Source organism: Cyrtonyx montezumae, unplaced genomic scaffold, assembly GCF_038088225.1.
Source record: "Cyrtonyx montezumae isolate F1298 unplaced genomic scaffold, pur_monq_1.0 scaffold_8, whole genome shotgun sequence".
Lineage (NCBI taxonomy): Eukaryota > Metazoa > Chordata > Aves > Galliformes > Odontophoridae > Cyrtonyx > Cyrtonyx montezumae.
In genome coordinates this window covers 48,016,938-48,161,116 of record NW_027072089.1, presented here as the reverse complement: position 1 = coordinate 48,161,116, position 144,179 = coordinate 48,016,938, and the positions used below count along the sequence as shown (strand labels likewise).

The 144,179-nt window shown below is 42.4% G+C and overlaps 1 protein-coding gene across 9 annotated transcripts; it reads right to left on the bottom strand.

The window, feature by feature from the left end:
• Window positions 1-43,269: 43,269 nt before the first annotated feature.
• On the bottom strand, window positions 43,270-143,177 carry MTCL1 (microtubule crosslinking factor 1). Of its 9 annotated transcripts, none has more exons than XM_065752020.1 (16): window positions 141,978-143,177; window positions 131,853-132,077; window positions 129,803-129,961; window positions 92,486-92,545; window positions 90,300-90,377; window positions 85,405-86,727; window positions 84,277-84,432; window positions 76,421-76,513; window positions 73,230-73,460; window positions 71,489-71,674; window positions 64,485-64,652; window positions 59,625-59,879; window positions 55,542-55,850; window positions 52,934-52,965; window positions 49,966-51,526; window positions 43,270-43,549 (listed from the first exon to the last, which is right to left on the bottom strand). In XM_065752020.1, the coding sequence occupies exons 1-16, from the start codon at window positions 142,791-142,793 to the stop codon at window positions 43,340-43,342; spliced, it is 5,862 nt and encodes a 1,953-aa protein (XP_065608092.1). In that variant the 5' UTR covers window positions 142,794-143,177; the 3' UTR covers window positions 43,270-43,339. The 9 variants fall into 9 exon arrangements, with proteins under 9 accessions (XP_065608092.1, XP_065608094.1, XP_065608096.1 ...); XM_065752022.1 differs by having other exon boundaries at window positions 90,300-90,374; XM_065752028.1 differs by lacking the exon at window positions 90,300-90,377 and adding an exon at window positions 46,563-46,620 and having other exon boundaries at window positions 43,468-43,549.
• Between the last annotated feature and the right edge of the window lie 1,002 nt (window positions 143,178-144,179).

Genomic DNA, 144,179 nt, shown 5'->3' with positions numbered 1-144,179 from the left:
TCTGCATGGGTGTTGGATTGGACACTAACAGAATTTTCATTGGACACTAACAGAATTTCTAGGGAGCACTTGTAGCAGGTAGCCTTGCAACCATAATGCTGAATTAACATGCTTCAAAACCTTATGTCCTTTACATGAAGAGTTCTGTGTGCTCTACATACAGCAGGCCTAAGGCTGAACCCACTCACAGATGGACAAATCAGGAGCACTGCCAGCAAGAGCCACAGAATTTCGTTAACGAAGGCGTGAGTGACAGACTCTGTCCTGGATGCATCCTGTGAGCAGAGCATGTGATCCACATTTGAGTCTTATTCTGAAATGGTAAAAGGCTTTTTGAAATCCATTTCAGTCTATTAGTGCTCCCAGAAAATTGTGCACTCACTCATGTTCTCAAAATAAATATCCTGGACTTAATGGAGCATAGTGTCCTTTTACTATCAGTACCCAAGAACTCCAATTATGCATTATTAAGCTATTAAACCGAACTGAATGAAAAGAACTGGCACTTACTGGCAAGATCACTCTTCTAAAATGCCCTGTAATAAGCTATGGAAAAATTAGCAAGCAGTTATAAAACTACCACCTCCCACCAGCTGCTATCGTTTGGCTTTCTCTAACAGTTAGAACATATTTATGAGCACATGTTATGCATGCACACATATACACAGAGGGACAGACTTACAGAGGTCTACCTGTGCTGTCACTTGCTGAGCTGACAGGGGATTTCAGCCAGCCAGCTCATGCTCCTGAGCATGTTGTATGCTAGTTCCCGCGCTGTTTCCCTCACGCAGACAGCATGTCCTCTGGAAGCCTATGAAATCCACACTAAAACTGGACCACATATAGGGTTCTACCAACTTTAGGATGTAAAGCAAAAACCTCCCCGAGCCCCCAAAGAGCTAACTGTATTTCAGTAACAAATGAATCACAAATGAATGGAAAAATATCAGAAAATAAAAAAGTTATCACTGCTTGCAGAGCTAGCCTATTCACTCTCTTCTTTCTGCATCTTAGAGTATGTAATAGTTTCATGTTAATGGGCATGCTGATGCCATAGAAGAGCAACATAAAGTGCTGTCCGCAATCCACCATCCATCCCTGTGATCTCTGCTTCAGATCAGACCTACAGTGAAGCAGTGCCTTCATTGTTTTGACTGTGCAATGCATTATTGTGCATTTTATTTCTTTCATTACTCTTTTTTTATTTTTCAACATTGATTTTATGGGTGACAAGCATTCCCAAGTTATGACTGAGTTGCCTCCTCTATTTCCTTAATGAGTGCGTTGAAATTATGTTTCAATCTCCTTGCTCCAAACAGCCATGGTACAGACTGAAAAGAGCAAATAAAAATATTTATTAATTATGCAGAACTGATGGTGGAGCTGAGCCAGTGCTACTATCCCTCGCTATATTTAGCAGCACAATGTAGTCCATCTCCATGGAGTTTTATCATCAAGGAGCGCAAGAAGAAAACAGTCTCCCAAAAGATTATAATAAAATACAATCTATCCCCCTCATATAAAGCTGTAAGGAGACCACAATAGCTGTGCTGATTGCACCAATGAGCAGTTACAGATTTATGACAGCAAATACAGATTTCTCCACTCACTGATGTGCTCAGCACCCATTTAATGCACTGCTGATATGGTCTGTTGCTGCCCAAGGCACAAAGGCATAATCTGTTCACCTGTCCAACTGAAGAAGCACTGAAACCTTTCAGGTGCCATCAGGCAAAGAACTAGCTAATGCTACAATTTCCAAAACATCACACGATGGATTTGATGCTCAAATCTCTGTTTACACTCTTTAAATACTAATAGTTTGATCACACATTTGCTGATCCCTTATGAGCTCTTCGCCACTACTGAAATCACAGAGTCAGAAAACTGTAGGGTTGGAAGGGACCTCTGGAGATCATGAAGTTCAATGCCTTGCTAAAGCAAGTTCCCTGCAGTAGGTGGGGAAATGAAACCGCCTTCAAACACATTTCTTCACATACATGAACATGTCAGCATGTTCAGTCTAGGAGAATGAATGAGGCTTTAGGGATTTGTTTGGTTAGAGCCATTCTGGCATAGGGTAGGGATGATTGATGGCATAGGGAGAATTGTGTAAAATAACCAGCTGGGCTCCTCTTCTTGTTCCAGCAACCTTTGATCCTTCTTTCCTAAAGCAAAATCAATGAAATACATTTGATAGCTTTTTAAGCAGAAGCTCCTCATAATCATAATCAGATGTCACATAACAATAGAAATTACTTGTGGTCATTTCAAGATGTTACAGTAAGTTATTGAGGAATGTAGATTTATTCCATATTCTCACCATTAACGCTATAAAAGCAGAAACCTGATTTTGTAAAAAAATACACAGCTAATCTAGCAGCTTTTATATTGAACAGGAATTGTTCAACTGGAGGTGAGGAGGCATTGACTTTCTAGACTGCAAACAGAAGTTTGGGGACATTACAAAAGGGCTAACATTTTTTGTTAGATAAATAAGCACAGACTTCTAATTAATTGGCGCATGTTTAATAGTATGAAAAATGTTCAGTGTTACAGACATTTAAAAATAAAGAATGGAAAGTACTGTGCCACGAACTCTCCTGAAGAGCATTAAAATACATGGATGCTGGGTGCTTACAATCAGTTTGGTTATGCTCTTTCACCTTCTTTACTTTTGTTTATCTTTTCCCAAGCCTGCTTTCATTATCTCAGAGGAATGTGGGAGGGAAATATATCCAAAAGTTAGTGGCACTAGAAAAGTGTATTTTGAGATAACGTGGAAAATAAGAGTGGTACCACAACCATACTGCATTTTCAGCTGTCAGCCACATAGCTTTTGATTAAGAAGTGAAGAAACTAAATAAATATTGTCCAAATACTCAAATAAGCCTACACCTTTCCTGCGGGGTAGTCAATAACCTTCAGGCTTTTTAAATCTTCCCTTTACAGGCTGAGAGAGCTGGGGCTGTTTAGCCTGGAGAGGGCTCTGGGAAGACCTGATAGCGGCCTTCAGTATCTAAAAGGGGACTATGAGAAAGAAAGGGGCAGAATCTTCAGCAGTGTTTGTTGTGGTAGGGCGAGGGGATCGCCACTTACGATCGTCCTCCACCTTGGCATTCAATGGCTTCATGGAAGAAAAGCGGGACCCTGATAGGGGCTACGCTTCCCGGCGGGACGACGCAAGATGGCGCCGCGGGAGCGCCTCAGTAGGGCGGGACGGAGCCGGAGCCAGAGCCGGAGTCAGAGCCGGAGTCTCCCGTCGCTGGGCCGGGCAGCGCTGCGGGCTGAAAGCGGGACGCTCAGAAGACAGGAGAAAATCACACGCACAGGAGTGGCGGCGGGCAGATAGGAATCAAGAAATCAGGCAGCCCCGCGATCAGCTCTGATGGCAGCCCGGCTGAGACGCGCAAGGGGCGGGCGTTGCCTTTCGTGCTGCTGAGTCACCGCCCGGCGCTGGCGTGGCTCGGCTCCTTCTCAGCTGGCTGCCTTCTCCACGGTCGTAAGAGGAGCGGGTTCTCCCCTCTCGGAGCACACTTAATTAAGATGATTAAAACCCGCTACACAGCAAAGGGCTGGGATGAGTTGTTATTCCAGTGAAAGGAGTTGTAAATAATAAACAAGACTGTAGGAATGTGAAAAGCTCAGGCCGTTCTGTAGCTGATAGATAACAATGATGGTATCCTGAGGGTAGAACTACAATGAGGTTTTTCATAGCAGTCTATTTTTTCTTAGAACATAAGGCAGCAAAATACAGTAAAAAACCCTCCGAAGGCAAGTTGTGTATGTCTGTAATTAATGCAGTAGGAAAAATTGAAAGTGTCTTCAGCTTTTAAGAGAAGTCTGTATCCCCTAATAGTAAGATGAAGAAAAAACAAACTGCTAAGTAGTGCAAAGAATAAACACAGAATTTTAGGGGTTGAAAGGGACCTCCAGAGATCATCTCGTCCAACCTCCCTGCCAAAGCAGCTCCCAGGTCACATAGGTAAATGTGGCTAATGAATGGACAAAAGCTCTAGGTATAAATCTGGTAGGAGGATGAAGTATGAGGCTATAGTACAAACCTGCTAAAATTAAACTAGTTTATCCGAGCATTAGATGTATCTCTAGTGCACCTTGATTCACTGGAAATGCGTTTGGGATGCTGCTGACAAATAGTGTTTATTACTGGGTGAATAGACTGAATGTGGACACAGAGAGAAATAAAATGAATGATTGACTGCATTGGGCATATCCTTATAGTAGTTTTTGTATGATGCAGTGACACTGTATGCATCCCTCATATGCAAGTTGCAAGTCACCAAATGCTTCCTAGCAGAAAGCTGCACAATCACTACTCCGTCCTCAGCACTTCTATGCTTGTTGTAGGGAGCGGCTGCTAGAGCTGTGCCAAACTTTCGGTGCCTGCTGCACCGTGCCACTTACTGAGTACCTCTGTTTAGAGTACAAAATCAGAGAATCACAGGAGGGTTGAGGTTGGAAGGGCCCTCTGGGTGTGTCTGATCTAATTGCTGCTTCATCAGGGCAACTCAGAAAAGGCTGCCCAGGCCCATGTCTGTACAGTGACCACTAGGACCTGGAGACCATAGTTCATTTGACCACCACAAAATAAATGTTGTATTTTAGAAAAGGAGGGCGTGGATGAGGAAGCAAGATGGCCTGAGGGAAAGTCCTAAGGCGAAATGCTCAATTCTATGTCAGTAATTGAGATCTTATCTCAAATAAGCTTAAATAGTCAAAGCCTGCAGTAGGTGTATACAGGCTCTGTGAAGTGCCTTATTTCTTGTATTTCTTCTGCTAAAGATGAATTTCAGAGAGAAGAAAGCAAACAAAACCAGTTGTTGCTGTGGTTAGCTATGTTCTGAGAGCCATACCAGGTGCCTGTTTACAGAGGCAGTCAGGGTGGAACCTGTTTTTTGTGCAAGCACACCCTGGAGCTGGTTGAGTACAGGTTGTTTTCTACTGTAAATAATCCTCAGACCCGAGTTTTGCTTCTGTGCGGGGTGGCTGGACTAGATGCAGGAGGGGTTGGGCTGAATGATCTCCTGAAGTCCCTTCCAACCCCTACGATTCTGTGATTCTGTGGTGATGCTCAGTTGTATGAATACCATGAACTTCCACCACACTGTGCCCTCTCTCTGTATCTCATACCTAGTGAGGTAAAGAATTCCAGGCAAAGTTTACTGTCTCTAGACTAGAAAGCAGGAGCTTGTATGAAAGTTGTCTGGCCAGGATACACCTAATTTCTCCCTACTGCTGTGGCATAGTGTGAGAGTCAGGTGTGCTTTCTGCGTTGCTTACTTCTTGTACCATCCCTAAGAGCCTGTGCTATAGTGAAGGGGGTTCTGTATTTCCCTTTGCAAATGAAGGGCTCTCAGCCTGGCACTGAAGAAGGTTACAGAGCTCTTCCAGCTGAGCAGCGGTAAGAAAATGGCTCTCAGGAGACCTGGAGAAACAAGTGCTTCGGGTGGGACTGAATTTATCGAAAACTCATCTCTGCAAGTTTCAGAAGGGTGTGCATGTACCTTGAGTGACATTCTGAGGAACAAGGAAATCTCATGGGGAAATCATTGTGATGTTAACTTGTAACAGTTGCCTCTTAATTAGCAGCACTCTACCTCCTCACCCATTCCTTCTATGAGATTTATTGGTTTCAACACAGACCTTTGTAAGAGTCATTTCTGAGACTGGAAGGGTTATACAGTGCTTGCCTGACAATTTACATAGGTGGATTTCAACAGGATAGAAGATGGTAAATTGTAAATTGTTGTGGGTGCATACAATGCTGTGAGCAGATGTAAACTGTCAGCCCACCAATACTTCAGAGCCATTATGTGCCAACGCTTATTGATTATTATGCACTTTCTCCTGCTAATGACACCAATTTGTGAACAGCCAAGGTAGCGCTCTGACATTCATTATCCTTCCACTGACTTGAAGGGAACTCACCTAATTTTGCCCTTGACTTCTCTGAAAATCCTTTGTTGTGTTGTCAGTGGTCTGCAGATGTGAGATACATATGCTGTGGCTGTAAGTGAAGATCGAGGCTAGTGCCAAGCACCACTGAGAATGCGAACAGCAGCTGTGTCTAAGATGCTGTTCATGTTTGTGTGTAGTTAGAGAGCTTGGTCAGTAAAGAGAAGAAAGAATGAGGAATAAAAGCTGACAGAGCCTCTTTCTTCCCATCCACGCCCAAACCCACATAAACACCCATCATTTTACACGCTTTGTTGTGTCTTGAAATAAGTCCTTGAGCTATCAGCCAGCATCTTACTCTGCAAACTCCTCAGAGAAGACAGACTGTGTTTTCCTTCCCAAAGAAAGGACAGCATTGATTCCTTATAATGAGAGCAACAGAACAAAGACATTGTATGGGAGGTGGGAGATGTCGTGCTCTTCCTTGTGGCTGCCCTAATGGGGCTCTCTCAGGGTGCTGCATGAAGAAGATATTTGTTTGTGCCAGGCCCTGGTCCCTCGTGCTGAGCTGTGAAGCTGTGCAAGCCTGAAGGGTCAGCATCTGGAGAGAGAGGAAGATCTGTGGTAGGAAGGGAGGAGGCATCAAGAACGCATGTTAAAAACCACTAACAATAGCAGCTGCGAGGTGCTAGACAATGTGAGAATCTGGTATAATGACTGAATGCGTGGAAAGAAAAGAATAGCTACTCTTCTGGTACTTCTAAAATTCTATCATAACTATTACTTAATTATGTCATCAAAGAGGTGAAAGACATTGCATTTTGTTGCTTAGAGCCATTTCAAACAGCCAGTGTTTTTAGAGGAAAACTTAAGAACTTCACAGAATTTCAAGTCAATCCAGGAAGAAGGAAAAATATTTGTTCTCGCTTGTCATCACTCAAAACTTGCAAAAGCCTGAACATCTCCTGACCTCCTCACCCTCACAAACTTACATACAGAAAGCTTTTTGTGTCAAGAGCAAATGGACTTTCTGGGAAGAAAAGAGATTGTTTTTACCTTTATGATTAACATGGTCACTCCTTTCAAAAAAACTTTTTTCCTTTAAAATATATGGGAATGCTGAGGTGTAGATAGAGGTCAAAGGCAGCTGAACAGCAGAAGAGTGAGACAATGATGCATAAATCCCACTTTGTCACCACCGCACTTTCACTGATAGATCCCTTCTGCATCTAATGGATCTCAGCTGGAGAGCAAAGCATGGCTTTTTATTTTTGGAAATTCAATAACCCTGCTGTAAACACTATTGAATAAGAGCAGAAAGAAAAAGAGGAGGAATAGCTGTGTACTCACGTGAACAGAAGTTATCCTTAAGCTGAGCAAGAGCTTGCCAACTAACTGCTGATACCAAGATATAAAGTTGCTGAGCTTCCCTGCATGCTTGTAGCTCAGCTGCATCAGCCTCGACATACGTGGGAAGGATCTTACTCAGTTTTTGAATGCCCAAGGACATACCCTTGGGGAAACAATAGCCCAAATGATGAAGCTTTGGGAGAGTGATAATTCATTGGTCATAAAGAAGACCTTCCTAGTCTAGGGATTTAAGGTCATTTTGTTCCCATTAAGAATGCATGTGAATTTCAAAAGCATGTAAAAAGAACTAAATGTCTCAAGAACTGGATGTGAAGAAGGGAAAAAACAAAGGGATCTAATCTTTGGATTTTTAAAATACATTAAATCCTCCTCTGGGCTGGAAATCTGACACCCAGAAAGTGAAACAAATATGTGAGTTTGCCTTTCAAAGGTAGTTCTCCATGTTCTTTTGGTTGGTTCCAAAGGAAGATGCAAACTTGTGTGCTCAAACTGCTTCCCTAACTAGGGTGAAATCTAACCACAGGACTAAATTGTCACATTCGGGGCTACAGCATAATAAAGCTCACAAGTCATGATTCTGAGCCTGCTCCCCTATACAAATGTTGTTCAGCTCTTGATACGTCTCTTTCTTCAGGCAGCTTAAACTGTTTAGCATTTGTGTTCAGGACTTTTGAAGCAGCCAGATTCCTAGCTGGAAAATAAATAATGGATGCAGAATTTGAAGACATTTGCTTGTAGTTCCCTGAAATCAGAGCCAGCCAGATTTAGGAAAGAATGCTTCACAGAAAAAATGTTATTTTTTGATATTTGGTTTTGTTCCAAAGTTTGTTTCTAGTTTTAATGCCTACACAGAGAGAGCACTTCCTTCTGAACAGAGGGAGTGGACCCATTGGTTATACCTTCAGAACTGTGTCATGATTTGCATCCCTTAGTAGCTCCCTACAGCAGTGACTTTAAAGGTGTTTCCTCTTCCTTACTGATCCCACCTGCTCTGCATTAAGCTCTCTGGGCCTGAAGCACACCTCCACTCTACATATGCACACGGATCCTCACCTGCTCTTACACACCTCTCAGGGCAAATACAATGCAAATAAAGGGAAAGGGACTGGGTAAAGTTGTTGCAGGGTGAAACAACACTATGAGCTTGGGTGGTTGATTGTAGTATTTTTTTGGTAGTGACTTAAATCAATTTCAGGGGTCATGAATTTTGGATGAGCTCAGCAATTCTCTTTACTCTTTTGGAGTCATTTGTTGTTTCACCACTAACTTAGTGGGGCAGGTAGATGAATTTAGTGTGCTTTTGAAAATGCTGCTATTGGTCTTTCTGGTGTTTCCATTTCTGGAAGCATAAGAAATGTGTAGTGGTATCTCAGTATACTTTGCTAAATGCTAGTGTGTTAATTCAGGAATGGGTATACTGAAGTGATTTTTAACCCAAATTGGTAAGATAATGAAATTCAGGAGTTCAAAATTATGTATGTATATGCTGTAACATTTTCATCTGCTACGCAGTTTGAATCTGCTGTATAGTTTCAGTCATATCTTACAGAAGGCAGCCTGAAGTTCTTGATTCTATATCGGTGTCTGTTCTCGAGAACACATTAGTGTGAACTTAGACCTCATTTTGGAGAGAGAGGATGGGAAGGAGGAATGAGGGAGAAAGTGATTATCAGTATACTGATTTGCACAAGGCTACAGCTGTCACTCAATCTTTATTAGCCATGAATGAATCCAAGCCTTGGTCGTGCTTATATGCCTTTAGATTTCCAAGACAGACATGAGGGAAAAATTATAATACTATAAGCAGTATGTTAAGCAGTGGGCAAGGTGGGGTGTTTGAGATGAGGCTCTCTGGGCATAGTATTTAAAAATACTGATATATAGTATGTCAGACCTTGAAAACCACATTCAGTATTTTTATAACGTGAAAGGACTGATATCCTACATTTATGGAAAATAGTACTGAGGGGAATCAAATCTGGCAAACTGTCCACCCCATTTACTAACACCATGAGTGTTGTTGTGTATTGGTCATCCACAATGCACAATAAACAGAGAAGACTGCGCAGTGACTGTTACTCTGGCCATTAGGCACTTGAGTAATGAGTTTTCAAAAGCTTTTAGCAGGCTTGGTGTTAGCCTGGAAGTTCTCCTATCCACTGTTTGTCTGCTGGACAAAGCATGTTTCTTTTAATTTACAAAGTGATTTAATGCACTGGGGGATTTGAAAGGGACAAACTAAATATCAGCAATAGCAGAGAGAGCTGCAAATTGCAGATAGCAAGAATCATTGAAAGCGCTGCAGTTACAGAAGTTCCCAGGCTTTTTTTTCTTATTAGTCAAATACACCATGACAAGCAGTTTTGCAAATTTGTAATTTTAAGCAGCTACGTGTAGAAAAGCTCTTTGAGTTTTCACGCAAAATGGATGAGAATATGTTGCTATGTTTTTATTTCACTTGCTAGCAGTGTAAGAGCCAGATGAAGAGGATGGTGTTTACTGCTACACCCATTTCCATTCCCAGAACATGCAGTATGTGTGTAACCCCTTTGCTTTGATAGAGGATCTCTGGTGCTCTTGCCTGGGGGTTATTGCCCCTTTTGCTCCACCCCATCTGGAGTACTGCATCCAGGCCTGGGGCTCCCAACAGAAGAAGAATTCAGAGCTGCTGGAGTGGGTTCAGAGGAGGGCTGCAAAGTTGCTCAGAGGGCTGGAGCACCTCTCCTATGAGGAAAGGTTGGGGGAGCTGGGCTTGTTTAGCCTGAGGAGGAGAAGGTTCCAGGGAAACCACCTTGAGGCCTTCCAGTGCTTGAAGGAGCTTGTAAGCTCAAGGGAGAACAATTTTTTATGTGGTCTAGTAGTGACAGGACAAGAGGGATAGCTTTAAACTAAAAGAAGGGAAATTTAGAATCAAATTCTTTATTCAGAGGGCAGTGAGGCACATCTCTCAGGTCTGACCATCTTAGGGTACCTGGCTATGGTCCACTGATCATGGTGGGATTTAAGAATGCACATCACTATTTCACTGTTATTTATGCAATATTAGAACCATGCTTTTGAAACAATGAGTTAAATTAGTCCTTGACTATTATTCAACTGAGCTTTGACAACCATTATAGTTGCAAAAATACTCATCTATGAGCTGTCTTAAGCATTTAGTCAATTGCAGTAACATACTGGAGAATGATCCCTCCGTCATCCTCTATTGGTTCACACCCGAATCTCAGACTTCTGACAAAATACAGGTACATTAATAGTCTCTGGATCCAAAGTGGTTGTACGTCTCCAGACAATTAGATGGAGAACAGTGATGTTCAGAGTGAAATTAAAGGAAGATAGCAACTTCTAGTCTTAAGCTTAACAGAACAGAGTGATCTAACAGTAAAGTCTCTTTATTACCAGACTCCTGAGTGAGATTTCCTGAAACATATGTGTATGTTTATAGACTCTAGTGTGCAGTAACTGTTCTTCTGAATGGTCCCCTACATTTTGTTCAGTTAGAACTGTAACTATCTAGAAAAGAAGGAGACAATGTCTGCTTAAGTATAAAAAATAATAATAATTAAAAAAAATCATATGAAAATGTAGTGCAAGCACTGCAGTATGATGTCTAGCTTTCAAAGTGGACCACTGTGATTTTTTTTCTCTATGTGGGATGTCACAGCCTCCAGCTCGGTGGAGATGCCCTTGTTGTAGCATTGTGAGCTGAGATGGAGTCGTGGAGCTGGTTGGTTTTGCTTCCTGTGTGTATGTGCATGAATGAGCTGGATGAATTTCTTCATCTCATGAAATTACAGAAGGTGGATGTTAGTGCCTTTTTCCACTAGGACAGGAGTCTTAAAATGTAGAAGTGATTTCTCTGGAGCTGTATGTATGTGGTTGGCTAGGATGCAGGGATGGGATTTATTAGTATGCAGTGTGCAATAAGTAGCAATCAATACTTCAGTCTTGGCATGGTTTAGCTCTGCAGAACGGTCTGAAGAGACAGTTCATGCCAAATAGCAGCATATAATTTAGCGCAGTACAGATGTATTTGGAATATTTTAATAAAAAGAAGGGTTATAGAAAACATTTGGCAGTCTTGAGCATGTAGCAAATATTCCATTATATACTATCTATAGCAGGATAGCTGAGTGTGTACATATTACATAATAAAAAAAAGTTGCATCCACATCCTGTAAGACTTTTTACCTTCCATAAAAATGTGCTGATTCTTGAGATTTCTAGTAGGGCCAGGCTTGTCTCGTGGCACATTTATGCTAAACTCTACTTTATTTACAGTTCCCGAGATAAGACATAACAGTTTCTTAACTTTTCTCTGCTACAAGTTCTGCAGTCTCCAGACTCTCTCGGACAACAGAAGGCTGAATTCTGGACTCTGAAGCCCAAATGTTTCTGTTGTTCTTATCTGTGGCAGAAGTAAAAGGATTTTTATTCCAATTAACCCACCTTCAGATTAGTCAGTGTGTCAAAGACTGTCACCGTTGTGATGAAATTGCCTCCTCATTCTATCCATTAAGCTAATGCAACACAGAAAACATGCACATCACAGCTAAAACTTTGCTTATCCCTTAGTGTAGCACTTAGAAGGGCTTAGAGAGTAACTGCATTCTGCTCTGCTTTGCATTAAGCTCCTTGGGTCCCTCAGAAATATGGACAGTTGTGAAGAGACCCACATCTGAGAGAAATCCCTAAGCCAGTAAGGATTGAAGAACACTGGCTTCATTCACCTTGAAATACCGTTCATTTCCTTGCTCTATTCAGGGATGTGAGAAACAGTACAGTAAATAACATTTTACAGTCCCAAATAAATGCACAAATAGAAACTTGAGCAGAGGAAATCTCATTATTTACCAAGTTCTGTTACACCTAGCTGTACTCTGCCTGAGTAAGGTAGTCCTTTCTGCACCAGCCCATTAATGAAGGCTGAAAACAGTGGTCTAATGGCAATAAGTTATTTGTGTCTCATTCTTTGACATTCAGCTGCCCTAATTGTGTCTCTCTCACTCTTGAATTCCTACATATTCGTGAGTCAGAGGGCTACAGGCCTTGGTCTGACACAATTCTTTTCAACAAATTTCCTTTGCAGTGGCCAGTGTCCACTTCCCATGTCCATCCAGTGTTGGATTTCTAGCACAGGAATACTGCCAAGTATCAAAGACATGTTTGAAGGATACTGCATGGTTAAAAGCCATTTATTTATTTATTTATCTATTCAGTCGTTCATTCTGGCTTACTGATGATGCATATAGTCTGCAACAACTATGCCAGACTGGAATATCTTTCAATTTTGGATAAAGGTGGATGTTTTTTCCTGCTGCCACACAAAAGAAAAGTAAGCTGTATGTCACTGACATTCCAACTTCAGTGCTTGTAACCTTGCTTCTTATTTGAAATAAGAACGAAACTGTGCCTCTTATTTACAGAAGGTTGTGTTGCTTGATGTTCTGATTAACGTCATGGTATTATACCTGAATAAAAGCCAATGAAAGGCATAGAAATCCATTCTCTAAAACAAATCACTCATTAAAGAGGAAGACTGAATTATTTAATAATGTATTAAGACAGTGATATCATTGAGTGACTTCTTTCTTGAAATGTAGAAAACAGTGTATTTGACCAGCTGTCAGTACTTTCACGTGTTAAATTTCAGTGTTCATAATTGGCTTTGCTTTTCACATTGTTTTGTCTCAAAATATTTTCTTTTGGAAGCGCTGTGATAAATGCAATAGGGAATGTTTTGTGTTTTTTAATTTCTGGAGTTTAGATGAGGTGTTACTAATAGTAATATACTTGAAATACTTCTTCTTGGTGGTAACGTCTTATCTAATGGTGATAGAACCTTTTGGTGCTCTTACGGGATGAAATCAAGAAACAACCACATTGCTTGGACATATTCCACTTGCCCACGTAATCTTATGGTAAGCCATTACTGCAGCCTGTTTTAAAACAAAATGTGATGACATAACATCTAAAAGCCCCTCTGAGACTTTGGTAATACTGAGGCAGATGCTGTTTCTGATTATAAAAGAGAGAAGCGTTGCAATATGTAAAACTGGAATGCAATGAGTAATGTGTGGAAAGGGAAGTAATATACAGGAGTAATAATTTAGGTTGGTAGATACACTCACATGTAAGTACACTCATACACTTTTGTAACCTGTGTGTTTGAGCATGTACCAGCAAGAATTTGACAGTACTTTCTTATTTTCATATCAAAAACCTACCAAATATCATCAGACACTATTAGTCCTTCTGCTTGTATTAATTCCTTAAGGGGTTTTCTGGTGGAAGAACATGAGCTGTGTCTGGCCAGTACTTGTAGAAGAACACACCCAGAGATTCTCTCAAGTGGGAGAGAGTGGGAGTGAATAGGAATTAAGAGAAAAAGGGACTTAAATTTGGTATCGTAGCAGAAGAGGTGCTGAAATGTCAGAACCCACAGATGCAGCATCTAAGGCTGGTATTAACTGAAGTAAGAGGATGAAATATTTAAATAGTGGGCTGAAACTCTTGGTCAAGACCCTCCTATCTGTGCAAAAGCAGAAAGAAAGATGAAGGAAGCAAGTATTATGGAAGAAGACAACTCTGTGAACTTGCTGTGTAGTTCTAGAGCTGAATGGAAATTAAAGAATACCAGTTAGCAGTACTTGTGCATTAGGGCAACAGGGTTATCATACTGGTGAAAGAAGGGTATGAACTGACTGCTGCAAATTCTGCTCTAGGCTTTGAAAAAGGCCTGTATTGGAAACTGTGTTTCTTCAAGTGTTCCTCCTTTAAAAAAAAAAAAAAAAACCTTGAGAGAAATGTCAGCTAAATGCTTCAAGTAGCATAAATAATAATGAGGTTGGGAATGCCAGTTTATGTACTGACTATGAAGTAGGCTTTTATGATCCTGTTGTATCACTGCTTTTGTTCATTATTCCCCTGCAGTATTTTTCTGAAATGTCACCATAAACACAGGCATGACAACTCTTTTGGCTGTAGGAGGCTGTTTGGGATGCTCAACTTAAGAGCATCTGCAATTATTTAGAGTAGGCTACTTAATAGTAAAATTTTTCTGAGAACAGAAAATTGCATGAAAATTGTACTGATTGTACAAAAACATGGAAATAGTATATGTGTGTAACAGGAGCTGAATTGAAATGGCTTCCCAGCTCTGTGCAACTCTTCAGACAGACACTGTGGATGACCTGGGCTCACTAGGAGATTAGACTGGTAGATTAAACAGTGCTAGAGAAAATTTCTTGGCAGATTCTTTTATGCTATTACACATTTAAAGTAGTCCCTGTCATTGCTGCGGTCAACTAGCATCTCCTTTCCAAATTTTCAGGCACATTTAGCAGGAACATTCCCAACAGGATTACCCTGTTTTGAAAGCTCTCACAGTTCAATAACATGGGTGCAGACATTCTGGTTAGGTTGCTAGAGGATGGTCCTGGGGACATTTCACGATTTTTTGTGGATGCAACCTGACTGGAGTAGTCTAATAAGTGTTTTGTTTTGTACATAAACATGTACTGCCACTCCTTCAAAATCAAGGGCAGCTTAAATGTATGGATGACTATATCAGTGATAATTCTAGGCCATTTGTTCATCTGAGCAGGTGTCTGACTCATTAAGCCCTTCGTGCATGTATTCATTATAGTGCACACAGATGGACATGGTAGGTACCCAGCAATTAGGGTAATGCATAATGAAATGAATCTGTGCTTAACTGTTGAGAGGTTCAAAGATAAAAGATAGTCAAAAGCAAGTCTTTAGTGTCCTATTTTTAAAATTTTATTTCCATAAAGTACATCAAAGTATTTTATTTAGGAGACCTGGTACCTTTTCTTAGGAAAACTGAACATCCAGCATTTTAATAATGAAGCTGAGCATAATGAATATCTTAAAAATGCTGTGCTTGAGTTAACCTGTTTAGCCTTGCAAAGCTGTTGTAAGGAAGGGCAGTATTTCTAGATGGAGGCATCAAAGCTGAGAAGTCCAGAAGTCTCACAGTATTTCAAACAGGAATAGTGAAGATAACTCATGATGCTGAGACCACTCAAAGAGTAACCTTACTTAGTTTGGCAATCCCAATTCATAACTATTTCTCTAGATACTCAGCTTTGCAGGCTGGAGAATGACAGTATTTGTACAGAGAGCTCCAATAAAGGTGGCTCAAGATGTCATGAGTGCAGCAGCAGGCATCTCTTTCCAGGTCACAGCTTCAATTATTCCTCTTTTGTGTGATCCATTCTCAGAACTTGATACAGTTGATTTTTCCAGTGTCTATGCCTGGAGATACAGCAAAAGCTGAAGATTGATAATATTAAGACTGTAATTTGAATTGAGAGCTGTACTGTTTTGAAATAGTGGGCATTCATGTAAATCTTAGTCAAATAAACCCTCTGGCAAGGTTAAACAGAACTTGATTTTTGTATTGGATCTTCTTCAGGAGTTTTCACAGGCTCTTGTCATATCATAAATTTCAGTCTTTGACCTTGCCAAAGGACATACATCTCTTATTTCAGGTTCAATTTGGGTAATATCCTCAAGGACGTACAGTCAGCATTAAGGAAACAAGGTTGACACTGAGATAGATGGAGAGACTTTTTTTTTAAAGTTCTGTAATGCTTTTTTTCTGTGGGGTTTTGAATGCCAGGTAATCATGATAGCTCTGGGAAGAGCTGATTCTCTCCAGAGCACCTGCACCTTGTCCAGCTGCTTCACCAGTCACCCTTGAGCTGCTTGCTCTTCCAAAGGCCTTGCACATAAGAGAGGGAGAAAGTGGACTATGGTCATTTTGTCCACGGTATGTTCAGAGTACTAAAAGCAATGCTTTTAGTATTAGAGTAGTAGCAGTTCAGAGTACTACAAGCAGTTTTCTCCTGCTAAATGAGTCCATCGACTTCTTCTACTTTGGCAATGAAGAGAAGGTCACCAGTAGTAGATCTGTCCATCATTGGGTGGAGGAGACTATTTGCAACAGAAATAACAGAGTTTAAAAAGTGAAGAAGAAAAGGTCAAGGGGTTATAAATGTACCCAAACCTGCCTGGGCCAAATGTGATTCTCAGAAAGACCTTGAGATGTGTGCTGCAGGCAGGAGAATGAAAAGAATAGTGCTGAAAATAGTTTGTGCCCTCTGTGTTTGAGATGACCAAACATCTGGTTCTTGTGCAGTCATCCTGGCAGGCTGCAAGAGACTCCATCAGCCAGGTGCTGACTGTAGCTGTCTTCCCAGAGCTTCTGATGTTCACTCAGGCATGGTTGTGGCCTACTGCAGGGGCTGCCATTTCCTTGTGAACACTAAGGAAGGAGGAAAGTCTTGCACTTAGTTGTGCCTAGACAGGTGTATTTTCTCTTGAAACAGCAGGGCTTCAGAGATAATAGATGCATCTCAAAAAATCAGAACTTCAGTCTTTTTCTTACAATGCCAGGACACAAGCAGACACTTATGTACAGCAGCTAAATTTATGGCAAGATTCTCCCATTTCAACTCCATCTGCAGAGAATATGAATTTCATTAAGTGATTTAGAGGCACACAGCATTTTCAGTCCCAAAAACATTAATTTAAGATCCTTGGTTTGAGTTGGTTCTCCAGACAAACCACATTTGTTTTATTTACAATTAGGAGAGCACGCATTAAGATTTACCATGCCGTTGTCTTCCATGGATGGCAATACGCCTGAGAGAAAAGTAACTAAAATCTTAAGGATGCAGTTTCTTCATTGATGAGGTTTCTATTGAGGATCTCTTTTTTCTCATGAGTGTCCTTTCTTTTCAGAACATACGCTGTAGAAGAGGAAGGACCCTTCTGTTCATTAAGCGCAGGCCTTCACTTCAGTGTGCGACTGCATCACATAATACCATGACCAAAATTTAATCAAACTGTGTCCTTACATTGCTTCTCATGCAAATAACACTGAGGGCAGTTGGAAGGAACAGGAATATAGGATGGATCAGAGCCTCAGTGTTTCCATGATTGTTTAACATAACAAAAGCTTGCTGGTCAAGCAAGCTGATGGAAGGCGGTGTGTTTAGAAGAAGGCAGACAAAGCATAAAGCCTTCTAGGACACAGTGAGATTCTACACCATGTGGCAGAATATCTTTGTTTTGGTGAAAACAGAGCACCCCCTATTTTTACAGAGGCTAAAACTGATTTTAAAAGGGAATGAGTACAATAAACACTTGTACTACATCAAGAATGACTCTGATAGGTATAGGGAGATTGTTTGAAAATGTATCTTCAAAGTGAAACTTTACACTCCACTGGGAAATGGAGAAATTTTTTTTCTGACAAGCATTACTCTGAAGAGCCTGAAAGAAGAGTTTCTGATGCAGATAGATTGGTCTTTGAAGAAATCCCTGAATGTACACAGTGGTGAGATTGGACTTTGAAAAGCATGGGTAGAGAGATTTTTTTGTTAGATAATGTTACTTTCACATCTTATTTATTTCTGAATATTACATGTTGAGAAATGGGACCCAATTACCACTGAATGACACTGATAATGTACAAAAAGGAGAGACATTTTGAAAGTGTTTTGTCTATTCATATTAGTAAAAGAAAACATTTGCAGAGCCTGTATTGTTAAATTTAATGAGCTGCTATTGGATGAAATGACAGTGAACTTGAGAGGTTTTCCAGTCTACTGGTTTAGCTGTGTATTTGTTTGCCACTAGGAATTATAAATCAAATTCTCCTCGGCAGTGAGTTCTGGCTTTTGCATGTTGGAATGCCTACCTAGTACAGATGTCTCTGTGAAACACTGTACCATGCCACTTTTGAGCAGAGTTGATGCTTATAAGCCTGGGCAAAGCATTTGCTTCCAGCTCTAAGCTAGCTTCCCACACAACAGCTAAGGCAAATCTGTCTTGTGCTACATAAACATACATCGAGTGAAGCTACGCTGAATGGTGCTAAAATGTTTTAGAAAGCCATTTCATTCTATGACCTACATAGGCCTATTTAGTTCACCTTAATCTGTATTCTCTCACTTTTGGATATGTATTTTGCTGAGGCAAGATAAAGCAATATGAAGTGGTTTTAAATCCATACACACGTGTTCAGTTTCGCAGTGGTTTAACTGAAGTGTTTTTCAAATCAGTTTACTTAATCAGGTACAACCTTTGTATTTTATCAGGCAGTGAAGTCCCGCTGCTTTGAAGTCATCTGGACTTTCACCAGCATAGTCAGGGTTATCTGTAGAATATTTATGCTGTGCCAGAGCTGGGAGTGCCATATAGAGTAAAGAAGTTATAGTCACAAAAACTTGTGAGGAGGCAGGATCTCGATTAACGTTATCAATCATCAGCTTGTATCTTTGGAATAATTAAAACCTGTAATTTCAAATTCATAACAACACTGAACTCCTCTAAGCCTTGCTTCCCTATGAGTGTCTGAAGAAAATAGCCCACACTCCAAAAACAGAATACAGCCCCCAAACCTCATGAAAATAACAATTAAAAAAAAGGCAGTCAAACTTCACAGAAAAAAAAACAAACACACTAAAAAAAGCCTCCAACTATACCATCTGGCAGTAAATCATTGGCCTGGACATGGATAAACCACAGGGCAAGAATAAAATATTCATAGCAATTAGTGGTATAGGCAGAATAGAGCCCCTTCTTTGCACTTGCTGTTGTTATGGTGATTCCTCCTCCCAACACTCTCTCCTCTCCCCCCAATGCCATTGGCTCTCTCCATGGCTTTCCATCTGGCTCTTGCTTTCTTGTTTATCCCAATGAAATTAGCTTGACTGCTCATTTGTCACCTTGGAGGTGTAGTAGCTGTGAACATGTGCGATGCAAGAGAGCAGGACAAGCAGATGGTACTTGAGAATAGATAAACAGACAGATGCATTAAAAAGGCAGCAAAATGCTTGGTATGAAATAATGTCTGGAATATGATGAATTGGGTTTGAATGTGATGAGGCATGGCCAGCTACCATTTGCAAAGAGTGGTGTTTCCTGATTCTTCTCTTTTAGGCTGTGGGCACCCACTAGGGATTGCTGGAGCTCATGGATAAGAAAACCAAAGATACTAAATTTCAGATAGAGCACTGAGGCTTCATGTGGATTGCTGGATAATGTGACACATTTTCCTGGCTGCTTTTCCGTTGGAAAATGAGAAATATACATCCATAAATCAGCACAAATCACTTCTGTTATTAATGCCTGCTCTTTGTCATAGAAGTAGCTTGACTCAGTGTGGCATTTCTGATTCTGTGGTACCTTATTTTTATGTATCACACAGTGATGGTTTCATTATACCTACATTTAACTGCGTTAAACGCACAGTTGGTCTGAATTTATGTCAGAGCAATTGTGATCAAAATCTATTGTTCAGAAAAGAATAGTGAGAGTTATCCTAGAAAACCTCTGAGGAATTCCAGCCACAGGCAGGGGGATAGCATAGATGGAGAGAGCAGATATGAGTAGAGAAAGAAGGGTCACCATCTCGAATAAGATGACCTATTTGGCCCTATTCCCTGGGCCAAAATCAATCTCTTGGCCAAATCAGATTTTTAATACTAGTGAAAATGACGTGTATATGTGTGTGGCACAAGAAAAGTACCTATTAAAAAAGAATACTGAGACAAAAGCAGGGGGGTATTTACTTTTAGGAATTAACACTGTGTTTGCCTTAGTTACTGAGATCATATTTCTGTTTCTTTAAACCTGAATGGAGAAGAGTTGGATACTGATGTCCAATAGTTAACAAACTTTACTCCAAGAAAATGTTGATGCAAGGCTGCCAAGTTGCAGCTGTCTGGACTCATACACAAGCACTCACACACACATGCACACAGTCTCGATTAATGAAAACTGCTTAAAGAGGCCAGCAGTGGCACTTCCAGCCTCTGCACACTGTTGGGAGGGAGGGATGGGCTGGAACCGGAGGATGGATGGAGTGGAAGAGTGAGCCCAAACCTATGCACTTCATACACAAGGATGTAGTTGAGGAAAGGAGAGAAGGGAGGAGAGGAATAGACAATATTCAATTTCTATTAAAAAAACCCTCCAGGTTTTCCATGAACTAGTCCTGTAAGAAGCAGGGATTAAATTTGGTGCCATTTGTTGAACTTCCTTTCCATTGCCCCATCCAGTCTTTTAACGGTAAACTATTTTAAAATAACTTTAATTATCAGTTTTTTTAATGCATTCCATTCTCAGCTGGTCACCCAAAGGCTTCTCTGTGCACAGATGAGCTTTCAAGCAGCATCTGGAACCTGGAGCTACCTTGAAGCCTGGTCTTGGGAAGAAACTGTCTGGAATTGGGAGTTATATGGTGGGATTTCCTGGGTTCTCCCAAAACCAAAATACATTTCACGAAAATGAAAGCATGCCTTGTTAGAGTCAATAGCTGTCCATGAAGATAAAACCTATCGTCAATGTTTTTTATTAAAACAAGTTTTCTGCTTGTGCAGAACGGCATAGCTCTGAATGCTATGAGAGCACCAAGAAGTTTGAGAGTCTCAGAAGCTTCTGGGAAGCTCCAGGTTGCTCCTAGTGCCAGACACCAGAGCTTCATGTACCTCTTTCTCCATGGCTAACAGAGATCTCAGCATGGGGACAGGCTTCATGCGAGTCTTTAGCCAAGCTGGAAGCATGGGTCTGAAAGCGAGGATGTTCCAGACTCGGTTTTGTTTTGCTCCTTGATGCTGCCAGAGCTGCAGGCTTTCCTTCCACTGGGGCAGAAGTGCTAACCCAGCTTCCAGAATGTTCAGTGCATATTTCAGATTAGGGAACACTGGAGGAATTGTCTGGTGAATATCTTCATTTAATCTGTATTTGTCATCAAGGGGATAAGCACAAACTGCTTCTCTGAACTCAGCACAGTGCACAAAGTGTAGACTTAAGATTCCTGAAGTGTCACCTTATTCCCATTCACTGACTTCTTTCTTATCTTTGTTTCATGTTTCAGGGAAGCAAGATGAATCCATCCATATCTGAGCCATGCTGGCTCCTCTTTCCTTGACATAAGATGAATTCCCTTCTCACTGTATCCTGGAGAGAAAAGATTTTGCTGCATAAGATTTGTATGCTTTCATTTATCACTTGCAAAATGTCCCTCTCACACAAATAATGGATTGTATGTGGGGAATTAGATTCGATGTAGCACTAATCTATTGTCTCAGAGGAAGTACCTTGACATCCTGCATACCTTGAGTTCCAGATGAATTATTTTGTGCCTGGATTAGTTTTGAATTATGTTCATTTCCATCAAGTCTCACTTGAAGATGAGACACGTGAAAACTTTCATTGCTCTTGACACACGTCAGTCAGCCAGGCCTCCTGTGGAAGCTGGCAGCTCAGCCATAATCTGTGGGGAGATGGATCAGATACTATTCTCATCACCTCAGCTTTGTGCTTGGAAAACTAAGGTTGAAAGCTTCTGTTTCCATGAGATGCTCCCTTTTACACTGGTGTTATCTGAAGTGAATCCTCTTAGCTCTGTCTAGCTTTCCCAATAAATTCTGTTTATGCCAAACATTTGTGGACATCAGTTAAGATTTGCCAAGCTAGCTACTTAATTCTGTTTCAGCTGGCAGACATTAGCAGAACCTTTCCTCTGAGCAGCTATGAAAGGTAAGTTTAAAATTTGGAGACCATAGCTGGACTGTTTGGAGACACAGTGTTGTAATCAAATGATGGAAGGCCAGCGTGTTTCGGATATCTAGTGCACAAAAGGACAAAAAGGAAACTTGGAATGTTAAATCCAAAGTTTGTTTTAAAATTAAAATTTAGTCAAGTTTTCTTGGAATTCCAGTTTGTCCTTTTCTATAAAGGGAGTGACATACAGAGAAAATTTCCATACATAACATACTCTGATTTCCTTTGTAAAAGAGATGTAAGAACTAGGAAAGGGGAAGGGGAAGGGAAAGGGGAAGGGGAAGGGGAAGGGGAAGGGGAAGGGGAAGGGGAAGGGGAAGGGGAAGGGAAGGGAAGGGAAGGGAAGGGAAGGGAAGGGAAGGGAAGGGAAGGGAAGGGAAGGGAAGGGAAGGGAAGGGAAGGGAAGGGAAGGGAAGGGAAGGGAAGGAAAAAGGAAAGGAAAAAGGAAAGGAAAAAGGAAAGGAAAAAGGAAAGGAAAAAGGAAAGGAAAAAGGAAAGGAAAGAAGGAAAGGGAAAGGAAGGAAAAAGGAGAAAGAATGCTGTATAGCAAGGGTTTGCATAAATCATAGCTTTGTAGGTGGGTTTACTGGCTCACAAATAGCAAATAAGATCCCCTAGCACTCAGACAATGAGAAGCACCAGCCGGTGGAACCACAGTAGTATCATTACATTGATGCATTTCATTCTCAAAATGAAATGATGGGCTTTTAGCTTTAGGGTTATTTTTTCTTAGGAATTTCAAAGACACATTAAATAGGATGGAGGAAGGGAGGAAGTGGTTAGGAAGAAAACACCCTCCAGCACAGTTTTCTCCAGAGCTGAACATGAAATCCAGGGTTTCCAATATTGTTTCAAATCTTGCAGGATTTCATTTTTATAATGAATTTCCATATTTCTAGATGAGTACATATTTCATGCTAATGCTGTTGGCTACGACCAACAGGCAGAGTGCACAAAACAGATTTCAGTAAGAATTTTTTCATTAACCTGTCTGAACAAATGATAAAACATACTCTGGGGGCCGGGTCCTGCTACTCTCTTAAGCTCACTGATGCTTGGCAGATTGAGCTGTACTTCAAAGTGCTGAGGAATTCAGTGGCATCTGAAAAAATATTTGTTTCAAAATCCTGACTTTCCTCAGGTACAAGATCATTCTCATACTAGTATGTTACTTCTTTGTAAATTACACGCCAAGCTGGATTTGCTCTGTGAGTGTGAAAACCAGGAGGATGTGTCATTAGGCCCTGTGGAGAGCAATGTATTGAGGATGGCAAAGGCACAGGAGCAGTCTAATATCAACTGTCAGGCCCGAGGGTTGTAGTCGCATCCTCTTATCATCTATGATTTATATATCTTCTTAGCCCTTTCATCTTCTGAAGAGGGAACTGACAACATCTGGCAAGTGCTGCAGAGTACTGGGGAACATGGATTTTGTCACACTGAATAAGGCAGTTTGTCTTTTTGTGACCAGCCTTTCCCTCTGCAGCACATGCATCTGTGCTCTGATAGCATGCCATACTGCATGCATCAGCAGTTGGAAGTCTTCTATAAGGTCTCCATGGGATCTGAGCAAAACTGTGAGATCTTTACTGGCATAGCTGAGCAGTGACTGACTCGTGTGAATCATCCCAGTTATTGTGGCTGCTCACCATTATGAGAAACAGCTTCCCAGTTTGACATTTTTTAGCTGATCACTGCTTGTTTTTCGTGCAGTATGTTTAATCTTCCAAGGTGAATTTGTTACCTAGGTAATGTTATGACAGCTCTTCATGGAATAAACCATGATGGACAAAATAAACAATATGGAGGTATATGAATATTGTTAAGTGTTTGATCAAGGGCTTACAGCAGCAGTTCCTTTTAGCACTGTCAAGTTGTTTGAAAGATAGCGATATTGAGCTAAATGAGAGGTTACTTAGTCACAGTCGTTACATCTGCAGAAGATGATTTTAATATGATTGCTCTTTTTAATGAGTGGATGAGATGCTGCAGCCTGAAGGTATGATAAAGTTTAAATGATGGCAATTAGTCCACGAAGAGAGCAAAATCGAATTGGGATAATATGAGGTGGGAGGTTTCATTTCACAGAATCCCAGAATTCCAGTGTGGTTTATGTCCATCTGAGCCACCCTCCACTCAGCAGGGCCACCCAGAGCAGGGTGCCCAGGCCCATGTCCACGCAGCTTCTGAAGATCTCCAAGGAGGAGACCCCACAGCCTCTGTATTCTGCTGTTCCAAGACCTTTTTCCTACACAGAGTGAGAAGATATAATGAGACCAAGGACTGCCTAGCCTGGAATTTGTGTGTGGATTATCCTTGTTTTTATTCTTTTCACTATTTCTGTTCAGTGTGGCAACAGTTTGAAGAGCTGCATTTACTTTTATGCCTTCTTTTCATCCAGTCAGCAGAGCTGGGACCAGTCAGAGTCACTGGGACCAACTGAGAAAAGGGCTAATGTAAGAGTGAGATTCAGCTAAGAGTAGGATGCAGAAAAGTAAGGAAATTTTCTCAGATCCTTCCATTAAATAAACTCACTCGCTCTTGTATGCAGTTTACAAGTTTACTTTAACTGCAAGTACTTGCTGAAAGCTTAAATATTAGGTGGAAATGAAATTGTTCTCTGTGATATCTATGATTCTATGACTTACCAAACTGGAGTGCTATCAAAATCCTTGCTTTGACCACCTTCATGGTAGATTGCAATAGTGCAATCTTAGATAGAATTATATCTGAAGACTCCAAAAGTATTTTTGCCATCTTCTAATTTATTTATGTACCAAATAGAGGAGGGGTCACATATTTTCACATATAGTCTTGGACAGGAGTAAATCTTCTCAACCCAGGAGAAGCATGCACTTACTGGTTACCATCTGACTTTCCATTGATAGCTTTAAAGTATAATGATTTATTAGGTACTTTTTCCTTCTAGCTATCCCAGGGAGTACTGACTCCTAGTGCAGTTCCACCAAAATAAACTATCTGGAGTACTTCATTGTTCTAATACAAGAAGTACCTTTCTTTCAAAGCTCTTACGTTCACTAAGTTTGATACTTTATATTACCAGGCATGACAATTACTTTGCTATTTCCTAAGGATTTGGGTTGAAGTGTAAAACAGGTCAATTTGAGAGTAGTCTGGAACACAGGGTAGGTAACAATAGCATGAGATGATGACAGTCTCATTAACTGCTCATGTGCCCTTCAGCAAGAGACAGGATTTTTAAAACACTCATAAGAGACAAATCAGAAAGCTCAGAAATGCCCTGAATGTCTACAGCTGCAGTCTGATGACTCAATATTAGCATATAATTAATGGTTAAATCAGATCGAGTCACTTTGTCTTTTTGTTAAATAAATTTTCCTTTTCAGTGTATCTACACTGAAAAATTCTTAGATTACCTGTAAAATCTACCCACCCAATGCTTAAGTGAGATGATTCAAATGATGTACTCCCAATTGAAAAATATGTACTCTGTTCCGTTTTGTTGCTCATATATTATTGTTGCTGTGTCTTCCCTGGGTGAATCATTGCATTTATGAGATTTGGATTCAGCATAGTTTAGAATTCATAATTATAAGCCTGCTTTGTTAAAGGTTACCAGTTTAATTCTGGAGAGTAGTCAGACACTGTTCAGATACTTGTGCCAAGATTTACAATATATTAAGACTTGTGTACAAAAGAAGACACTCCAAAAGTTAGGAAAAAAATAGTTTTTATAACTTTTTTCCTCCCACTTCTTTACCTAGATGTACTAGGTGAAAAGAAAGGCAAAATAAATCCTAATACCTGAGAGCCTAAAAGAAATGGAAAACTGGATTAGATAATTTCTCCTGGAAAAAAGTCTTTATAGGACAATTATGTCCTCAAAGAAAGTTTGTTTGTCCTTCTGAAAGAGTGTCTGAACTGTATCACCTCACTTCCCAAGTGCTGTAGAGATAATAAAAGTGAAGTAGCTCTTGGGAATCTTAGGCAAAAGTACCCATTAGTTTAGTTTAGCTTGTTTATAAATGAGAAAGGTTGAGCTGTCTGCAGACCAGTCCATAATGTGGTAAACACATCACCTGAAATGAAAGGAGAAGAAAAAAGGTCACCCTGAGTCACCCAGGCTGCCAACCTTGTGCTAAATGGGAAAGAAAAAGACCTTCCCCTGCTTCACATTGGGTGGGGGAGGGGAAGAACTGCACTGAGAAATCAGCAATGATTAATAAACATTATTCAAACACAAAGTAGGCAAACAAACAGCTTTCCAAGTAACTCCCTTTACTACAGTAGCCAAGTGGAAAGCAAGCTAATTCCTTTAATTAGGATATGGTATCTTGCTCACTTGTTACCTCATCAGCCAGCTGCAACTTATCATAACCTAGTTTATGAGCTCCCAAGTATGGAGAGCATATTTTATATGAGGCTGATACAGTACTTATTGCTTCAGAATCTGCTCTGCAACCAGCATTGTTAACACTACTACTGCCACTAATCCCAACAGAAGAGTATGGCTTGGAGACAGTATTACCCACAGGAAAATGCATGTACATACAGAGCTAACAAATTAGCCTGGTTATGTATTAACTTAATAATAAATCATTACACAATCAGGATCAGGAAGAAAATATATTTTCTTTCAGCTCATGTAGTAGATGGGGGAATGACCTGTGGAGAAAATGACCTCATGCAGGGTCAGGCTTACCCATGTAGCTAATTTTGAGAAAAAAATAACCCAAACCAAAATAAAAATGCCTTCTGGAATTGAAATTTTGTGTACATTGCAGAGAGGTACACTTCCCTTTCCTTTGAGACATACTATAAATTATTTATTGCCCATGAATAATTTGCTGGAACAGTCCCTGTGAACCCTTCTGTTATACAGGCAGCACCGATGCTGAGAACATCTCACCACATAACATTCACCTCATGGATGTTTCTGGAAATGGGCAGGTGCTTCAGTCTGTTACAGAGCTGTGTTTTTTTTCCTTCCTCTCAACAGAATAAAATGGACAGAGCCCCAGATGAGGCTTAATTGAAGATAAATATAGCTGCACATAGATTTCCTAGTCTTTTGAGATGATCTCTTCGCTCTGTGTGCCAGCCTAGGATTCTTGCCTCGTCTTTCCTTCTCCCTGTTTTCAGTGAGATTTTTTTTTCACACTTGCATGAGGGCAGTTTGGTGCACTGAATCACACTTGCATACCTTGTAAAATCATAAAGACTATTTGTCTTCATTCTGCAGGAATTAAGATCAAGTATACATTTCTTCAGCTCTTTAGAGCTCAAGGTACCTCCTTCCCGGGCTGGTTTCATCCTTTCTCCATTTTTTTCCTCCTGTTTCACCATATTTCACTTGAAATACTCAGAACCTCAAAGCCCACCCAGTACCACGCAGTGCCATGGGCCACCCCCCGGCTCAGCTGCCCAGGGCCCCATCCAACCTGGCCTTGAGCATCCCAGGGATGGGGCACCCACAGCTTCTCTGGTCAGCTGTGCCAGCACTTCACTGCCCTCTGAGTGAAGAAGCTCTTTTGTTTTAAAGCCATTCCCCTTGTCGTGTCACTGTCACATGATGTAAAAAGTCAGCCTCCCTCCTGTTCATGAGGTCCCGTTAAGTATGGGAATGCCATTCAATCTGCCTGATTGCATACTGGTTTTGGGCACAAGAGTGTGACTAACTGGGGAAAACAAGTCACCTACATAGCTCCTTTCAGAATCAGACATCTGCCTAACACATGGGCTTAGGTTTGAAAAAAAAATCATATTTTGAAGTCCATGCAGTAACTTCATTAATTGGCTTGACTATGTGGCATATTTTTCTCTAGAAAATTGCAGAAATAATGCAAATTTCAGTTGTCCCAAAGTAAATTATCTGTTTGTTGTTGAATATTATAACTTCTTAAGCTCTCAAGGGTGAATTTCTCAGGAGAATATTAAGCAAAACATTTTAGAGCTACACCAGGAGCTACTATGTGGATACTATTCATAATAAGTAAGATCAACAATATCTTTTACAACAAAAAGAGAACAAAATCAATGTAGGCGAGTATTTGACCTTTGAGATAATGCTCCCAAGCCATCTTTCTTAGTGTTCTTTTACTTTTTTTTTTTTCTGGGAACCTTCACAGTAAGAAGGTGAAAAGAAGAAAAATATCAATAAATAATTTGCAGAGTGAGCATCATGCAAGAAAGCAAAATGTTCCTCTAAGGGATAACCTCCCACCTTTTATTTAAAAACACCTTTCTTTCTCTGCTGCTGAACTCTTACCTTGCCTTCCAAGAACAGTGCGTGAAGTTGAGCATCACAGTAACAAAAACTGCCAAGCATAAGGCATGAGATATTGCTATTATGTGTTTGATGTGAGAGGTTGGCTACAAGTCCTGCAAAGGAAAGATTCCCCCTGAAATATGGAAGCATTCCTACTCTGACCTCATGCAGAAAGACTTGTGAAGTCTTAGGGTTTGTTACCTGCACTTAAGACAAGAAGTGAAAGGGAAGAAACAGCATCTCCTTTCCCAAGCCATGGCCCTTGCCCATTCTTTACCCAAAGCATGTCTTAAAACTTGCAGCAAGCCATCCTCAGAGTCCAGGGGGAGCTACCTTCAAGGAGAGACAATATCCTTTCTAATAAGGTGGCCCAGATGTTCAGCATCTAGTGGATGAATTTGCCTTTCACTCTTACAGAAGCCAATGTCACTTCTGCCTGGGCATATTGCAAGATACTTCAGGGAGACATTGCTCCATTAGTCCATGGAGTTTCTTTGTCATTCATATCTCCCCTCACTCCAGACATCTAGTGCAAACCAAACCAAACTTATTTTAACAAGACCCAGAGGCAAGGTTACAAGTAACATAGGAGTTTAACATAAGCCAAGCATACCCGTAGTGGAAATTCTGTTTGCCTTGACATCTCACACCCAGAGACCCTGCAGCATCTTTCAGCTTTGTGTAGCCAAGGTATTGAGGTCATTAAAGAGTTTTTGTCTTGTTGCTACTCAGTGCAGCTGAAGCTACTAAAACACTCACATTGTTTTAGTAGATAGCAGTTGTACATGTTTCTGTACAGCTCGCAGTCTCAATCTGTCTTGCCAGCTTTCTATAGACCACACAAGATGTTATTAACTTGAGAATGGGTTGTGCTACTTTTCTGTGTTACAAGTTTATTAAAGCCAACAGAATTGAGGACTCTTAGGTTTTTCACCATAGCTGAGACACTACAAATTAGTTTAGGACAGAAAGAGAGAAACTGAAACTGCTGAAGGACTGCAGTTACATAAATCAGCACAATCAACGTGTAAACTGGCATTCAGTCTATCAAGGCTTCCTTTCTAAAAATTTGGAATGAACTCATGTAACGTCTAGTATCTGACAAATGTTCATAGAACTTAAGTTGTGTACCGAGGATTTGAAACAAAGCCTAAGGAAAACAGATACGCAATAAACAATTTACTTTTATAATGGCGCTGGTGCTTATTTTTATGAGAGCATATGGTGAATATTTAGAAGACAAATCTATGCAATACTATTTCACCTCCGATATGCATATTTTCCAGTGAGTGGCTCAAGGCCAAGCAGGATAATATCCCTTGTGGGATCTCCCACAGCACTCTCAATTGATTCAAGACAACAAATTTAATGTGGGCTGCCAGTCATCCAGTAGATTCTGTAAGTTGAGCGCTTTCCCAGATGTTAACCTCCATGAGACTGAGCACTCCCCTCTCTGTTTCACAGGGAGAGCTCCTGTGATAGCTACATGTATTAGTTCAGATATGATGCTGATTTATAGTTTCAATAATCTCAATGATAAAACCTCCATGGCACCTTTGTATTTGAGAAATCCCTTCTGTATGCAGCGGGAATCGGATAGTGTATTGGCTCTTATCAAGAGTTAACAAAAATCAAAGCACGTCTGTCTTTAATGGCATTTTCTTCTGTAATTCTGCCTTATTCCTGTTTGAAACCAGAGTCCTGTAATAGGATCAGGATGAGTGGGTGCCCATGAAAACCCTTCCTTGGCAAAGCTAACTGCAGACACAGGATTGCTCTACCACTGTTTTAAGAAGTTTGAAACCTCTACTTGTCTTCAAAGCATTTGAACCTTTCTCTTTTTCTCTTTCTTTCATTATCTTTTTTCCAGTGGAAGCTAAAACTCATCACCCCTGTCCGTCCCCTCTTCCCCTCCCCCTCCCCCCCCCACACATTTTTTTTCTTTTTCTATAAACAAAGGAAAATTGTATCACTGTCAGAGTACTTTCCATTCCTAAGGCACCATATATTTTGGGGGTTAATGGCCCAACTATAGAAAAGCATTGGTTGTCACACTGAATTATCATATATTTAGTATAACACAGCTGAAATAATGCAAGACTGCTAGGTACTGAGCAGTCTAGGAGACAGTTCCTGGAACAAAAAACCTTGCAGATCAGATACAGTTTTCCTTTGATTCTAAAATACCTCTCACCAAAACTTAACCTTTTAAGTATGATGAAAATGTGTCCCCCTGGCTATGTTTGGAAATTGAATGGAAGGGAATAGATCTTTAGACAAACCCTGTTCTCTGCAACGCATGTCCTGCAGATGTGGTGGATTGTGCCCCATTCCATGCAGCTTTCTTTCCCCCTCTGCATGGGGAGCACAGAGTTTGTACTGAATTGGAGTGTCTGGGCTGATCTCTCAGCCTGAGTCACTTCAGTGGAATGAATAGAAAAATTTCTACAAAGAATTTTGCCCACAGGCTTTTTGCTTAGATGTAAATGCTTTCAGGAGCTGCCAGGAGAACCAAACCTTGCAATATACTCATTTGCCAAAGTTCTAAGATCAGGAAGAATATCTGGCACGATCCAGAGTCCTAGTGTAAATCTGAAAGGTTTCTATCCTGGTGAAGAATGGGGAGCAGGTGAGCATTTGATTTTGACTGTGGGTAAACTTGAATTTCTGGCCTGGGTTTACGATAGAGTTAAGACTAAGTGTAAATGTAGTCCTAATGCTGTGTGGATCAACAATTGCAAGACTTGTCCTCACACTAGGGATTAATGTTGCTTCTGTAAAGGTAAGATGACTGTTAAAACTGAGCACTTTCTTGTTCTAGGTTTGATAAAGGGTCATAGAATCATAGAACCACAGAAAGCCTTGGACTGGCAGGAACCTCAGAGCCCACCCACCCCCCCAACCCCATGCTGTGTGCAGGGCTGCCCCCAGCAGCTCAGCTGCCCAGGGCCCCATCCAACCTGGCCTTGAGCATCTCCAGGGATGGGGCACCACAGCTTCTCTGGGCAGCTGTGCCAGTGCCTCACCGCCCTCTGAGTGAAAACATTCCCTCTAACATCTAATTAATTTAGAGATTTAGGGAGCTGATGAAGGGTGTCCTAGAAATAGAGCGTCAGCTGAACCTCAGGCTGGAATTAGAATCATAGAATCATAGGCTCATTTAGTTTGGAAGAGACCTCCAAGGTCTTCATGCCCTGCCACTAAGCTGACATGAGGAAGCCAGTCACTAAAGCATGTCCCTCAGTGCCTTAGGGAACCACTTAGGATGGAAGTGGTGGGAGAGCTGTTGTCAGTATGTGGGATGTGTACATCCATGGATGGACAGGAGGGTTGCATTTGGGAGGAAGAGCAGCTGCAGATAAAGGCATCTGCTAGGGCCTTAGCTTCATCAGCACAGCTTCCAAAGGCACAGTTAAATCCTCCACCACTTCATTTCTTACGATGCAATGGAGGTTTCAGATGCACTAGGTCAGTTATGTTTCTTTACAGCAGAGCATATGTAGTCTTTGTTCTTTTATAATGCAATGGAAAATGGATTAGAACACCAGTGATGAGTAGCCTGAGTACAAATCTCAAAGGCTATGAGAAGTATCCCTCAGGTCCATGTGGCCTTGTGCCCTGCTCTTGTGCCACTGCTGTCCTGCAGCACAGATGGATCCTGCTTCCAGAGCAGCAGTGGGAAGTAGGTTCCAGTATGCCATGCAGCCTCCTGGCCATCATCCTGTATTGTGCAGCTGACCAATCCCTCAAGTGCCTCAGCTACACACTGTGCGGAGAGCTGGGGTCCAAGAGCAGGGAAGAAAGAGAATCCTATTTCTGTGAAGAAATGACTGAATTGCCAGCAATTCTGGAGCCCAAACAATACAACTGGCTAAAGCTACTGAATCAAGGAGAGGAAGAAGAAATCTGTAATATTCAGTGTCTGCTTTTTTCCTATCTCTAATTTGAATGTTTAAAACTTCAGAGAAGAAACACAGAGGTGACATTTGAGGAATGGGGAATTTTTTTTTTTTTTATAAATCAAGCTAAATTAGATATAATATAATAATATAATATAATATACAGTACTCTCAAAGTGTGATTCTTCTACTCTCCTCATTTTTCAGGCAGAATTCACTCTCCTGGTGTTGATGCTGGAGGAGAGTATGATTGCAGTGGCATAGCTGCCCAGTCATAACCATAGCAGCATTATTTAGATAGATCTCTTTTGAAATTAAAGTTTGAAATTTTGATCTCACAAGGCAGGCACGTGTTGGTGTTTAACCCAGCACGTAGCTAAGCACCCCACAGTCACTTGCTTAACAGTCCCTCTTCTCCAGAGGAACTGGGAGAGAATTGCGGGGAAAAAAAACAACAGAACAAAATTAGTGTGTTGAGATAAAATCTATTTACTAAAACAGAAAAGGAGGAAGAAAAAACAAGATTATATATATATAATAAATATACAATATATATAATATTATATATATATATAATGTATATAATATATATATCCCCAGTGTCCTCTCCTTGGTGGGGAGCAGAGTCCTTTTACAGAGGCTGGAGGTGACACCAGGGCCATGATGCCTTGTCTGCTCTCAATTTAGGTTGTAAAAGACATATCTCAGTAACTTTTCTTAAGGCATTTACAGCTAAAATGCTCTGCAACACCAAGTGATCTACTCTTTAGTTCCATGGGAATGCTTTCCTCATGCAGACTTGTCTTCTTTAGCCTGATGGCCCCTTTGTGCTTAATGGGAAAACTCACGGACTCTGGAATTTGTTATTAAATCTTGCCATTGGTCCACTGTAAATGCAAAGGCAGCCTAGCGAGCTCAGCTCAGCACAGGAAGGAGCAGGAAGGTGCTGTTTTCCAAGCCTTGCCACACCTCATTAAATACAGCATTTAACTTCTAAAACCCTCCATTTCCCAGCTGGCCAAACAGCAGCCATCACCACCCAAGAAGCAAATGACAGTGTAAGCATTGTCTGGGCTCATTCAGCATTCAAACTGGGAAAACAGTTTCAAAATTCCAACAGTTACTGAGAATAAAAGACACAGTCAGATGCAGTCCTTCTGGTGGTTCCTGGCCTGCTCTGGAGATGGGACATGAGATTGTAGATTCATATATTAGCTGTTCTTTATTCTGTCTGTGGTGCTGCCTAACCCCTCCTGCTCCAGTCCCTAATCCCTCCTGCTATTCTGGCCCTCTGGGTCAGCAGCTTTCCTGCTTCTCAGTTCCCACTCAAGTTTAAAAAATGCAAAGACATCTTCACAGAGAGCACGCACCTCTGAAGGTGAGCAAGATGTGACCAACTAGAGGGCATCCAAACCGCACTATGAAGGCAACTGTTAAGTTGCCCTTTTCTTGCATAGTACTGCTGCTGCACTGATCTATTTCCGGAGTGGGTATAGATTCTTCCTATTCAAAGAGGCCAAGTTCCAAAAAACAACTTGTAAATCCCTTTCTCTCACTGCCAGAAGTGGAGAGACAAAGAAATTCCTTTTTCCTGTCTCTGCTTGCTCAAATTTAATTAGAATGACAGCATCTTCCTATGCCAAGAAAACAACTCCTTTTTCTGTAGATGACTCTGGTAGCACAGCGTTGAACAGAGGTTCCTGCATTCACGTAAAGACAAGATCCCAGTAAAAAAGTCTTGTTACACAGAGTAAGCACACAGAGGTGCCCGTGCAGAAGTGGGCCCTTTCAGGACACTCCTGGCCCCGCTGCCTTGTTCCCACAGGAAACGAAGGCCAGCTCAGACCTCAGCATGCCCTCCTCTGAGGCAGAGGCACCTTGCCTTTCATCTTTCCCTCTTCAGCAAACCCATATTGACGTGTGTGTGCTTGTATAATTACATATTTTTTGTGTGTATTCATAATAAACAGTCTCCACTTCACACAGGTGTTCCCCAAGGGAGAAGATGAGCACATAAGTTACGGGACAGGTGTTAGTCATGCTACACATTAGCCCATGGGATGGTGTTGTTCAAATACTCTTGTGCTAAGTGTGGCAGAACAAAATGGAAGTGAGAAATACATTCAGAGGTGCCTGTTTTTTATAACCACTTCTTCAGGGGAGATGAGCACACAAAGTCTCCTTTATTTCACTTGGGACAAAAGGCTTCATTTTCATTTCTCATCTGGAAAATGTGGGGCTAACTACTTCAAGAGATACGTCCTCCCCCAATGGAGAGGTTGCCTCTGGGTTTTCCAAAATCTCAGAGAACAGCAGCATCTTTTGCCCAAGATCATTTTTATCCTCCTGCTTGAACTGTTTCCCAGCAAATCCAGTTTATGAACGAAGCCCCATTTCACTGTATATAAATTGAGATTCCTACACGTTTCCTCTGATTTCTAATTGAGTGTAAAGCATCTGGAGGACTAATTACTGTTTCCTATGGCTTTTGAATATTACTGCTGAGGGCATAGGTGTCTCAGATAAGATTTTACAGAACGTGTGTTCTCTTACTGGCATGAGTGGCTGTTTTTAGCTGTCATAGTGCCATAGCTCTGCAGCATTTGGCAGCTGTTTTGTGTTTTTTACAATCCAGTGGCACTCTATAAACCGATTCTTCAGTGGGAAGGATTTGCATGCTGTTTGATGTTCGTGCCAGCTCGTGGCCTGCTGCTCCCTAAAGCTAAGACTTGCATAAAGCCTGCATCAAAAGCGGCTTAACATGTGTGGTAGCATGCTCAGATGCTGGCTGAAAAAGGGAAACACTGTGATGAAGGTTGAAAGCCAATAAATGTATCTTTTGACTGTGTCTGTATGCTTCATCTGACCAGACTGATATGGAAAAGAAATTGGAATTTATCAGTGCGAGTGATTTTAAAAGAAAAGTGACAACAAAATAAAAAAGCCATGACTTATATGCTATTTTCTAGGCATTTCTTTGGTCACCACCTTGCCTACTCCTTCATCAGCACAGAAAACAAATGCTAGACTTTAATCACAAAGACCTGCTAAGTAGATTAAAGGGCAATTTTCACTGTTCATTTAACTTATCTGTAAAGCTCTGCATTGTGTTTATCTTCTTAATCTGAGATGAGCTTTTATGCACAAATGCTGTTTAAAAGCAGGGGAACAAGCACTGTGTGATGACTCAGCTCTTTAATTTCCAAAGACCAGTTTGTGGTAGTCTGTGGTTAAAAGCTGAATGATGCTGACATGGGATAGGAAGTGAAGCTAAGAGCTATGGAGGGATCCAGCTGGTCTTCTTCAGTGCTGGTCTGAGGAATACCTCCTCTGCCCTGCTTTGGAGAAGGATGTGCCATAGACCATGCAAGGACTCTGCTTTTACTCCTGTATATATGCATATACAGAACAGTCCTGTAAATAGGTGTAATGAGATAAAATAGACTTTCTGTTTTAAAGATAGATGGATAGATAGACGAAGTTAGTAAGATAGATTGATAGATGGATATATAGATGGATGCATGGATAGATAGATAGATAGATAGACAGATAGATAGATAGATAGATAGATAGATAGATAGATAGATAGATAGATAGATAGATAGAGGTAGGCAGACATCTATATTTATCTGTCTTTTTAGAACCCTGTTTAAAAAAATACATTTGTGTTCTCTCCTGTGCTTGGATCAGCTGTTTGTAAATGGCTGCTCTTTAGTTCATGTGCTTTAAGAAAGATTAAACTCTCAGTGTGTTGCCTGATGTGTTTTATTTCTGAGCAGTAGTAGCTATGGAGGTCCTGCCTCCAGGCTGCTGGCAATGAACTTTCTGCATGTAATGCATTATTTTCTGTTTAAACTATCGTTTCTAGGCTGTAATTACTGTCTGCACTGCAATATGTACCAAGGCTAATCAGTTCATCTGTCAGCACTGTCTGCTGCCCTGACAAGAGACTCAAATCATTGTGGGGCCAACCTGATAGATGTCAAGGTTAAAAATGTCTCATTGCTTCTTCAGTTTGGCAGTTCTTTGCTTTAAGCCCAACACAGGCATCAGAGAAATGCGTGTGAAATTTTAAAGTAGATTTTACTGCGTGACCTGACTCCCACAGAAAGAAGAATTTCCAAATACCTAATGCTTTCTGGTATGTAGGTCACAGTCTATTTAGTTAACTTGTTAAGTAGCTCAAATGATAATTTAATTTTGGGGTAGGTTTAATTTTTGTAGATTTCATTCAGGTCAGAAGTGGCCTCAGGTGACAGCAGGATCCTTACCCATCCTGCTTCACTGGGGTTTCAGAGCCACCACTGCATAACCTGAAGAACCAGCACTGGAGGGATGCTCTGCATGGCTTTGGGGTGGTTTCTGGGTAACTCACCCAGCTGGAAGGACCCAGATGGTTTGGGCCATCTACACAAACCAGTTCTGCCACTGAGAGTCAGCCATGGCTGATCAGGGCCTACAGGAGGGGGTCTGCAGCGGGTAGAGGTTTTCCAGTTCTTCAGGAAGGATTAAATTGACTCATGGAGCTTCTAATCACTTATCCCTGAGCCCCTTCCGACCGAGAGCTTGGGCAGATTCTGCTAAGCAGGGAAACATTGCTGCTAAATTATTTAGCTCTGTGCTGGGAGGATGCACTGTTTGCTGAATAAAAAGGAGATGGTAATGCTGACAGAATCATTGTCATAGAATCGTTTGAGTTTAAAGCTACTCCTGAAGGCCGTCTGCTCCAACTCCTCTGCAATGAACAGACACCTACACCAGATCAGGTTGCACGTGAACATGTTATTCCATCATGCTGCAGCTTCTGAAAATGATTCGGCTTGTTGATATGAAAAGGTTGTGCAATTCAGGAATGGTGTCCCACCCTCACTCTCCAGGGGATGTCATCTCCAGGACAACTGCCATTCCACGATGTCACTCTTGGAGAGCCAGGCTATGGCTGTGCAAACTCAAGGCTGTTTAACAAGTCCAGTAGGGAATGGCTTTGTTAGCATTGGGTTTCCTGCCATCCAATTCTGACTGATGCTGTCAGTGCTGTTGCAAGCAAGGCCTATGCCTCATGAGGCCTCATGTACTGCAGCACAGCTCATGGTTTGCTTCCACTGAGCCACGTTTGCAGGCATGATCTAAGGGAAACCACCATCAGGCCCATTATTCCCCAAACACAGCTGGCTTCCAGGGGTTAGTTCTGCTGCTCCTCACTTCTTATTGCTGCTTTCTTCCAGTCTTCTGCTCTACTACCTTATAAAAAATGCCTTTAATACATTTTTTTCAATGTAACTGTACATCCATTCCTATTTGTGAAAAATTTAAGAAGCCTGTACAATGTGTTACATTCAACTTGCATTTTATGTGCAAGTTGTGAAGATCTGATGTTGGCAGAAGCATCGCAGACTGAGGGAAACACAAATGATTTGTAAAGCTGGGGTTTTGATTTTGCCTAAGATGTGATTTCCATGACAAAACACAGTGACTAAGAAAACACCCCCTCGAAAGTCTTTGGTTTTGTCATGGAAATAGCTGTGACAGAATCACGGCCTTTATTGTTCTTCCTCTCATTCATATATGCAAAGTGGATTTTTTTTATGTCCTACCAATTCAGTGTGCAGAAAATCTAGCAAAAAACAACACAAGGCATTTCTTCTCTAAGAAAATATCAGGAATCAGGTCCATGTTTTAAAATCTAACAGTATGGAGCCATAGTCAGAATCATAGAATAATAGAATCATAGGATCACAGAATGCCTTGGGATGGAAGGGACCTCAAAGCCTACCCAGTCCCTCCCCAAACCGTGGGCAGGGCTGCACCCCCAGCTCAGCTGCACAGCACCCCATCCAACCTGGCCTTGAGTGCCTCCAGGGATGGGGCACCACAGCTTCTCTGGGCAGCTGTGCCAGTGCCTCACCACCCTCTGAATGAAGAATTTCCTCCTAACGTCTAAGCTGGATCACCCTTCTTTTAGTTAAAAATCGTTCCCCCTTGTCCTACCATTGTCAGATCATGTAGACATGTTGGTCCCCCTCCTGTTATAAGCTCCCTGCAAGTACTGGAAAGAGACATGTGATAAAGATTCTCCATGTGTCTGACTTACTTAAGCCACTTACATGAGAAAGAAATCAATGAGACTTATGTTCTTAATTGCCTAAGCACTTAGCATTGCAGTTCTTGGTAGATAAAATGTATGGGTGGATCCTGTCAGCATCCCAAAACAGTGCCTTCTTGCAGTGCGGTATCTTGGGGCCAGTTTGGTTCCAATCAAATCCACAAGAAAGCCAAGCCAGCTGAGCAGTGCCTTTGGGATGAGCCTGTCCACTTGCAGGCAGCTCTCTCTCTGCTGCAGTCCGACCCAGAGGGATTACATCAGGGAGAGAAGCAGCGGCAGAACGAGGAATGTACCCATGGCCACGACAATATTTGTGTAAACCTCATCTGAAGTTTTACTGTGGGGATTAAAAAGGCAATTATGGTATACTAAAAAAATCTAGAGTTTTAGCAAGACAAAACAAAATTTACTGGTCCTGACATTTAATAGGATTCACATTGCACAGCCTAGCTACACTCTTCCCCTTCAGTGCAGTATCCGCTTACATTGCTCAGCCAGACTTACTGCTAGCAAGAGACATGTAAAACTCAATATCCAAACGACTTTTCTTCTTTTTGTTTAGTTATCCATCTATTTGCAGCTGCTGAGGACACTGGTTTTAGTTCTTTGTCCTTCTCAGATCTCAGTCCACCACCCACAGACCAGGCTTGGGACGTGCCCAGCTGAGAACAGGGGAGCATTTGTGCCACCCACCCCTTGGCCTCCTGCAGCTCCAGCCTACAGCTGGTGGCTGCCAGACCAGGGACTTCTGAGGGGCTTCTGGGGTCTGTGAGACCCCAGCCCTGCCTCTGCCTCAGGGAGCACTGCCTTCCTTTGTGCCAGCTCCAGGAGGAGAGATCCTGCTGGGTTTGTGCCATCCCTCACCCCAGAAAACCTGCCCTGATCGCTGAGTGTTCTCAGGATTCCTCTCACCAGTTTTTCAGATGATACCAGTATTGGTTGGAGCCTCCAGAAGGTGTTTGTGTGCCAGAAAAGAATGAGTAATGAAAGGTGAAGTCCTATCTCTGCTGTGCTAAGAAGAAAAAAAAAAGGTCATTCTGAGCAACAGATGCTGATTTTTTTTAATTCAGAGACATCAGTAGCAGGGCAGTAATCTCCCTCACCCAGACCTGCAGGCAGTGTCTCATCCTCCTGCAAGATGGATAAGAAGATGATAAACAGGGAAGGGAAGCAGACTTTGCTCAAAGCCATTAAGCCTTTCCAGAAAGCAGGCTGGGGTATGTGGAGACTGAAAAGACATTAGCTGTCATTTCATATGAAAATTATATGTACTCAGCTGCTTAATAGTACCCTGGAAGGCTGCAGTAATTTACTTCAAAGGAAGTCAAAGCAGGTGAACAGGGAGCAAACAGGAGATGTGATACCTCCAGAGAGACTGTGAGGGAGCTTAGGGGCTCCAGATATTCAAGAGAGTAAGGACAGAAGACACATACCTTATGTGCATGGGGGTTCCTCTGCACGGAGGGAAGCGGTGCTGGGATGGGTAGTGCATAATTGCTCCTACCAGGCTGAGGGAGCTGGGCATGTTCTGCTTGGAGAAGAGAAGGCTCTTGGGAGGCATCTCTGCAGCCTTACAGTACTTGGTGAAAGCTTATAAACAGGAGGGTGTCCAACTATTTACACAGTGTGAGAGTGATAAGACAAGGAGGAATGGTTTTAAAGTAAAAGAGGACAGATGTAAGTCAGATGCTAGGAAAAAATTCTTTACTCAAAAGGCGGTGAGGCGCTGGCTCAGCTGCCCAGAGAAGCTGTGGTGCCCCATCCCTGCAGGCACTCAAGGCCAGGTTGGATGGGGTCCTGGGCAGCTGGGCTGCTGGGGGGCAGCCCTGCCCATGGTTTGGGGTGAGACTGGGTGGGCTTTGAAGTGTCAGCCTTGTCAGGACAATCTATAGCAGAAGCATCCACGTCCCCTTAAACTAATTTGTGTGTCAATTTTCAAGGCTTCTCCTGCCCTGATTATTCATGAGGCAATAATTCAGCTACCACACAGACACAGAGTGAGCCACAGACCCTTCTGAAAAGGCTTTCTATTTTGTCTTAGAATCTTTTAAAATAACCTCAGAAGGACTGTAGACCCATTCTTTATGTTATGATTTATGTTAGTAATTATGGAATGTGATGGAGTAACGGGAGGGGAAAAAATCCCCCAACCTCACCGGCAGCAGTATGGGAATATAAAAGCCTTGGTGTTTCCAAAGAGCCAGTAGAAACGAGACTTTTTTTTATGTCACTGGAGTTGCTAATTAGACTAGAAAGGAACCTATGTTTAATTAATGTGATTCTTTTTAAGGTCATACGCAGAATTTCTATGTGTGCTTAACCTCCTCCTTCCTGCTCTGCGCTGCTATGCTCCTGTTGCAGCAACCCCTGCTGTTCCATAAGCAGTTTACCTGACAAACTATGGGCAGCTGCTTATCCCCATATCCCTTCCTATTTCAGAGTGGCAAGTAGCTAATTCTCCAGGCTGGCATATTCTTGATTTGAAAGGCAAATGTCATTTCCTGGTCTCAAAGCTACACATCAGCCATCTGAGTCATTAGAAAAAATTACTGCTGTCACAAGAAGCAGAACAGCATTTCTGCTTGCTGGTACCTAGCATTGCTTGTTCATTTGCAGCTTCCAACTTGCTTTGTGTAGGAGAAAACAGTTTTTAAGGAAGCAGTGAACCCTCCCCCTCTGCCTTCAAGGCTGCTGTTAGTAATTAAGATTTTGGACATAAACAAGGATCTTTCATTTGTGGTTTAAGCTTTCTTTAATAACTATTGCAACTCTAATTTGACCTTCTGAGCAGCTCCTGTGCATGCTCCTCTTTCCCCTCCCAAACTGAAATGTTGGCAACAAGTCACAGAAGTGTTGCAGCCACAAGATTTTCAAGCACAGGAAAAATGAGTGAGGTGGCCTCCAACCATGATTTGAAGGATTCAGACTTCGAGGTGGGGAGTAAATGAAAAATACTATCAGTGCGGATTTGAGATCTCTGTGAAGGTAATTTGCACATGACAGAAGTATTGCTGCCCAGGAACACCACTGGACACTGCTTCCTTTGACTGGGCCACTGGACAATAGGACTTTTCAGTCACTGCGGGTCTCAGTAAGCACAGTTTTCATAATGATAACCCTGAGGTGGACATCGCAATTTCAGCTTAATAGCCACAGTCCTAACTTGTGGCAGAAATAAGACCTCAAGCAGCTGGAACTTGGGAGCTGACCCAAGAGCTGGAGTTTGCTCTCATTTAACAGCTGAATTGAAGTTCCTAGAAAGCCAGCAGCAGGACAGGATGAGAGGGACTTAGCACTCAGCAGAGCTAACCAGGAAGGCTTCTAGGGATCCCAGATGGTGCTCTTAAGTAAACGAGTATCAGAAAGCCTTGGTAAGGGAAATCAAGCAGGAATGAGACACTTCAGCTCCGAGATAGCTAGTCAGAGCAGATCTCAGGCTCCCAGAGAAAGTGCATAGCCAAACAGATGGTGCCAGACAGAACTGACAGGGAAGTTCTACCTCTTGGGAGGGCACTTAGTTCCCAATGCTAGCCACCAGTGTGGATGTGGCAAAAGCTTGCACTAAGACTAGACATGCCATGGTTTTGAGAACTCTTTAAGCTGGCTGTTTTTCATTCGCATGAATGACTGAAAGCAACGAGCAATATCACCTCAAGAGGGTCTGAGGAGATAATGGGCAAGCTAGCATACAGAGTTCAGCAAGGAAATTTGGAGATCTTCCCATGGTCTGCTCGGTGCTCACATGAGTCTCCAGAGTACAATATAATATTTGGCTTTGCCACTGTTTATTTCCTGTCATATAATCATTAGGGTTGAAGAAGCCCTCTAGACCAACCATCAGCCCAACCCCACCATGCCCATTAACCACATCCCTCAGTGCCACAGCCACATGGTTCTTGAGCACCTCCAGGTACAGAGACTCCACCACCTCCCTGGGCAGCCTGTGCCACTGCCTCACCACACTTTCTGAGAAGAAATTTTTCCTAATATCTAGCCTGAACCTCCTCTGGTGCAACTTAAAACCATTACCTCTCATCCTGACTGGAACAGGATAAATACCCATTTTCTTCCCCTATAAATAAAGGCAGAGTTTGGGAGCTGCTTCTCCTCAGTAAAATGAACTTAGGAAGTACCATGAGAAATAAACACCATGAAGCGCTCGACCAACCTGTAGATACTGAGGGTTTTATTTCCACTTCACATGGTTTCCGACAGACTCCTAAACAAGGCCAGTTACAAGTCGGTATGCCCAGAGTTCTCAATGGTTTTCCCAAAACAAAAGAAGTTCTCAGTAAACGCTGTACATAGCCAGTTGAACTGCTAACAATAATTTAAAAACTCCTTTTGTATAGTCAATGCAAGAATACCAACAATAAAAGTACAGTACAGGTAAATTCACGACAACATTACAGTGGAACAGATGGACTCACGTTTATGTGACGGCAGAAGTACAGTAGCAGTATGTACATGCACTAAAGTGCGAGGACCCAGAGGCATGCAAGTCAAGTATCATAGGTGTATTTTACAGCTAATGCCATACGACTTTCTGAGGCATTCTTTTTTTACACTTTTTCTTGTGTTTACCTGTATTCCCCTCCATTTCAGCTAATACAATTCTAGTGAACTAGCTTCATGGCTTTCTTCACTACTTAAAAGGTATTGCTTCAGACAGTCGAAGCACCGTTAAGAAACTTACATTTAAAAACTGATAACACTGACGTTAAAATAGAATAAAATTAACTTAAGACCCTAGTTTTACATGACAAAAGGAAAACAAAAACAACCCAAAAAAACCCCAAACCAAAATTGAAAAAATAACAGTGCAAATATAACCGAAAGGCAGTCAGTATTTGGAGAGAGCGTGAGCACGTATTCAAATTCCCTTAAAACTTAATTTACATTTTATTTTAAATCTTACTTGATATCATTTTTACCTTTTTTTTTTTTCTTTTTGTGAATATACTGTATGTAGAAAAGATGGAGACAAAAATAGTTTTCTCAGCTCTGAAAAAAAATGGTTACAGGCACATTAACTGTTTCATTCTAGAAACACCTCGGTTTCACGGGTCGGACATTCAGCAGCTGCGTTTGAGAACATTCTTTGACCTCCACTATGGGACTTCTTTGACCTCCACTATGGGACTTCTCCGTCGGGCCCCCGGGGGAGGCCCGTCCCAGCGCGGTGCTTGCCGCCGCTCACGCCGGCAGGCCTCCCTGGCTAGCGGCCTCCGCTGGCAGCTCCTTGCCTCCGCTCTCCTTCGAGGAAGTCAGGTCTCCGGTTGACTGTGACTGTGAGGCAGTAGGGGAATGTGAGGCCCATCGGGACGGTGGGCGCCTCTTCGCTGGTCTCTCTGGACGGGAGAAGCAGGGTTCAAGGGACGGGGCTAGTGCAGAACAAGGCAGTTCCTTGGCAGCCAAGAGAGCAAAACAGTGGTTAGTGACTAGCATTAGAGGCCATCTGGCTGTGCAAAGAATTAAAAAATAAGTAGAATTCAAGCTAAAGCTAAGCATCTGTCGTGTCACGGGACAAAAGCAAGCGGTGAACATCTTTCTGTGTGTGGGCTCCAGACATTTGTGTAGATGTCCATGATTTATGGAACAGATAAGGAGAGAATGAAAGAAGGAGATCCGGGATGAGCTGAAGTAGCTGACAAACTTCCATTTACTAATTCTCCTTGAGCTAGAAAAACACATTTGCATGATTATATCATGACAGTGCATTACATTCATTGCATTGCTCCAAGTATGGGCCAGGTCTGACATTTAGAAGTGAGGTAAAAAGCAACCACAGACTCCTTCTGTCTGCCTCAGGCTTCAGACTCACAGGCAGCAAAGACTTCTTAGCAGAATAATGACTGCAGGACCAGCTGTGACCTTCAGCTGGATTAAGGATGAGGCTTACCTCCAGATTTCAACTTCTGGAACATCACTCCTCACTGCCAGCTGCTTTTGCTTGAATTACAGGAATCAGTGTTACTATACATTAAAGATGACATTTACAGAAATGGAGGAAAACTGAAATTACATTCCTCCACCAGTTTTCCACTGTTCAGGCTCAGCAGCCTATCCGTACTACTAGAAACCTTCTGCACTTGTGATTTTTAACCCTGGCACTAGGTTGATAATTGCTTCTTGTATTTATGGGCTCTGCTCACTGCACAGCCAGGCTTCCTGCCTGGCTCTGTGCTCACTGCATCAAGGTGACTGACTGTGGGAGCAAGCCTGCCTTGTCGTGCCAAAGTAAAAATTCTGAATTTCTCTGCATACTTCAGCATTTACCAGAGCAAATCGGATGAGTCTGTCAATCTACGAGATCTGCATACACTGGAGAGAGTTAAATAAATATCCATCTATAAAACAGAATACAAGCTGGTTGTAAATGAAGAGAGAGATCAAGAGTGACACAGTGCAGAAGACAAGCTCCGGCACAGTAAGCCAAAGGGAAGCCAAGGGAGCAGTAAAACAACACAGTAGGAAGTGGCGAACTCAGTGCAGAGTTTCAGAGAAGGGAATGGAGAATATTGGCTTAGGTAACATGATGTGATGGGCAGTGAACAAACATGGTGATATGCCTTTGAATATTTTGGTTGGGTTGGGATGTTATATGACAGAGAAACTGATTTCAAAGACATGGAGCAGTAGTACTGGAAATGGAGCCTGTGTAGGCGCGTGCAGTCTGTGGAGTGTGCCTCAGAGAGCTGGGGCAGGGAAGCCTCTGTGAAGGGTCAGAGCTCAGTATCTCTGAGCAGTATGTGACCATTGCCAAGCAGAGCCGTGCTTGTTAGCTCTCAGTGCTGGGCAGCAGGAACGCCGGGCTGGTGCTAGCCCATGGCTTCAGGCCTCCGCATGCACTACCACTGCAAATCCACCCCCCCATCCCTGCTCTGTGCTGTGAGCACAGACGTGGCCCTCACTGAAACATAAACCGGAGCGAATGAGAAACCTGACTCGGTGTCCTTACGTCACCCTATCCCATCACTCCTGGGTTCTGCGAGAGCTGCCGCTCAGTTTTGGGATCTGTATGCATAGCCATTCCTACAGGCTGTGCAACATGATGAATCCAGACTGCGTAATCTGTGGGCTTTGCCTTTGACTCTCTCTAACCAGCAGCTTAAAATGGCATCTTTACAGTGCTGCTTGCTTCTGGCTGCTTTATCTTAGTTTCACAGGAATAAAGGAGACTCAGCAGAGCGATTACAAAATTTATTTCCACATTTCCACTTCTGCCACCCAGTTTGTTCATGTCGCTAAAGCATGAAAAGGTTTGGGTTGGAAGGGACCTTATGGACCACCCAGTCTCAGCTCCCTGCTGTGGGCAGGGGCACCTCCCACTAGATCAGGCTGCCCAAAGCGCCGTCCAACCTGGCCTTGAACACCTCCAGGGATGAGGCATACCCACAGATGTTGGCCAGCTTGTTCAGAATGGCAGGATTAGGACCATCTTATTGGTGCCATGCTCTTGCCCAACACAACATCACTGGCAGCTTGTAGAGGAATGACCGGCAGCCCAGTGCTGTAGGCATCATGTTGGATGCCAAGCAAGGAACCCCAAGGGCAGGTGCTGGAAATGGAGCCTGTGGAAAAAAAGCCTAAGGAAATCAGGGCAGCAAAAGGAAAATGTCAGAAGTGTTTTTTGAAATCCCAGATGTTCTCCCTTTTGCTTCTTTCCTATTGCTGCAAAAGCTAGCAACGTTGAAAAAATCTGACCTTCTAGGGGAGATTTACTTTGATGATTACTTGAGGGGTGGGTGGAGAAGCAGCACCTCTTAGATATGGGCAATAAGCTTTCAGTTTCAGTTTCTATTTCCTAGACCTGGCTGCCTGCCACTATGGCTATGCCTACATGAATAAATACATCGAACAAGCAATTTTCTGGCTCTGAGACTGAGTAAATGGTCCAGTCAGCCAGCTGGCACTGGCCAAAACTGTGCTGGAAGCAGCTTAATAATGAAATGTGACTGCCAGCCACAGGCTGGTGCTTGGGACCCCCTCCCCAGCCCTCTCCACCTGCTGCTACAGATACAGCCTAAGGGAACACAGCAGCCAGAAGCCCCTTTCAGGAGTATGAAGTGATTAAAAAAATGATGTTTAAAATCTGAATACCTCCCCAGTATTTTTGGATACTGTTATCTGGTCTTCAATTTTGCCTTAAAAAAAAAAGTTTAACAAAAAACCCAACTGCACAAATCCTGACTTGTGTGACCTAGCTATGACCATGCATGCTCCAGCCTGTGCTACCACAGGAGGCAGCAGCTCAGGTTCCCATCCTGAGCACTTCCAGACCATTTTGTACAAAGGACTACACGGAGATGTCAGGTGAGAAACACGTTAGCTGGGGTCATTTATTTCCTTTCAATACCACATGTGTTCAAAGTGACCACTTTCAGAAAGTTGTGGAAACAAGGTAGAAAGGACTTACAGCAGTGAGGCAGGCAGGGTTAGAGTCCCCAGGGGGCAGTTAATAAGACAGTTTGGTTCTGGACAGAACAGATAGAAAAGAAAAAGAAAGCAAGTAGGTTGGAAAGAACTGTTTTAATCAATATATATATAATTTTTTTTTAAGAGAGGATTTCATGCCAGCAAAGAAGTCTCCAGATGTTACCACCCATTCAGATCATGTTACCACTATATCAGAGGGAAACTAATAATAAAAGTAAGGGATAAGCCACAGCAGAAAAAAGATTCAGAAAGGAAGGAAGCAAACAAACCAACCCTTTACAGTCCTGGCACAATCTAGAAGGACATACATTAAACAATCCAGTCATTTCTACTCAGCAGAGAAAAGACATCCGTTATCCTTTGCCAACCTTGATTAGGGCTACGGGAAAAAATGACATTACTATGAAAGAGGAATAAAGCTGGTTTTTTTTTTTTTTCCTTTGTTTGATTTTGAGAGAGAATTTCTGCTTAGGAAATCTTTAACAAGCAAAAAACCCACTGATATTTATGTTGCTCAGAAGCCTCTCTGAAGGTTTCATGACAGCTCTTTGCCTCAGACTTCTTTCCTGCTCCTATTTAACAGTGACTCTGCAAGGAAGACTTAAACTGAAGCAGAAGCTCTTTAATCCTGGCATCACCTCTCCTTCTCTGCAACACTCTCCCTCCAACGCTGAGCAGTTCAGTGGCAATTGTGAGGCCACTGCTCCACCCTCTACATGGATCCTTGGGGACGGTTCTTCCACAGTGCTGACTTCAGAAAAGGGTCTGAGCTCTCTGACTGGGACAGGTGTGTCACCTCTGTCATTTACTCCCTTGCAAGTCAGAGAAGAATAATGCTCATGCTGCTTTTATGTTGTTAGTTAGGGAAAATTATTCTGCATTTTTTAATGGTAATATCTGTAAATCCCATGTAAGATAGTGGTTTGGTGAACTAGCAGGGTAAGAGACTTGGAGAGCTAGGCTGGATATGAATTTATTTGTAAGCAGCTCTAGGCAAGTTAGAAAATACAGTTATTATTGTTATGTATGCATATACACTCACACACATACATATGTATGTAAATATATAAATATATGTACAAACTAGACTTCTCATTGCAGCAGTAATATCAAAGTGAATTGCGTAACTAAAGCATTCAGAAGCTCAATTTAAGGAAAAATCACCAAGAGGTGCTCCATGCAAGTTTAAAAGTCATCAATATACCATGTTATGACTGCAGAAAAAAAGGTGTCCTGTGGTGAGAAGGTCACTTGTCTTGGCCAGCAGCAAACTGGTGAGGGAGAAGCAGAGCAAGGATCTGCAGGTGGGTAGCAAGGGCAGCACTGACATTGGGGCTGCCCCAGGCACAGCCTGCCTCCTCCTCAGCCATCATGTGCTATGTACAATTTTTTGTAGAGTGTAATTTCTGTGGCCAGGATAATACAGAGGTAATGCAAGGTACGTGCAAAGTCTAATGGCATCTGCGGTATTGTTTGCAGCAGCGAACCCACGCTTCATTAAGATCATTTTGTAAAACATCATCTCACACAGGAAAAGCCCATTGTGTGACTGCCCACCACCTTCCTTTTCAATGTACCTGTGCATCCAGACAGCAGACATAACAACTGGGTAAGAGTTGCAAGGAAGAGCGATGCTTAGCTCTGAGGCTTGGAACTCAAAAAATTAGGCAGAAAATACTGAGAATTCACAAAGAAGGGCAATTTTTTGCCAGGCTGATGGTCAGTGAGATTTTACTAAACAGCACTGACGTGAATCTCTCCATGCATGAAAATCAGGTACTGATGCTGATTGCGTTTTGCCAGCAGCAATTTGTGGTGGTGTGGGATGACATCCATTTATTTACACTTGAGATCTGCCAAGACATTTAAAAGATGCAGGAGAAAATCAAGAGTTTTCAGAGATGCCTAGGAGGTAAAGCTGAGTTGAACCTGTAAGAGTACAGCATGTACTTTCTAGTAAGGAACTGTAGTACATTCCTAGTTTTTCAAGCTAGCAACAAAACACGTAGATAAGTGAGAAAGGGTGAAATAAATGAGGCTTTAATTCATTCTGAGATTTGTGTGCAAAGCTTACTTTCATTCATTATTACTTAAAATGTGCATGTGTTTGGTTTTTTTTATATGTACAAAATTCCCCATTGACATCTATTTAAACATAGGGAATATATCTTCAGCTTTGGATGCTCTGTTAAGTAAAAAAGATTGTGTCCCCTCAGCAGCACTTACAACATTTGATCCATAATGTTGATGCATGAAATGGGATCTGTACCTTCCCTTGGCTACCTGAGGCACGAGCAGTAGGAGTGAACCCAGCAAGGCCCGGGCAGCATTTTGGGGCACCACCAGGGTCAAGGAGGAGCAACTGCCCCCAGAAAACACTGGGATGCTAAAGGGATGGCATGGAGCTGAGAGGATGAATTCTCCTGCCTGCGTCCTGGGGAACAGACTGACCAGCAGGGCATGTGCCATTTTGGTGCTGTACCACCAACAAGGGCTAGGCCTAACTCAGCTTCTGCAGGCCTCCTCAGGGCAACACTCTCACACACAAGGTTCACCAAAAACAGACTTAAACCTGGTAACTGAAAGAGCTTTGTCCATCATTACACCCTTGTTTTGGTTGATTACTGTAGCATACTACTGGAAATGTGGATCTGATCACCAGTAATTGGGCATACCTGCTGAGCCAGATGACGACTTTTACACTTGTTAGAGTACAACAAAATATTAATAAAGAGTTCTTAAGCACTAAGTAGGTTTGTGCTTAGACTAGTGGGTTATCTTTTTTTTTCTTTTTTCTTTTCTATTTTTTCCTTTTTCCTTTTTTTTTTTTTTTTTGTGAGGCAGCAACAGTCATACCAAATGCCATTTAATCACATTCACAGACCAGAGCCAAACTTACTCAGATACATCCAGAAAAGGTACGCTGAAGGCCCTGAAGTTCTGGTTCAGGGTATTGCAGTAACTGTTTTTCACACGGACTTGCTATCAGCCACTGTTGTGTAGGAGGAAGAGCCTACTTTCCATACAGCATAAAGAAGAAATTTACTCAGACCTAGAGACCCTAAAACATCTGTAACGCACAGTGTTTTGTAACAGAAACCCCTTATCCCAGTCATTCAGAGGAAAACCACCTTTATCCTGTAAAGGACAAAGCTCTACTGATACTTTCAAGCCCGATAAGCTGTCAGGATAGAAACTCAATTCTTTACCAAGTTCTTCAGTGACTAATCTGATAGTTTCATGACTGGGACTCGCTGGTGGTACCATACCAGGACTAGGATATTCACTGTAATCACCCAGCAGGACTGTAAGATACCTCATAATGCATTTGATCAAAGGAGAGTGCATTTAGCTATAGGAGGAAAAACAAACAAACTCATTACCTCTATGGACCCTGGATCTACTTTGACAATTTCTCCTGTGCTGTTGTCATTGCTAAGATTTGGAGGGCTGTGTGAAGGTAGCCTTCTCTCTTCCTTTAAGGCATGCTCCAAAAGTTTCTTATTCAAGATCCTGGCAGCATTTTCTGTGAGTGTATACCCTGGAGGAGCAGATAAGTCCTGCCTGATACTTGTCACCTCAGTCCCATCTTCCTTTTGTGTTTCTGTACCCAAACGAAGAGGACTGGGTGATCTGCCACGGGCATTAGTACATGGCTCCTGCACCGGGCCCAGCTCTGGTCTGGGTTCTGCTGACCTGGATCGGCTGCTAGACCTGGGGCATTTTTGGAAGGTCTCATGAAAGATGGGGCTATGGTCAATGATGTTGAACAAACTGGAGAGGCCATCATTGATGGTGGTATGGACAGGACTCTCCCTCGTAGTAGTTGATCTCGCCCAAGCAGACTCGCTGAATCCTTTCTGAGGTGTGCCAGGCAAAGTCCTGTTATTTGGCTGGTCTGATTTGGGAAGGATTTTTCTTTGCAGCTTTGGAGAGCCGTATTTGGGGGAGCAGCATGTGCGTTCAAACTTAGCCTGGACCTTTTCAATGACAGGGGTCACCTGCCTGCTTCTTAGGCTTCTGGATGGTGAAGAGACAGGCGTGGACCCCCCCTTTGGTGTCAGACACTTGTGTGGACTGCTGGTGATACTGCGCAGGGTTTCTGTCTGCAAGCCAACACTGATGGTCTGGGTGGTCTGCGTCCCTGTTGTTCTCATACCATTGGTTTGACACGCGGTGTCCTTGAACTGAGGCTCTCCTGAATTAGAGTTGGAGCGTATCGCGTTTCGGACAGAGAAAGCGACCTCCTTCATATCATCGCTCATATTTTTGGACATCTCCAAGCTGTGCAAGGGTGAGGCAAAGCCCACAGTAGTGCAAATAGGACGTTCAATGGGATGAAGACCATTCTCCAGAAAATCCTTATGGTGTTTGGTCAGGTCACAAGACCATCTTCCAAACATATCAGAGGAAGGACCTTTTGTCTCAGCAACATTCCCCATAGCTTTGGTCATAGAAAACAGGAAATCTGACTCCACCTGGTTTTTCCCTTCGCTGCCAGCTATCACTGAGTTATCAAACCTACGGACCACTGGTGGGCTGTGGAAGACCCGAACTCCCATTTTTTCAGTTACACCGTGACTCCTCGTGGGCTGCTTCTGGCAGTGCTCCGGGCTGGTCATGGTGTTGGTTGTCATTGTGACGCTGGTGGTGAGGTACCACGATGAAGCCTGGAAGGGGTCTGCAGCAGGATCATTCCCGGCTTTCCCAGATTCTGTCCTTTCTGTCCACCCTTCTGCAGGCTTCTCGGTGCCCCCCCCATGATTTCTGGTGCTACTGTAATCCCAGTTTTTGTTGAACTCCTCAATATACTTCAGATCATCAGGAGACAAAGGAGGGGTTATGTCATCTTTGCTGCTGGATAAAGGCAAGTTTTTTTCTGGTAGAAATGGAGAAATATCCATCAAGCGCTGGAATTCTGACATGGAAGAAACGGACATCGCCCTGCAGAGAGGAACACAGCAGTATCACTCATAGCCTTGAATATTCTCACAGAACTACTAATAACAAAAGAAAACTGACTTGGAAAATTCAACTTTCTCTATCTGCTTCTATAGGTAGCAGATATTTGGTATACAAAACCACTTCAGCTTTCTTTTCATTAAGACCCACTTTTCTTCTTGTTTTGTTTGTTTGTTTGTTTGTTTCTTAATAGCTGTTAAATGAAAACATTCCTGATGTGTTATTAAATGTACTGAATGGTTTATTAATGCTTCTTAATTTACTGCTTTCTCATGGATTAATGTTTGGTAAATGTCTGAAATATGCAGCAGTAGGGTGCACTTCAGAAATACATTATCTACAGAAAATGAATCTTTATGACAGTATGAGGAAGACTTTTCAGAGCAAAATACAGAGTATTTCTGACTCGCTGTGAAATCACCAAGTCCACCCTCTGCTCCTGAAACTGCTCGGGCTGCACAGATGGTGTTCGGCGATGCGGGACACACAGCTGAAGTGCAGTTACACTTAACAGAGATGCTGTACTTTGACACAAGGGGGTCTCTATGTGATAATGCTGGATTTTTGGCTTTCCCATTCATTAGTGGTTCATACAAATCACAGACTGAGTTGCCCTACTGCTTTGCTATAAGGAAAAATCAGACAACAAAAGAGTCTTTTTCAATGGAACAACTTAATAAATGTAAATGAGTATAGTTATGAGAGTCAGCTCAATGAGGTCTCTAAGGCTGGATGAGGACTCAGGAAATGGTGATTTTTTATGCAGCAGTATTCTGGAGGATACAGTATAATCACACTACAACTTTTAGATCAAGAGAACCAGCTGCAGAGTTTGGTTGCATCTACATTAGCAAAATAGGTGAGATCAGGAGTGCACTTTTGAAGTGAATCTCCTATTCAAACACTTTAATTTGCATTTGGGAATAAAGATGACCTGGAAGATGCTCTCCAGAAGGACAGGAAGGCATTCCAGGGACAGATGGGCATTCAGCCCATGGGATCAGACCTGAACTAGTCCAAAGCAAAACACCTTGGACATGCTGGGGTATGTTGGATCCTCAACACCAACTGTTTTACTCTACATATCTCTGTCTATGGTCTGTACTACTTGCAAACATAGCAGCAGCTTCGTGAACTTTCAGATAGTTTGATTTTCATGCACCACAGCTGAATGTGGCCCGAGTTAATGGGAGTAGAACAGAAGCATAGAGACAAATTAATCCCTGGCTAAATCCATTAATCTGGATTTCTGGATGATTTGGAGGGTGTACAGCTATGCCTGGGGTCTGTGCTTTAGGCACAAAAGAGCTGGAACTCTGGTATTTGACTGCTAGCTGGGTTGGTTTTTTCTTTTTGTTGTTTTTTTTTTTCCCTGCAAGTTTTATTCACCTTTGAAGATTTCCTTTGTGCGTTTCTTCCTCCTGAAGAAAAACAAAAACAAACAGCATAAGTCATTTCTGAACCTATTTGTGGCATTAACGTTTGAATGTTCTGTCATTCACTTCTAGGTGATTCCACCAGGTATGTTTGGCTTTAAAAAACAGCTTTCTATCGGATAGGGAATCTCAAATTGCTTCTGAGAATACCCTTCCCGTTGCACATTGACAGCAAAAATGGTCAATCCCATTAGGACGACATCCTGCACACAGAAAGCCTGTATGCCACATCTAGAGCAGCCTTGAACCTATATCTAAGGAAAAAAAAAGCCATTTGCAGATTACTTCCATTTGCAATTGCCCAAATTAGCACACCTGGGCAACTGCAAATGGAAGTAAGCTGCAAAGAGCTTTTTTCCACATGCACAATGTATTGTCTTGGACTACTTATTTGTAAGGGAATTTGTTCATGGAATTAATCTGCTTCATGTCAGAGTCCTTGCTGTGCTGAAATAAGAGATAAAACGTGGTCCTTTGACATAAGATTTCAGTACACGTCTTTTAGGAACCAACAAGTGGCATCATTTGAAACCCATTAAGCTAGCTGTATTAAATGTGTGGGAAGACGATTACTTGCTTCATAAGAAGAATACCTACTGTTTGCTAATGGCATTAAGATGTCTTTATGGCAATTACTTGCCTGTTACAATTAGTTGTTTTATTTTTCTAATAGACACTTCCGAAGCAACTTCTCTGCAGTCACTGCTTTAATTGTTTGCATTTCTAACAAAATAGGAAATACAAACTATGATCAGACTGCTTATTATTTTTATACAAACTCATGAATTCAAGTACACTGCCAACACAGAAGTGTATTTCTCATTATAATTATCCAAAAAGAGCACTGTTTCACTTAGCAAATACCCTTCCGGTATTTATACAGAGAAAAGAAAATAAAATAAGAGTTTTACTCTGGCATAAGTCTGGAATAAATTTGTTGGCTTCAATGCAGTTATTACAGAGTGAATTTGATCTAAATGAATGGAGAATTAGGCTGATGGCTGGACTGACTTTACTACAATTAGTACCACAAAGAAAACACAGTGGTGAGGAACAGTCAGTGGGCCGCAATTGCCTCTGTACATCCTTAGTAAAGCTATTCATTAAACTCCAATCAGCTTTGCTTGAACAAACCCACTGAGGCAAAATCACTTTGCACAGGTTTCACCAAAGTATGCTTTGACAGGAAGAAGCTATGCAAATATCACCAAGGACCTAATTTTGCTGCCAACACTTTTCAGTGGTAGTAATGTCTGAAAATGGACGGCATCTGGAGAGATTTCCGTTCTTAACTACCAGCCTGAATTGAAAGCAAAGAAAATGGCAATTGGGATGAAATGCAAAACACAGATCCCTGATAATGGTATCAACACTTTATACAGAGCACTTGAATGTGTATGAAATAATCAGCTGAGATAAAAAATACTGAATCCCACATTGCTTCCCATAATTTCATGCTACCAGAGGGAGGAAAATCTAATTGGAATGCATATGCAGCTCCAGCTACCTAAAATGTAAGAACTGCAGCCACATTTCTTGCCTTTCATAATCTATTTTTTTCTCCCAGAGAATCTGATCCCCAATCGTTTAACTAAGGAACAATGCTATGCATCTCAAAGAAATGATTTAGTCAAGTTTTTGCAGAGTTACATGTTCAAGTCAAGACATACTGGTGAAACTTTGTTAGACTTGCAGGGAGTCTGACATCTGAACTGTTGACAGACTATTTTCCAAAGTGGTCAAATTTTCAAGCCTGGGTGTGCAAACATATCTTTTACTGTAAAGCTTCTGCTTCCACATTAGCTATAAATCTAACACAACTGTGAAGACCTGGATCCAGTGAGACTAGGAGTGCTGTGAAGAAGATTTTAGCAGGACACAGACTTTGTTCCATTTAGATGTTGTACTAAGGGACATGGTTTAGTGAGAAAATATCAGTGGTAGGAGGACTATGCGACTGGATGATCTTGGAGGTCTTTTCCAACCTTGGTGATTCTATGATACATTCTCTGCGACCCAACATCATCTCTTAGCACTGTGTTTTGGATCTTTGCAGGTTTACGGTGTAATCCGAGGGCAGATACTTTGCTGATGAATAATACTTTTATTTTTACAACATCTCGTCTCACTTCTTCCCACTAAGCTATTTAGGAGGCAACCACAATGGAGCAACCTGAAGTAGCTCGCTAAAGCACTTCAAGTTTTAATAGCAGTATATAGCCAAATAGAATATATATTTACTTCTTTATATTTATGTATATATTTACAACTGGATGAGATTTAAGACTTTCTGGGCCAATATGTTACATCTAATATAGTTACCATACATAAAATGAATGGTCACCAGATGATGTAGGTCGGCTCCTAGTTTCTGACATTACAGACAGCAGTCTGATCGGCTCCTAACAAGGAACAAATCCCATTTGTTATAAATTCGCTGCTAAGTAATGGTGAGCAGGGGCCGAGACACAGTGTCTCACTTCTGAGAGCAGGGGTAGGGTACCAACTCTGACATAAGACAACAAGCATGTGTGACAAAACTTAGAATTCTGAGTGCGTACTTCTGTGAATCTGGTGACAAATTTCTCTCTCTCTAGCTGCCGGGAGCGGTGTTCCTCTGACTCGTCAGGGGAATCAAGAGACAGAGACTCCAGGAAAAGGTTCTCTGTGGCACTGCACCGGTCGCTCTCCTTCAGCTTGGACAGTGACCGGTCATCAAACTGAATGGCATCCGAGTCAGAGTAGGATCTTGACCCCATTGGACGGGACAGCATGTGAAGGTTCCCCTGGGTCATAAATGGACGAAGGTTACTCTCCTTCTGGTCACATAGGAAGCTCCCTCCTCTTCGTGGGCTCACTTCTTTCTGAAGCTGAGAACAAAGCAGATTGGAGGGAACAGCAATTATTCATGCAGCATATGGCACCCAGCATTTCTTATCCTTCCCTAGGAGCAAGGTGATGCAGAGAGCTGGAGGGCTGGCTGAGGTCACTGCATGGCTCCAGGCACGCTGGCTTTGCTCCTTTGGTCCTTTTGCAACAGAAGACGGACCTAGGAATTTGATGCTATTACTCACAAATGATTAATTACATATTTACTTTTGATTATTTACACACATCTTGCTTGTTTACATATATACATGTACATATACACACTGCATAAATTCACACAAAATCACACATCTGCCTGTAATCTGATTTTAAAAGGAACAAGTCAACTCAGCACTGTTATTTAAAAGCAATTCTGACATGAGATTGCAATGCAAAACAAGTAGAAGCCCAATAAGAGTGAATGATTTTGAGTGTCACCAAAACAAACATAGAATTTCCTCTGGTCAGCAGCATAAGTCTTGCACTTTTATGTACACCATCCATCTTGTTTCCAGAGGTGGAAAATCCCTCTTAACAAAAGACAAAAGCTTTGTTTTACAGATGGTCTAGCCCTAATGCACAACTAGAGAGGTGACTATTTCTAAGAACAAATTTGTTAAAGGGATGAATTAGGCATGTAAAGCTTTTCTTTAAAAAAAAAAACATATTTATAGAAGGGTCATCAAAGCTATTCACTCCACACTTCTCAATAACTGTGAATAGCCAACTGCTATTGACAGTGAACTACCACCAATGTTAGAATTAGATGATGTGACCAACTTTTGCTTTAATTGTAAATGCAGTTTACAATAGTTGAGGTGAATGATATATTCAAACACAGTGAATGACAGGAGGAATCCCATACATAATTCTGACCATTTACTAGAGCAACATGCTGAGGTTACTGAGAATAATCTGCAAATGCAACTCATTCCCTAGGATCTTGGGCACCGAGGACCTAGGAAACATTCTTCTAATGTTGTATTTACGTGGATAAATAAAGCAGGATCACAGTGCCCAATATAGGCCAAATGCAGATTTTAGGCCAGGTCTCAAATTGCTGAACTTGCACAAAAATGTGAGTGTATCTTCAGTGTTTTCTTCATTATACACAAAATCTGAAAGAGTTTTTATTAAAAGGTGCTAATTTAAGATGTCTTATAAAGGTAGGGTTTTGAGGTGTATCTCAAGAGATCCTGGAGTGAACCACCATCCTTGTGCTTTTAAATATTTACTGGTGAGATTGTGCAAAATTAGGTTTAGGAGCACAGTGGAGGGAGATTCACTAAGGGAAAACAAAATGACAGTGAACTTGAAAATATAAAAATAAATGGCTGAGCTCAGAAGAAGTAGGTCATATTTTTTTATATGCAAGCAGTATTCCTGTAACTATTCAGAGTAAGGTATTTTATATATTTTATATACTGGTGTGAGCTTCCCTCTCATACTTGCATTATTCATCATCTATGTTAAAGCAGACAGGCATAAAGCATTAGTGGGAAATTTGGCACACACACGCTTCTTCAGTTATCTCTTAGACTCTGTTTTCAAATATACACACTGGTGTAGAGTCCTCATCCTCCAAGTATTGCCATACATGGGATACACACAGAAAAACACTGAGAAGGACTTCAGAGAGATACTATTTGCTCCCACATAAAGAAGGGCATGACTGCAATCTGAGAGGATATTCAGCAAAAGCCTGTAAATATTTGGAAGCTTCTTGTCACACAGGGAAATGTTTGATTATAAGCAAAAATGGGATTAAGAAGTTTTGCAGGCAGATAGCCAAGATCTCAAATGCTATTTCTGGTCATCTCGTTTTCTGAAATTAGCTTGACATAATATTTATTTTCCACATATATTGCTAATAATGTGTACAACTCTTGTACAGCAAATATATAGTGGGACCCTAGAAGATTCAGAATAGTAGAAGAAGAAATCAGCTCCAGGGTCAGTTAAGAGCTATTTTGCAAACTCTCTCAAGATAACACTGAGAGGTTATGTCAGGTTTGAAGAAAATTAAAGGCTATATACCATTAACAGGGATTTCTCTTCTTCCTTCAATGTACCTAATTCCCAGGGAATAGACTAAGTAGTCTTAAAGAAGGTTAACTCCCTCAGGCTACTGAGGAGACACTGAAGAGATAACATTAAAAATACATTTCATAGAGACAGCAGGATAAACATCCGAAAAGGTACTAGTGCCTCTCTAAGCAAAAGTGTACAACCATGTCCTTAGTACACTGGGAAATTTTTTAACAGTCATTTAATTCTCCTTTTGCATGAAGCATCCACAGAAATTCAACAGTTAGAAACCAGTCTAGTTAACCAGGGAGATCTCAGCGTCTTCTGCCAGTGCATCCTGGGAACTAGATGAGTGATGAAGAGCTTGGCTACACCCCTTCCTAGCTCATTGCATCGCTTATTTTATCTTAAGAGACATACTACAGTTCTGCATTACAAAGCTTTGTGAGGGCTAGTTCACAAAGCAGCATGAAGTATTCTCAAGAACTCTCAGATGAACAGCATGTATCTTACTGATATTTTGAAGAAACTAAAATCATTCTTCTTGGTTTGTAAAGCTTTCATATTGGTCACCACCTACTCAGATCTATAGAAATACCTGTAGAGAACAACATTCACCTAAATGCTTCTCTAAGGGTTTAACAGCCATTGCTTAAAATGAGTTTTAGTCTCGCACTTGTAATATTTATAGCCTGGTGGCTTTTCTCTTCTTGTTGCAGCCCAAGGGTGAGACCATGAGACACAGACACAGAATTGTGTCTTTTCAAAAACGGGTCATGAAGTTACACCACGCTTTCATCAGCTTAACATGAGAAGCTACTTTGTAGTTCATTCAGGCAGCACTGCTCCCTAGAGAGCATGCACAAATGTGAAGTAGTTCCATTTTTGATGTCCTAAAGACAGGAAGTATTCAGTTAATTGAGCACTCACAATTTCAGTTGTTTTTCTTACTCTTCCTGGAATGCATGACTCGGAGATGAACATAGTTCAGTCAAAAGTGGTGTATTAATTCTCCAACGTTAAACTTGATTTTCCATTTTATTTTGTGTGGCTTCCAGCCAGGTAATAAATCCATTGAGCATAATTTAGATCAACATTTTCAAATCAAGCACTAATACTAAGCAGATGAAAGTGCAGACGAGCATGAAAAACAAGAGGATAGGTATGTAATTATCAGATTTGCAAATGATAGCAGAGGTGTGTACAAAATCCATGTGATCAAGGTCAGAAATGTCTTCTGAATACTTAGCATTGCAAACTGGCTGTTTGTTATCAGTCAGGGCTCTTCACAAATAGTCACAGCAGCTGTATCTTCGGAGGTAAATTCACAGATGAGCAGACTTTTCTGGCAGGAAGCTGTATATCCAACCTTGAATAACCCTACGCATGGGATTGAGTGTTTAAGCACGAAGACATGCACATAAGCTTTCAAACAGAATGAATCAATGTGACCATCCCTGTCCAGGGTAATGGAAATGAAACAGGAAATGGCCTTTAACCTGGAGCTGATTTCTCATAGGCTTTACAGGGATTATGAGCATTTCCCTTTTACTCCCTTGTGAATATGAATTGTTTTGTATCTTGGGAAACACTGATGTATCCAAGGAACCAAAACTGTTCCTGTGCTGTTTCTTAAAACATGTTTCCTTTACTCTGTTCCTTGACCTTGGTCTGAGTGCAGTAATGGTGCAACACCTCAAGCTAGAAGCCAACCACTGCCCGCCCCAGCTCCAAAGCTGACTCCTCACCTGCTCTATCCGCCTGAGCAGCTCTTTCTTTTGACGTTCCCATTCTCGCCGGTCTCTATCAAGCCTGTCCAGGAGTTCCACCTTTTCTCGATTCCAGTTCTTCTCACTGTGCTGGATTTGCCAGCGGAGGTCCATCACCACACCGTGAGTCTCAGCCAGAAGCTTCTTATGCTCCTCTCTTTCTCGTTTAAAAGCTCCCTTTGCATCAGAAGTGAGGCCTGCTTCTCCTAAGCTGTTCTCACTCTTTCCTTCCAGCTGCCAGTAAAACAAAATGTTATTAGGACATCAAACTTTCTCAGGCAAAACCCTGTATCAGGAAAGGAATTTGTGTTAAAAAGACTTTCTGTCTACAACAGTGTGTTAACGTATACCTCATCATATCTTCCAACAAAGAGATGTACTGAGATCATGTCCCCCCATCTCTGCAGATCATGGTGACTAAATTCATTTATATGGCTGTTAGCTGATGATACCTTCTATTCCTTCTTCATGCTGAGGGATCAGCTCAATTAGATCAGAAGAGCTGGCTCAGAGTAAGAGGATCACTGAAAAATGTAGTTGTGATGGGCTGGAAGGAGGTCCCCAGCCCAACTCCATGCTTCCAGCTCTTGGCTTTATTCTGTTTCTGACAAACCTCAAAGATCAGAAATTGCATAGTTTCTCTGGCAAATTTGGACAGCTGCTGGGCTGTGGTCAGTGAAAAAGGTGTACAATGTCATTGTGTTAGCTCAAGAGAGGAAAGAATTATCCCTGAAACTTGACCTTTTTTTATAACTCACTGAGATGTGTAAATGAGTCAGGATGGGTCCAGCTCTGCAAGCAACCAAGAGTGAAAAGCAGTAAAAACACATTTCTGCCTCTGAAATTGTCTTCAAAAGGCAGAGGCAGAAGGTTTCCTAGGAAACTTGCTCCTTTAGCAAGAAAGAAGGACAGCACAATTGTGTAAAGCAAAATGTAAGCTCGAACTCCATAAGCAAAAGGAAGTTCAGACTGGATTAGGGAGTGAAGCTTATTTGTCTTTGGAACAGCATTCCCAAGTAAATGGCAGAGAGGTCATTGCTTGAGTCGTTTGCTGAGCTGCAGAGAACAGCCTGTTAAAGTCACATGCACGACAGGGAGATCTTAAAAACCTGCATCTTCGACCACTAGTTTCCAAAGTCAGTTGCTTTCAAAACAAGCAACTAACCATAAAAATCAATTATAAAAAAGCAGCATCCTATGAACAGGTTGGATGGGTCTTTGGGCAGTCTAAGAGACTCTAAAATGACATAAACTACAGTTTTCTTACACCTAAGCCTGTCAGAGAGCTATTTAGGGCTTGTTTGTTCACCTTTCAAGGACCTTTAATGCCTCTGCAGACTTCTTGTCTTGCAATAGGAGCTCTTAGCAGAGGTTGCTGGAGTGCCTGGTCTCTACCTAACAACTCTGCTGTCTCCTAGGGAATAATGCCACTTACAGTAGCAACTATGGCTAACATGCTAAGTTGCCAGACATACAAATGTTTACACTAAATTCTTTAGTTAGCATGTAGTTCAAAAATACTAAAAGCAAGCCTGTACATAAAACAAATGCTCTGTTGCAACAGTTTGTATGATTACCCAATAAAGCAAATTCCTTCTTCCATTTTTTTTAATCTAAAAGAAAAATAAATAGCAAAACATTGAACTCTAGACTTATATTCTCTCTCTCCTTATACCACTGACTTCTTAACTACCACTGAGCAAGTTCTCAGCCTTTCAGCTAGCAAACAAGAAAGGCAGTACTCCCTAGGCCATGCTGCCTGCGAAAGGACAGGAAAATCAATGAAGGCAATGAGAAAAAAGAATGTGCTCCAGAAGAGCAATACCAGGAATGCCTGGCTGCTACCAGAGTGCCTTGCCCAAGCTACCAAAACACTGTCAGTTATCCTGTGCCAGACCATTCATCTAGACAGGAGTCCTGCCACTTGCTACATTTGAGAAGAATATAGTAAGCACAAAGATAAGTACAAAACCAAGGCAAATGAGAACGATTTCCTGCTGTTCTATGCTTTGGGACACAAAACATTCTCCAGTTAGAGGTGGTGCCTTTACACTCAGAAGATGGTTCTCCGTGTCTGGGGAAGGCAGAACAATGCTCCTGGAAAGTCTTCCTGTTTATGAAAAGGCTCACATCCTGGAGGAAGAATTCATTGGTGGCTTCTTAGCATGAAAGCCTAAGTCTTAAACCTGCTGACCAGTGTGGTGGCTGGGTGCCTGTCCATTTGCTCCATAGCTTATATTCCCCTTCAAGGATCCTGAAACTTGATCAATCATTTGTTGAAGTCCTAGTGTGGGTCTATGTCCTCGTGTGCCAGTTCTCAATACATATGCTGGGTTTGTTTCTAGTTCCCAGAATACGGGGATTTTTCACTCCCACCAGCTGGGGGCTGACAATTATTGGGACTCTTCATTGCTTGGACTTATCAGGATCCCATACTTAGGAGCAACCTCATTATTTATCTTAATTATGTATCTTATCTTTAAAACAACGCCTGAGGATCCTTCTGCCAAATAAGATGTACATTCATTTCTGACATCCAAGACTTTTATTTTAATGATATACACAGTGCTAAAGCGCAAAAGCAGCAGGGAACAGTACATTAACAACTTGGATATGCAGTGCTTTTGCAACAAAGGAGTTTTCTTCCTTCCTTTTGCTCTTTCTTTCCCATACAGAGTTCAGGCATTAAAATGCAAAATCATTGTCAGTAACCATTAATTAGGAGGTGACTCTTGAGGAATACGCTCTTGCTAATTGACCTACTGCTTCACAAAAAAGGTGGAAAACAGTGGCAGTACAGATAAAAGTGGAGACTAGAAAGGCCACGATTTTCTATGGGTTTGTTAGGGGCTGGGCACTCCTACAGCCCCCTGTGGTGGGAGTGCTGCACAGCCTGCTGCTTCATCACTGCCAATCAAAGTGATTAAAAATGACATCTTGCAAGACTCTCCTACCCTCACACCATGGCAGGCTTGGCTGTTTAGTTAAAGCTGTTGTTAGTCCACATGTTGGCACAGAACAGAAAAGTACGTTAATGTGATATACGCAGTGCTGATGGTGTTCTTTGCTAGCTCTTTCCATCTTGATCTTAAATTTAATCAAGAGCAAAAGTCCCATATTTTGAATCAGAATCATGAGTTTGAGCCAGTTCCATATTTATAATATCTGTCTTCAATGTTTGTGATATTACTATTTTTTATGTTTAATTTTTAATTGCTCCCCTATAATTGTGAGCACATACAACAGACCTCAGTGGGACACACACTGTTAGCGCCATTCCAATTGACATTCTCATTATTTATGTGCTCTGTTTTTGCTGCTTCATAAGGGACCTCTTTTTACTTTGTAAATGCAGTTTGGGGAATCTGCTGAGGAAGTCAGTTTTATGTCTTAAATATTGATCAGTTTTATTCTTTTCATTTACTTGAAGAAAAAAAAAAAGCAAAAAGTAACACCCATGTCTCAGTAATTACCGTATGTTAGAGATTATTGCCAGTAGAGCAGTGAAGCAGGCAAAGAGCCTGACAAAGCCACCAGAAGGAAGGGTATAAATCTATCTTGTTCCTGGGCAGGAAGAGCAGCACTGTCCTGCTTTCCAGGCAACAACCAAAATGGCAGCCCAGGTGTAAGTCACTCGCACACACAGAACATGAGAGCTTTAAATCAGCAGTTAATTCCAAAGTAACTTTCTCTAGGCTTTGTTCTTCATTGCCACCTCTAGTTTACAGTAAAATTGTCACCCAGCGTTTATTCTGTGAGGACAAAAATGGGGTTTGATTTTGTTTCTCTTTTCAAGTGACCTGCTCTCTGGAAATTTGCATGCACTAAGAAGCAACTGATCTGAACTAAGAATCCGCTGAGAAAACTACTAAAATGAAAGCTTCTTTCTTCATTCTGGGAAACAAGTTTACAGTACCTGTGCAGAAAAATAAGTTCTCATATTTCAGCTCTGTGCGTCAGAGTGAGTCTCCAGACAGTGCTGTGATGTTCAGTAAATCCTCCTAAATACATCACCCTCTCGGCAGCAAATATTTTTTATTATAACTGTCTTCTGCAGAGAAGCTCTGCAATAGCAAATCTTTTTCTCAGAATCTGAACTTATTCTTTCTCCCACTCCTCCTTTCTTCAAGTTTGTAAATTAGAGCTCTTAAGCCATCAGCTTTGGAGATGAACCCTTGTGGGTTTTTTGCTGATTTTTCATTTGTTTGTTTCAGAAATTGTACACCTTCTGTAAACAGTAGTTCATGGTGCTGCAGCAGATTTTATATATTTTTTGGCCCAGATTTTATATACATAGCTCTGATAGTAACTCAGAGCTAAAGCTCTCAATTCAGCAGGGTACTACCCATCACTAATAGTAACTTTGATTGTCTTGTTTAACACTAACACTGGTTTAACACTGATCCAATGCTTCAGAATTGTTAAATCACTCTTTTCTCTCCTATGCATCAAATATTGCAGCTCTTATGTGCCAAGGCACAGTGATGAGACATTTGTCAGAGTGCCAACATCAAAACATTTTCTCTCCTATAAATGCCAATAAGTACAGACACCTGCAAGTCTTATTGTGGCTGATACGTTGCCAGCTAGCTCTTCTGAGAACAAATAGCTAGAAGAGGCTCAGTTCCTTCATTTTTACTTCACAATGTCTACTAACAAGCACTCATACTGGGACAACTGGAACCCAAGAGGCAACTCATGACTCAAAGCATTGCCTGGGCTTCAGGGGGGGCTTTCAGGTGCTGGGCTAAAATAAATAAATGTAGCAGTTCTCTGGACCCTCAGAGAGTCATTAAGTGACTCCAGCATCCTTCCAGGGTGCTGGATGTGGGACAGTACCTGCTGCAGGTGACACTTCAGCTCAGTCATTTCCACCTCCCAGGCTGCCTTGTCCAGGGCGTACTGCTGCTGGAGCCCCTGGCGCTCGCGCTCATCATCCCGCAGCTCGGAGCGGAAGTCATCCAGCAGGCCCTTCACAGCGCTCAGCAGCTTCCGATTCTCACTTGCCTGCCAGAACAAAGCAAAATATATGTTGTCATCAGATGCCTTCAGCCTCCAGTTTCATCTGTAGGAGGAAAAATTGCTGAGATCTGTTGGGTAGTGCTTGTCTCATACATACACTCATGGCTCAGCATCGAACCTCAAGTATTTGCAAACTATACACAAGGAAAAGTGACTCACTTTTAAAGCTTTCTGCATTATCAGACAACATTACACAGGGAAAAACATGAGAGGTTTTGATTTGAGTATCTTTCCTAAGGTGCTTCAGTAGTCTGCACTTTACACTTGCCTTCAGTCCCAGGCAGCTACACACAGGTTAGCTCTGCAACAGTACCTGCTTTGGTACTGAAGTCACAAACACCAGGTAGGCTACTTCCCCTCCTGCAGAACAGGAACAAAGTGCAGATCGCATTCATACCTTGTTGAGAATGCTTTCATCATTTTTAAAATGGCCACTGTGCTGTTGCAGTAGCCAGAAGCAAAGAACAGAGCCAAATTAAAAGTCTAGCCTAGTGATGACATCTGATCTTGGCAAAAATACTCAAAGCACACGCATCCAAATCTCTGAAGTACACGCATCCAAATCTCTGAAGTTTTCTTTTTTCCCATAGTTTTGGCATAAACCTTTTGCAAATTCTCTGAAGATTTGCAAAAACTGTCATTTTGATGTTTTTAAAAGATTCATTCTGAATCATTAAACAAAAGGTATCCTTTTCTTTTTTTCTTGCAGCAATTGAATTAGGAAACAGAAATGTGCAATGTGATTTATTTATCCATGATTTTAATCAAACACTCCCAATGAGCCTCTCAAAGACAGAGGAGTAGCCAAAGATTGTATCTGACAAGTTATTTTGAATGGAAAAGACTTTTAAGAAAATTATTATTGATTAGCAGGCACAGCGTGAGCAGGAAAATGGGGAAGCTTACTCAACAAATGCAGTGTTTAATCACCTCGTATTTACCAACACACTAAGTTCCTTGGAAAAGCCTAAGTGAAATGAGCTGTCAAGATTCTTGTCTGATACTCTAATTCATTCTATTTCTTTATTTATTTTGTTCAAGTGGAGGCTTCCTGCAATTCCTCTTTTCTGGTGTGTCATGAAGTACATACAAAGGGACTTCATTGCAGACAAATACAGTAAGCAGTTAATAAAAAATCTAAATAGTTATCAAGTTCCCCCCCCCCCCAAAAAAAAAAAAAAAACAAATAAAAGAAACAAACACATGTAGTATGCACACAAGTAAGTTGATTTCATGTGCTGACCAGATTTTTGACATCACTGACCCCACCTCACTCACTTCTGTGATCACTAGTAAGACATGCCATGGAACCTTTTTTTTTGCTCTTCAAGAAACAAACAAGTGTGCTCTACTTTTTCCAAGCCATTTGGTTCATCAGCAAAATAATGCCAGACGCAGGGAAATGACTGCAGGTGCTCGCTGACTGATGTATAATTTGTTTGGGCTGATGAAATGTGATGGTGTATAATGCAGGGTTTTATAAGAAACACACTCACAGAAGCAGAATTAATTCCATTAACATTTAATGCCAATTAGCAGTTTGCTACTATATAGCAGCGGTCTTCATCATGCATATAAGATTTCCTACTTTTCAATATGTAATGAGGTTTTATGTTTTCACCATGAATTCTCATTCTGATACCCAATTAAGGCTAGAATCTCCAAACATCTCAAGCCCGTTGTGTAGTTATCAGAATAAGAGCTCTTTTGAAGGTTGGTCCTCAGTGTCACAGTGGGAGCTGCTGGGTAATAAGTGTTTCAAATTCCAGCCTCACTCACTTTTGAATACCCTGACTCCACATGTTTATAAAGTACTTTTATTCAGAAGCCACATTCTGTGCTTTTGGTATGCTTTATTTGGCAAAGTAATCAAAAGGCTGCACAAGGGAAATGAGGCAGAAGAAAAATAAAACCAAATAAAACAAAAGCAAGCTACATCCCTCATTCCCGTGCATATATTTTTTAGCTTTGGAGTATTGCAAAATTAGGTTTTGTGAGGAAAGAAGTGATGGACTAGTAGAGAGGTGCCAAAAGAGCCTCATTACAGGTTTGTAGCCTACCGGGATGAGGACACATCTTATTTCTAGAGGCATTACATCAATGTCACTGTTATGAAGACAAGTACCCCAGGTGCCCCCTGGGCTTGCTGGGATTTTAATTAACTTGCCAATATATATCCAATTTTGGTTACATACTTCTAAATCCTGCAGAGAAGTATCTTCTGCATGGCTCTGTATTTTACAGTTTGAAGTTGGAGAGCTCTGTGAAATTATTTTTTGTTTTGCCAAACTGGAGCGTACTGAGAGAACAGATGAAGTACTTCTGAGACAATGTGTTCTGAAATACAACATTTACATCTAGACATGCCTGAGATTTGTGCTGATAAAACTGCCCAACAGCTTCTGCATAAGCCTCATATGCCGAAGTTTGTTACAGTTTTCCTATTCCTCCCAGAGATGTCATAGAGGCAGAAGAAATGGGGTATGACTGCGATGCCTTGGGCAGGTTTCCATGCCCAAGGTTTCCATCCTCTGTAGTACTGGCCAGTTACTGCAATTTCAGACACACATGAATCTGAGACTCACAACTGGTCTAGGACAGGGGAACTACAGAGGGCTTGTTGCTTCCACAGCCCAGAATTTATAGGTGAAGGGAACAACAGCTGACAACAAGTAAAAGCTTTATGCAGGAAACCTCAATTAAATTCTAGATCTTTGGACTCTTTACTAAGTGGAACCAAACCCAGGGAAGGGAGCCTCTGGCCATATAAAAATATGGGGCCAGAGCAGCTGGTTGAAGCTTCATTCTGCTTTTAATCACAATTCTTTTTAATTTGAGAATTTCACTTCAGAATTCAGCCACAGTCTGGTATTACTAACTGTTTAGTACTCAATTAAAAATACAAAGTCAGGAACTTAAACAGCAAACAAGGAGTGTGTGTTTCTGTATAGACATAGATCACAGAATCAGAGAATTGTAGGGGCTGGAAGGGATCTCTGGAGATCACTCAGCCCACCCCTGCTGACACAGTTCCCTACAGCAGGTTGCACAGGTAGGCATCCAGGAGGGCTTTGAATGTTTCCAGAGAAGGCGACTCCACAACCTTTGTGGGCAGCTTTTTCAGTGCTCTGTCACCCTCACAGTGGAGACGGACATTCTCACATTAAGACAAAACCTTCTTTGTTCTAGTCTGTGCTCGTTGCCCCTTGTCCTGTCACTGCACACCACTGAAAAGAGCCTGGCTCCATCCACTTGTCTCCTGCCCATTAGATATTTATAAGCATTGATATAGGCAAAAGTGAAACCACATCTTGATGCAAATCATTTTAGTACGCTTAGGTTTTAATTACTATTCATCTGAGCTTTTCCTTAGCTATGCTTTGAAAACAAATACTGCGTGAGCAAAGAAAGATCTAACCGGGGATTTTCTTGACCACCCTCCACCATCACCAATGCATACAAGTGTACTGCTTTTTAAAGCTTTTTCCACTGAAACACAAACATATAAACTCTTTTCTTCTTACTTCCCTGGTCTTACACATCCAACAGACGTTTGTCACTCTTTCTACTCAGAAGTACCAAAGCACTTGCTTTTCTGCAGCCAATGCTCCTTCATCGCTTACTACACATATTGAAATGATCATTTACAGCAAGCCCATACAAAGCCCATCAGCCTGACTTGCCTGCTTGTCTTCTGACCTTCACCAGACTTCCTTCATACCTCTAGAATCTTGCCAGTTCCTTGCCTGATGACACCTTCTGCAATGTGCCCTGGCTATCAGCTAAGTGACAACACTACCTCCATGGGGAGCCACATAGAAATCCTAGACAAGTAAGATACGTACTTTCCATCAAGTTGAGTACCACAAATCACAATAACATAAAATCAGAGACTGCTTTTTTAAGGCCTTGGGGTTTATAATTTTTCACAGAGCAATTTCACTCTCCACATAAGGCAAGAAAGTCAGCAACAGGAATGCAGGCTGAAAATACAAGCCATTAAATATTAACATTAAATGTTAAAAATAAGTATGGATTACCTCAAGTTACAGGAAGCCTTTTCTTTTTTATGACCTTGTCCTCTCAGCTACTCCTAGACTATTTCAAGATTTCCTTCCTAATGTGAAACAAGCACTGATGCACTTCATCTTGAAACTCATCAGGCAGAAGCAGCAACTTATGGCTTTCCTGGGCAGTGGCAGACCTTGGAGACTCATCCAGCTTCACCATTCAAGCTGAGTTCCCCATATAAACAGTGTTTACTTCCTATTGAGAGTTTAAGGGACCTACAAAAGACCTCCAAATCACAGGGTGATTTTTTAGTGCAGTGACCAGCCACTGGGAAGTTGGTGCTGCTGACATCTGCCTTTCAGAAAGAATGTGCTCTGGGTCTGCTGTTACTCTCAGAGCTTTTAGACGTTAGATTACACAGGTGAAGTGGTTTCTCCCTCAAGTTTTGCTTAGTTCATGGATGTGTTAACAAGCTTGCATTTTGGGATTACATGTGAATTAAGTGGAGCTGCTGTTTATATGACAAAGCCTGTACTGTGTGTAGAGCAAGGTCCAGGTTTTGTGCAGTTGGTGAGTGTGGGGAAGGTCCTGCACACAGGAGGTTTGCAGGGCCAAGCTGTCCACCATAGAAAGACAGATAATTCAAGCCCAAATGATACTGAGGTGCTTGAGGAGAGCCTCAAGGGCATGGGAGGTGCACATTCAGTGATTCCTCTGTCATCATCCTCCAGAAGGCACGTCCAGTGTTTGAATCAAAATTAGCCTACACTAAGGCTTCCTATTTCTGTGCCAGAGTATAATTATAAACCCTTCTTGCCATTGACAAATACAAGCCCCAAAAGCCCTTTTTCACATGCTGCTGGACAGTAAATACAGCGTTTGTTTTGAAGGCTCAGCAGTTTATTACGTAGAGAGAGTGAGCAAAACATGTAACAATGCTTGAAACAGGAAATATTTAGCAATCCCTCACCTTGCAGTGCTGAAACACCACTTTTTCTCTTAGCTGGAAGGCAAGAAATCCATTTTACTTTCAGAGGTCCATTTGGATATATTGCACTATTCAATATCAAGAAGTGCGGTAAGATGTGGCCTATTCCTGCGGCTCATTCTTTTAAGCAAGATTAGCTGGAACTGCTGCATTAGAACATCTTGAAAAGTTTATTAAAATGAATTATGTTAAATTCTGCTTCCCATTTTCTGCTGCTTTAGTTGGGATTAATGTTAAAACAACAATTATTTCAAAAAGGACATAATTTATTTGTATGCTCTTGGTCATTTTAAGAGATATCTATGAACAGTATATAACAGAAGCTGTACTGAGATAGTATGATGGTGTATGTATATTCTAGTCATTTTAGATCATACCAGTCTACAGATACCGTGCATTTAAATGACTTCCTCTGCAGCCTTCTTCAGCCTCTGCCAGGGAAGAGTGTGCCAGAAGGATGACTGCGATGGGTCTGGGTGGCTGGCAAGGTATGTCCTCAAAAACAGCCATGTCTGACCTCCCATAGGATTAGTAACACTAGGTCCTTTCCAGATGCCAAATTGATCTATTTATTATCACCCTGGTAGCACACATCTCAGAAAATCATAGCCAGAGAGTGGAGCTGTCAACTAATACTATTAAAATGGAAAGTAAAAGAGTATTATAAACATAAAGCAGAATATGAAGTAGCATAACACTTTGGTTTTTTATTCTCTGTTTCTAATTCAGACAGAAATTGTACATGAAGTTACAGCTCAGAATAGTGAGGTTGGTTGCAATGCAGCTTATGCACCTCCAAAGCACCAGTCTAACCTTACTAAAGGAAAGAGATTTACTGCTTGTTGTGTATCTACTAGACCGCATAGATAATAAGTAAACAGATTGTATGTAGTCCTGAGAGTCTGGAGAATTCAAGGACAACTGAAATGAAGACACTATCCCCAGAGCCTGGACTGAGAGCAGCAAAGTAACACAGTCATAGGGACACAAGTATCTGAGAGGTCTCGCTGTGGAGTGGGCTCCCAGGTCAGGGGCCCGAGAAGAGACAGAGCATAAGGAATAAACCTTGAAGACTTTCTACATTAGATTTGTGTTTCGTACAGAGTTGTTCCATTTGCCTTCTGACTGCAAGTAATTCCATGTAAAAGGATGCTATCATCTGAATGCTTTGCATTTAAAAAATATAAGGTGCATCCGAAGAACTGATAGAAGCCTTAACTTTGTCCCTTTTGTATGTGTGCTGCTATTGGTAGGACTGCTGGTATATTCAATGCAAAAAGCAAAAAGCTGGGATATGTGGCACACATAGGCAGGGCACCGGAGCTGTCAAAGAAAAGTAAACATGATTTGCTTTTAGGTATCTGAAAACTAGTCCAGAGACAGGAAGGAACTTTTGCATTGCTTTCCCATCATCTCTAAGGAAAACATTAAATAAACCTACCGGTTTCTTAAATAATTTAAAGGAAACAAAATCACCTCTACTCACTAAAAGCTTGACAGTAGAATACAATAGATGTGCTCAGAAAGAGGAGCATGTGAATTCTGCAAACCATCACATACTGATAGATGTTTCTGGGCAAACAGCCATAGGAGGAAATAGGATTTTTCACTGATAGCATCTGCCAACAAGAGAACGGCAATCACATGACTCCTGATTAAATATAAATATAATGGACAAAGTCCACTCTAATTGCTGTGCAGCTAGCAGTATTTTTTTACAAGTGTGATTTTAGGTGATTTAGCACGGCAGCAGAAAAAATGAATTCCCTTGGAACATCTAGAGTTTCCATTCCCAGGACATGTTATACAAATGGTACTGTACCTGCTTCTGCTGCTGCAGTAATTCTGCAGTCTGCAGCTGTGGTCCGTGATCTGTGCTCTCCGCAGTGGGACGCTGGGAGAAATCCGTCAGTGCAAACACAACATCCTCTTCCTCCTCTCGCTCCACATCATCCACCTTCTGCTCAGACTGAATGTCAAATTCTGGGAGGGCTTCAAGATGCTCAATCTGAAATGCAAGAGATGGGACACTGAAAAACTCTCCTTGCCAGTTACTTAGGTGGAGAGAAATCAGGAGGACTAAGGGAAGGGATTATTTTCTCCTGCAGCTCTATGGTGGAACATATGGACTTCTGTTCTGCTACAGAGAATGGTCTTTGAGTGATACAGTATGACATAATACACATAAAAAATGGAGTGCAAGCCTGCAAGATAGGAGATCTATGAAGCTGAGAAGGTGGGTATACTGTAATGCAGTACAGTGGATATAGTCTGTCACGCACCACTGAAAAGGTACAGGACACTGGTGGTATTGTATAATGAAAACATAGAAATTAGGGAGCATCCCAACTAGCACTTCACTTTTTCTACCGCATTAGCAAAGCATTTGCCACGAGAAATGACTGGAGATGAATTGATTGTAAATTACCCAGTCAAAAATCTGAACAATGAGAAAATGAAAGCTCTTCTGACACTAGAAGATGAACAATTTCACACACAAGCAATTTAGTGCTGCTGAAATAAAGTAGAATTAAATTATTTCTAAATAGATACTCAGCTCTTGTTTCTCACTCGTTATACCATAGCACCCTTTATACAGAGTACAAAACAGTGGAGCTATTCCTCCTAGACCTGGCAGATTACTTGTTCTATCAAATGTAGCAAAAGACTGAAAGATACTTGGTATATAAATATCAGAAATACTCTAAAAATTACTTAGCTGCCTTAGCAAAATGTTTCAGAACAGCATGATCACACAGGATAATTCTATGATTCCCAGGAATTCTGGTTAAAATGTCAGAATGGGTGAATGCGTTTTTCTTTTTAAGTTTTCTTTAGGCAAGATACCTGAAGCAAACTGTAATTCTGGATATGCAGCCTGACACAATATGGCAGAGCTGTTTGCACAGTGCACCTTCTACCATCACATCCCTGCTAAGATGTGTCAGCTTTGGGATTCCAGGTTGTTATGTGCTCTTGAAATTCCTTATCTTAATTTAGTTGCTACTTGGAAAATTACTTTGATGACTAATGGTGTGCTGCTGCTGATGGTGATAGACGTGTGTATGAAGAAAAGGAACAAACAAGTATGATTCACTGTGAGTTCCCAGAGGACTGTATAATTCTCTTGCTAACATGAAAACAGAGCTTCCCTCCATCTGTATTACTGAAGGAACATGCTGCACAAAAACGAGAGCACTCAAACTATCTCAACAGATTTAATGTCATCAGCTCATTGAAATATTTTTCTTTCCAAAAATTATTCAGGATTATTATCTTACAGACCTAATTAAATCTTCATTTACTATGGGAGATTTTTTTTAAGGCCAGATGCTTGTACTAGTTAAGGCTTTAGATTTAAAGATAGGTGATATGTAACATAAACTGCAAAATATCCTCTAGCACAAGCCAATATAAGGAAAAGCTTTGTGGTTTATTTGAACATCATCTTAAAATCTACGTTTACTTACAGAGTTGTTGATGCTATGTCATATTTTAAATATACAGTCAAAGAAGGAACATCCAATGCAATTTCATTGGCTTAGTGGTGGTGGGCCAGTTACCTCTAGGATGTCCTCCCCATCGTCCTCCATTCGCTTGCCTTGCCGCCAGTGTTTCAGCAGCCACTTCAGTTTGACATATACGAGGAAGGTGTCCTGCTTGAAATGCCTGAGTTCTTGCTGCAGTAAACTCTTCTCCTGGCTCCAAGTCTTTTCTTCCAGTTTGTTCTGCAACGTCAAGCTCTGCACCTCCAAATCTTTCCTCCTCAGGGTCTGCATGTGCTCCTCTTCCAGCTTTAATGGAACAACAGACACATTGTCAGCATGCTGATGTGCTGGGGGGTCTCCAGGATTTGAATTTTGTTGGCTGAGACAAATTGAAATATCTAATTTTCATCAGCTGTGAGTAGCTATTGAGTTTGGCTCAACAAGTTCCTCAGTGTTCATAACTATCATGCTGAGGAAATTAAGGGACAGCAGCCAATAAACTTATCTTAGATAACCTTATCTAAGTAATGTGCAGTGGATTTGGACAGTTTGTTTACTCCAAGGATGCATGAGAATTCTGCTGTTGCTTAAATGCTTTACACCCATCAGATTTGCTTCCTTCTTGATTGTATCCATGCAGTATGTTCTCAGAACAGGCACCACTCTAAGTGCCGCATACATCACATCTGCTAAATGTATTTGAAGCTATTTCTAGGAGGTGGGACTAGAATTGCCCTTCAGACAACTTGAAATATTATCCTAATCTCCTTGGCCACAGACTCATCCCTTCCTCTCTTAATACATCTCCTTCTCCTTCTAGAAGGGCAATGCTCCCCAAGGACTTGCATCCAGAATCTCACATACAGCTAATGGTCCTTGTCCTTTGCTTCTCATAGTTCATACTCAGATGTCTCCAAAGAGCGTAGAAGACAAATACTTCTAGGTCAGGGACACAGGCAGAAACTGAAGATAACAGCAATAGGCTGCAACTTGGCCTTCAACGTGTCTCAGTTTCAGTACCAGAAGCACCAGGAAAAAATCATTGTTTGAAGCTAATGGATCGTTACATCTCTTTCAACACAAGCTGATCTGAAACAATATTCTTTTAATGTGACTTCTCCCCAAATATGTCAGAATCAGACCACAGCATGTCATTGGCCCCATAACACTTGTATAAGTTTGCTGTACAGGATCTCTTATTCTACATGGATGAGAAGGCACTTCCCTTTTCCCTTCAATCAAGCTGGAGTTCTGATTGATCAAGACAGGGCAGACAGAAAAGGAGTACAGAGCCACTGCTTACAGACGCCGGTCTCTACAAGTTTCCATTTTGTAGAACAGTTTCTCCCTTGCCTGTCCAGTTCCATAGATGAAAAGTATGAAAGCCACAGTAAACTAATGACCATAATGATTTAAGGAACAAACTGCAAAAAACAACACACAAAGATGACGAATGATTCACAGATTCTCCTTCTGGAGCCCCTAGCACTTAGTACAGCTAAAAAATACATGCTTGGTTTTCATAGCAATCTTCAGGTGCTTCTAACACAGGCTACTCTTCCATACTAGATTGTTCACTGAGGACTCCCCTGTCCTTTAAACACAATGCTCTAGCATAATGCAGATTTACATCTGTGCAACCATGCCTTAGTATATCCATAGCATTTGATCTAGATGTTTTGGAAGATTTTTGCAATAAAAATGGATAAATATATATTTCTTTAATATAAGGCTTGTAAAAAATATTTATGATTAAATTTCACAGCAGTTAATAACTTATAGGGGTTTAAAATGCATCTTAAAATAGTACAAAACAAAATCAGATATAATGGCCCAAAAAACATACATGCAACTCCTGATGACCCTCATGGGGGATATACACTGCTACCACACATCAATATGATGTCATTACATATTGCAAAAAAATCAAGAATAAAAAAGAAGTTCTTTCACATTTAAATTCTAAGGGAATAAATGAACAGATTTTTTGTTGATGCAAATTATTCTGCCAAATGAAGCTATGGTTAAATACAGCAAAGATCTATGAGTCATTTCCACCAGAAGTGCTGGAAGATGATAAAAAAGGAATAATATCAACAGGATAGCCATAATCTGGAAAAAAATAAAGAATCCAGGAGATACTTTTATTATTCTATTTCTACTAGCTGAAAGCATGAATAGTTAGCTTTGAGTTTGTTGTATTTCAAATTGTTTTTAAAAGCTCTTATGATCTAAATCCATGTAGTCACAGATTCTTGCAGAAAGTTTGGTTGGAGATGGCACCAAGTTTTTGTGCTTTTTCAATGGATAGCTACTGCAAAAGAAAAGAACTCTGAGGCGGGCATAGCATCCAAAAAGCAAAGGTTGCCTTCAAAAGCCTCTATGAAGAAGCTCCTATTGAGATCAACGGAATATTAAAGCTACTTAGGAAAAATGAGAGATACCACTTGGGCATAATGAGATTAGCTGGCACAAGGATAAATGCTTAACATTATGCAGTAATTGTGCTGAATTTAGTCTGTGAGTAAATTTAAAAAGAAAACATTTAAGAGTCAAACAGCCTGCAAAAATGAATAACAGTTGCTTGGTTTTTTTTTCTTTTGTTTGTTTTGTTTTGTTTGTTTGCTTGCTTGCTTTAGGAGCTAGAGATCACAAAAGGATGAGCTCATATGTTCCAGTCTTCAAAAAAGCAGGGAAAGACATATAACAAAATGATTTGTTCACAAATTACAAATAAGAGGTTAGAAACATGGGGCACTGAGGAATACAAAAGATCCTGTTTTGTGTCTTAGATACTAAATTACAACTCCTTCAGCTTTAGAGCAATGCTAGGTTTTCTTAGGACTAGGAGGGGTCCAAATAAGACACAGAACCCAACATGTTCTGTGAGAGATCAAATGTACCCTTCCTGTACTCACAGAGAGCTGACAGGGCCAATATAACCTCTGCCCTATTCCACATCCCAGCCTTAACTTCCACTCCTCAGCTGAGAAAGCCATTGGGCACGGTACCCCCCATACAGCTCAGTTTTGGCCAGTGCTATGGACTCTTTCTAACACAGTCTACACACAGGAAGACAAAATTCCTCTCCAACAATCGGTGAAGCTAGATTCAAATTACCAGAACAGATTTGTGCTTGCATTTCCCCAGCCTCCAAGCTCTCCTGGGGAGCTCAACAAGGCTCCAGCAGGACAGCATGGTCCACGCCACGTGTCATGGCCACGCGTTATGACCACGTCTCCCAGCAGCCGGGTTTTCATATTTACCTGAATGATCTTTTCTGTAAACTTTTCTTGCTCCTCCTGGTGAAGTCTTGTCTCCTGCTCAAGCTGAGCCTGAAGCTCCTGTATCGATACACTCTGTACAGGTAAAACATGGGAACCCCTCAGCTGATCAGCACAACAAAGGGATGGGTTTAGCGGAAAAAGGGTTTCAGATTGGAAAAAAAAGGGAAAAAGAGGAGAACTGCAGGACAGACATCTGCACAACTCATGGTCATCAACAGTTAAAACCAAAGCACAGCGTGCAAATAAAGAGCAATGCCCTAAATGTGTGTGGAAATGTCCTGTGTGGCTTCTACTGAAGGCTAAAGCTGTGATGCTGGTGCTGCTTGCTGCACTCCTTCCTTCAGGCCTCTGCTCAAGGACGGCACAAAGAAGTGAGACAGTTTGTCATGAATGCTGTCTGCCATTCCAGCTCCTGTTTACAGGATTCCACATGTGGTGGCATATGTTAATCACAGGTACTGAATTTTATCATTTCTGCAGAAGATGCATAAGATGTATCTAATGTAGACATTTTGCACCTTAGTATCCATTCATTTGCAGTACTTCTGATTAGACAGTTAATGGGATAGCATTTATTAAACCAATTGAGCATATAAAGTTCCTTTCTTCGGACACAGAACAGCTCTCTGCACAAGTCGATCTAATTCTGCAAGTTCTACTCAAAATAATTGCTCCACAAATGTCACGGTGACAAGTTAGGTGAGCCTGAGATCTGACCGTTACGCTTAAGTATCTCTCTTTTAGGTCAAACACCGTTTTCATCTTAATAATCTCAATTTTACTTTGAATATAAATTTGGCACCTCATCCACTTTGTTCCTGACAGTTACTTAATTCAAAAACAAAGACCCAAGAAAGTAGAGTCACAGAGCTTGCTATTTTTGCAGCACCAATTAATCTTGTGGCGCTCGGATTCCTGATCAGCACTTTCTGTGTCCTCCATTTTGTCTCTTTCACTTCAGATCTTGCCTGCAGCAGCGTGATGCTCAGCCAGGCTCTCTGCACACACACCAGCAGTAGCACCAACACAAAACACTCCGTCACCGAAAACCTGCTTCTCTGAGTAAAGACACACTCAAAGAAGAGATCCCCTCAGGCTTCAAAGCACAGTTCCAAATTCTCTGCTGGCCAGTGTCCAGCAGGCTCCAGACTCAGCAGCTGCAAGGCCTTAAAGCTGGCTCTGGGACTGCTCTCAGAGCCTGAATTGCCACCTTTCCCTCCAGCCTGGGAGAGCAAATTCAGCCACTGCTGTTGCTTTGGCTGCGGTAGCCCTGCTGGGGCAGTTTTGGTTATTCCAAAAGTATTTGTCCCCAGAGCAGATGTTCTTCTCCTCCTCTAGGGAAGAAACTGCACTCTGCTGAGGAACAAAAGTCACTTACATTTACTTTCTAAGCCTTCTAAATTCCTTCTCCATTTGATAATTGATACTGATGTAGTGCCTGATCTAGGTGTTGGTAACCCTGACCACAGCAGGGAGCTGTAACTGGATGATCTCCAAGGTCTCTTCCAACCCAAGCCATTCTATGATACTCTTACTGACCTGTGCACGTCTGTGCTGTATGTGAAGAAGTGACACTTCAGCATGCCAAAAGGCATCAGAAGGTGACCAACAGAGAGCTGACACATTATCTGTCTCACTCATTTGTTAGGCATGTGGTAAACAAGAACCAGTGTACCTAGTTAATTCAGGTGCAATTTTAAAAATGCGTGTTCCCTCTTTCTGTGAATTCGAAATTAGTCAGAATTGTGCTAAGTCCATCTGACAAAAACAGTTACATATGGCAACTTCCTCCCATGGGTAATAAACATGTACAAAAATCTTATGGTACACCTCAAGCAATGGAAACAGCACAATTCTAGTAAAAATTAATATGTTGTTAATTTAAAATGCACATGAAGTATAACTGATCTTAATATGACAACAGTCATAGGACTACATATATTGGCAGATAGAAACATAATTTATCTTTGGACTCCTGAAATTGGAAAATGAATCAGAGTAGCAAAAGCTTTTTCCAAGAAGGTAAGGTTTGATATTTTCATTATTCACTTCCCATTTGTGTTATCCAATGAACAACCATTTGCTACAAGATCACATGTTGCAATTTAGAATCATGCTAATTGGGATTACATGGTTACATATACACTGGGAATATCATACATCTACATAATTAGGACATGAAAATGATAAACTTGTGCAGTTTTTTTTTAAAAACATGCAGCTCATGCAAAGCCAAGTTCAGGAAACCTGGGCACTAGGATTACATGAGAGCTTCTGGAATTACCAGGAAGAGATTAAATGCATCATAAAGGCAAATATACTATTATATGCACACTTAAGAGTGTAAATCCTTTTACAATTGCTTTGCCTGTTTAAGCATGATATATTTTTATAAGTGGTAAATGTGTTGAAAAGCAATTAATGCATGACTGCAGAGCTGCACAACCTTCTCCCAACACAACCTGAGGGTTCTTCATAGCCTATCATTTCATATAATGTCATGTCTATTAGGAGCAGTGGGATTAGTACTGCTCAAATCAAATGAGGCTGCTTAAGGGCCTAATGGATTACTGCTAAATGTCTGGATAATAAATGAAGAATACATAAAAATGTATCAAGTGATATTTGTACATGCAACTCAGGCACCTGACATTGCATTGGTGGATGCTTGTATGCTCCACATAATCAGCTGGACGCAGCCTGTGGCACAACTGTGGTGTGGTTTTGTTTTGTTTTGGAAAATAACACTTCTACAGAATCAACATAGAAGTTGATATCCTGCTGACTTCCATCCTTTCTCTCCTTTTTCTCAGAAATGGGTGTGCTACAGGAAGAACAGAAAACATCCTGAACGTGAGGGCCACCACACAATATACCGACACCACAGTAACAGACACAAACTCACTACGAGACACAGAAACACACTACAATTAGGAACTACAAGCTAATACTACTCCATCACAGCATCACAGAAACACCCGCACTTCATCTGCAGCTCCACAATAATAAAAAGTTTCCAATAAAACCCAATTATCACTTTTCTAGAGGTACTTTCCCCTTGTCATCCCAGAAATGAGATCAAGTGCTTCTGCTAAGCCACCTTGTCTCAGCTGGTGTCTCTCCAGAACAAGCTAATTGGCGCCGGTGTCTTTACAAGAGGATAGTCAATGCCATCCACCACCACAGTTCATTCCACCAACACCTTTCTGCCCCTCTTGGCAAGTTGAAGGCTTTTCAAACTATTTTATGGCTCATACATTCTACACTTCTGTGATGACTGGTTTACTATGATTACCGTGAAGTATGACTTGGTTTTATTTGCATGTTTTCTCTGTTTTAGCATAGCTAATTCAAACCTCTATTTGTCTCTGAATTTAATTATATGCAACAACCATGAGTGTTAGGTTCCACAAAATCATTCTTTGCAGCCTTTTTTCAAAATTGATGGAGTACCATAAGGCCTGAGGAGGCAGGGTAGAAAGATGCTCTGCAGTATTTGTGTACAAATGCAAGGAAGACGGAAGAAGAACATTTTATGCTGCTTACCTGCTGCTACCTTACAATGCCTCAGACCACACAGCCTAAAAACGACTAGCTTTTTACACTTTACAGCTGATCATTGCTTGCATACAATAAAGCAGATTTGATAGCAACTTCCAGTGCCTTTTTAATACTTTTGACATGCAATACACATCCATCTGAATCCTAAGAGGCTACTTCCAAAGATGTACTCTTATCCTCCCCCATTTAAAAATACATGATCTATATTCCATTTGCTAGTGCACAACAGGTACTGTGTGGTTATTTCCTTGTGCTCATATGAAGAATCTTTGATTCTGTGAAAACACGAAAACGCTTTGCTCCCAGTCTTAGAAAATCCATCTCATTGTATGGATAGTATGCAAAGTCTTGACTTCAGTTAGGGCTGAGATATCCAGATTTACATCACAAAGGCTCTTTTAAGTCATTATATGGTCAACCTTTAGGGAACATTGCATAGCAAGAAAGAACACAATTCATCAAAGTAAATTATTCTTACTGCCTCTAATCTTGGTGGGAAGGAGTATGGCCAGCTCCAGCTTGTCTTTCTTCTTCCCACAACTCTGAATTGGAGGAACACTGGACACTAAGAGATGCGACTTTCTATGTGATGCCTACTTTTTTTTCTTTTTTTTTTTAACTAAAGAAAATTCACAAATTAGAAAATAGCCAGTGTTTCCTTTCTGAGAAAACAAAATCTTAAATTAGGGCAAAATAAAAGGATGTGCAAAAATTCAGTACATGGCTGGGAGCTGCTGTGAAAGCCACCCAGCTGAAAAGCTCTCAAGGGGAATTATGAAAGCTGCATGGAAGGAGTACAGACTCTAAAACATCTAAAAATAGAACATCCAAGATACAGATAAAAATTCTCACTTGTCCAAAATGGATCCATATCGAAGGTTTGATTCAAAGCAGGTGTTAAAGTGACTTGCCTAACTTGAACATCACTCTATCTGATTGGTTCACACTTAACCCAGAAATTAATTCACAGTAATACAGCTGCTTCATATTTCTTATGGGCGCAATAAATAAGAAAAATGGGATAAACAGATTAACTATGGCCTAGAAGAAAATATTGCTCAATGTGAATTCTTCTTATCTACTACCAGATCTTATGGAAAACTTGCTTCTGAAGACAGGCTCTCATCTTTCCTGCTGTACCAGCTTTTATTCTAAACCTCTGGTGACAAATTGCACCTTTTAAGCTAAAACAAACCAGTGGTTCTTTTTCCACAAAATTTGAGGAACTGAAATTTTGTGGCATTTTTGTACATACAAACAAATTTGCGAGCTTTTAAAGGCCGTGTATGAAAATAACCACAGTATCCAAACATAAAATGCAAAGATGAGTACTTTTGCCTAAGGCAATACACACCCAGGTAAGTACAGAAACGATAACCTGTCACTGACCAATGAATCTGCTGGTATCAAACACTGCAATAAGATGTATTCAGACCTTTGAAAGAATGATTTTTTCTTCCCTAGAATGTCTTGTTATCTCTGAATAAACACGAGGACTCTGCAGCCTGCTTTAAGCAAGCTGCATTTTGTTTATGGCCATTTCACTGGTTGAAAGGCCATTAAAATTTTAAATTAAAAAATATTTATTGTATTTTGCACCGTCTTCCATTTGCTGCCATACTAATCATTTGATTTGTACCAGGCATTTACTCCACAAAGCCCTGTGTGTGTTACCTTCTTTAGTTCCTCCATGCCTGTCAGTTACAGCGACTCTCGCCTCATCACTTGCCTTTCTTTGGGTGGTGAAGAATGGCTTCCCTCTCCTACCATAACTGGGTTCTGCTAAAATCATGAATAATGGATTGAACATCCACCCCAATGGGCTCCAGCCTCCTGCAACAGCAGCTGAACAGCTTGTTTCAGCAAGAAAACAAAGCCCCGCTCTTAAGGCAATTTCAAGACATAATTTCCCTTGCACTATGACTCTAACCCACCTCTTTAATATGCAAATACATTCTAATAACACTGTTGCACTAACAACTGCAGTGCAAAGACCAAGCAAAGGCAGATGCTTACAGTTAGGCTACAGGATAGTTTCAAGCAGAAGTCAGATTGCATTTATTGTTCTTAATCAAACAATTAGGCTCCTGCCATGCTTACTTTTAAAAACAGGGAAAATAGCTAAATGGAAGCTGCTCAGCATTGCTTGGGACATTTTCAATTTAAAATTCAGTTAGGAAAAGGTTTTTCTTGCTTATAAAGAAATCACTTGCCTAAATGAAAAGAAACGTCTTTGCCTTATGCTGTAAGAAGACAGTCAATCAACCTGTCCCACTGGACAGTGCGACCACTTTAATTTCATAAACTAAAGCAGATAGTAGCTTACATATGGGAATGGAAAGGTTTGAGTCTCCCATCAGAAATGCCTGATGTAATAAAAAAAGTGTCCTTTGGCATTAGAAAAATATTTCTTTTCCTTTTATCTGGCATAAAATAGCAGGTTTTTTTACTAATGCAGTGCATGATATTAAAAGAGAAAAGAATTAGACCAATAACATTCAGAATTATTTGGAGAAATCTTCTGCGTCAGTTAGCATTAGCTATTGGAGACTATTGCATTTCTACTGGCTGTGCACTCACTGAGAAGTTTCAGTATAAAGCAGTGCAGTATTGGTTATTGTTTAAGTAAACCTGACTGAATCAAGCACATTGTTTTTGAAGATTTTCTCATTCAGGACATTTAAACTCCATCCTTGCTCTCCTTTTCAGCACAGACCTCAGCTGGATATTCTCTACCTTTGATTATACTTACTGGCTCATGCCTTGTCAGGCAGTGGTCAGATCTACTCAATCTGTGTTTAAACAGTTTTCTGTACATAGTTTACATACCATCTCATATTGGGAAAGGAAAAAAAAGAGAGATTGTGCCCAAAGTACCCAAATCCCTAATCTTAACAGAGGACTCACATACATGTGGCATTATAATCATGTTCCTGATCTAAGGTAAGAGGTAATTAATAAAATGACAGAATTTAAACAGAAATACTATAAACATTTGCTTTGATCATTTTCTGACCTAATCTAACGTGACTACCGACCAATACAACTGCAAAAGGATCCACACTCAACTACAAGGTCTCTTTACCTCATCTTCCCATTATGCAGCTGAAGAAGCAAGACTTTACCTTTCAGCCAGAGAGTTATGGTGTCCTGCATTGAACAGACATCCTTTCTAAGGCTTATTATTGCTGGTAAATGTGAGAAGTTGACAGACAATCTGCTGAACAAATTAATTATTCTAATGCTACCAAAACTCTATACTATCAGTGTAGTTTAAAACACGCAAAACAAAACCAGCAAAGAATTACCTGTGTTAAGATGAAGAGTCACTCTCTCTTTGGTATTCAGTACAGCATGTTGCTGTTTGGCTAACAGCCACCCTGATGCTCCCTCTTCCTACCCCTGCTTTCCAGTGCTTATTAACACTTAATGACAAATACAGCTGTCCCAGTCAGCATTCTCCTTTCTCCAGACTTAATCAGGGGCTTCAGACTTACTAAGGCCTCTTTAGAATTAAAAACATATTAAAAATCTTCCCTTGCTAACAACTACTTTACCCACCACAGTTTCAAGGTGTATTTGGCCTGCTAGTGGCTTGCAGAAAAAGTTCTCCAGTGCTCCAAGCTTGCCTTTATGAAAACAGACTGGAAATTGTCTTTTTCAAGATGAGTTGCAGTGTCTGGACAAGCTATGTTCATGACTGAGGCTGATAAGGCATCTTCATGGATGAAGATTTAAATAAAAACTGATCAATGTCTTTGATGAATGGAAAAGTACTCAATAACCAAAACAATGGAGAATTCTGCTTTAAATAAGCTTTTTCTTGAGAGCTGCAGGTTGCTGTGCTCCCATGCACATCAGCACCAAACCCTTTCCAGCGCAGACTACTGCCACACAAAAAGCAAAGTGGCTGCTATCTGAAGACTTTCCAGATTGAAAAGATCCAGTAAGGTGAATTCTGGAGTTACAGAAGCATGACCTGATGTCAGGGATTAAAATCTCTATTAGAGATTGTTAGTTATTATACTTAATTGCACTAAGACCCTGAGCCACATTTTCCCACTTTTGCAAAACTACTGGGAGCAGGTTGACGAGCCCACAGTCAGAACCAATTTGCCTCTCTGAAATTGTACAGGGGAGAAAAGAGGTCACCAAGGTTTTTACAATATAGGTGCTGTGTCTTGTCCAATTTACTTCCCCAACCCCTGGCTTCTATTCCTTATAACCTGGCTAAGGCAGCAGGAGGCAGTGAGCAAGGGGTCTGCTTTGCTGACCTCTAGACTGAAACAGCCCTTGTCTCCTGGCCTGTAGAGTTTTATGTCTCCATCAGCTCTGCGGTGTGGGTCGGTGGTGGCTCGCTGGTGGTGAATCTCTCGCTCCTCTCCACGATCTTGTTTGAGCTGCCACTCCTTCTGATCCCTCAGTTTGGACTGTTAGGTGCATGGGCAGTTTGTAACAAAAGAACAAAAGGACAGGAGGGAATAAAGAAAACAAAAATGGGTAAGGTAGATGACTGAAAAACTACAAGACAAAGAAAAGCGTGAACAGAAAAAACAACTTAAATACAGTGGCATAAGAAAGTGAAGAGAACAAAACCAAAATGAGGATGAGCAAAATGATGGGCTGAAACATCTGAAAAGCAAAAAAGAGAAAGAGAGGAAAAAAGAATGCAAACACTGGTTATGAGGCGCATGCAATGAGGATGCATGAGTCAAACCAACAGCAAGCATACAAGTCATGAAGGATACGGGATACAAAGCTCTTCCTTCCTTACTTGTGCTGTGCAGAAAAGCCATATCCAGTGTGGCAGCTGTGGCAGTTTAGACATGCGCCCATAGGCAAGGCTTTAGGCAAGGCAGTCCTTCGCTGGCTAGTGCTTCTCACCCGCTGCTCAGTTAGGGGAGTGAGCTGTAAGCAGGCTTTTCAAAACACATCACTTAGAAAAAGGTGGTTGGATTGGGTTCTTTTGGTAAGGCTTTTGAGAACACGCCTGACCCTTTTACCAGAGAGCACAATAAAGACCTCCACACATTTCTTAGAAAGGTTGCTAAATTACTTTCATTAGGATTTTTTCTTTTAATTATTAATCTCCTCTTTCACAAGGAAACACTGCTGTTACGGACAAGAAAAACACAAACCTCCATAGCACCGGTGGATTAGCCTTTTTTTTTTTTTTTTTTTTTTTTTTTTTGCCACGAGGAACCGCCTCTAAATCAAAGGAGTTGTGCAAACAAACAAAAGAAAAACCTATAAAGTGTCTGTTTTAACATTACACACTTTAATACATTGCAGGTCTGAAATCATAACAAAGCAGCTGTGAGGAAAATTTAGCTCTAGGGTAGCAATGCCAGCAAGAAAGAGAAACGATAAATAGAAAGAAGGCAAACAAGAGGTTGGCCTACCTGGAAGTCTGTGATTAACTCCTTCCCCAGGTTACCAATGGGAGAGTCTCGTGACATGGACGTCATTGTGGATAGGAAACTGGAAGACTCTGTGAGATGGGGAAGAGGTGAGAGGTCCTCCATCTGCTCCTTAAGGCCCTCCCCTATGTGATCAACCTTCTCCAGGAAGGTCTGTAGCTCTTTCCGGAAAGATTTCATCCTGGCGTTGATGGTGTCCAGAAGCTCTGGTTCACTCCTTTCTCCTTTTCCCTCATCACTTTTGAAATCGTGCTCAGTGGATGGGCTGCTGGTTATATGCACCTTCGCATCATAAATCAAGCTGTCTGTGTCAGTGATAAGACGATCTACGGTCCTTTCGAGGCGCTCAGCCTCACGTTTGATGTTAATTAAAGACTCAGTGTCCTCTTTCGCTCGCATGAAGTCAGTGGAGCACAGGTCACTAACTTCTGATGGCTTTCCACTCCCAAAACCTGATGTCTTCTCATATATCTCCTCAGAATCACTCTCGCCCCCGATCGGCCCCTCTCTCTTTGGCTGGAGTGGGCGACCTTCTTCACTGTCACTCTCCTTTCTCCCCGCATCGCTGTCAGCATCGCTGTCCCTAGGGCTGGAAGTGCGGAGACCCAGGTGGGAGGCAAGATCGTACCGCTGCACATTGGACATCAAGACCCTGTTCTCATACTGTAGCTTCATCACTTTCCCACTCAGCTCGTTGATCTGCAGCCTGGCAGACTTCAGCTCCTCCTGCAATGGCCCGCCGCACTTGGACGCTGCATCCTCCAGCCAGCCTGGTTCCTGGCCTGGCTCAAACTTGAATTTGTTCAGCTCGTTGGTTAGCTGTTTGTTGTGATCCTCAATTTCGGAGATTGACCGCCTCAGCAGTTCTGCTTCCTCTTCCACAAACTGCAGGTGTCGGCGCAGCTCTGTGGCCGACTCCACAGAGTCGCCGTAGGGTGAGGTAGGAATGCTTGAAATGTGGTCCCTGCTGAGACACTCCTTCTCATACTGGCACCTCATATCTTCCATCTCAGCTTTAATCCCCCTGTTCTCCACCTCCAGTTCCACTATTTTCCTGCCCAGTATGTTGGCCTCCTCCTCCACCAGCTTCAGCCGAAGCTTCAGCTCAGCCTCTCTGGTACTGGGCGGACCTCCAGCCTCTCCTGTAGGCAGAGGACTGTCCACGTCTCCATAGATGGATTTGTACTTCTGGAGCTCCTGCTCAAGCTCGTCCTTTTCTCTCCCCAGCTTGGCCATCTTCTTACGCATCAGCGCTGCCTCCTCTTTGGCAAACTGAAGCTGACACTTCAAATCAGCACTGTCTTCCTGCCAAAAACAAGCCCCCCCCCCCACCAAAATGATGTTAGAAGAGAAGCACAAGCAGTTGCTCGCTTTCCAAAATCTTCTCCTTCCCACCCTCTGAGCCATGTCTGCTAGGGAGGCAAACAATACAGAGACAGTGCCACACAAACCACACAGCTGACACATTTCATGATTTGGTCCTGGTTAAATCTGCAAAGCAGTTTGACCAGAGTTAAATAGAGAAATGAAAATCACTGGGCTAGTGCGAGTGTTCAGTGGTGCAGGAGTGCCAGTGCAAAGGTGCTCATTGGTGCTCAGAGTTTAGTTTTTCTCCAATGCTGAGCAAATTTAGTGAAAAAGGAGAACAACTACATTGGAAAGGTGCAGTGATTTGTTGGCACTTTCTGTTCCATTTATTTTTTACGATACATTTGCTCACTTTTAGCATCACAAAATTAAAGAACACTCCAACAAATTTCCTTGTCATAATCCCAAATCCTGGGCTTCTTCAGTTTAGGAAGCACAAAAACATGTGTGAAGCATCACAGTTGCCCTGCAAAGTGAAGAAGCACTTCACTATGTTCTCTAACAGGATCTCACAACACTGTGAAATAGATGGAGTACCTAGCACCCTTTCAGGATAGGAAGCACTACTGCTGTCACTGCTGTTGTTATTATTAGGATGGAACAGCACGTGATCACTTTTTCTGCTACAGATAACTGCTCACAAGGGAAAACACAAGAAAAAAAATGAAAAATTCATTAAACCATAATTACGTTCAAACCCATCCCATGTGAAAGCCTGCATTTTTTTCTGAAATTACCAGTATATTAGATGGGAGTTTAATTTTTTTGGTGTTGGGCATGTTAAAAGTGAAAACTCCAGTGTGCATTGTGCTGTAATTGTGCTGAAATAAGAGATGGGGTTAAGTAAATTCTAAGCTGATGAACAATTTCTTTGCGTGAATCACTTTCATGAATTGTCATGGAGATGCAGGCACTTGGCCTTGTAAGAGACACATTTATCAGCATTAGCAGCATAATGGAAGGCAGGCTTTGAAAGATGATCTCTCGAGACAGCAGATTTCATCATTGTTGTTAGGCCATGTGGGCATATGTGCAATTATCTATGGAAACTTTGATTCAGTCTCTGTGGCACTGTTGTCTTTCACAATCACCATTTTCTTACGATTCCTAAGAATGACAACCAAATCCAGAAGATAACATGACTGATGTTAATTGTTCACCCACATCAGACTATTAGAAGCAAAAAATTACAAAACTAATCATGGCTCAGCAATCTGAGGAAATAATTTAATTTCTTAAGTACACAGTCCTTGCACATTGGTAGTGGTGTCTTTCATGTTACCTAGATTAATTTCTCCACGTCCTATTCAAATATATACTCTAATATATATATACATCATTATGAATTATGTCATAATTTTAGCTGTTAATATTGTGTCTGTTAATACAGACACAGAAGTAATCAATTGTATATTTCTGAATTCATCAGCTTTCCTACTGATTTTGCTTCATGCTTCATGTGATTAAAACAAAACAAACAAACAAAACCACCTTATATGCTACTATCATAATAGGGCTATGCAATAGTCAAAGTTTCTATTAATATGTGGTTTTCGGTGATTAGCAGGAGTCTGCTTATCAGAAAGCTGCCATCAGCTGCCTCACTAAAACTCTGGTCATCGTGTTTCTGGCACCAGTAATGTGAGTTCTGTGTAAATGAAAGCAAGACGCACATAACCAACTACAAGCAGAGTCCACGAGGTGGCTTTTTTTTTCCATTCTGTCTTCTCACACGTACACATTTCCTTGCCATGCTGACATAGATGTGCAAACTTCTTTTCTCTTTGTAAGTCTGAATTGTAAATTAAATATCACATAAAAGATTACAAGGAAAGATCCATTCAGAGCAGTGTGGTAAAACAGTACTCACAGATTTCCTTACTCAGCTGTTAAAAGCTTGGAAATAATTGCATCTGGCATTTCCCTTACTCTGTGATTCAGTGTCCTCCATGCTTGCTGTCCAACTTTGGGTGTGGGACCCCAGCAGCCAGTGCCACTGCCTACAGCAGATGCACCAATGCCTGAGGTGAAATGCAGCCCATGTATACATCTTACCCATGGTTCTGAGTGGCTTCTCCAGGAGAGCTTCTCCTGGCTGGATTGCCAGTACAGAATGCACCCACTGCCTCATATTTGAGACAATGCACGGAGTGCTCTGAAGCTTTTGATGCTTCAGTGGATTTGGGATCAGGCCCATCACTGCACAGATCAAGCTCAAGGCTTTCATGGAGGTAGCACGTTATTACAGCAGGACAAAAACAGTTATAAATGTTCTTCTAATGACATTATTTTATCACTAGGTTTTGTCTATGGAAAAAATAAATACCACATTTCTAATTTTCTATTTTTTTAAGAGCTGAAACAAACAATATATTTTTCACTAAACAAACACAAGCCTCACACTGAAAAACAGAGCTGATGGATGTTAATCTTGCCTACTAAATATGGATCCCATCTGGAAAGGTGAGAAAGCTCTAGATCTTCCACGCTTCTCAACCAGGGAATGTGACAACTGAAAATCCCATTCCCCAGATAGCTTTTTTTCCAAAGGAAAAGAATGGCCAGGAAAGATTTATCAGCAAGATCTAAACATGCCAGAAGGGTAGGACCCCAACCTTCATGCATCTGTCCCTCTGAAACTTTGTGTACAGAAATATCAGTGATTTCTTGATCAGTTGAAATCAAATGGAAGGAGCAAGAGGGCAAGGCACCCGTACAGGCTGGTAGAGTTTTGAAATATAAGGCAAACTATGGTGAGGCCAAATCACAGAAATTACTATGTTTGTTACTAGTTAAAAACAAATACAATGAAATCCAAAAATATAATTAAAAATATAGAAAGGAGAACACAGTCTTCCATCATTCTGGAGGAGCAAGAGGTTCCAGTCCCAAGAGGTGGAAGCTGGACTGAATGTATTTCTATATTTCACATTCAGAATGTGGACAGTTTCCTAAAAAGTGTATGTAGGGCAGACTGTTTTGGAAAAAAAAAAAGGACAAATGACAATGCAAAAATGTAGTCACTAATGGTGCTCATCACGGGCTTTAAGGATCATTAAGGGTAAATGGGAATTAATGATAACTGATTGTGCATATTTGCATGCTATAGCACCACAGCTTTGTACAGCACTACAGAGAGATGTTAATGAAAAAAAAAAGACAAAAGGAGAAAGCCCAGATGCATTCTAAAAGAGTCTGATGTCTAACTTAGGCAAATGGAGAGTGCAGAGATAAAGAAATGAAACTTAAATGAAAAAAAAGGAACTTATATTCATTATGCAATGTAAATGACATGATGAGAACAAGGAGCTGATCAAAAACTCCCAAACATGATATTTCTTTTCTGGCAAAAAGACACAAAGATAGATAGAGACCAACACCATCATCTCTACCACCACCGGCTCACAGGAGTGCCAGGCAGAAGATGGGGAAGCGTGTCCGGTGTTGTGGGTTTGACGACAGGGCAGTACGACCAGCACCCAAGCACCTGGTGAGCACCAGACTCCTACCTTGCGCTGGAGAACCACTTTTCTCTGTGTTTTGCCTGGTGCCTGGTACTTCCCAAGAAGCTCCACTTTGCAATTCTGCTGAATAAAAACTTTTTTCTTCAGTACTGCTAGAGGCAGGTAAGCACAACTAACAACTCTGCTTTTACATGACTTGTAGACAATCAGTTTAACACATATTTAAGCTGTGCCTTGAAGTGGATGTGACGCTGCCACTCATTTTCCTGATGAGCTCCCAGTAACTAGTAATACCAGATCTGCCTTGTGTTATACATATCTGTAATTATGCAGGTGCACAGACTTATGCAATCCAAGTCTGTGGTCACTTTTCAATCACCAAATGTGTAATAGGGAAGAAGAGAAAGACAAAAAGTTTCACACTGTGGGGTTAAGTAAGCCAAGCCTTCACCTCCACGGAATCTCAGCTTAGGTGTGTGAAACTATGTTAGTTATTTAGGGTGGCTACCCTTGAAGAGCAGTGCTGTGAACCTGCCTGGCTGTGTCTGCATTAACCCCTCTGAGCCATGACCCAAGACCCAGAGGGTGCTGGACCAGGCTGGGCACTTGGCGTGGTGTGCTCTGGTTTCAAACAGAACATTCCTCTACACCAATACCCAGGTTTGCAAACTGCTCTGGGTAATGACCTGGGAGATGGCTAGGACATGGCTTGATAGGATAGAGCATGTCAGTATCTAAGATTTTTTTCTCCATCTTTCCTGCCCTAAAGAATTGCTGGAAAAAAAAAAAAGAAAAAAAAAAAAAAAAAGTCCACCTTGTACAGTGCTAACACAGAGGTTTCCATTTTCAAATGCAAGTCCTTTGCTTGCATGATGTACGCACATGTGTACATGCAGAGTGAAGTCTTTTTCCCTGGGTGGTTTCTGGGATCATGTTCTCATGTTGTGAGTGGTGCAGAGCTGACTCTGGGTCACTCCATTAATTTTGTGAAATGTTTTCTAAGGCTTTCAGAGGCAAGCAACAGCTGCTCCTGTGCTCCAGATCTCCAGTGTGTGGATTTGGGCAGAGGAAGCAACAGGATGAATTAATTTTCTCTTCACTTCTCTGTATGTCCAGGAATGAGGGAAGGAAGGAAGGACAGTGTCTCCCACAAACCCCAAATGACTCAAAAATGACTTCATTTGTAATTTCCACGTATGTGCACATATATATCTTATACATGTATCTTACAGACTTGCAGGAAAAAAAATTTCTCCTGATCTCTCTGATGACTTAACTCCCTGTAACAGGAGATGCAGGAAGAAAGCCCAGTGCCCCATTTTAAGGTTTGTTTCGGCTGTACTTGTACTCACTCCACAGGCATGCTAGCATTGTTCTACCCCACAAGAGGAGGCTGCAGCCCCTGGACTGCCCACCCCACTCCTTCAGCTGCACATGGAGCCCATTTCAAGTGCAGCATGTTCTAATTTATTACAGCTTTTATTACAAATCAATGGGATTTTAAGGTTCCATCAGCTCCAAGGAAAACCATACGTCTCGGTTGCGTGCACTGAGCCTGCCAAAAGGGCAGCAGGGGAGGCTCAACGTTTCTCTAGTGAAGATAATGATGCCACTCTTGGCTCCCTCTGCAGTAAGGGGAAATGCTATCCCCACCCCTATGTCTATAAACAGTAACCATATGGCTGCTGGGAAAGACTTCAACACCCACTGTCAGCACAAAAAGCAGAGGAAACAGGGCAGTGAGGAGGACCAGCCATGGGGACAATAAAAAAAAACATTTGGATGCAGACAAAGGGTCCAGCTCGGGCTCTGACCTTTACCTGAGCTGGGGGAAGCAGTAATCTCAAACAGTTGCTGCCATCTGAGGACCGTGCTGTCTGCCAAGCCGCTCCTTAGTGCAACAACTACGGCACCACGTATAAATTTAGCCATTCCCTAAGCTGCGATCCAATTACTGTGTGAGGCAAGGTGATTTTCTCTTTCTGCAGGAAACCTTCAGCCTGGCTCTGCTGATGAACGTACAGCAAACCCGATCGCTGCATGGTTTTGAGAACGCACTCGTGTCCTAAATTGCTTCTGCATTATCTCTGGGAGTTCTCAGTAGATTAAGGCCTAATTGCACTCTAGTTAATGTGCCTGATGGCCCTGTCAACACCCATAAAAAGAAATGTTGAGCTCTATCAGGTGATTTAGCTCCAAATTGCCAAATTGCACATTTTTGAAAACCTTACCTGGGTAAATGCTTTTTTTTCTTTGTGCATTTCTCTGCTGCCTCTTCTCTTCAGGGAACTCTGAAACAGAAGCATTGCTGGGTTATTGATAAGCCAAGCACTGAGTCTGCAAGTTTGGCAGAGCCCACCACCATAAAACTAATTGAGGGGAAAGCAGGAATATTCTCCTGAGCAGTGTGCATTTCATTTTTGGTATTAATCACTAAGAAAACAAGATTTTCATGGTCTTGCCAGTGGGTTTTGCAATGCACAATAATTCCCCCCCACACACACAAAAAAAGGAAGGAATAAAATTAGTTAAAAGTTTACAGAGATGAGAAAACCTTTTTCTTCTCTTATGGACCACCACAATTTTTGGCAAAACTTTCTTTTGGTACAAAGCAATGATTAATGCTTGATTAATCCAGGGCAGAAGTCCAAGAACGTTACTCACAGTGGATGAGAAACACATTGTAGAAACCTCAGACAAAAGCAAAACAGAAAAATAGAAAGTCACAGAATCATAGAATCACAGGGGTTGGACGGGACCTCTAGAGACCATGGAGCCCAAACCCCTGCCAAAGCAGCTCCCAAGCCCAGGTTGCACAGGTAGGCATCCAAGAGGGCCTTGGACGTCTCCAGAGAAGGAGACTCCACCACCTCTCTGTGCAGCTGTGCCACTGCTCTGTCACTGCACTGGGAAGAAGTTCCCATGCACAATTGTGCAGAACTTCCTATGCTTCAGTTTGTGTCAGTTTCCCCTTGTCCTATCACCTCATACTGCTGAGAAGAGTCCAGCCTCGTCCCTTTGCCTCCCACTCCTTAGGTATTTATAGATGCAGATCAGATACCCTCTGAGATCTCTTTTTTCAAGGCTGAACAGACCCAGGACTCTCAGCCTTTCCTCATAAGGGAGGTGTTCCACGCCCTTTACCATCTTTGCAGCCCTCCACTGGACTCTTGTCTTTTTTGTACCAGGGAGCCCAGAACTGGACACAGTACTGTAGGTAAGGCCTCACCAGGACAGAGTAGAGGGGAAAGATCACCTCCCTTGAGCTGCTGGCCACGCTCTTCTTAATGCACCCCAGGATCCCATTGGCCTTCTTGGCCACCAGGGCACACTGCTGGCTCATGGCCAGCCTGTCATCCACCATGACACCCAGGTCCCTCTCCTCAGAGCTCTTCTCCAGCAGGTCATCTCCCAACCTGTACTGGCGCATGTGCTTATTCCTCCCTAGGTGCAAGACTCTACACTTGCTCTTGTTAAACAGGCACATTTAAGCTATGTGGCGTAATGTTGCTAATGTCCTTGCTAAGAAATACACAAGGAGCCCAGATAAAAGCAGGTGAAAAAAAAAAACCAAATCAACTATTCATGTATTTCTGTAAGTTAGATTTGAATGTCATTTCAAATCTTTACATCATTTATAAGCATTTTTTTAAGACAAAGTTTATGGGAACTGTGTCATCGCACCTGCTCGGTTCTTGAAACCACACCTCCAAAACACAGCCCTTCTTATGAGGGGTAGATGGAGCTCAGCCACATTACAGGTGTTTCTCTAACCCTCCCAACATTATGTTTTAGGACCAAGTTCAGACTGGTATAAGATTTATTTAGAAATAGCAAAATGTGACTTTTGTTGGTTGAAGTATGTCAGTATCACAGTAGGACAGTAGATGTTAGGCAAAAAAGCAGCAAGCTGGACTTGCATGATTCAAAGCTGGCTGCACCACTCTGCTGCTGCCCAGAGTTTCAGCTTCCCTGGATCCTGCTCCATGCACACAGGAGAAGCAAAAAAAAAAAAAAAGGGCTCTTTGGCTTGAAGAACCTTGCCTTCAACTAGTTCAAGGTCCCTTCATAGTGGCCTATGCCTCTGCTTCTAACATGGCCTTCAGTAGCTGGCAGCACCTTTGTGATCAGAAAACGTTTTGCTTGCTTGTTCCTCCAACAAGCAGCAAAGCAGGCTTTGGCACATTTCAAGAGAAAACAGGAATATTTCAATCAGTAAAGACAGAGAAGGCTTGAAGGGTGATGCTCTCTAATAATCAACCCAATGTTGTGTCCTCTTCCAGTGATTACTTCTATTTATGTTTGCTTTATGAGGGGCAACTCCCAGCTGAGGTGAACCTTTGGCTGTCACAAGCTTATCTGCACCAGTGCAGCTCCAAGGGGCAAAATACCTAATGTATTTATATACCAAATATACCAAAGTACCCAATGTTATTGCAGGCCAGGACTGCACATTTTTGGGGTGTACTTGAAACCTAGGGGTGTGTAAGTGAGGATGCAAACTTGCAATGGGCTGCCCAGAGAAGCTGTGATGCCCCATCCTTGGAGGCGCTCAAGGCCAGGTTGAATGGGGCCCTGGGCATCTGAGCTGCTGGGGGCAGCCCTGCCCACAGCACGGGGTGGGACTGGGTAGGCTTTGAGGTCCCTTCCCACCCAAGATACTCTGTAATTCTACAATTCAAATCATGAGTTCAGTTAGGCTCAGGACAAGGTCATAAGCCTAGCAGCAAAGAGGAAGAAGAAGGAAGGAGAGGTATCTTACTAATTAGTTAAGGTCCATCATCAGCCTGTCATCAGCTAAGTGAGAACATGGTGGGAGCTTGGGGACACACACCGTGCAACTGCAAGCAAAAGCTTTCTGTGGCTTTGTGACTGTTAAGCTATGCAGCTACTACAAATTATAATTATAGCATGCTAAGACAAATCTCTCCTTCTGCTCTTTGTTATACACAGTTAAGTAGTTAAAACCAATTCATATGCAGCACCATATGCCCAAGACATATTACAGTTTGGTTTCGCTAATCTGCTCTCTACTTTAATCTCGTGAAGTCCTATAACTAATGAAGCTATGTTAGAGAAATGTTCATTTTTGTTAATGGATGCTGAAACAGTTTAAGGAAAAAAGACCTTAAACACTACAAACATATGAAAACCTGCTACACAAGCTTAGCCAGGATAAACAGTTATTGCTTTCCCTTTTTCTATTTTCAGTGCAGCATTATTCTGGAAACAGAGATGTAACTCCAAGCAGCTGCCAGCCACAGTGGCTGCCCCAGCCCCCAGGGCAGGTCACTGTGGCTGAAGAGCCACGAGGACAGCCCTACTCTCATACCCATTGGTCTTTGTGATTTCAGGCAAGGGTAGCATAAGCAAGAAGCAAGAGGATGCTGTCAGTTTGTAAGCTCTTGGAGTCAGAGATGAGTTTGTGCAGAGTCCTCTGTTCATAAAAACCAACAATGCTGGAGATGCAAAGCCTTGTGTAGGATCCTACAAACATCCTACTCCAACCCAGGCAAAGAGCTATGGTTGAAAACATCCAACCTGAGAAGCTGGATGAGTTGTGGTGTACAATGGGCAGTAACGGAGCCTCTGCTTGGTTGTAAGGAGTAGTACTTGGAAAGCAAGGAGAAAGGACGTAAAATTTAGATAGGAGAATTGGATCACATGATAAGCAGATAGCAACCTGGCCTTGGGAGCCTTACACTTCACTCCTCAGGGAAAAAAATGGATTTCACAGATCCAGAGTAACAAGCTTTTAACATAATGTCATAGACGGGACCTTGCCTCAAGCATTTTCACACCAGTCTGCTGGATTTGCATGAAAACCTTCTGATCAGTGCTGGATTGGGAGAGTGCTTTATGTTTCCATCATGCAGTGACTCAACTCTAGCTTGTGTTACAACATGCATGCATACATATCTCTGGGGGCAATCAGGGGATGGCATGGAGAAAACCCCACCTGTCAGTGCAGGATTGACACATAGGGATGGCCTTGAGGGACTACTCAGACCAGAGTTCACTAAACCCTGTATGAGAGCAATGAAAGATTTCATACAATGAAATATGCTGCTGTGCTTCTCAGCTGTGTGCGTGCATGAAACACCAACCTACAGTGCTGATGTTTCTGTAGGACTGAGGGCAGAAGGTGCCACTGAAAAAAGAAATAGGTGGAATATACTATGAGTCCAAGTGATTTAAAATGGTACAATAAAGGAGCATTTCCCTTTGAAGTACAGAAAATAGGCACCAGAAGCTGATATGAATTTAATGCTGGAAGGAACATTTCATTACTACTTAGAGACTAACCAGAGCTGGCTCTCTACCAAAATATCTCTCCATGACAGTTAAACAAGATTTTATTAGTCATTTGGATAACATAGCCTCTCAGGAAAGAGGTTACTCAATGGAAATTTTCTACCATCAGTTTCGCTGCAGTCTGATTTTCAGCACACCTCATAGCTACTAAGGAGAGTTAATACCTGGGGTTAATAAATTGCCAGGTGTTCTAGAAGTTCAACTTCCCCGAAAGATATTAGGATGTAGTGACTACAGAACTAACAGCAGGAAGAGATACAATTATTTGCACTTTAACTAGTAGCCTTAAGAGAAGAGGAAGAGATAATTTACATCTTTCATCAAATTCCAATTTCACAGATTCAGAAAGTGTTGCAAATCAAGCAATGAGAGCAAGGAGAAAGACTGCCCATGTGAGGAACAGCAAGCAGTAAGTCAGCTGACTTAAACTAGAGGTTCAGCACAACTCTGGAATAAAGGGTGAGTTAACAGAAATCATAAATGTAACACGATATACTCTGTTATAGTACTAAGCCAGGATCTGGAAAGGCTGGGAACAGAGCTGTGGACAGGAGGCAGTAAAGAAGGACTTGGAAAAAAGAAGATAGAATCAAGAGCTGCTTGGAGCTGTCAGCCTGTCATTTTATTTTCTACTATTAAAAGGAGTGAGGCATTTTGGGTGCAGTCTGGCATCTGCAGGCAGTTGATATCATATATTCATCAAACTGAACCTGCAAAATCAAGTAGTCAGCCATTGAAGTGACAGTGTCTGCAACTTGAAAACAGAGAGGCTCTCTTGGAAAGTCTGGCCCTGAAGGCAATTTCTGTCACTGTGATGTATGAGGAATTATGCACGAGCATCACGGTGGTTTATGAGTTGTATAAATAATGTTCCCTGCACAATGATGGCTTGCTACCAATTGCTTTGAAATGGATTATCACAAATTTCATTTGCATTTATTAGAAAATACTGCCAGCGAGAGACCTCTGAAAAAAAAACCTGCATGAATGACCAAATCCACTTGCTCTATATGCCCCAGTAGCTTATGCAGGCTGCTTTCAGATGACTGGTTTCTGTAAGGTAAAAGCTTCAGAGCTGCACATTGGCATTTCCCAGTGTGAGCTACTTCTGGTTAGATGCTGAGACCCTCCAGGTCCAGCCACAAGCAAAACACTCAGCATAACAGCACATGGTTGACTCTAAAACTCCATCACTGCATCAACTCCTTCGCAGCAGTGGTCAAGCTGAAGGTAACGGTGCACAGCAGGAATGTGAATTAGGAGAAAGCCAGTTTCAATTCCAGCAGGCAGTTAGAAGGTGGATTTATTCCCAAGTGATGTGAAGCAGTGTTCATTAACTGCAGCACTAATTACTACTCGGGAATGACTCACCACTGGTGTTACCTGTACTTGCCCAGTTTGGTAGATAAAGACAAAAACTGTGCAGAGAACTAGCGCTCTCAAAACATCTGAAAATTTGTTTTGCTGCCATTCCACACACTTCAGTATTACATTGGTCACTCAGGGAGGATATGATGGGAGAACTTCCACGTGGACTCTCATATATATCTATGGGATAGCTGATGGAATGAGAAAAAACAATGAAATCCTAATCACTTTTCAATTGCTGTAGGCCCTTACAAAGGATATCTCACCAAGCCATGATAATAGTAGGTTTGACGCAAGTGATCTATATCTGCATTCACCCCCATGTGTGTTTCATTTACTGGAAACCTCCAAATGCTGCGATATCCATCATTCACATGACCTAGCAAAGCAAGCCATGTCTGAAATATCATAAGCATTACAGTTCAGAATAAAAGCCATCCCTTGAATAAAAAAGCAGCAAAGCAGAGCAGCTTTCAGTACCGGCTTAAATTTCCTTAACCATTCTTTCCTCTATTGTGCTGAGCTTATGAATACGGGGCTTTGAAGAAGCCTCTTTCTTTTGCTCCTTTTACCAGCACACAGCATCAGTTGTCTCCCACGGCTTCCTGGTGCCTTCTGCATGTGGACTGATCCCCCAGTGATAGCAGCCAGGCCGGTGCTTACAGATAATTTGACACAATGGATCAGGAGGAAGCAGCAGGGCTTTGCTGGCTGCCTGGAGCCTTGTGCTGAGCAGGCAGTGCATGGGCATAGGAAGACAGCCAGGCTGGCCCACAACAGGCTACTGCCCCTCGTATTTCCTCCGTGGGGGTTGATGAGGGGACCTGAAAATAATTGAGCCATTTCACAGAATCATAGAATCATTTTGGTTGGAAGGGACCCTTTAAAAGTCATCTACTCCAACTTCTCTTCAATAAACAGGGACACCTACAGCTATATTAGGTTGCTGAGAACACTGTCTAGCCTGACTTATCAGTAGAATAGCTACATGATAATCACTATAGGTATAATTAGTAAACAGTTAGTAAATAGTGATGCAATAGTTATTATCGACACAATAACAGAAATCCCAGAACAGAAAGGTGAGATCTCAAATTCTGACTGGTATATTGCTGTCTGATGCACTGCTGCTGCCCCTGAGCCAGCTGAACCACCGCCACTGAGCACCATCCCACAAATGGGCCACGAACCACATCAGCTCACACCCCTTCTGGGAAGAGGTCACACAAAAGCTAGAGCATAATCCCAGAGGTATGCATTGTGCTGACACCAACTAGGCCTGCTGGTGTGACAAAGCAGCAGGCAGCTCATGAAATGCACTGGGCAATGCATGCACACAAACACAGCTGTCTCAAAGTTGCCTGCCAACACACAGAGTGTTTGTTCTCTGCCATAAGATCATATGCAGAGCTGCAAGTCTGGTGCCTGTAGTTCAAGACAAGCCTCAGGACACTGAGGAGATGGTGACCCTGGCCAAGAAGAGAAGGGCCACTCTCTACTCCTGTGTTCCCTCAGAAATGCCTTACAACCCACACCTGTTCAGTGAGGCTGCAGAGAGCATCCTGTTGTCCTGCCAGAGCCCTTCCACTGAAGCTGTGGAGCAGTAACCAGCCAGGGCTGGACTTACAACACTGGAGGGATTCTGTTCAGAGAGGGGATTCGAAGTTTGTGCTTCTGAAGGAAGACAGCACAAAGCATTTGCTGCTGACCAATGTACATGCAGCACAGCATTTCCTGAAGCAGCTGGATTAATTACTGGCATAAATGTGTTTTTTCAGAAGAAAACCAAGACAGCGAAATGCACACAGGGACAGACACCTGCTCTCCAAACGCTTGAACATAGAAACTTGAACATTGCACTGAGAATGCTTGAACATTGCACTGAGAAAAAAAACCTGTAGAGTTTGTCAGTGATGGGATGAGCAGAGCTGTGCCTTGGACAGTTCTGCTAAAGGAAAGGAGGGGAGCGGGTTGAAGCTCCAAGATTTTACTGTGTCAGGAGGTTACTGCAGCAATTTGCAGCACCAGGAGAGGAGAAAACACACAACTCTGAAATCCCTGCAGTGCCTAGGGCACAGGTGTAAAGAGCAAATTGAATAGAAAATTTAAAAAAGAGAAGTTATATTTTTGTAACTCTTAGCAGAGAACAATACACTGAGCTGCACAACACCTGCACTTTCTGTACTAATTTATTGACACTATGGGACTGTTTATATCACTGGGGATGGAAAGAAAATTTTTCCATGAATAGACAACTATAGGTACAACTATATTCAATCACTCTTGGTTTAGAGAACTTGCTGTTTCTATTAAGTAGTAAACAAAATTCCAAGGAAGCGAAGAGATTAAAGGCCAACTGAGATGATCTCTGGTGAATATGTCCCAGATAGGCTTTGTCATCCTCAGTCACTCATCTATTTTAGGAATACTCCACTCTGACAAAAGGTTTCTATTTTTCATCTAGATGGTAAATTCACATGCTAACAGTTGGCAACATTTTTAACCCTCAGAAAACCACTAACTGTAAAAAGCATTCCTATGTACTACTCAATGCACATAGCAGCTTACTGACAGGTGATGTGTCACCCCAAAGACATACATATCTATCAAGCAATGGGAGTCACAGTTCAAGCACAAATAAAGTCAGTTCTCAAATGATGCACAAGACACCAACACCCAGTCTTGAGGCAACAGCTCCTGCCCAAGGAAGGAAGTTGCTGCTTGAACTTAGTTCTTAATTGCACCCCACTTGGGGTCTAGCTGTTGCAATACAGACTTCCTTATGAAATCTGACATGTTACTTCTAGTGCACAGCTGGGGCTGGTTTTTATCAGCTTCTGCTAAAGAAACCCATAGACCCCATCAGAGCGTCCCAGGGAGGGCAGCATAGCCAGGAGCAGCCCTGGTCCAAGGCAGAAGGCAGCAAGTGATGGCATCAGCACTGTACTAGGACGCTTTGCTTCTCCCATTTCCTAACCTTTCAATTGACTAAATTCTAGTCATATTTTATATGGTATATTTATTGTTAAGATAATAAATGATAACTGAAAACACTTGGTTTTGACAGCTTTCTCTGACAGGCTACAAACGATGGCCTTTTCTTTGTACTTTACACCCCTGCCATAAAATGGGGCTTTTGCTGAGGATATACCCTTTTCATCAGTGAAGTGGAAAATCCCAATCCAGATATCTGGACAGTGCTGCCGCACACCCAGTCTCAGATACAGAATGAAATTTTAAAAAGTGAGCAGTGATCGCAGCCTTCACAAAGCACTGACTCCAGCTGCCATGCCCTAAGCCTGCAATCACGCACCACAAGAGGGGTCTGAAGATGGCTCGTGAGGCAGCTTCTGAAAAAAATTTTTAGACAGTAACTTCAAAATCCTTCTCATCCCTCAGTGCTCGGCATAAGGATGCACATCAGAGCAGGAAGATCTCAGTGTGATTTGTATTTATTTGTCTACTACAAAACAGCAGTAGACAATAGAGCTGGGAAAATATTTTGGGGAAGTGCCTTTTTGTTATACTTACTTACTGACAGAAAAAAAACACAAAAACACTAGAAACCAAAGAGATAATATGTTGGGTTTTTTTTGTTTTGTTTTGTTTTGTTTTTTTTACTATAAATCAGCATATGAAAAACGGAGATTTGACCAAGTACAAGTAACTAAGTACCTGATGCTGCTGTGGACTACAGTGTGCCAATATCACATCAACATCCACTTTTTAACAATTTTTTACAAACCTCATTTTCATTAGCTCCAGTGAATCTCAGACTAGGGCCTCAGGCAGAGTAAGGTACCATCCACCTTCTCTGAAATGGAAGCTTTCAGGGGCCCAGGCAGCACAATGTGGATGCTGTAGATAGGTATTAATTGTCACTGATCCACAACTACTGCTGCGCTGCTGTGATTAAAAGCAAGACAGCAGGGATGCCTGATAAGAGGATGCAACCAAGACTCATCATGACAGCAAGTATACCAACTGAAGACTGTTTTGCCAATCCTGAAGAAATAGCACATGCAGACTTTCTGGGGGCCTGATAACTCTCCCCCCTTGGTCAGGAATGACCAAGCACAGGCCTTTGTTCTGCTGTGGGGATGATGTGCTGGATGTTGCCCCAGCACCACTCCTCCCTCAGGTCACCCTCCTCAATGTCCCTGGGCAGCACTGGGCTGGCAGCAGCAAAGTGACACGACAGGGTATCTGAGCCCATCGGAGGATCAGCTCCTGTCCTGAAACATGTCAGCTTGCAGAAAATAGGATGTATCCTGTCTTGGGTGCAGAAGATTAATGACAATGAATGATGTGTATGCAGCAGAGTGAATAATGGCAGCCTGGTAGAGGGACTGCCAGAAACCCCACCATTTTTTTAGATCAGATGGCAGAAAATACTACTACAGTGGGAAATTCATGCGATTTTCATTTTTCTTAGTTAAAACACAAAAATTGTTTCTCTCTACAATTTCAGTTCTCATTTCTTTCTGTGTCTTCACCTAGCTGGAAAAGGCAGCTCCTTACACTATCCCAAAGGGTGGCACAGCATCACCACTTAAAACAGGGGCACAAACTGCTCCCTTAATGACATTTGAAAGGAAGTGGCTTTTGCAAACCTGACCTTCTCCAGGTACGTTGTGCAGGGCACCCAGAAAATGCCAACAAGAAGCCACAAGCCAGCTGGCTTGTACCATTCTTGTTCAAAGAATGCATATAGTAGGACAAACCTGCCTTCAAAATCATTTCAGGCTCTGGGTAAGCAGCCAGGCATGCCCAGTCCCAGGCACACACGCCCTCACATGCTGTGAGGCTCACCAGGGGCAATGCCAGAAGAACTCTTACTGACCACCCCAAATGCCCTGGCCAACATTCAGTTTCCCAGTTTGGTGTCACTGTAATCTTTTTACTTTGCATATAGCAAGAATGAATTCCCAATGCATTTACATGCGAAAACCTGGGAATGTTCTTTGGACAGCATTCTCATGGGTTGAATTTTGGGTAGTCCTGAGTGGAGCCTGTGTGGGACTCAGTGATCCTTATGGGTCCCTTTCAGCTTGGGAAATTCTATGATTCTTTGTTTTCTGTCCTGTACAGCATTACATATCCGGATCATTCTATCTCTTGCTGCTATGAATCCAATAGTGAGTAGCATGCACTGTGAGATGAAGTAAGTGGGCTCTACATTCCTTTCAAATGATTCCACAGAGATTCTCTTTGAAAACTAAAATTTTTAAAGCATCCTGAACACTTCTGAGGCCTTAAAAAAAAACTCGCTACGTCTGAATGTGACAATAGTAATAACGAATCCAAATAATTTTTATTTCTAAAGAACAAAGTGACCACGTAATACTACAGCTCTTCAAGCTTAAAAGCTGTGCTGCATGTCCTGATGCAAGTGGCTCATTGTTAGTCACGCAAGGCCTTCCTTCAGTGGGAGAATCACAGCCCTATTATGGCCAGGACCAATATTTATGCACACTGTCAGATTTCAGACGGCCTGTCTGAATGGCATGCCCTCCTCTGGCCTTGCTTTTCTTCTCTTTAGGCACTTCTTTCTTTCCTCTGCCCTCTGACTTCAATGTTGCTTTTCATAATAAGTGGGAATTTAACCAGGGAGCCTCTCAGCAAACTTGCATATACTATTTTTCAGTTTTCACAGGGAATTTCAGACATATTCATTAAGACCCCAGGCTGGAACATTTGGTCGCACAATGAACCTGCATGGAAAGACACTTGCTGGCAAGGGCTCAAGAGCTGAGCCTGGGGTAAGAGCCGAGGGAATGGAGGAGCTTTTTAAAACTTTGCAGTTATTGCAAAGAGTAGCCTGAAAATCCTTGAGGCTACCAGCTGATTGCACTTCTATGAAACGCTTCAAAAAGCTGCTGTGAAAAGCTTTGCTCTGAACCAACTGTTACTCCCCCAAATTTTTTCCTCTAAACACCATTCTCTATACAAGCCTGGGGAGGCTGATTTTTCTGAGAACGCTCAGGGCTTTGCTCCTTAAAGCTCTATATAGGGGCCTCAGTGCCAGGTGTTCCACCAGTGCCTCCAGCACCATGGCTGCACTGACACATTCCCAACACAGAGCAGTACTGCAGGATGCACTGCGCAGTGAGAAACTGCACGGTGTCTAATGCGAGAATAATCTGCAGAAGCAGTGTTTTCCTTTTGGCTGGATTTTAACAATGAATGCAAATGCATATGGGCTTTTATAGGTTGAATGTTTCTATTCAAATCTTTGGATTCAAAAGCCTCTTTTTTCTCAACCACTGATCATGAAAACATGAATCTAAAAAACAACAGCCCTTTCTGAATCAATATCTCAGCCACAACAGTGCAATAATGTCACCTAAGGGGTTCCAATCTTTCAAATCATCTCTACATCTTACACTTTTACTTGGCTATTTCATTCATCTTTAAATGAAATCAGAATAACCTCAATGCAGAAATCCTGCAGTTCTGGGGAGTTTGTAAGGACACCAGCCTGAAAGTATCCTGTCAGATGGCTGCTCCAGATTAGGGACAGGCTGGCATTTTCAGCTCTCCTGGCAATTTTTAAGTTTGCAGTTTTGTTTCCTGCTCTTGCTCTCTTCTCTGGCAACGTGTTATGAGAGGAGATCAGCTTGAATTTCACACCCCATTGAAATCTCTTTGTCCTTTCCCACATGATGCGCTAGCTGCACATTGCAGTGCCCAAACAAAGAGGGATAACTAGCAACAAAGTGGCCCAGAGTCCACAGTGCTGATGCACATTCGTCCAAACCTCAGAAGTTTTACACCACACTATGCTTGGATGTTTGTGCATACATGCTTGAGTCTTTGCACACAGTTGTAAAAAGTTGCTAAATGAAGAAGAAAAAAAAAAAAGAGGTTGATTTTTTTCCTTTGAAATTAGATAGTTATGATTCAAACAACCCTTAAAATATGTAGGCTTTCTTGCACAGCCTTGAAGAAGCTGCACAGTCATTAGAGTCTGAGAATTTGGCGATAAAGGTCACCAGACAGATGGAAAAAAGGAAGAAAAATGTCCTGGAACCGTCCCCATTTTGGGTCAGGGGAAGCAGATTATTTGTGAGATCACAATTTAGATTTCATTATGGCTCTTTTTCCACCCCACAGATGGATGACTGAAGCAGTAGGGCAGGCACAGAACTGGTAAGCAGGAATGATGAGTTCTAGTTTTAGTATCACCTGATTTCTGAACTGCTGATTCCCCACATATATATCTTACAGGATTTTTGAAAGGATTAAATTTTTCAAGGACTGAATCTTTAAATCAGTCTTTGAAAATATCTGCATTATATATGTAGGATAACAGCTATCGTTAAGGTTACTTGATTATTCTCCAGTCAATAGAAATTAAAAGACCAGCTGATAGCAATCATATAATGACCCTACAGTGCGTTTAGGAAAACTATCATCCTTGGATAAAATCTACGCACAATTCGGTGTAAGTTGAAAAACAGACAGGTATTATAAATAAATGTACTTCAGCTGATTTCACATTTACACAAATAGCAGTCATAACGTATTCCTCATTTCCCTTTGATGTTCCCACACTCTGCAAACACATATGTCATTTCACATTACGGCAGCTATCCTGGAAAGGAGTCAAATCCAGCATTGCTGCTAATAGGTGTGACTCGGCATAAGCCAGCTGTGATGCAGCTGCTTTTAGCAGAGATGAAGTTGGTTCGCAGCTCTGTCAAGCTAGGTATGTGCCAGTTTTATACCTGTGTGGTAAACCAATGCAATTCTGCTCCCCTATTTAATTCTATACTGCTGATTTCTTGAATGCAAAGCATTAAATCAAAGGAGGTCCATACAGAAAAGGCAAAAAAATCAGTATAGATAAGGAGATTTCCCACTAAAGGCAATGATCAGGCTTGTAACTCCAAGAGGCTGCTTGTCAGCTTCAGTCCTGCAGACAGTGCCATTCAGATCTCCCTGTTCTAAGCTTTGATGGAGGAAAACCATCTGGAAAAAGAGCAATGGGCTGAAGTTGGTAAAAGAGGCTGCCGCTGGTATGCAGGCTCGTGCAGAAAACCAGATATGCCAGCAGGGAAGAGGAAGATGTCCCACTGGGTAACAGGTCAGAGGAGCTGCAAGGGTGCATAGCTGCAAAAGGGAACTGGGTGCTGCAGACCTTGTGCCTGTGCAGCATATCCCTGCTGACCTCTGCCCCTGGGCATGAGATCACAGGCTACTTTAGGAGGAGGAAATATTTTCAAGTCATTACTAGTTGCTACCAGAGGTTTCCCAAGAGCTGGAGGGGTCCATATCACAGTGGGACATGCCCATTTTTCCATTCCCTTGTCTGGGAATGGACACATGGGGAAAACATATCTTGGAAAAGAAAAACTCTGGGGTCTGGAAAGCCATGGTGTGGAAGACCCACAGAGGAGGTCAATCAAGTGACAAAAGCAAGAGCAACCATGGACTTATGTAGGTAAAGTGTGGCAGGACAACAGTGAGAACTATCTGGCAGTAGAGATAATAAATGGTTAAAACAGACCTATATTGGAAACAACACTTTGACTAGCAACTCACTAGGCTACCTAGGGGCCTCTACAGCTGCCCCCTGTCCATAACCAGACTCGTGTCCCCATGTCCTACCAGTACTTCCAAGCTCTCCTAGAGAAGCAAGAAAACACGTTATTCAGTCACATCTTCTGTCAGGGAAATGTCCCACCTCTGCTCTGCAAATGTAAGCTCCACATCACAAGAACAGCAAAATGCTTCTGTCTTACACATGGCCCATGGCTTGCTGCTTGTCCCACTCCAGGCTGAGCCCTCAGAGCTTCTGCTGGATTTCTATGGGTTTTCCACCCAGGAACTGATGGATTGATTTCCACTCGCCTCACAGAAGGTGGTAAGAGGATGTCAGTAGCTCTGTCAGCAGTCAGCCCCCCAGACACCGATCTCCCAAGCATAAGGGATCTCAGCTACAGAATAAAGAAAATGTTGGAGAGAGCATTTCAGAAGTCTACTGCTAATGAATGAACCATCTGTCTGTCTTCTTTATGAAAACCAGCTATTTATTCTGACATTTTTTCCCCAGATTCTCTGCTGATGACCTTATTATTTTAAAGTAATATAATTTAATTTCAATGCTACTGTTTGTTGGAATAATTTAAAAATAGAGATATCCGTAGCTCTCTTAAGGAAATGGAAAAACAAAAATGTACAGGTCATGAGATACAAAAGGTGGAGGCTACCCAAGCTGTGAGACCCCACCACAAAACAAGCCTAGCTGGTGACAATGACACCCATTGAAAGAGAACCACGGCCACAGATGTGAAACAAGTGACCAATACTGAATTCTTCATATGGGATCGTTCTTCAATCCCAAAGGAAAAAAGATGCTGCATAAATTAAAAAAAATCAAAGGAGAAGTTCAATGTTGGTAAAAGCTTTTCATAAATACATAAAACCGGGATGGAGCCTCCCTGGTCTGTCTTACCCAATTTATGTCTCTCAGAGGAATGAGTCCATGTCAGGACAGCAGTCTGTCCTTGAATGCCTGTAAATGTGAACATCATTTCAGCAGAAATGTGAGACAAGGATACACAGACTAATCAGGTTGTCCATCCGTCTTCCGGCATCATATCCTCTCTGCAGACAGCACCAGCTGTTTCAGAGAAATGGGTAAGAAGCCTCATGGAAAGTCAATAGGGGTAGTCTATCAAGCAAGGAAGTCTCCTGCTTAATTTTACCAGCTATAGATTAGTTTCAGGCCTCAAATGCAAAGATCTGTAACCCTTGCAGGAATTTCACTTCCGATTTTCTGTCTGTTTTCAAGCACTGCCATTACAATCCCAACTAACAGCAGAGAGGTGATGCCTATGTACTTCTAGCAAATCTGAATATACTATGAAGTTAAAAAAAAAATAAATAAAATAAAATAAAAGAGTATTCCAAATGGCACAATGCGGTCTGAGCACACGTGAGTGATTATTTTGGATCCACAATCCTTTCGACCTGTTGTCTGAAATCAGCAGGCATGGGACAACTCAAAAGTGAAATCAAGGAAGGCTGTTCCATCAGGTGGGATGGTAAAACTAGGTCACATCTTTCCAAACCGTTTCTGATACTCATTTTCATCTCAGCTGGGTCTGCATCTTTATGCACGGTTTTCTGCTAGCCAGTAAACAAAGGACACTGCAATTAGACTCACATTTGAACTTCAGTGAGGCACACATTTACCTGAAACTAACTGCTGAGGAGCTTTGTCAACAGCAGCATGAACTGAAGTTCAGTTTGCAAGAACATACAGTTCATAGCTATGTGCAGCCCCTATTCCTTCAGCCTGACAACTTTCCATCAGCCTCAGAGGTGCCTGTGACACACAGCTCTGGGATAGCAGCAGTAAATCACATCTAAGTGTAGAAATCAACAGGGCACTGGGGCTACATCTCTTTAAATAACTTATGCTTAAAAAGAGAAATCCCACACACCAGGAAGCTGCATCAGATGGTGGTATTGATGGGAAGAAGCTGGACACCCCTGTTTTATATAGTGTGCTAAACAGTGTACTAAAGCACTGCATAAAGCTATCAGTAACCAAACATTTTCTTTGATCAAGAGACATAAGGCACCTGAACAGAAACTGCTAAAAGCAACCAAACTGGCACAGACTTATCTTCTGATGAGTAAAGCTTAATAGATTCTTGCTTATCTTGCTGTTGATCCAAAGCACCTTGAATATGTCCTGTAAAGGAAATGTGGACAACTGCTCCAACCAAAAGAGGACTTCAGAAAACATTTTAATCTGCTCCTCATTACTGCAACTGAATGCTAAGTCTGAACAGATCTGGAAAAATGTACTTCCTACACAGACATATTTCCCCTTATTATTGTCTCTCTAAGTACTGAAAATGCAGCTGAAGGCGTGAACAGCTGCAATAATGGAAACTACAAGTACATTGCTTATGCAGTGTGATGCTGGACTAACTGGAGCAGTGTGCAACATTTTTTCCAAAAGGAGGAGTTTCAAGAGAACTGAAAGAGCAGATTTTCCTGCTCCTCTAAGAAAAGACAGTACTTCAGGTGCATGTGCTCTTCAAATGAGAGGACACATATTTCCAGTTTTACAATCTAGTGGAAGAGAATAAAAGCCTAACAAAACCTCAACAATAGCCCAGAGTATGTCTCAGCAGCTCTATTCTAAGTTTTTCCCTTCTGGGAACACTAAACGACACGCCAACTTAATTTTTTTCATTAAGAGATGAGCTCTAATGGTACCAACGGCACTGTGACCTGGGAGAGAGAAGGATTAAAGGCAACACAGTTACACACACTGGCACCCACTGACAGGCAGACACTTTTATTTGGTCTGAGAGTGGCTGACCAGGAGTGCCAAGGCTATTGCAATAAAAAGCTAAACCTCACAAAAATGGAAACACTGTAAAACAAAAAAAATACGGGAGTAATGGTATCTGACTCAAGGCTATGTTATAGTAAACATGAAGGCCTACAGAGGATCAGAAGAGCAAGGATAGGTGGAGAAACCCATCTAACACAATCAGTGAAAACAGAGCACAACAAACACTCCATCAGAGTTCCCTGGAGGGGAACTCATAAAAAGCTGAAAAGAAACTTCTTTCCTGGACTGCCATGCAAACTATGGGGGTTATTGTCTAAAAAGGCATTGGGTTTCTTACAGGATCCAGGAGGAAGCAAAGCTGGGGTTTGTGTAAAATTGATCTGATTGGCAGTTTGACAGTTTGAGAAGATTAATTACCAAATTTTTCAGACTCACTTGCTTAAAATGGGCAGAAAAATAAGTACAGGGAGAGAGAGATGGTGCCACAACACAGCTTTTACCTTTATTATCTTTTTCCATTTGATATTGCTAACATATCTCCATGGATGTGTCCATAATAGTGTAAAGTGCACTATGATCCTATATCCTAGATGCCCCACACCTGTGTGTCTTATTTCCAAGGTTGACTAAGACAGCATGGATACTTTTACTTACCCATTACAATCTTTACTAGCTATGCAGTTTCACTTGAGTATCTCATTTTGACATTAATGGGCTGCAATTAGGCTCACTTATTCTGTGCTTAGTCTGAGCAAGAGATCGCATCACACAAGTTTCCAGGAATGAAATGCATTTAAGAAACAAAATTGAGGCTACTATTGCATACAATGAATGGAAAGCATATGTCTGTCTCCAAAATGTTGGGCTGGAAATTCAGTTCTGAAGTTTCTGGTGCTCCAGATGGGAATCAAATACAATCCTCAACAATTACCTCAGGTTATGAATGTCGACTTACAGACAGTCTGTGAAGAATTGTTCCAGAGGGTTAAGGAAGTACATAACTTGAGTTAAGAAGGTACGTAACTTGGAAGGACTAATTGATCCTCTCTCCGTATAATTCACCACTATAGTCAAAATGACAAATCACAATGACTTTACCCCTTCAAGTCTGATTTTGAATTTTCAGTACAGAGAACACAGAATGAATGGAGCGACCTTTATCTACATTTGTGTAAGGTGACAAAGTAGGAGTGACTTAATCCTGCTTGCCCTTCAGTGACATCCCTGGTATCAGAAGGTGACCTAAGAATGGCCATAAGCAGTCCATGTGCTCCTCAGCAGCAACATGGCACTTTACTGACTACGTGCAGCACTATAGTTAAAAACTTCACACCACGTTCATTTTTAAGACACGCATAAAGTGCAATAAAACTATCTTTGAAATCTGCTGCTCAGTTAGAGAGTTGACATACCACACAGAGCTGACTGAAATGTTCATAGAATCATAGAAAGGTTTGTATTGTAAGTGACCTTAACAACCATCCAGTTCCAGCCCCCTGCCATGGGTAAGGACACCCTCCTCTAGACCAGACTGCCCAGGGCTCCATCCAACCTGGCTTTGAACGCCTCCAGGGATGGGACACACACAGCTTCTCAGGGCAGCCTCTGCCAGCACCTCAATGTCCTCTGAGTAAAAGCTTTCTTCCTAACTTCTAATCTGAAACTCCTGTCTTTTTGTTTAAAGCCACTACCTCTTGTTCTATCACCTCACTCCATGAGTCCCTCCCCATCTTTCCCATATGCCCCTTTAGGTACTGTAAGGTTAGAAGGTCCCCCCAAGCCTCCTTTTCACACCTTGGAAAAATCCTGTTTCAAATAACTGAGAGACTCCTGGAGGCAAGTGATGTTCCTGCTACCACCCATATGTCTTAATCCAGTGCCCACAGAGAAACACACCTTGTGCTTTCTAGCTGGGCCTTTTCACAAGCTCTGTACATGCTTTTGACACAGATTCATCTGTTTCTGCTCTTCTGGGACAAGGATCTCCATGAATTAACCATAAATCTTGGAACACAGAACATAAGCCATCTAAGTCACAGCCACGTGGGTGCAAATGTTAACATATTTGGTACACACACATCTTTCTGGAAGACAGCAAGGACAATCCCTACTAGAATCCAAACAAACAAATAAATAAATAAATAGAACCAAGATAGAAACAAAATTATATATTTTTTTCTGCCACGTGTGCTGGAGGCTGGCGTGAAAATTCTTGGTTTACAGAAGTATTGTATGAACGCTCATTAGAGAATATCTTAGGGAGAACAAGGTGGCAGCCACGTTACAGGAGAATCACTGGAAGATAGAGATTTGCAACTGATGCTCACCTTTTCACAGTTGGCAATACGTTCCCCTGACTCATTCATACGTAGGAGACCTGCCCACGGTATCAGTCTATGCCACAGCTCTGAGCAAGACTTTATTTTAATCTTATAATAGTCTCTCTGACAGAAAAAGTCTTTTGGAAGAATTTGGATTACCATATTTCTAACTGGAAGTTTTACTTATAATCAAAAAACATTTTTGACTTGCTAGCTCTTGATTTTATCCCTTTCTACTTTTAAAACAGGTTTTCATTTCTCCTTTAAATGATACTTTTACAGGAACAATAGGCTTCAAGTTTAAATCTCTTTATTCCTTGCTTTCATCCTTTCCTTATGAAAAATGTACTACAGAAATAATGCAAATGCAGGCCTTCTTGCCATAGGTCAGCACCAGAAAAATCTGAAAGTATTAGCTTTTGGTATAATACTCCTTCTGTCTGCTAGATACATTAACATTTGCAATGGAAAATGCTGAAGACCTCCCACCTCCAGCTGTTCAAGAATTTCTTGTTCAGCATCCACTGCATACTATAACTGATTGACTTGAATATACACTAATTTAATCCCTGCATCTCAAGATGAATACTCTCAGTGTTCTCAAAAGTCTAAGAAACAGCTTCAGAAAGTTCTCACTCAAATCTCTCTATACTTCAAATATGCTTCTCAGTATTTACCCAAAGAAAACCATGCAGAATTTCTCTGCATAAAGGTAGTGAGCACTTCTCTCCCTGAGCAGAGTTTATCCCAGTGTTACATGTGCAGCACAGCAAGTATTTACCTGTGTTCAAGGGATCCATGTCCCTCAGGAGCACATAGGTACAAATAAGAACACCTTTCCAAGCACTTTCAAACTTTACAAACTTTTCAAGCACTTTTTCAAGCAGTATGTAGTGAGCAGGGGGGCAAAAAAGCCTTGGTGTTGATATCAGTAACTCCCTGCCATTCCATGTCTTTGAATGCTGGCTCAAAGGAACAGCCTGCAAGCAAGTTCAAACCTTCAAATTTTCTACCTTTTTCAGTTTCTTGGTAAAGCCCTCCCATATCACCTTTCCCATCCACCATTTGAAGTCCCATTGAACAGAAAGAACATGAGTCAGAAGTAGATACAAGGCATAGCAGATTCCCAAAAATCAAAATCACATTTCACTGCAGAAGAATAAGGTTGTTTGCAAGTAAGGGATTAATCCCTCATTGTCTGACTCGGTTCAAAAAGAGAGGTATGATGGGAAGAGAATACTTTCATCTCAGGTAGCCTTCAACTCCTAGTTCTTCCATGTCACCACTTGCTCTTTCACATATGTGAGCAAGGACTTCTAAATCAACTCTACCTATAAAGTGGGTGAAGAGTCTCATTTCAAGATTGTCGTTACTTCCAAGCTAGAGCAAGGAAAAGTGATTTTAGCCTGGGCTTGGAGCCATGTGTGTGCATATATCAACACCACTCCATCTTTCTGTACAACAGATGTGGGGTGAGAGAAGAAGCTCAGTGGGTAGCCCTCTCTCAATGGAGCAATGCTTCATTAGGAAGACATTTTAGATGTCACCTTTGTGGGAATGGATGCAGTTCTCAGAAATGTAGTACCCTGGTTCTAACAGCTCCAGTCTATTAGGCATGCAGACTCCTAATCAAACCATCCTGAGCCTGCTGAGCAGTGCCAATGTCTGATGGAGTAACAGCTCAACCAAGGGATCAGCTGATGAAGCTACCTAATTCTGCAGAGTGGAGAGAAAAGGGCAGGCAAGGAGCTTTTGTTTTGAAGCTCTGCCTGGAGACTTGAAGCTTGTGGTAAGCAATTAGGCACTATTTTTTTTTTATTAGACTTAGATAAATCTCATTCAGTCCTTCCCGTCCATCTAGCATAAGGAGAATATGAATAACACCCCCACTCTCTTTCGCTGGTGACACAGGACAGTATGAATAATAATAAAGATGTAACAAAATTTCAGAAGCTTCCTGGTTGAGTTTTCTAAGCAGTACTGATGTGGCATGGCATTACATCTTGTGTCCTCATTTCCTCAACAGTGTCACAACATATACACCTAGTACCTACTCTGTCTCATTCTTTCTTTCCACTTTCCACCCACGTGAGAATGACTCCTATGGTCTGGTTATACTTATTATTCCTTTTTTTCCTACATTAAATCTTGTGAATCTAATGAGGGTATCTTCCCTGCCCATCTCAGTTAAAAACTTAATCACTCTTTAACAAAGTCAGTGATGAAAGAAAAGGTTGAGCTGAGATCTGGCTATAGGCTTGAGTAGTTCTGCCACTACATAGAGCCATGAACCAAATCCCCCATAATGCTGCAGCCCACAAGCAACTACAGATCTGTTTTGCAGCTGTTCCTTTCTGATACCTACCCACACAAATCCTGTTTACTCCAACTCTGCTGGGAAGGTACAGAGCAGCACTAAATCCTAGTCTACTATTGGCAGGATTAAGATTACACAACAGTGACGATAGCCTAAACCTTGCTAAAAAGCCTTGTTAAAACCATGCATCAGCTAAAAATTGGACTGTACGACTTGTGAGAAATTCCATAATATTACCTTTGCTTAATTCACCATTGGGAGAAAAAAATTAAAGACCTTGGCTTGTTTGAATTACAGATGGTATGTTTGTCTAATGATTTCCATTAAAAAAATAATAATAATAGTAATCCAATAGTAAGCAGCAAAATGATACAGCCAGCTTAAATTTAATTTATTTTACCAGAGAAAAAATTATACAAGCAACTGACTTACTAGGATGTACTATTTTTAATTAAAGATCCCAAGGAGATGAGAAGCTTCAACCGAGTGAAGCCAGAAATGCCTGGAAGCTGCTCTGAGAATAAAACAACCTGTTGCCAGAATACATTACAAGGATAGCCTTTTGACATTTGAATGAGGATTTCCAGTAACTCAGATGAAGAAAGATGATGAACCTGGGCTTTCAATCTATGGCCAGTTCAGATGTACAGTATCTTCTACTGGGAATCTAGGGCTGGGAAGTTTTTCAGCTTCAATGAGCTTGTTTTCAGTAAAGTTATGCATATCAGACTGAGAGAGACTGAGACAACACGCTCCCTTTGGGAAAGAAGCTGGGGATGATCATTGATATTACCTTAAAGAAAAAGCATCAGAAAATCTTGCAGGAAATCCCTTCAAGCTAGTGGCATCCTAGGTAAATCTCCAAATTCGATGTTCACAGAAACCCTAAATCGAGTGTTGTCTTAATTTCTGAAAGCAGTGGTAATATTTTTACTTGTATTACAGGTCTGGTTACTTGTTACATATAGATGCACGCCTAGCCTCTTTTGAGTCTCCATAAATCCCTGCCCTTGGGTGACAATCATGCAGCAGTGAGTTTCACAGGCTGGTGACTTGTTTACATTGTCTATCAAACAAGTTATTTTGTAATAGCTTCTGCCTCTGGCAACCCTCTGCGCCAGCAGAAAAGTCACTTGGTCTTAGAAGGAGACAGCAATGTAAACAAACAGCAAAAAATACTTCTTCTGCAGTAAACACTGAAGAGAACTGATGGGGGTTTAAAGATAGTTTTAAAAGCTGTGATTTGGTCCACTGTCAGTGAAAGGAGACCCAAAAAAGGCAGAAACTCTTTGACCACACACACACATACTGAAACTGCAACATGAAAACCGATTAGAAACATAAAGATGCTTTCAAAGCTATCCCTGGACAAACTTAGTAATTGAGTGGTTGCCTTGAGAGCATAAGGATTCATTGTACATTAGCTGGGCCCTAATCCCCATGCCTACTCCTACTGAAGAGATTAGGAACATCATCAACTACCGAATAGTGTATGTTTAATATAATTCTGTGCCCCACTCTTCCCCATCAGTAAGCCTGGAGTAAATCACGTTGAAAACTCTGTCGTGATTTATTAGCTACTGCGTACTGCTGCAAGAGTCTCCAACTAAACCACGTTGGTAGCCCCAAATATAACACTAAATGTCAAGAACTGCTCTGAAATCCCTCATTTTCACTTTTATGAGTATGAAGGAAGTTATAGTTATACACTGAGCAGTGATAGTGTCATACAAGACAGCCCTGCTCACTCCTGACTTCTTCTCAGTAACTCTTTTATTTGTAGTAGTTGTAACAAATGTTAGTTCAAATTTATTTTTCAACATGCTCTTTCTTCTTCATTCCTGGATCTTTACCTGCTACTATTTAAATCCCCCTGAAACTCAGCAAGGTTGTTGTCAAGAGCGACAGTGTTAGCAGAGGATCTACCTTGTGTCTGAAGTGCACCTCACTCTGCCATTAGATTGGACTCCCTGGATGTAGCTGAGTAGTGATTTGAATGTGGCTACTCGCTAACACACACAAATATGAAAGCAAGGCATCAATCTCTGTTTACGCCGTCACAAGGAATGCTGTCAACATCATGAGATCATCACAGGAAATTCACATAGCAAAAAAAGTAGGGAATTAATAACACAAACACATGAAGGCTTCTATGCAAATAATCATAATGAAAAGGGGGATGTCACTTCCAACCTATGCTGCACCAAAGAAGAAATAGCAATTGCAAATGAAAAGAGTACTTGTATTTCATTAAAAATAGGAAGGAAATTCTGTCTAGCTGATAGCTGTCTGTGCCAGCTGAAAGTGAATTTATGGTATAATTGAAATTACATTCCTTCTCTGCTACTCACTTGCTCCTGCAGAGTGTTGTTACACTGAAGCAATTTATCAAGTTTTATATCTGAAAGAGCTGTTCTATTTCCACAATTTCCCTTTGTATCATCAGCCCCTGAAAATCCAGGCATTATAATCTTCTTCCCCCTCCTGGTTCCCCTTCATGAAAACATCACACTAAGAATTGTGATGGAAAATGCAGAGGGCGCATACAACCCCAGGCAGTTATTAAATCTTCTGAGAATTAAGATGTACTTCTGCTGCTAGCACTAAATTTTCACTTTGAGCATGGCTTCAGCATCCCTTACTTTAGCAGTGTTCAGTAAATGCTCCCAAAATACCAAAGAGCAGAAGCAGCCAGAAGAAGAGAGAAAGCAACATGCAGCTGCTCTACTAGTAGATAGGGAGGAACCCTGCAAATGGCCAGGGCACGGGCTCTGGGATGGCTGCAGGACACTGCATGGGAGCATTGGTTGCTTAGTTCCCCCTGATGTCCAGCAAGTGCAGGTGAGGATATGTAATATCTTCCATGCTTCATGGCATACAAATGACTTATACAGCTGCCACTGAAGGCAGAATCTGGCGGGTTGGATAATGCCCTTGGATGTATAATTGCAAGAACAGGCTAACTGCGCTGATTACAGTGGAGAGTGGCAGGTCTGTGCCAAGGAATACAGTCTGCTTGGCAGAGCACTTTTCCTACTGCTGTTTATGAACAAACTTGATACCATGCTAAGCTTTTGGGACTGGCAATCGAAAAGTAAACTAAACAGACTCACTTTGAAGGTCTGCTTGATCAGTGAGCCCCAGACACTACTTTACATACAAGTTTCAAGAACAGAAATACTCTTCTGAACTAGCATGCTCAACCTCATCTAATTGTCACGGTTACCCACTGCCACACAGCTGAATTGACAGTCTGGAGCAGACAGAACGGTTCTGTGCCTGAGGAAAAGGGACTGTGCAGCTGCTGACCCTTGCACCACAGGGGTAGGAGTGAGGACTCCACCAGAAAATGCTAATGGGAGGATTTTAAATCGTGTAAACCCAATGCTTGAGAGTGCACATAGTTGCAAGATACTGAAACCTTGACATTTTATTTTGGCTGCATTCAGATTACTTTAGCAAACCTCTTGCACGTTTTTGCTATTGAATACCCAGCTAAAGTAACTGGTGCTTGGATGCTAGTAGCTAGGGTTTCCCTAGACCTGCAAGAATAATGAATTGAGACAAAAAAAAAAAAAAAAGTCTTTTCAGTGCACCACTGCCTCCAGAGATTGCTGCTGCTACCTGGGAAGGTTTGACATGCCCTCAATGTAGAGCCAGCTTCCCTTACAAGCTGCAAAGAGTCAGTGATCTGACCTCTGACAGCTTCAGGGATCCAATTCCTTCATCTCCAGTCCTTTGTAAGCATATAGGAACTGTCATCAAGTTTCTCCCATATTTTAACACGCACATGATTTGAATGCTAAAGACCATAAACCTTAACATAGAGTGATTTTCCTTGCTTGCAAGGTAACGTAGTATTTCCCTGTGCACATCTTCATCACATCACTACTCAAGGCTGCCTTTTAACACTCAACCATGAAAAACCCTTACATCTTTACTTAAAGAAATAAAACAGAGTGAAAAGACAAGGAGCTGTTACACCACCTTTAAAAGATCTGTAAGTAGCAATGACCAAACAGACATCTGCATGCTACTGGTCAAATTCTGCACCTCCCAGTAAAGATGGAAGCAGAAACTGTCCCCAGTACGTATACTATTGTGGCCCAGTTGTAAAAGCTAAAACTGCAGTCAAGAACATGTAAATCTACAGTCACTAATGGTATCACTGTTTTAAATCTTTCATTTGAAAATAATTGTCTGTACTTTAAATGGAGAAAATAGAAACTCTATAAATCCTTAATGATACCTTGTCTCTTTTATGCTGGCACTGTCAGATGGTAAAAACAATTTTTCTTGTAACTGTCAAACTGCTGACCTGGTTTAAGGTTTTAACCCTTTACAAAAAAACAAAAACAAACAAACAAAAAAAAACACAAAGGGAGAGAAGAAATATTATTATCAATACCTTTGTTTCAAATAGCTTGATCATAGATAATCAGCTATGAGACACTGCAACACAAGAAGCTGACAAGCAAATTAAGACTAAACCAGAAATATTCCAAGAATTTCCACTTCTCCTCCTCTCCTGCCAGCCCCACACTGGTTAGTACTGCATCTCCTTTTCCTTGCAGCTCTTCCATGTCAGTCAAGAGTAAAATGAGACTTTGGTGGTGGGCGATGTATCCAAGCTATTTCCTTTCCTAATTGCTCCAGTATTTCCGGAAATCTCATATTCTTCCCATTCTTCTCCCTGAGCAACCAAGTCCAACCCAATTGCAGGGCCTCAGGGAAAGGGGAAGATGGCCACATGACCACCAAAAAAGCTTCGGAGTAGGAAATGCATGAAAAGGCTGGCCTCATTTTTCAAGATCAGACTGCAATATGATAAGAATGACAACCTTTGCATTGTAATTAGTACTTCTGTCCTCATCAATTATGTTAGCTGATGACCTGGAATAAAGGTGCCAGGATCCAATTAACAGCCACAGTTACAGCCTGTTAACAGGCTGTCAGCTTCACTTGCCAGAATGCCTTTATTAGTAACTAGTCACAGAGAAATGTGGAAAGCATTGACAGTCTTCATATACTGAGAATTACATGCTGATTGCTTTAGGAAATTGACCATAACATACAGAACAATGGAGCAACATTTTTTTTTTTTAACTCTTCCTTCATTTGTTGTTCGCTATGAAAACTCAGGCATGAGTATTATGGAGATCTTCCTATTATCATCACATTACTTGAAGAAGTATTGTGCATCATGTGCAATATTACACTGTGGGTGCTTGTGGAGCATCACTTGTGGATTACCATGTCCACAGCCTCTGTTGCTATGGGCTATAAAGAAAGCTTAACTGAGGATAGGAAGCATTCATGAAATGTCCATGCCAGCAGTGCTTGTTGCCATAAGGTTCTTCTCTTTGCTTTTGACCAAGAGTCTGACAAATTTTCTTCTCATCTTCTTGAAGTGAAGAAACAACAGCACTGAAAATCTCCACAGTGCATATACATACTGGCAGCATTTGTGCAGTTAAGTACTTGTTTCTTCAACAACTGGATAGCAAGAAAGCTCTGTTCAGTGAAAGGCAGCTGGAGGAGTGTTCTTGCCTAATACTCCTGCACATAACCTATTTTTATTTTTCCCAGAGAATACCATTCTTTTTCTTTTTTTTTTTTTAACATATGGTTGCATGTGCAACAGCTGTGGCAAAGAGGAGTGAGGGATAGCATTCAGAGATATCTCTTCTCTGCCTTTGCTTACTGACGGACATCTCATTCAAACTGAGCAGACACAAACCTCACCCAAGAGTAAAATAACACTCTACAGGACAAAAACAAAACAAAAAAAAAAACCACCCAAACATTCTAATTTAAAATTCACTGGCACATCGTCTTTCACTTTGTCTGGTCTTACGATTACAGTCAGGGTGAGAACACAAGTGACGAATGTTCCTGCAGTACTTCCAGGGAAACTGAAAGCAGGTAGAACCAGAATCAACACAAAAAACCTTTCTGTTTAAAGAGTTGTGTACTTGCTGGAAGCCCTGGCTACGAGGAGCAAAAACTTCTGGCAGTAGCAGTAGAATAACATTTCAAGCAGAATATCTCAGCTTTGGGCGCTGCTGGCCTGGGCTGTGCCTGAAGTCCCTCTCACCACAGGAGCCAATGACCTGAAAGGCTGCATTGCAAACACCAGAGACCTGAATGTGACTTAGCCTCCACATCTGCAATTTGCACAGAAAAATCCTATGGTGAAGGAGAGGAAAGGAGGAAACTGCAAAAGAAGCTTCCCCTAGAACTGCCCAGTTTGCAACACCTGAGGCAACGTGCACTGCATTTCCAGACTTTGGAATAATCAAGAAATGAATAAAAGACATCATAAAAGACACATGACCAAGGTACTGGAAAAGCAGAAGGACCAAACTCGTGACAACTGAAAAGGGAAATGAAAAATTATCCTCAGTTATTTTTTATTGAATACTGTATTATATGTGACCACAAACATTAAGGAAAAAAGTACCTAAACAATAAAAACAATAAAATCTGATCCTTTCAGACTAAAATCTGCCTTACAATTGTTTGTTATATCTTAATTGCTTTGTTCTGTCCTTGGTCACTTCAAAATCTGCTGTTTTGGCACCACCAGACTGAGGGTGGGGGGTGTTCCTGAATGTTGACCAAAGCATTGGCAAGATGAGCTGCGTTTGCCCACCTCCATCCAAGCCCTAGATTCTCCCAGCACAGAGGACTGCAGCAAAAGCTTGCTAAGAGATTGAGCTGAACTATTTTGGAGTGATCCCTGAGAAAGAGGCCATAAATAGACCGATAACGTACATCTTGCAGTCTCAGATGTACTCCCTCTGCCCACATAGACATTATGCTGACGTCCCTAAATATCAACCCACTTTACCTTCCCCAGCTATTATCACCAGAGCAAAACCTAAGACCTTCATATTCAGATAAGAATATATGAAACCCTTTCCTCAATATTAAACCCTTTTTCTTCATATTAAAACCTTTGCTCTGCTTGCTTGACTGCTTTTCCACTCTGCTTACTGCAGGCAGAAGAGCGAGAAAAGAAGAAACAGCCTCAGCACTGCCATTCAATCCCAGTATCTAGGAGCTGACCTGGACTTATTCATAGAATCACAGACTGACCTTGGTTGAAGAGGACCTCAAAGATCATCTAATTTCAACCCCTCTGTCACGGAGGCAGGGTCACCAACCACTGACCAGGCAGCCCAGAGCCACATCCAGCCTTGCCTCGAGTGCCTTCAGGGATGGGGCATCCACAGCTTCTCTGGGCAACCTGTTCCAGTATGTCACCACTCTCTGAGTGAAAAACTTCTTCATAACATCTAACCTAAATCTCCCCCATCTCAGTTTAAAACCATTCCCCCTTGTTCTGCCACTTTCATACCCTGTTAACAGTTGTTCCCCCTCCCTTCAACTACTGGAAGGCCCTTTCTAGTACAGTTCAGTCCCTTTCAGTGGCTTCTGCCCAGCCTATAGATGTCTGAATGTAATGCAGGTGAGTGTCCAAGGAGAAATGACAGGCTTTGGTTGTGGTGCCAGGCACAGGTAAGCAGGACAGCCCAGCACCATAGCATGTGGCAGTGCAAAAGTTGGAAGGCAGCCAGGTTTTATTCCCTCATTCATCCTCTGACAAGCTCGAATAGTATGAAGTTAATAATTCATAAGTTATCTGTGCAGTAAGTTACATTTTCCTTTTAAAAATGGAGCTAGAGAAGCAAGTATAAATATTTAATCTGAGAAAAGAAATAATCCATTAACCCTATCAAAGAAGAACAAAAATCAATAGCATTGATGTTCCAGAGCAGCACAGACCTTTGCAGGCAGTGCTGCCCCAAGGCTGCCAGCACTGTGTGCTGAGGCCTAGTCCTGTATGGAGCACCACCATTACAACGTCCACGACAACACTGATATGAGAGCACCTCTCCAGACACTCTTCACTCTGCCAGACTGCCTCTTACACTTTTCTACCCAGCTCCACAGAGCTAAAGATGCAGGGATAAAATTACTGGGATGCAGTTTGTGGCCACTCCCTGCCAGGCAGCCAAAACACGGCAGGGCAGCTGTGTGTTGCAGGAGCAGTGTCACTGAGCTCACCTAGCAAACCACCAGTGTTTCCTGACACCCTTAGATTCCCTTTTTCACTTAGCTGGAGCTCCCTGCAGTTTATGATCCAGGCCAGTTCCTCTAAGCCTGATGTCAGACAGGTGCAAGACAGCCAGAGCATCACGCTTGAACCGCAGTTCCCTGGCTGCCAATTTGTGCCTTTGGCAAGGAAAGCAAATGTTGCTGTCTTCATCAGCTGGAATGAGATTCAGAATTTGAAAAGCACACCTTATTTTCATTCCAGAAAGCAGTGCTCGAGGACTCACTATTCAATTTTTACAAGGCCTTCCTAAAGAAAACCTTTAACAATGCTGTTGATAGAATATGGGGAAAAAAATCAAAACCAAGCCCATACCTTCCCCATTTATGTTTTTTACAGATGTTACACAGGCTATGGTTTGTTTGCACTATCACTGCTGAGGCACACGTGACGCACAGTGGGATTATTTTTGGTAACTGGTTGGAGGGTGGGGGAAGAATGCACAGCCTGAGCTTCGTAGAGGTTATCTCCATGCCAGCTCCTGCAAGAATAGCAGTTGTTCAGTTGTTCAGCCTTCTGCTAATATATTAAGAAAAATATATGACTAATGGGGCATAGAGGAATTTAGTCATTGCACAAAGGTTTTCTTATAGTTATCCAGTATCAGGGCATTCCTCCAGCTGTGGCAGACTTGAAGGATATTTCTCCATACAAAAAGGCCAAGAGAGGCCCAGCAAGACACTGAAGAGCAGTGATAGGGTGATCTAGAGGAAGGCCACCTGCAGAGGCTCTGCTCCAGATGAGTAACAGGAGGCCATGCTCTTTGCGTGACATAAAATTGGATCTGATCATCAGCATTACTACTGAAACTCCTCACTTCAGACATTATAGTAGGACTTGGAAGCAGCATCAGATGATTGCTGGCAAGTGTAATCAGATAGCAAATAGCTATAAAATAGCTAGAGCTTGATGGTAGTTTATTTGGCAAATCAGAAATTCAGGTGCACGCACTGTTTGAGTGTGTGCATGCAGTGTTCATGGGACTGGCACTACACATTCTGGCATAACAGACTGGCACTAGACATTCTGAAAGTTGTGGTTTTGTTGAAATACATTTTTACATTTTCTAAAACAGAAATACAGACACCGCATTAGAAGATGTATAGTGCTATTCCTTGAAAAAAAAAAAAAAACCCCAACCAAACAGTTTCTGTTTACTGAGAGTGCTTCCTGTCTGCTATGCATTTTGAATCAAGACAGATCCATTCCCTTTTGCCTGCCTTCAACCCTCACTGTGGGCACCAGCACTGAACAGAGCATTTCACTACTCCTACAGCTCCTGAAATGCCATAATGACAATAAATCATTTGTTGTGATTTGGGTACCAATTCATTATTTATCACAGAGGGGAAAAAAAAGGAAAACAAAACAAAAACAAACAAACAACAAGACAAAGTGATGCTTCAGTAAAATTTTCAGGCAGTTAATGGCTTTTGTTATTGCAGAAGACAATTACTTAGAACTGTCTCAAGCAGTAACTTCTAACAGGGGAATTACTATGTCAAGATGTTGATTTTGCTCAGTCCTTCTAATGTTATTTGAATCTCTGGCTTGCAACTCTTCTCACTGTCCATTTCTCAGCAAATTTCCACCATTTAAAATCACTGACAACTAAGAAAATGTATACAACACAGAAATTAGAACCTTCATGGCAGAGTCCTATTTCACCCCCTTCAGTATAGTTTCATTTGGGAAATGACTGCTGAGCATTAAGAGCTACCTTGAAAATGCCTTTGAACTCCCTCCCAGCTAATGAAATGGGCAGTAAGTTCTACAGACGTATATTTTTACCAAAAATAATTTCTCTGCCTCTTATATATCACTTTGCACTATTCACAGAATTGTAGGGGTTGGAAGGGACCTCTAGAGATCACCTAGTCCAGCTCCACCCCTGCAAAAGCAGCGCATACGTATCCTATAGCAAAACTGTCCATAAATTATATGCTGAATATATATTCAGTTTCAGACATTTCTACCATTCTTTAAGGTATCGGAATGCAGCTTTTTGCTCTGTTCAATACATTCAATATGCATTTGAATGAGAAATGACTTTTCCTTTGAAGCAATGGTTCTCAAACTGTGCCTCCAACACCAAGTGCTGCAGGAGCAGAGGAGAGGGTAGGCTTAGGCATGACAGCATCCCCATCAGCAAGTAATCGTCAGATCAAAGTCTTGGAGTAAGCCATTGTCCTAAAATGTCCACGGGTACCCTGGAAATTCCCATTTACTGCACACACTGCTTCTCATCTCTGTTCATATCCTAGGGAGATGTTAGAGATTACTAACGGCCAATGGATTTCCTCTCATGTGGAAATAAGTAGAAATGTTTTTTCTTGCTCTCTCACATTGGCTCTGCCTTTCTCTGTAACACCACCAGTGGATACGAGCGGCAGCAATGGTTCTGCACCAAATGAAAGTGATTCCTCAAGTGACCATGCCTGCAGCAGGGCACCCAGCCTGCAGCATGACAGCCTAGAAGGTTGGAGGCACCGATGCTGCTCCCTTTTGGCTCTGCTGCTTCAGTGGCAATACACAGAGGTTGTCACCTGCTCAGCATGGTAGTCCCCCAGCAATAAATGCCCCTTTCTTCCCAGTGACACAGTTCTCATTCATTTCTTGCTAAACCATAGCACTCATGTCAGATCTTCTGCAGCTGCTCCCCTAATCCTTCCTGCCTTTGTCTGCCCATCCCAAGCAGCTCATGCTCCTGCGGCACTGCCTCTTTCTCTTCCCCAGCTCACAACCCAAACCCAGACAAAGGACAGGCAAAAATACACAGTTAGCAGCTGCAAGTAAGAGATCAGTTCACACCCAGAGAATCCAGACGCAGGTCCTGTGCCTTTTGAGCTTGTTTCTACTGTAAATAGCAGAGGTGGTTCATTCTTCCCCAGGTACTGAGGTTTAGAGAGACTGTTATTCTGGGAGATATTACTTGCAGGGGAATTTGTTATCACTACACACTTTACAAACATGATTTCACACTTGTTTAAGCTTCCAGATCATCTGCTTGTGAAACATCTTAGCTGAGAGACTGCCTCAAGCTGGGGACAGAGGGCAAGAACTGTTTAACCACTTTACAGAGTGGGGCCAAGGAAATAAAGGGAAGATGTTCCCTAAAAGTGCCCTCCTGGCTCCAAGGAAGTGACAGTAAGGATAGGTTAGCTGCAGAGGGAAGGATGTTCACACCTCAAAGAAAATCCACATGCTGTTGTCAAAGTTGAGCTTTTGGGAAAGTTTAGCACTTTTGCATGGGTTATGCATTGCTGCTTTAGCCTTTCATTAAGGTTTTTTTTATTAAGTTTCTCACATTATTTAAGTAAATCTAAGTTTAAGTGTACAAAAAATAAACTATTGCCTTATTTGAATAAGTAGAATTAAAACTCAGCAGTGCATGTGCTCACATCAATTTAAAGGAATTCAGTTCACAGAACTGGTGGAAATCACTGCAGATTTAAAGCGACAATGGACTTTCCTGGTGCATGGAGAATATATTTCTCACGTAGCCTTTTAATATAACTTGCTCAGTGTCTGAAGACTAACCAGAGGTTGACAAGGAAGCTTATCTTTTATTTAACTAACATATGAGTAGAAATGAGCCATATGTACACTGCACGAGGCAAGGGTAAAGCCGAAAAAACATTGAATGATACAATAAAAAGTGTATGCTAATGAGTACACATGAAAGTTTGTAATTACAGTTGTATAAGCAACTGGTTCGAATTTGTCCTAACTTCTGAAAAATCGATTTTGCATCCCTCTACATATTTATTCACTGGAATTTCCATCATTTTGCCAAAGAAAGGAAAGCTTGGAAAGAGCCTTCTGAATGCTTCATGGTCAAGTTAAATGATTAACTTACACCAGCATTTCTCATGAGCTGAATTAGGAAACCAGAAAGGAGAAAAATGACAGTTGAAGGGATGTTGATTAAGTGATGTACCAGTGGTAGTCATTTTTCTCCCCTACTGGCTCTTTACCTCCTCAAATATCCCTGTTAATAACCTAGATAAGAAAAGAAAAAAGCGTGCAAGCCTTGGCAATGATGCACATACTTATCCATGTCGTGAGAGTACATGGCCTTCGCTTTTAAAGTTCTAAGGAAGCAGCAGCTTAGATAAGTCACAGCAGATCCTAGAAAATTCCTAGAAGGGGCAGTTCTCAGAGACATGGCAATTTTGCAAAGGATGTACTACAAAGAAGCATTCACAGCAGTAGGAAAACTCTGAAGCTCTGGTGAAGAAAGTAATAAGCAGCTGACACACACACACAAAAAAAAAAAAAACGACATCAAATGGAAGCCCAAAACCAGCTGAAAAGACCTGGGTAATAAAAGAAAAAGGGGGAAACTGAAAAAGTAGGTGAATGTAATTATGGGAAAAAATTCAATGAACCACTTGGAGTACTGAAGCACTTGGAGCTAACAGAAGCAGAACAACTTGGCACCGTCAGTAGAGTTAAGATATACTCAGAGAACCATTATTATCCAGCAAAAGAAACAGTTTCAAAAGAACCAGTGGAAGTATTTCAGGAAAGAGCGATTAAACTGCATAGTGGGAAATAAAAAAAAATACATTCCATCAAAATGGGGGGAAAAAAAAGAAAGAAAAGAGAAAAAGGAAGAATTACAGGAAAGGAAACCTTCATAATATCTTTAGGCTATGAGGACTGAAAAAAAAAAAAAAAAAAAAAAGAAGTGGCATGATTTAACATAGAGAATGCCAGACTGCTGAGAAACACGTTTAGAGAGTAATGGTTTCTAATTAGCAAACCTAAAAAGCAGATAAAATCCAAAATTGCTGCTCAAAAACTTTTCCACACCTCAGCTCAAAACACATCTATGGGAAATGCTGAGGAACGCAGCAGGATAGAGCATGCCTAGGAAAAGAACAAGAAAGAAAGAGAGATGGTGTTTCACGTGTGAGCAGGAGGAGCCTTACTGAATCGTAAGTGAAAGAGAATATTTTGATAATGGCAAGATGCCAGAAAAAAAACCAAAAGAATCTAGATGTATTTTTTCATAGATAATGCAAAAGCTTAGGAAAGCACATCATGAACTGGGAATCCAAAAGCATCAGAGATTGGGAGGGGAATTGCATTAGCTACAGTGCAGCAATGAGCACAAGATGAAAGCAGTGCATGGGCTGTGATAGATGACTTCTTGTCACCCTTCCTCTTTGTTGTTATGTTGCTTCTATTAATTGCAAAGCTGAGAAATGTTATTTAGTGACTAAGGAGGAAAGCTTATCTCCTATCTACTGAAATTATACAGTCAGGACGAGGCAAAAATTAATTCCCAGCTAAAACCACGGGGCTTTCCTGAAGGAGAATAAGAATTTCTTCTAGATTGAACAAATCTGTATATATTTCACACAGAAAAATCTTGCTGAAAGTATCACACAAAATAGAAATAGGTACTGGGATGAAAGAATACGTACCTCCTCTGTACCTCCTAACTGTTTAGGAATTCTTCAAAAGATCATGGTAAAAATGAAGGTAGAATTAAAGAAAGATTGCTTTCAGAGATGTGCACAACTCTGATATTAAAAATACATTAAAGACAATCAATATATATGCTATTCCCTGCAGTAAGAAATTAGACCTGAGGGAGTTGTATAGCAGGACGAAGGAAAAGTTAGTACTGAATTAAACAGAGAACATGAACACAGACGTGAGAAAATCTTTCTATAGATCAGCAGACAGAGGAAAAGGGCCGCAAACAGTCAAGGATATTATGGAAAATGAGCACATGGAGACAGTAAGCTGCATCAGGGAGGGAACGCTACCTAACTGGGTCTCAGGCAATGCTCCAGGGCTGAGCAGGGAGGATACTCCTCCTAAGTGCCAGCCTGTGGATAGATAAGATGCACCAGGCAGAGTGGAATGGGAAGAAGCTATGTGGCCTTTGGGTCACTTTTCTCCTGGCATATAAAGAACTGGTTTTACTACTGGCATGACCGTCATACATTCTTTTAGAACTTTTGTACATATTAAATGTTTATAAAGAGAAGACTCTTCTGGTAGTTATTTGAACTCATTTTGAGGCAATAGCATGGTGGTTTTTTGGTTTTTGTTTTTTTTAATTTGTTATTTTTCAGCCATACATAAGCAACTTTGCAAACACATTAGTATCTGACACAAATATCACTGTGTTTTCAAACTTCTGGCTCATCTGTCCTCACATGACCCAGCGAGGATCTAAACCTCCCACTTCTAGCCCATGGTGACCTTGTGGCATTTGTTCTGCCTTCCAGAAGGAACACCAGTCATGGCATGAAAAACCATCTACTGTGACAACTATACCCAGATCAGAATGAATACAGCCCATCATTGCACCACTCCTTCTCTTCTAGTTCTCTGCCAGCCTTGGCCTCCTGGGGGGGGGGGCAATTCTGCTTCCAAAATGAGGGTGCATCACTCCCACTTGCAGAGCAGAGAACAGCTGAGTTTTTTTTTGTTTCTCTGCTCTGCTTAGCAATCTAAGGAGCAGAGTCAATTCATCCTGGCTAGAGCTAGTTTGAGAATCCACAATTCTCAACCTAGTTTCTCAAACTGTTCATAATTCTACAGACCATCAAGCAATATCTAGCGAACTGTGAGTTAATCAACAACAAGCAAGACATTAAGTACTGTGGATGATGTGATATTTTTGTGTGAAATATACACTGAGCACACTGTAACATGTTATCATGTCCATTTAAGCACAACGTTCACAAACAACCTTGAGAAAGAAGAAAACATCACCCAGACTTTCCTTTTGTGTCCTCCTTAGAGGATGCTATCATAGCAACACTGATGTTTACAGCTGCTGATAACCTGCTCCATTACATACAAAATGCTTCAAAACTCTTGTTCTGGATTGCCTCGTCCTCAGAACTCAAAATGCACAGAGAAATAAAATAGAGTTTGTCCTTAGGAAACTGAAATGGGCTTTGTGCCAGCTGACTTGCAGGCATTGTTTGAAAGATTAAAATAACACATAATTGCACCAGTTCTCTAAATCTGACCAGGGCTCAGAGGATAAATGCCTTACCTCATTAAGTCTAAATGTTCTATCTCAATCTGGTTTAGAACAGAGCAGAGGCTGAGAGCTGCCAATCTGCTGTAAGAGCAAGAGGGCAGAAATACTGCTACAGGCCGGGATATGGACACATTTAGTTTTTGGCTCTCCTCTACTGTCCCTAGCTCCTAGCTCACTTGCTTCCAAGGATCATCACTTCACCCAGTATGACTACATGTCAGCTCCAATCGAGATGATCCCTCTTCTCAACAGACAGCGTTTCTGTGCCTGAAGTGCAATGTTATTTATACATTACAGACCACATTCCTACTGCCTAACTCATGCTGGTGGCTCCCACTGTCTCCACTGAAGAGCAGCAGCCAAGGCGGCAGCTTGCCTATCCGAGTTAACCTCTCAGGGATGAGTCATGCACACTTCATTTGACTCTAAAATAGGTGGAAGTCCCAGTCTGGGTAAAGGGGAGTCAGATAGCTGGCCTCAAATCAAAGGCAGCTTTATTCCAGTAGGAAGAGGCTGAGAGGAGCTGGCTTTAAAACGGGACAGAAGCCCTTTGAGGAGCCCAGGACAAAACACTCAACACTACTCACCTACCTCTCTGCCATTTCTAAAATACCAGCACGCTTAAGATGCACATCAAAGGGAAGGAGACCTTTTGGACAGTAGTACAAGCAATATCTGCAGGCGTGTCATGTAAGTCTTGCGCGCCAAATTTCCTGTCTAAGTTACTAACACTCTTCTGTATGATTTTCCCAATTATTGCTTACCTCTTTTAGCTTGTCCAGCTCATTTTGCAGCGTCTGCTTGGATACCTCCACCTCGATGATCTGCTGTCGCAGGACTTCATTCTCATCTTCTGCTTTAACACGTTTCTCCTCCACACTCTCCAGTTCATGGTGCAGTCTGACAGAAACATCTTTGGCTACCTGGTCAGAAAAACACAAAACACATGAAGAGGATCCACAAGGAACAACATCTATAGAGCGTTTCCTGCAGTTGGAAGCATCCAAGGGACAGTCAACAGATTTTCAGTTCAATTACGAGACTACTGATTAAAGGCTCCAAGACTTCTGAATACCAAAATGAATATTCATTTCTAATCCAAGATGAACACATATTTGATTATCCATCCTGTCTGCATTATGATAAGGCAATGTCATGGACAGCAGAAGGAAACAAGCAGATATGAAGCCTACACATCTAAGTCCCAACATATCACACGGATAAAATGAAGATATAGTGTTGTAAAGTTGACAGGTCATCCATCAAAGTCATATCCGTGCAACAGTCTCATCCACCCAGATTTACTTCTCTAGCAGCAATCATACCATGGCAGGAGTGATAAGAAAACAGAAATACATTCTAGCTTAGGTTTTATGAGTTCAGCCTAATAGGAAAGAATATTTATTACCAAACAATTCAGAACAGTGATTCATCACACAAAATGATGTATTACCAAATTACAAAAAGTCAGAAAAAAAAAAAGGGTAAACAAACTAAGAAACTTGTTATCGAGGTTGGAACTTGATCCTTGGGGTCCCTTCCATCCTAAGCCATTCCAACATTATCTCTTTCTTTTAGGTCTATGGACAAGATCAGACATGTCCATCCCAAGACACTCCTTGGCCCCAGGTGCACAACTGTTACTCTGCACCAACAGAACATCGGTGCTCTACTAACCCCATCTGGGTGTGCAGAACACTACCAACTCAAGTTATGGCAAATAGGTTTATGCATTTTGATATGTTAGCTAAACAGTCCTGTGAGCAGCGAAAATAGTGTTCAGTAGCTGAGAATTTGCTCTAAAATTAAATAGAAATTAAATTAAATAGTGTCACTGTGCTCTTTGCATTGGTTGTAGTTCTCATGGAAATCAGTAGGAAGCACTACTTTTAGAGAAGTCTTCATAGATGTGGCTCTAGGCAATTCTTCTTCACTCAGTGCAGTCCAGGCATGCCACAATGTTGGACGAGCACGGACAACATCTTTGGTGAATAATCTGTCGCTTCTGTTATGGTAAGTTCACCATTTTTCTCCTGTCATAAGAGGGACAATTGGGTCTGACATTTTGAAAGGTTTGATCACTTGATACATCACTCAAGATTTCTACTGCTGGGAACCAACAAATCCAACTTCAGGAAGGTCTTATGTTTTGCATTTTCAAATACCAAATGCTTAGTACTTCCAGCTGTTTAGCTATTTTATAAACAGCTACATTATGGCGATAGTCAGAAAGATAGCAAGTAAAGCTAGATAAGTATCATGCTCATAAAAAAAACTTAGCCTTGATGGAAAAATATGAAAATTGTTTCAGTATGAACACTTCTTTTTATCTGTTTATTTTTACATGAATTTGTTTTCACGGGAATAGAATTTCTCTTCTTTATCTGTTCCCCTAAGATGTTGTAACAGTGTTGCTGTATGGTGACTATTTTTTTTTTTTTCAGTTATTGACTTAAGCAAGAAGTGAAAGGCAGGAAACAATATGAATGGGAGAAGCATATCAGGGTTTGTTTATACAGTTTTGGAAATCTAGAGTTCTGAGTAGAGCCAGTGAAACAAAACCCTTTAAATCTTTCAAGTGCAGCAATGTAATTCAACAGCCTTTTTTTCATTGAGGCTAAGCACATGTTTTTTACTTGCTAACACATCTTCTTATGATGAGAAGCTGAACATTTGTTTTCCAGTGCTGAAGAATGAAATTGGTGCTGACATTTTGAGAACTTCTCCCTGTTTCATGTGTCATCCTCACTTCCTTTACAGGGAACCAAAGCCCGCTCCGCTCCCCTTTGCTGTGAACACAAATCTCTCACCTACCTTTAAATCTTGTTCCAAGCTCCTAATGAGCTCTCCATCCACATGGCCTGTTTGTGCAACTTTCAGGCTTTTCTGTTCTGCTTTCCTGAGACGATACTGCAGAATGCGGCAATTCTTGTTTGCCCGGTCCAGCTCTCGCCGGAGCTCCTGCAGCTGGTAAACATCTTCCTCCAAATAACTGTCGCGCATTTCTTCCATTTCAGCCCGCAATTCATCCAGCTCATCCTGGGAAAAAGACAAAACAGCGCTCCATCATACCTCTAAATCTCACCCATGGGAGCAAATAGGAAACACAGTCACTAGGATACCACTCTAATAAGGTGATATGGACTGCAGCGAGCAGCTCCAGAACTCACAGGAACAGAAGTTTCATCCAACATTGAATAACTAGGCTGAACTAATGAATACTTGTTACGTTTCTTGCAATTGCTTTAATTATTAAAGCCAGACCAGATGCTTACCTGACTCCTGAAACTGGAAACACCCTCATTTTACTATCTCTAATTAAAATTTAAAAAACAACAAAACACATAATACTTTGCCACTACCTAAACTAATTAGATGACTCTAGATTAAAGTAAACCTATCTGACAAAGTACCTCAGCTTCTCTGTGTGATGTGTGTTTTTAACAACCAGCAATTCCTAAAAACAAAATTGTCCTTTACCCTGTGCTGATAGTAGAACTATTCCATATGACAATACTCTCTCACCTGAGCCTTGCACCATGGACATGTTCAATGACAGATGGGTTCGTGCAGGAGAGAATGGTTTTTAGTTGCGTGTGTAACAGGACTACAAAACAAAACTAAGACCATGGGAATACAGCCTGGTCAACCTTTGCTGGGCATCTCAAGCTGCCCCAGTTCCACACTGTTCCACAAGAAGCTCATGCTCTCTCAAGTCAGATTTAAAGATTTGTGGCTGAACAGGATAAGCTCTATCATTCTCATTTGATTAATCTCTGCAAGGCCGAAGCTCTTGGCCTAAAACTCTTACAAAGGTCTTTCAAGCTCAGGGGTATGAGCCATTCAGCTACTGTGTGGGAGGAAACCTCTATTATCTTGAAACTAAGTTTGGGGGGGGGGGGGGGAAATGCACTTGGTATTATAAAGATCACATTTTCTGCAGAAGATGTTACTTAAATAAGTTTCAATCAAAACTTGCACCTGGGCTGGCAGCACTGCCACCTCACTTCAGACTACTAACTGGCTCCTGAAACACCATGGCCACCTGGAGCTTATTTCTCACTCTCAGCAGGTAGAGGAGAGGCTGTTCTGGAGTCAGCATTCTCAGCAAAGCCCCTCCAGGTGGCACCATCCCCATGCAGCCCCTCCACAACAGTGTCCACCTACACTCCCCATCAACTGTTCCTCCTTTCCGGGGCCACTCTGGGTGGATGGTCATTCTTCTACCCATATTCATCTCACTTCACTTGACCTTCACCAGCAGACCAAAAGAAGACACATCCAGCTCCTGGAGCCTCATTAGCATAGTTATGTTCAGTCTGGAGTGCTACCCCCACAAAAATCCCAGCCACATACAAAAACACAATGATCTATTAACTCAAGTTAGCTGAACCAGCATAACTCACATTTTGGGTAAGCTCAAGGCTTGTTGTTCCTGAAATGCCCATTCCAAGCTCAGCAGCAAGTCTCTGTTTTTATCACTACAGCCCTCCACAGTCTCCACACCAATTCTCCTTAAAAGCTCAGAAAGGACAGACAGGTTTTCTCCCAATCAAACCATACTTCTACTCATTCCCAACGTATTCAGATTTCTGCAGATTTAAAGCTAAGGAACACCTGACCCTGCCTGTGATCTGCCCAGGGCAGCCGCAGCAGAAGGGCATTTGGGCAGGTGGAGGAGTTCCTGGGTAACTCCCAGGTGAGCTGCATCATGCTGGAGCTGTACCCAGACTGCAGAGTAACAGCACAGCAACAGAAGTGAGCTCTGCAGCAATGACACATTCAGAAAGTGTACAATACCAGGTGGTACCCAGTACAGATGGAGACGCAGAAATGCTAGGGTTTTAGAAACTGGTAAGAGAACTGATGAACTTAAGAAAAGAAGCATATTTTTGTGTTAGCAGTATATTAGCCGGGTGTTTTGGCTTAGGAGATGGTACCAAGAGTGCAGTCTGCAGCTGTCAGAACTAATACAGCCCTCTGGCATGAATAGGACCAGAGTTATTGCTAAAGGCTGTCTGCAGACTCAGGAAATGAATCAAGTACAACCAGATTTAAGCTCAATTAACTTTTAAAATCATCTTCAGAACTCCAAGTTAGATAAATAATTTGGCTGTAAATTGAGATTTTTTTCAACACAATTCCGTAATGAAGGAACATATCTGTTACCACTAAATCCATGGGATCTATTTTATAATCTTACATTTATACTTAAAGAACAAAGCAATGGTTTTGTGTATCAAGTAGCCTGCAAGCTATAATTTTATTGCCTCTCTCTTTAACTTGTTTCTTGTCTATATATCAGTTTCTGAAATCAGTAAACCTGGTCAGTTTCTAATCCACTATGTTTGACTTCAAAGTACTTACTAAAACCCAGTTTGGAACAGGAAATCATCATTTCACACAACCCAGCCCCTGCAATCAGCATCCCATCACAACTGGAGAGTTTCAAACCCTCTCTTCGGGCATGGAAGGTCTCTGTGCCTTCAGGTCAGCCTGTCCCTTCATTCAGTGTCCTTCCTTCTACCAAAGAACTTCTCCAAAAAACTGAAAGCACTTTTTTTTCTGCTCCAAAAACTTTTATATATAAATCAGAACACATCCCAAACCCTCATATTTAGCAATGCAGCAACCTTTGGAGGAGTTTTAAACCACGGCAAGACACATGCAAATGCAAGGAGGGAAAAAATGAGTCTGTGTAGGGAACAGAAAACTGGCTGTACAGGCTGCAGCCAACAGCCACTCCTGCTGCACTGCCTGGGGCCAGTACCTGCGGGCATTGCCAGCCAGGAGAGGAAAACTCATGGAACAGACTGGGTCTCTTGAGGCAGCAAGATGAAGTCCTGTTTTTATGTATTAAGCGTACAGGTATGGGAGCAGGTCCAAATTTGTCATCTCTTAAAATATAGGAAATGATCACTCTTTGAAACACTGGGCAACTATATGTCCTTCAAATTTTGTATGGCACCACAGAAATGAGGATCATGGGATAGTCTTTTACAGTCATGATCTTGCTCTCAACATAAGACTACAAAACCTGCAGCATCGAAACCTCCAGTCAGCACCTTCTAAGCCATCGCTGTTACAACCGTACCTACAAAACCAGAGCAGCTTCCAGTCCTGCTCTGAAGCAATGTGTGCACAGAAAAGAGAAGAAGAAAAGTTTAAGTCTGCTTCATTTGTCCACACCCTTGGTGTGGAGCTATGCTGCAGGCCCAGATTGGTGTGCTAGGGACACGGGTCACTGGGTATGGTGGTACTGGGTTTACAGTTGGACTAGATAGTCTTACTGATCTTTTCCAACCTAAACCATGTTGGAGACACCAGGCATGGTAGTGCAATCCTCCAAGAGTCAGCAAGAGCAAGAAGCCTTTTCCCTGTCCCTTGCAGCTAACCTTGGTGGGACCCCATTGGCACAAAGGTGAGGCTGACCTGAGGTCTGCCCAAAGCTCCTCATAATCCCAATCCCTGACTTCATTCAAATACATTGTTACTATTACTGTTATTATTGTGAGTGAGAAGTGAAGCTTTCTCTCAAGAGGTGTTGAGTTTCATGCTGCGGACTTTAATTTTGTAAAACTGAAAAGAGAGACCAGAATAAGCATTTAAGACTAATTAAAATAAACAAATAAGAAAGCCGGCATCTGTCTTTGTGCGTCTAACAAGTGGGGAGCCTGCTCCCTGCCTTAAACAGGGAGGACCTGCTCAGAGATCCCAAACCTGCAATTGAAGTTCCAAGGTTAAGTGCAGGTAGAAGCTTCACTTTGCTGTATGCTCCCACAGAGAATGAGAGCCTCCTATTATAATTACCTTTAATTATATGGTAATAAAGTTATAGACTTCAGAAAGAACAGCAGCAAACAAAGAGTCCCGCAAGAAAACACACTGTTTAGGAAAAAGCTCAACTGCTTTTTTTTTTTTTTTCCAGATGTCATGTTGGTTTTATGAAAGGGAGAACGGAAATGCGAGAAATAAAGACACTTCAAATAGAAGGAAACTACATTTGCAGTAGAAATTCAAGTTGGTTGTGCTCCCAGCTCCTGCGTCTTGCTGCTTACTTGGTATAAATGACTTCCTATAGGCCAGTTATTTGAGGTCTAGTAGGGATCGCCCACCTGAGGTCACTGGGGGGCTCATCAGCACTGGGACATGTGTACATAGCCACTCCATCTGTGGGATTCCCCTAGACTTCAGTGGAAAAGCATGAGAATAAGGATGCACTGTTGCCATGTTCACCTACTAAGTCAAGGTGCACTGGCTAAAAGGGGAAAGCATGGGTGCAGTTTACATCACATAGCCCACTGATGATGCCGTTGTGTGTCTGTACCATGCAATCTGAAGACTTGCCTGTTAGAAGAGAAGCCATCGCCCCATTAATACCTTTATTGATGTCATACATTTTTAATATTGATTTAATTTATGATGAAATATAATTAAGGGTAAATTACAGGAATCTGCTTTGTTTGAAATTCTTAAAAAAATAAAGATAGAAGAGTCAGCTATTACACTGAGTAACCTATGCTCACAGGTGAGTCATTCCCACTGAAAGAAACAGGAATATTTGCACAACCAACTGCCTGCATCTACCTGGCCAGTCTGGCTGAGATCTATAATGAGGCCTGAAAGCACATTTTCCAGCCATGGCCACCAACTACGTGTTTGCACAGCCCATGGAGCACATGTGGAAATAAAACAAGCAGAGTCACACACCTGGGGGTGCTCTGGGTATGCTTCACTGCTTCTGAGCCTTCTGGACAACCTGAAAGCACATGAGGGATGGAGATGCTTCAAAAAACCCAGTGGACACAGAAATAAGGAAAATAAGGAAACCTCAATAGGTTTCCTGAGGAAACACAGCGTGAAGTCGACCCTGAACTGCACACAAAGATGGGATAGGGGCTGCAGCAGCAGCTGAGGTCAGCCCGCTGAGCCACTTGCACTGAGCCAAGCTGCAGGCTGAAAGAGGAAAAGCTCTTAATTCAGAGCACAAATGCAGATTTAAAACCGGAATGCAACCTTAAGTCCAAACAAACAAAATCTTGGAAACAACTGTCAGGGAGAAATCACGTACCGAAAATAGCATGAGAGAAATATAAGTACTGAGTGCTTTGGTATGCATTTACAATTATGGATACGATCAAATGGAAAGTTTGGAGGATCTGTTGAATTAGTGTCCAGATGGTAACATCTGCAAACCAGGAATGCATCAGTGTCCAGAAGCCACATACTAACTCGGTAACGTCTGCAAACAGGAGAGACTGAAACGTGCAAAATCAATCCACCGTACAGTACTTAAGCAAATGCAGGTGAAGGTTGAAATTCAATTATCTATGTAAAAAAAAACAACAACTATTTGTCAGTTTAGCTAGAAGTCACACTTACAGCTCACGCCAGTACTACTTCTAAAAGAAAAGGTTATTTTAATAAGCTCTAAATCAAATGAGATGAGAGTGAGGAGAAGAGAGGTGGAAATTACAGTGGGTAAATTGCTACGGTGCCGGCAAATCCAGGAGTTCTAGAAAGTCCTTGAGAAATCTATAATACGTGAATTGTGACTTTATGTAATCTCCATTCTTGTGTTTTAGACATCTTGAACTGTCTTTACGGAGGAGATGGTGTTACTGCTAGGGAACAAACATTTACCTTAGCAATTCACCAATGGCAGCAGGGATAAACATGCTCTAAAAGGCTTTGGCTCTGAAGAAAGCAGCAGCCATTAGTTCTGCCTCTTGCAAAAGAAGGAAGCCCTGGAGCCCCATGTCACACTGGCTCTCACACCAACCTGCTCTGTTTGGGCACGCAGCTCTTCCCACCCCAGCACTTCCCCTGCTGGTTGCCTCTGTCACACAGATGGGGGACAGCATGCATTTTGGGAACCCCAGCAACCCGTGCTAAGTGAAACATCTGATCCCAGTGCTTTGCATCTTTTTGCCCTAAACAGATCCCAGAGATCCATAGCTGAGTGTGAAGTTCACCTCACTTCCCTATTTCTAGGGAGCTGGGAAAAGTAGAATAGCCTCCTATGACACATACTGTGGATCGAAACAAAAATGAGCATCCTGGAGATGTATCCGAGTGCAGTAAGGTGCCAGGAGCAGCCACTTAATCACTTTATATCCACCACTTGTCACAGATAAAAGTGAATGTAGAAATAAAGACAAACCAAGATAAAACAGATGATATCTAAGAAATCCCTGAGAGTTTAGAATACATTTTTGCGCCGGTGTGCACAGCAGCAGCATTCAGGTCAAGCTGAACTCATACCAGCACGCTCACAAACAGCACCACAAAATGACACAGGGCATTTTCAGGATGCTGAGAAGTGCCATGCTTCATAGAAAAGGCTTTTTCAGATACCGGCTATGAAGCATGTAAACAGAGAAGAGGCACGTGTCAAATTTATTCTTCATGACTAAAATATCATTGCTGTTTCTGCTAGCAAGCTTATTTAATCAGAACAGCCTGAAACAAACTTTTGCCAAGATGAAGCAAGAACACTCTTGATTGACAGAGCTTGGTCCTTCTTCCTCAGGACCCTTCACCCTTCACAGGGACCGACAACATGCAGAAACCCTATCTGTGTCCCCTGGGACTCGCATAGGGCAGGATGGTTCTCCACATGCTGAGACCACAGAGCTGAAGGACAAGCCCTTTGTGAGAGCACTGTTTGCTCCTACTGACAGCACTGCCTGGCAGTTATGGAGCCTGCACCCTCCCAAGCATCTTCCAGCAACCGTCAGGCTCCACAGAGGCAGCCAGCACAAGAAAACTTCACTCTTGTCTCAACAAATAAGTGACACCTTTTACATGCTGCTGTAGCATTACAGCATTCCCACACAGGTAGCTGCAGTAAGGTTATGCAGGAAGTCCACGAAACTGAAATCTGTGATGAAATTTAACAGAGTAAAAGAGAGTCTTCACAATGTGATTTCGAGCCAACTGGTGCGAGTCATTTTGCCAGCTGGCATCAAGCCACGAATAGTATGAAGCAATGTCAGGGTGCAGGTTAGGAAAAGGTTCTTTACCAGCAGGTGGTGGGCAGGGAGCAGAGCAGCCCCAGGTAGCAGTCAGGGCACTGATCTGCTTGAATCGAAGAAGTGTTTGGACACTGCTCTCAGACATAGAGTTTGAATTTTGGGTGGTGCTGTGTGGAGTCAGGAATTGGACTCCACGATCCCATGGGTCCCTTCCAACTCAGGATATTCTGTGATTCTACCTCTAGAGCCAGATCCTCTTCTCCAGTAAAAGCAGTGCCTGGAAACATGCAAGGCGCCAACTTTTGGCATCAAGTAAGTCTTTGTATGTAAGTATATTCACACATATATACACACACTATGTTCTGTAACCTGTTACAGATATGAGAAAGATACGTGATAGTCCTTCCTAACTGAAACAAATCCCCCTGAAATAGGCTTTAAAATCATGTGCACTTACTGTTGTGTTCCAGATGTGGGGAGGGAAAAGGAGGAGTGAAAAGTACAAAATTCAGCATATGGACACGCTCAGGAAATTAACATGTTCTTCAGGGATTTATCTAATCATTTGTCTACTCCGGGCTGACAGCTTCCCCATTATTCCGTCACCCCCTCCAGTCAGACAAGAAACAAAGCCCACTCTTTTACCAGGCAAGAGAGCTGCCTTGTAAGAGACACAAGGAACAAGCCTACAAATCAACAGCTCGTGCAGTGCTGTGGTTTTAATTTGTAGAAGACCAGAAAAGTGCTTTCATGGACTTCCTTAGCAAGGGAAAGGAAAGCTGGGGAATTCTCCTGGTAACTTCTGAGCCATTGGGCCAACTCCAACCAATCCAAGAGAGGAGCAGCACTTCCAAGAGTTCATGCACCCAGGCAGACAAGGAGAAGAGAAAGACCACACAATCATTTCATAGAATCATTATGGCTGGAAAAGCCCTCTAAGACATCTAGTCCAACTGTCAGCCCACCCCCACCATGCCCACTAGCCACGTCCATCAGTCCCACATCCACACGGTCCTTGAACACCTCCAGGGACAGTGACTCCACCACCTCCCTGGGCAGCCTGAGCCACTGCCTCGCCACTGCTTCTGAGAAGGCATTTTTCCTAATATCCAACCAGCAAACATCCAATGGAAATCAGCCAGGACGCAGATCCCTAAGAAAGCAGCCTGAGTTACTCTACCAGGCTTTGCAATACCTGTGGCCCGAGGTTGAGAGGGGTTGGGTCACACTGCTGCAGATGATAAAGGCAACAAGCAGAAAGACCTGAAGCCACATGGAGTGAGAAGCTTGAAACAATATAGAATTAAGTTCTTTGCCTAAGTCACACACCGTCAAACCCTCAGTCATCAGTGTAACCCTTTTTTTCAGCTTTGAACTGCTACAAATTATCTTCAGTAAGAAACAGGACTGTCACATTCTTCACAGGGGGTGAAAGTCAGTATGGTACTTAAGGAGATAGTACAACATGGAGTTGCTTTCACAGGTGCCCCTGGGCTGTGGGCTCCCCAACTTCTGCCGGCAGCGCCAGTCTGCCTACTCCTAACAGCAGTTCCCGTTATCAGCCCAGATCTCATCCCATCTCCTCGTCTCTGGGCTGTCGAGTAAAACAGAGCCTCTGACGAAGGCTCTCTGTGCTACTCATCGTTTTACAGAGTGCTATCACGCTCTATGATACAGCCCAGTGGTTTCCATCCAATGAGTGCTATGAAAGCTTCGCTAAGTCCCAGTGATTGAATCAGTTTCGTTCTGTGTTACCCTTTCCTGGGTGACCAGTGCCCACAGTATTTCAGGCAAACCTACAGAGACCCACACAGCAGCTGCAGATCTATACAACATTCTAAGGTCTGTAATGGTTTTGTTATTCAGTTCTCAAGGAAATGAAACCCATTCTGCCTGCACTTCCACACCGAGCCGAGATTTGCATCTCTCCTGCTCAGGACACTCCTGAGCTAATACAACACATTTGAAGCTTGCAGCCTACTTCTCTCCTGACGCCTCGTGTTTTCAGTACTGAGATTTATTTCTCAAGCTCAGCTTGAGCTCAAGCTTCATTTTTCACTCGTTCCCAGGGGCCAAGCCTCTGCTTTCATCAAGTCCAGCAAAGACCGGACAGAAGTTCAGGTCAAAAAGAAACAACTTCGTGCCACCTGAAAATTTTGCTGCATCACCGCTCGCTCCTTTCCCCCATCTCACTGAGCAGCACCAGCCCCGGGGATGAACCCTGCAGCATCACTCACGTCGCTCACCTTCTGCTGTGCAGAGCATCATCCCTTGGCCCAAAGCCCTCAACCAGAGCGGCGCGCAGCGCTGCCCTCCTCCCTCCCGTGGCTGCACCCAGCTCCGGACCTCATCTGAGCAGAACTCACGGAGCCAACGCCGTGCCCAGCAGCAGCAAGCTCACACCGTAGGGTAGCTGCGGTTACGGGATGATGCGAGTTTATTTATTTATAGATCTTGACGGACGCGGCCTCTCGCTGTGCCAAAAGATCATGTTGTAAAGCGAAGGCGCCCGTGGGGCAGCGCGCTCGGGGCACGGCTGCACTCGGCGATCCCGGCCGGGGACCGGCGCTGCCCACCGCGCTCCCGTGCCCGCGGCACCCGGCGCTGCCGGCGTTATCCGGGCAGCAGCGCGCAGCCGGAGGACTTTCATCCCTAAGCGTACAGAGCGCTGCCGTCCTCTCCCCATCAAAGGAGAGAACGTCTTAGGCGTAAGGGCGATAATGAGGAAACAGTTCCTGGAAAGCCAGGGTTCGCTGACCGCCGGAGCGCTCTGAGCGTTTGACAGAGTCAGGGCAGCGCCGATCCGCCGCAAAACAAGCACAGCACTGGCGCAGTACGTGTTGCACCGGCCTTCCCCCACCCCTCCTACCGAGCATCCCGAAGCAGCCGCCCCCCACCCCTCCTCCGCCCTTTGCATCGCACCACAGCCCCCGGCCCCGGGGCCGCTCCCCGCAGCGCTCACCTTGAGGTACTCGTTCTCCGAGCGCAGCTCCTCCACCTCCCGCTGCAGCTCCTCCGGGGCCGCCCGCTGCTCCCCGCGGCTCGGCGCTCTCCCCGCGCCCGGGGCCGTGGGGTCCCCGCGGGGACCGAAGAGCGGCGGCGGAGCTCCGCGCCCGGGAGCGCGGACGGAGTGGGGCGGCTCGCGGTCGCTGGAGCCGGTGCCGGACTCGGCGTCGCTGCTGGCCGCCGGAGCCGGGCGCTGCTCGTCGGACAGCGGCTCGGAGGGGCAGTCGGAGAGGTCGGAGCTGCTGTCCGTGTGCCCGACGCGGGCCAGCGCAGCCGCCGCCGCATGGCCTCCTCCTGCCGCCGCGTCGCCCCGCTTCGCCTTCCTGCCCTTGCCGGGCGCCGGAGCCGCCTCGCCGCCGCCGGGCTGCCGTCCGCCGCCGCGGCCGCAGGGAGCCGGCTCCGGCCCGCGGGGCGCCCGCTTGGCGCAGGGGGCGGCCTTGACGCCCGCCCTACCGGCGGCGGCGGCGGAGGGAGCGGCCTTGGCCCCCGGGGCGGCGGGGCGGCGGGAGAGGCGGCCCGGAGCGGAGAGCAGCCCCGAGGGCGGCAGGTGGGCGCCGGGCTGCGGCGAGGGCGGCTGCGGCGGAGGGCGGCCGGGCAGCGCGGGAGATTTGGGGGGCGCGGGGGGCGGCTTGGCGGCGGCTCGGGCGTGCAGGTCCTTGAGGAAGGGTCTGGCGGGCGACGGGGCGCGGTGCGGCCGCTTCTTGTCGGCGTGCGGGTGGAGGTGGGCGGGCGGCGGACGCAGCGCCTCGCCGGCCCCGTTTAGCGCATCCATGGGGGCTGCCGGCGGCGGGGGCTGCGCAGCGCGGCGGTGGCTCGGGCAGCCTCCTGCAGCCTCCCCGCTCTCTTTCTCATCACTTCTGCCGCTCCCTGCCACAGCCCTCACACTTTCCTAGCTCGATCCCCCTCTTCCTGCCCTCCCCCTCCTCCTCCTCCTCCTCTTTCGCTTTCTCCTCCTCCTCCTCCTCCTCCTCGCCGCTCTCTCTCCTGAGCACTGATTTGTTTCTATGAAACGAGCTTAAATCCCTCAGCGGCAGCCGTCTCCTCCTCTCCCTCCGCCCGGCTCAGCCCGATGCCGCCCGAACCCCTTTCCTCCCGGCGCGGCCGCCCCCGCCCCGCTCCTGAAATAGCCGCGCAGAACCGCGGCCGCTCGGGCTGAGCCGCTCCCCGCCCGCGCGCAGTGCCCGCCCGCTCCTCCCCCCGCCGCTGCCCTCCCGCGGGGCGCAGCGCTCCGCCCGGGGCGGTGTTTCCGGATGGCGTCGGCGGCGATCGGGGTCCGGGCACCGGGGGCCTCCGAGGGCGGGGGTTGCTCGGCGCTCCGCCGCCAGCCGCAAGGCTTTCATGCGTTCCTTCTCCCGCTGGAGAGCGGCACCGCCGCTGCTGCAGCGCTACGGATGCAACAGGTTTCGCTGGTCCGCACCCAGCGGGTACCCTTCCGTGGACGAAGCGCCTTAATAAGGGGCGCGGAATGCCCTAAGGAGAGGGGAACGCTGCGAGCTCCCACAGTGCTCGGCACTGCTGAGGCAGCTGTGTTCAGTTTTGTGCCCCTCACTGCAAGAAAGACACGGAGGCATTGGAGTGCGGCCACAGAAAGGCAACGAAGCTGTGAGGGGTCTGGAGCACAGGTCTTATGGGAAGCGGCTGAGGGATCTGGGATTGTTCAGTCTGGAGAAGAGGAGGCTCAGGGGAGACCTTACTGCTCTCTACAACGACCTGAAGGGAGGTTGTGGTGAGCTGGGGGTCTTATTCTTCTCCCAGGTAACAGCAATAGGATGAGAGGTAATGACGTCAAGCTATGCCAGGGGAGATTCATGCCAGATATTAGGAAAAATATCTTTTCAGAGTGGCCAGGCAGGGGCACAATCTGCCCTTGGAGGTGGTGGGGTCACAGTTCCTGAAGGTGTTCAAGAAACGTCTAAGTGTAGTATTGAGGAACATGGTTAGTGAGCATGGTGGTGATGGGCTGACAGTTGGGCTAGATGATCTCAGTGGTCTTTTCCAACCTTAACAATTCTGCGACTCTGAAGTCCTAGAGTGAGAAATGACAGTTGTATTTCATCCTAACACAAATTACTGTGGAAATATTCATTATTATGGAAACTATCATTATGGAAATATTAAATATTATGGATATTGCCCTAGATGATAGCTATCAGAAAGT

Bases quoted from the DNA above. Each gene is read 5' to 3' on its own strand.
- MTCL1 (XM_065752020.1), bottom strand. From the start codon at position 142,793: ATGGATGCGCTAAACGGGGCCGGCGAGGCGCTGCGTCCGCCGCCCGCC. The intron at 76,514-84,276 runs GTCAGCAAAGCA...TTACCTGTACAG, and splicing joins AGGGCTGTTTCAGTCTAGAG to AGTGTATCGATACAGGAGCT. The intron at 55,851-59,624 runs GTGAGGAGTCAG...CTTTGTTCTCAG, and splicing joins TGCTCAGGCGGATAGAGCAG to CTTCAGAAAGAAGTGAGCCC.